Source organism: Petromyzon marinus, chromosome 46, assembly GCF_048934315.1.
Source record: "Petromyzon marinus isolate PM22_M1 ecotype Great Lakes invasive population chromosome 46, UKy_Petmar_22M1.pri1.0, whole genome shotgun sequence".
Taxonomy (NCBI): Eukaryota; Metazoa; Chordata; class Hyperoartia; order Petromyzontiformes; family Petromyzontidae; genus Petromyzon; species Petromyzon marinus.
This window is the reverse complement of record NC_133712.1, coordinates 7,974,498-8,118,676: the sequence shown is the minus strand read 5'-3', so window position 1 is coordinate 8,118,676 and position 144,179 is coordinate 7,974,498. Positions and strand designations below refer to the sequence as shown.

General features: G+C 48.4%; 3 protein-coding genes across 4 annotated transcripts; 2 read left to right on the top strand and 1 right to left on the bottom strand.

The window, feature by feature from the left end:
* Positions 1-73,137: 73,137 nt before the first annotated feature.
* On the bottom strand, positions 73,138-87,956 carry LOC116952387 (uncharacterized). Its single transcript, XM_032971722.2, has 9 exons — positions 86,116-87,956; positions 85,331-85,359; positions 82,496-82,562; positions 81,064-81,143; positions 80,432-80,502; positions 79,223-79,368; positions 78,543-78,644; positions 78,093-78,195; positions 73,138-77,327 (listed from the first exon to the last, which is right to left on the bottom strand). The coding sequence occupies exons 1-9, from the start codon at positions 87,782-87,784 to the stop codon at positions 77,165-77,167; spliced, it is 2,430 nt and encodes an 809-aa protein (XP_032827613.1). The 5' UTR covers positions 87,785-87,956; the 3' UTR covers positions 73,138-77,164.
* A 3,793-nt stretch (positions 87,957-91,749) lies between these two features.
* On the top strand, positions 91,750-118,062 carry LOC116952229 (dynamin-1-like protein). 2 transcript variants are annotated; one of them, XM_032971392.2, is made up of 19 exons: positions 91,751-92,048; positions 93,746-93,896; positions 97,962-97,997; positions 98,277-98,323; positions 98,671-98,742; positions 99,722-99,808; positions 100,390-100,552; positions 100,963-101,083; positions 101,907-102,038; positions 103,572-103,778; positions 106,090-106,210; positions 107,132-107,287; positions 107,668-107,757; positions 108,516-108,617; positions 110,537-110,746; positions 112,520-112,629; positions 114,282-114,325; positions 115,008-115,123; positions 117,649-118,062. In XM_032971392.2, exons 1-19 carry the CDS (start codon positions 91,947-91,949, stop codon positions 117,703-117,705), a joined length of 2,124 nt encoding a protein of 707 aa, XP_032827283.1. In that variant the 5' UTR covers positions 91,751-91,946; the 3' UTR covers positions 117,706-118,062. The 2 variants fall into 2 exon arrangements, with proteins under 2 accessions (XP_032827284.1, XP_032827283.1); XM_032971393.2 differs by lacking the exon at positions 97,962-97,997 and having other exon boundaries at positions 91,750-92,048.
* A 3,018-nt stretch (positions 118,063-121,080) lies between these two features.
* On the top strand, positions 121,081-143,947 carry LOC116952241 (parapinopsin-like). Its single transcript, XM_032971426.2, has 5 exons — positions 121,081-124,288; positions 127,731-128,053; positions 129,109-129,437; positions 133,156-133,398; positions 141,269-143,947. Exons 2-5 carry the CDS (start codon positions 127,735-127,737, stop codon positions 141,407-141,409), a joined length of 1,032 nt encoding a protein of 343 aa, XP_032827317.1. The 5' UTR covers positions 121,081-124,288; positions 127,731-127,734; the 3' UTR covers positions 141,410-143,947.
* Positions 143,948-144,179: the final 232 nt, after the last annotated feature.

The window sequence follows — 144,179 nt, the reverse complement described above, 5'->3', positions numbered from 1 at the left end:
ACTACCAGAGTAACCTGTTACTAACTGCAAGAGTCACCTGTTACTGACTGCCAGAGTAACCTGTTACTGACTACCAGGGTAACATGTTACTGACTACCAGAGTAACCTGTTACTGACTACCAGAGTAACCTGTTACTAACTGCAAGAGTCACCTGTTACTGACTGCCAGAGTAACTTGTTACTGACTGCCAGAGTAACCTGCTACTGATTGCCAGAGTCACATGTTACTGACTGCAAGAGTCACCTGTTACTGACTGCCAGAGTAACCTGTTACTGACTGCCAGAGTAACCTGTTACTGACTGCAAGTCAACTGTTACTAACTGCAAGAGTCACCTGTTACTAACTGCTAGAGTAACATGTTACTGACTGCAAGAGTAACCTGTTACTGACTGCTAGAGTAACCTATTACTGACTGGAAGAGTGACCTGTTACTGACTGCAAGAGTAACCTGTTACTGACTGCCAGTCACCTGTTACTGACTGCTAGACGAATCTGTTACTGACTGCATGGGTCACCTGTTATTGACGGCAATAGTCCCCTGTTACTGACTGACAGAGTAACCTGTTACTAACTGCAAGAGTCACCTGTTACTAACTGCTAGAGTAACATGTTACTGACTGCAAGAGTAACCTGTTACTGACTGCTAGAGTAACCTATTACTGACTGGAAGAGTGACCTGTTACTGACTGCAAGAGTAACCTGTTACTGACTGCCAGTCACCTGTTACTGACTGCTAGACGAATCTGTTACTGACTGCATGGGTCACCTGTTATTGACGGCAATAGTCCCCTGTTACTGACTGACAGAGTAACCTGTTACTAACTGCAAGAGTCACCTGTTACTCACTGCCAGAGGAACCTCTTACTGACTGCCAGTCACCTGTTACTGACTGCCAGAGTAACTTGTTACTGACTGCAAGAGTCACCTGTTACTGACTGCAAGGGTAACCTGTTACTGACTGCCAGAGTAACCTGTTACTGACTGAAAGAGTCACCTGTTACTGACTGCCAGAGTAACCTATTACTGACTGCCAGAGTCACATGTTACTGACTGCAAGTCAACTGTTACTGACTGCAAGAGTAACCTGCTACTGACTGCAAGAGTAACCTGTTACTGACTGCCAGTCACCTGTTACTGACTTCCCGAGTAACCTGTTACTGACTGCTAGAGTCACCTGTTACTGACTGGCAGAGTAACCTGTTACTGACTGCCAGAGTCACCTGTTACTAACTGCTAGAGTAACCTGTTACTGACTGCTAGAGTTATCTGTTACTGACAGCAAGAGTAACATGTTACTGACTGCAAGAGTAACCTGTTACTGACTGTAGAGTAACCTATTACTGACTGGAAGAGTGACCTGTTACTGACTGCAAGAGTAACCTGTTACTGACTGCCAGTCACCTGTTACTGACTGCTAGACGAATCTGTTACTGACTGCATGGGTCACCTGTTATTGACGGCAATAGTCTCCTGTTACTGAATGACAGAGTCACCTGTTACTGACTGCAAGAGTACACCTGTTACTGACTGCAAGAGTGACCTGTTAATGACTGCAAGAGTAACCTGTTACTGACTGCCAGTCACCTGTTACTGACTGCTAGACGAATCTGTTACTGACTGCAAGAGTACACCTGTTACTGACTGCAAGAGTAACCTGTTACTAACGGCAAGAGTCACCTGTTACTGACTGCCAGAGTAAACTGTTACTGATTGCTAGAGTAACCTGTTACTGACTGCTAGAGTAACCTGTTACTCACTGCAAGAGTAACCTGTTACTGACTGCTAGAGTAACCTATTACTGACTGGAAGAGTGACCTGTTACTGACTGCAAGAGTAACCTGTTACTGACTGCCAGTCACCTGTTACTGACTGCTAGACGAATCTGTTACTGACTGCATGGGTCACCTGTTATTGACGTCAATAGTCCCCTGTTACTGACTGACAGAGGAACCTGTTACTAACTGCAAGAGTCACCTGTTACTGACTGCCAGAGGAACCTGTTACTGACTGCATGGGTCACCTGTTACTAACTGCAAGAGTAACCTGTTACTGACTGCCAGAGTAACCTGTTACTAACTGCAAGAGTCACCTGTTACTGACTGCAAGAGTAACCTGTTACTGACTGCAAGAGTAACCTGTTACTGACTGCCAGAGTCACCTGTTACAGACTGCCAGTCACCTGTTAATGACTGTAAGAGTCACCTGTTACTGACTGCCAGAGTTACCTGTTCCTGACTGCAATAGTGACCTGTTACTGACTGCCAGAGTAACCTGTTACTGACTGCCAGAGTAACCTGTTACTGACTGGCAGAGTAACCTGTTACTGACTGCCAGAGTAACCTGTTACTGACTGAAAGAGTCACCTGCTACTGACTGCCAGAGTCACATGTTACTGACTGCAAGTCAACTGTTACTGACTGCAAGAGTAACCTGCTACTGACTGCAAAAGTAACCTGTTACTGACTGCCAGTCACCTGTTATTGACTTCCCGAGTAACCTGTTACTGACTGCTAGAGTCACCTGTTACTGACTGGCAGAGTAACCTGTTACTGACTGCCAGAGTCACCTGTTACTAACTGCTAGAGTAACATGTTACTGACTGCAAGAGTAACCTGTTACTGACTGCTAGAGTAACCTATTACTGACTGGAAGAGTGACCTGTTACTGACTGCAAGAGTAACCTGTTACTGACTGCCAGTCACCTGTTACTGACTGCTAGACGAATCTGTTACTGACTGCATGGGTCACCTGTTATTGACGGCAATATTCCCCTGTTACTGACTGACAGAGTAACCTGTTACTAACTGCAAGAGTAACCTGTTACTCACTGCAAGAGTCACCTGTTACTGACTGCTAGAGTAACCTGTTACTGACTGCAAGAGTGACCTGTTACTGACTGCAAGAGTAACCTGTTACTGACTGCCAGTCACCTGTTACTGACTGCCAGAGTAACCTGTTACTAACTGCAAGAGTGACCTGTTACTGACTGCAACAGTCTCCTGTTACTGACTGCCAGAGTCACCTGTTACTAACTGCTAGAGTAACATGTTACTGACTGCAAGAGTAACCTGTTACTGACTGCTAGAGTAACCTATTACTCACTGGAAGAGTGACCTGTTAATGACTGCAAGAGTAACCTGTTACTGACTGCTAGAGTAACCTGTTAATGCCTGCAAGAGTAACCTGTTACTGACTTCTAGAGTCACCTATTACTGTCAGCAAGAGTCACCTGATAATGACTGCAAGAGTAACCTGTTACTGAATTCTAGAGTAACCTGTTACTGACTGCAAGAGTAACCTGTTACTGACTGCCTGAGTAACCTGTTACTGACTGCAAGAGTAATCTGTTACTGAATTCTAGAGTAACCTGTTACTGACTGCAAGAGTAACCTGTTACTGAATTCTAGAGTAACCTGTTACTGACTGCAAGAGTAACCTGTTACTGAATTCTAGAGTAACCTGTTACTGACTGCAAGAGTAACCTGTTACTGACTGCTAGAGTCACCTGTTACTGACTGCAAGAGTAACCTGTTACTGACTGCTAGAGTCACCTGTTACTGACTGCAAGAGTAACCTGTTACTGACTGCCTGAGTAACCTGTTACTGACTGCTAGAGTCACCTGATACTGACTGCCAGAGTAACCTGTTACTGACTACCAGAGTAACCTGTTACTGACTGCGAGAGTAATCTGTTACTGACTGCAAGAGTAACCTGTTACTGACTGCTAGAGTAACCTGTTACTGACTGCCAGAGTAACCTGTTACTGACTGCCAGAGTCACCTGTTACTGACTGCTAGAGTAACCTGTTACTGACTGCCAGAGTAACCTGTTACTGACTGCCAGAGTAACCTGTTACTGACTGCCAGAGTCACCTGTTACTGACTGCTAGAGTAACCTGTTACTGACTGCCAGAGTAACCTGTTACTGACTGCCAGAGTAACCTGTTACTGACTGCTAGAGTAACCTGTTACTGACTGCTAGAGTAACCTGTTACTGACTGCCAGAGTCACCTGTTACTGACTGCTAGAGTAACCTGTTACTGACTGCCAGAGTAACCTGTTACTGACTGCCAGAGTAACCTGTTACTGACTGTGAGAGTAACCTGTTATTGACTGCCAGAGTAACCTGTTACTGACTGCATGAGTCTCCTGTTACTGACTGCTAAACGAACCTGTTACTGACTGCCAGAGGAACCTGTTACTGACTGCTAGAGTAACCTGTTACTGACTGCCAGAGTAACCTGTTACTGAATTCTAGAGTAACCTGTTACTGAATTCTAGAGTAACCTGTTACTGACTGCAAGAGTAACCTGTTACTGACTGCCTGAGTAACCTGTTACTGAATTCTAGAGTAACCTGTTACTGACTGCAAGAGTAACCTGTTACTGACTGCCTGAGTAACCTGTTACTGACTGCAAGAATCACCTGTTACTGACTGCCTGAGTAACCTGTTACTGACTGCTAGAGTCACCTGTTACTGACTGCAAGAGTAACCTGTTACTGACTGCCTGAGTAACCTGTTACTGAATTCTAGAGTAACCTGTTACTGACTGCAAGAGTAACCTGTTACTGACTGCATGAGTCTCCTGTTACTGACTGCTAAACGAACCTGTTGCTGACTGCCAGAGGAACCTGTTACTGACTGCTAGAGTAACCTGTTACTGACTGCCAGAGTAACCTGTTACTGAATTCTAGAGTAACCTGTTACTGAATTCTAGAGTAACCTGTTACTGACTGCAAGAGTAACCTGTTACTGACTGCCTGAGTAACCTGTTACTGAATTCTAGAGTAACCTGTTACTGACTGCAAGAGTAACCTGTTACTGACTGCCTGAGTAACTTGTTACTGACTGCAAGAATCAACTGTTACTGACTGCCTGAGTAACCTGTTACTGACTGCTAGAGTCACCTGTTACTGACTGCAAGAGTAACCTGTTACTGACTGCCTGAGTAACCTGTTACTGAATTCTAGAGTAACCTGTTACTGAATTCTAGAGTAACCTGTTACTGACTGCCTGAGTAACCTGTTACTGACTGCAAGAATCACCTGTTACTGACTGCCTGAGTAACCTGTTACTGACTGCCAGAGTAACCTGTTACTGACTGCTAGAGTAACCTGTTACTGACTGCCTGAGTAACCTGTTACTGACTGCCAGAGTCACCTGTTACTGATTGCCAGAGTAACCTGTTACTGAATTCTAGAGTAACCTGTTACTGACTGCAAGAGTAACCTGTTACTGACTGCCTGAGTAACCTGTTACTGAATTCTAGAGTAACCTGTTACTGACTGCAAGAGTAACCTGTTACTGACTGCCTGAGTAACCTGTTACTGACTGCAAGAATCACCTGTTACTGACTGCCTGAGTAACCTGTTACTGACTGCTAGAGTCACCTGTTACTGACTGCAAGAGTAACCTGTTACTGACTGCCTGAGTAACCTGTTACTGAATTCTAGAGTAACCTGTTACTGACTACCTGAGTAACCTGTTACTGACTACAAGAGTCACCTGTTACTGACTGCCAGAGTAACCTGTTACTGACTGCTAGAGTCACCTGTTACTGACTGCAAGAGTAACCTGTTACTGACTGCTAGAGTAACCTATTACTGACTGGAAGAGTGACCTGTTACTGACTGTAAGAGTAACCTGTTACTGACTGCCAGTCACCTGTTACTGACTGCTAGACGAATCTGTTACTGACTGCATGGGTCACCTGTTATTGACGGCAATAGTCCCCTGCTACTGACTGACAGAGTCACCTGTTACTGACTGCAAGAATACACCTGTTACTGACTGCAAGAGTGACCTGTTAATGACTGCAAGAGTAATCTGTTACTGACTGCCAGTCACCTGTTACTGACTGCTAGACGAATCTGTTACTGACTGCATGAGTCACATGTTACTGACTGCAAGTCACCTGTTACTGACTGCCAGAGTAACCTGTTACTAACTGCAAGAGTCACCTGTTACTGACTACCAGAGGAACCTGTTACTGACTGCTAGAGTAACCTGTTACTCACTGCAAGAGTAACCTGTTACTGACTGCAAGAGTGACCTGTTACTGACTGCAAGAGTCATTTGTTACTGACTGCAAGAGTAACCTGTTACTGACTGCCAGAGTCACCTATTACTGACTGGAAGAGTGACCTGTTACTGACTGCACGAGTAACCTGTTACTGACTGCCAGTCACCTGTTACTGACTGCTAGACGAATCTGTTACTGACTGCATGGGTCACCTGTTACTGACTGCAAGAGTCCCAGCTACTGACTGCAAGAGTCACCTGTTACTGACTGCAAAAGTAACCTGTTACTGACTGCCAGTCGCCTGTTACTGACTTCGCGAGTAACCTGTTACTGGCTGCACGAGTCACCTGTTACTGACTGCTAGAGTAACCTGTTACTGACTGCTAGAGTCACCTGTTACTGACTGCTAGAGTAACCTGTTACTGACTGCCAGAGTAACCTGTTACTGACTGACAGAGTCACCTGTTACTGACTGCCAGAGGAACATGTTACTGACTGCCAGTCACCTGTTACTGACTGCAATAGTGACCTGTTACTGACCGCAAGATTCAACAGTTACTAACTGCAAGAGTCACCTGTTACTGACTGCCAGAGTCACCTGTTACTGACTGCAAGACTAACCTGTTACTGACTGCAAGAGTCACCTGTTAATGACTGCAATAGTGACCTGTTACTGACTGCCAGGGTAAGTTGTTACTGACTGCAAGAGTAACCTGTTACTGACTGCAAAAGTAACCTGTTACTGAATGCCAGTCACCTGTTCCTGACTTCCCGAGTCAACTGTTACTGACTGCTAGAGTGACCTGTTACTGACTGCTAGAGTCACCTGATAATGACTGTAAAAGTCACCTGTTACTGACTGTTAGAGTAACCTGTTACTGACTGCCAGAATAACCTGTTACTGACTGCCAGGGGAACCTGTTACTGACTGCCAGAGTCACCTGTTACTGACTGCAAGAGTCACCTGTTACTGAATGCTAGACGAACCTGTTGCTCACTGCCAGAATTACCTGTTACTGACTGCCAGAGTAACCTGTTACTGACTGCCAGAATAACCTGTTTCTGACTGCCAGAATAACCTGTTACTGACTGCCAGAGTAACCTGTTACTGACTACCAGAGTAACCTGTTACTGGCTGCTAGAGTAACCTGTTACTGACTGCAAGAGTAACCTGTTACTGACTGCAAGAGTAACCTGTTAATGACTGCCAGAGTAACCTGTTACTGACTGCTAGACGAACCTGTTACTGACTGCCAGAATAACCTGTTACTGACTGAAAGAGTCACCTGTTACTGACTGCCAGAGTCACATGTTACTGACTGCAAGAGTCGCCTGTTACTGACTGCCAGAGTAACCTGTTACTGACTGCCAGAGTAACCTGTTACTGACTGTAAGAGTCACCTGATAATGACTGCTAGAGTAACCTGTTACTGACTGCCAGAGTCACCTGTTACTGACTGCCAGAGTAACCTGTTACTGACTGCATGAGTCACATGTTACTGACTGCATGAGTCACCTGTTACTGACTGCTAGACAAACCTGTTGCTCACTGCCAGAATAACCTGTTACTGACTGCCAGAATAACCTGTTACTGACTGCCAGAGTAACCTGTTAATGACTGCCAAAGTAACCTGTTACTGACTACCAGAGTAACCTGTTACTGACTGCTAGAGTAACCTGTTACTCACTGCAAGAGTAACCTGTTACTGACTGCAAGAGTGACCTGTTACTGACTGCAAGAGTCATTTGTTACTGACTGCAAGAGTAACCTGTTACTGACTGCCAGAGTCACCTATTACTGACTGGAAGAGTGACCTGTTACTGACTGCACGAGTAACCTGTTACTGACTGCCAGTCACCTGTTACTGACTGCTAGACGAATCTGTTACTGACTGCATGGGTCACCTGTTACTGACTGCAAGAGTCCCAGCTACTGACTGCAAGAGTCACCTGTTACTGACTGCAAAAGTAACCTGTTACTGACTGCCAGTCGCCTGTTACTGACTTCGCGAGTAACCTGTTACTGGCTGCACGAGTCACCTGTTACTGACTGCTAGAGTAACCTGTTACTGACTGCTAGAGTCACCTGTTACTGACTGCTAAAGTAACCTGTTACTGACTGCCAGAGTAACCTGTTACTGACTGACAGAGTCACCTGTTACTGACTGCCAGAGGAACATGTTACTGACTGCCAGTCACCTGTTACTGACTGCAATAGTGACCTGTTACTGACCGCAAGATTCAACAGTTACTAACTGCAAGAGTCACCTGTTACTGACTGCCAGAGTCACCTGTTACTGACTGCAAGACTAACCTGTTACTGACTGCAAGAGTCACCTGTTAATGACTGCAATAGTGACCTGTTACTGACTGCCAGGGTAAGTTGTTACTGACTGCAAGAGTAACCTGTTACTGACTGCAAAAGTAACCTGTTACTGAATGCCAGTCACCTGTTCCTGACTTCCCGAGTCAACTGTTACTGACTGCTAGAGTGACCTGTTACTGACTGCTAGAGTCACCTGATAATGACTGTAAAAGTCACCTGTTACTGACTGTTAGAGTAACCTGTTACTGACTGCCAGAATAACCTGTTACTGACTGCCAGGGGAACCTGTTACTGACTGCCAGAGTCACCTGTTACTGACTGCAAGAGTCACCTGTTACTGAATGCTAGACGAACCTGTTGCTCACTGCCAGAATTACCTGTTACTGACTGCCAGAGTAACCTGTTACTGACTGCCAGAATAACCTGTTTCTGACTGCCAGAATAACCTGTTACTGACTGCCAGAGTAACCTGTTACTGACTACCAGAGTAACCTGTTACTGGCTGCTAGAGTAACCTGTTACTGACTGCAAGAGTAACCTGTTACTGACTGCAAGAGTAACCTGTTAATGACTGCCAGAGTAACCTGTTACTGACTGCTAGACGAACCTGTTACTGACTGCCAGAATAACCTGTTACTGACTGAAAGAGTCACCTGTTACTGACTGCCAGAGTCACATGTTACTGACTGCAAGAGTCGCCTGTTACTGACTGCCAGAGTAACCTGTTACTGACTGCCAGAGTAACCTGTTACTGACTGTAAGAGTCACCTGATAATGACTGCTAGAGTAACCTGTTACTGACTGCTAGAGTAACCTGTTACTGACTGTAAGAGTCACCTGATAATGACTGCTAGAGTAACCTGTTACTGACTGCCAGAGTCACCTGTTACTGACTGCCAGAGTAACCTGTTACTGACTGCATGAGTCACATGTTACTGACTGCATGAGTCACCTGTTACTGACTGCTAGACAAACCTGTTGCTCACTGCCAGAATAACCTGTTACTGACTGCCAGAATAACCTGTTACTGACTGCCAGAGTAACCTGTTAATGACTGCCAAAGTAACCTGTTACTGACTACCAGAGTAACCTGTTACTGACTGCTAGAGTAACCTGTTACTGACTGCTAATGTCGCCTGTTACTGACTGCAAGAGTAACCTGTTACTGACTGCCAGCGTCACCTGTTACTAAATTGAAGAGTCACCTGATAATGACTGCAAAAGTCACCTGTTACTGACTGTTGGAGTAAGCTGTTACTGACTGCCAGAGTCACCTGTTACTGACTGAAATTGTAACCTGTTACTGACTTCCAGAGTAACCTGTTACTGACTGCAAGAGTGACCTGTTACTGACTGCATGAGTCACATGTTACTGACTGCCAGAGTAACCTGTTACTGACTGCATGAGTCACATGTTACTGACTGCATGAGTCACCTGTTAATGACTGAAAGAATCACCTGTTACTGACTGCTAGACGAACCTGTTACTGACTGCCAGAATAACCTGTTACTGAGTGCAAGAGTCACCTGTTACTGACTGCTAAAGTAACCTGTTACTGACTGCCAGAGTAACTTGTTACTGCCTGCAAGAGTCACCTGTTACTGACTGCTAGAGTAATTTGTTACTGACTGCATGAGTCACATGTTACTGACTGCATGAGTCACATGTTACTGACTACCAGAGTAACCTGTTACTGACTGCCATAGTCACCTGTTACTGACTGCATGAGTCACCTGTTAATGACTGCTAGAGTAACCTGTTACTGACTGCCAGAGTAACCTCTTACTGACTTCTAGAGTCACCTATTACTGTCAGCAAGAGTCACCTGTTACTGACTGCTAGAGTCACCTGTTACTGACTGCCAGAATAACCTATTACTGACTGCCAGAGTAACCTGTTACTGACTGCCAGAGTAACCTATTACTAACTGCTAGAGTAACCTGTTACTGACTGCAAGAGTAACCTGTTACTGACTGCTAGAGGTCCCCGCAGTGGCAGAACTGACTTAACGTGCCGAACTGATAAACGGAGCGATGCTGTCAAGTTTAATGTATCCCCCTCTAGTACCCGATTAGCTGGCCATGTGGCTCGGCGCTATCAAATGTGAATGTCTTGCGTGACCTCATATTCGCCTTGAGGTTTAAATCTCAGCCCATCTCCCTCACCTGGGTGCGCTAAAATAAGTACCACTATTTTGGGGTGGACCTCAAAAGTGCCTGTCGCAGTCCAGACCGGGTCGATCGATACCGCGCAGAATATTGGAATAAAGTTCAGCACAATAGCGGTCCCGGCTCCCTCGGCAACATGTCAAATCCTGCTCCTTCTGCCAATTCGCGGACCCTCACGGGTCAAAACAGGACAGGTTGGGCGACCCTGGCCGAGTCCGCCAAGGGCGGACAAAAGGAGGGTTGATTGAACCCGATCGCGTGATTGACGATCGCGTGTCTGACGATCGCGTGATTGACGATCGCGTGATTGACGATCGAGTGGTGGCAGTGATTTGGATATCGACGCGTGGCCGCTGGGAATAATCCCCACCCGCCTCTGCGCGTGGACCCGAGGCCATTCTGTCTAAAAAAAAAACCGTGACAATTTGTTTTGTAATTAAATTGTTGTATACATTGTATTTATATACATTGTATATTTATATACATTGTATTTATATACATTGTATATATACATTGTTCATGTTTTTGGTGTGTTTTTCATCTAAGCCCATAGTTTGGATTCCAACCTCACCTGCACACCCTGTTTAATCTCGTTGTGTTTTTATGCGCACTGTTTGTCTTTACCACTTTCTCTTTTTTGTGTGCGAATAATAAAATCAAAGAGAAGGAACAAAGATATCTCACACTGCCGCAAGAGGAGTGGCGTGTTGTCGTTGATGTTGTCGTCGTAATCATCACACAACTCATGTCCCGTGGAAGACGTACAGCTTTCCCATGATGCATGGCGACAAGAGGACAATTCTGGGGGGGGGGGGTGAGAAACGGGACAGGTGGCAACGCTTAGCCGAGTCCTGGCGAGAGCTCGTCAATGGACGTCTCATCTGGCGACACGTCTTCCCCAACACCGCAATTGGAATAATAATAATTGCGAAACGCATTTCTTTTTTGTTGTTGTTAAAAACTAAAAATTCCGGTAAATGAATCTCATGCCGAAGCCTGCATACCTGGTGTGTCCTCTAGCGGTGCAGGAGGCTCTCAATTAGCGTGCCCCCGTGTCGCCAGATGTTTAGCCCCGCTGTCGCGTTACAGCCATCGTGGGACGCCTCTCCCAGCGCGGCTATCAAAGGCGTAATTGCATGTTTAGTCCGGCTGTCTAGACGAGAAAACATGGGACACCGTGGTGCGGCATAATCATTCCTGCTTACCGCTCTCTCATCCCGCCCTCCAGCCCCAACTCCCCTTCCGCTCGCTTTCTCTCTCTCACTCTCTCACCCACCCTACTCACTGCACCACAACCACACCCCACCCCAACCACCTCCCCAGCGCCACCACCAAACCCCGGCCTCGTGGCGAGGCGGGGCAGCGGTGATTTCCACCCCCCCACCACCATCGCGGGAGAGCGCCGCTGCCTCAAGTATTGGTGGAATGCGAGGCGTGTTTGCCGCCGAGGAGAGAATGTCGGAGGAATTGCTGGGATGGGCATGGTGGTGGTGGTGGCGCTGGTGGGCGTGGCGATAGTGATTGTGATGGTGGTGATGATGACGATGGGTGTGGTGGTTGTAGTGGTGGTAGTTGGTGGTGGTGCTGATTGGTGGTGCTGATTGGTGGTGGTGCTGATGATAATGTGGTAACGGTGGTGGTTTGAGTGTGGTTGCGGTGAGTTGTTGCTGGTGGTGAGCGTGGTGGCTGTGGCGATGACAGTGAATATGATGGCGATGGTGGTGGCTGTGGTCAACATCGCGGTGGTGGTGATGGTGCCGATGACAATGTTGTTGCTGGTGGTGTTACTGGAGGGCTTCGTGTAGATGGTGGTGGTGGGATTGGTGTTGATGATGATGATGGCTATAAGTATGGTGCTGGTGCCGGGTCAAGCGATGGAAGTGTTGTTGCACTTGTGGTAGTTGTAGATGTGGTGGTGGTGGTACGCAATAGATGGCGGTGGTGGCATCTACATCTGCAGAACGTGAAGAACCAGTGGCATCTACATCTACAGGAGATTATACAACTTGTAAAGCCGTACAACACGTTTGGGATCCACTGGAGTAAAGTTGGACTTTCGAACAAAACGACTTACGAATAGACCCCTGTAACCGAACTCGTAGATGAGTCCCTGTACGAGGGCAAGTCACCGAGGCTAGCTTGCGCATTTCATTTGACAGGACGTTCACAGTTTAGCACAGTGTAGTTGTGGTGACACGAGTGAAAGGGGCCCTGCCTCTTCCTCAAGAGGTCGCAGTGCCTCGCCGCCAGCAGCTCGGCCTTCTTTCGGGCTTCTACCCCGAAGCCTCTCTTCACGTCCTCGTCCAGTGTCACCAACAGCTTGTCTGCCGCCCGTCACCGAGCTTCACGGTTCGAATCAAGTGGCCGCCCTGGTTGTTGTTATTACTGCGGGTGTATTAACCAAAACAGAAATATATAGGATTGTTTATCCAGGAAAAGCCCTCGCTGAATCTCAAGACTTTTTTCAGGATTGAGGGTCCTGCCAAGTCCCCCCTCCTTCACCTCCTTCCGTTCCTCTCTTAAAGCCTCACATCTTCTACATCGCCCATTCTCCCCCCCCCCTTCCCTGCTACTCTTTCCCGTCCCTCCCCTGTAGCTCTTTCGTGATCCCTAAGTACTCCTCTGTCGCTGTCACTCATTCCTCAATCCTTGCAGTACGCCCCTGCTGACAACATCGTGCCACTCTGCCTTGAGTGAAGGCTCACTATAAATGTAGATTAGCAGCTACGCATGCATCATCGCATTTGAGTGTTTTGCAGGAATTGTTCGCAAATGTGGACCATGACGTCGGCACACAATGGCCTCTCCTTGCCGGTGACGTCAGAATGCATATCTGACGTCCACGACGCGTCGTGTTTGTGTGCAGGGTAATTAATCCCTCAGCGGCAGTATTCATGAAGGCGGCCGACTGATTTGGCCTGTGTCTGACGCTTTTGCTCCAGGTGCTGGGAGCTCGTTCAGGGACCTAACCTTCCCTCGCACGTGGGAGCGAAACGTCGGACATAACACCCAACAGCAGCACGCGGCACGAACCGAAAACGCACATTTCAGAGCTTCCGAAACGGATGATTCGGTGCTATTATGTAAATCCTGGCGCGGTGAATCATGGGAGTTTGTTTTTATCCCTTGCAGTACTTCATCTTGTTCTCGTAAGAATTTTTCAAACGAAACCGCTGAACGGCGGCGATGGCTTTTGAAGCTCGGCCGTCGTTGGAATTCTTTTAAAAAGTGGGGGGGGGGGGGGGGGGGGGGAAATAAATATATAAAAACGCCGGCGAAATAAATTTTGCAAATCATTAGAGAGGGGCTATTCAGTTAATGTGCAGCCATCAGAGTCGCGTGCGATGGCTTTACGGCCCTCGCGCGGTTATCGTACAAGGTATAAGAAGTTACGCCGACCCCTGTGTGCAATGGGCCGACTGGAAGAAGAAAATATAAATATATAGATGTATATTACAACAGTCGACCGGGAATGCTTCGCGGGAAACGTGGCGCAGGGCAATTGAGAGCACGAACAAAAGTAACGCTTCCACTCAAACAATGGCCAAACCGATCCTTGGCAATGTCAGAGCGACAAAAACAAAACTGCTAATGAATGTGTTGTTGCTGCTGCTGCTGTTGTTATTAGTGGTGCCCGGGTGGCACGCCCTCGTTTAATGCGTTTGGGGTTTTCTGCAGGTGCTGTGGTGGCAGAAGGAGGAACGGTGGTGCAGTGGTTAGCACACTGCCCTGTGAACTCGCCGACCCTGCATTTGATTTGATTCCCTAGCCAACTGCTGAGTGTTGCGCGTGCGTGCGTGTGTTGAGTTTGTCGTCCTTCCCCCGCACCTCCGATTAATGATCACAGTTGATTGCGAAAGAAGTTCAACGCCACGTACGTCTGATTTGGTTTTAGGGCGCCCACTTTCACCAACCCACACTGACCCGCGTGGTGAAGTGTGGGCAAACGACCTCTATGACGGCCGTTTTGCCTTCATCCAGCAGTAGATTGACAACGGGTTATAAAATAACTCTGGTGTTCCACCACAGAAAAACAGTCATGGAATTCGCCAAATATACTCTTTGGTTCTTTCGGTAAAGTCACGTGGAAAAATAATAATAATAATAATAGATCACAACGTTTCGATCGCCACACAAGCAATCGTCCTCAGGTGGGAACTGAGGACGATTGCTTGTGTGGCGTTCGAAATGTCGTGATCTATTATTATTATTTTCTACCTACGTGACTTTACCGAAACAACCAAAGAGTATGGATTCCTGCAGTCACGAAAACTTCAAATCAAGATCCCAAATAAAGCAAGGGCCTCTTGAAAAAAAGCGTCTTGAGACTCCTTTGAGGCTTTCCTGGGTAAAAATACAAATAATTAACACACGTATTGTAAGTATTATTATTGTTGTTATTATCATATCTGTATAAGAATTAGCACAGATGTTTTTATTTTATCGAAGATTCCACGTGTGTCCCTGTCCGGTCTGTCACGCGTGATGACATCACCAGTGCCGGAACAACCCAAAATAGTCACGCGCTTTGTTGTGCAGAACGCGAGTAACAAAATAATCACGTGGACGATCATCGCCAGAGGGCCGTGCGACTGATGGGAAGTATAAAAAAATAATAATGAATGTGTGTTGTTGTTTCATGCCGAGGGACAGACGGAGGGATGCTCTCTGATTATTAATATTGTTTCGTCTAAGTATGGCCGCTGTATTATGGCATGACCGCGCGCGCGAAATAAAATCCCGGTTCATAAAATCGGCAAGACCCCGAACACGAAGTCGAACTCTGAAGTTCAACCACGCGTCTGCGGAAGCCTCGAATACAACGGAACGCGGACGACGACAACAACAACAACAAACAAAAACAAACACTGAAGGGAGTCGACAGGTGGGAGGGGGGCTATGGATGAAACATCCGATTATTAAATGTGCGCGACACGGACGCTCACGAGTGCTGAGCCGGCACTCAGAGGCGCTATTCGAGATGCGGCAATGGCTCGGTGCACTCGCGTCTTGCACGTGCACGCGCGCACTCACGCACGCGCGCACGTGCACGTGCGTACTGCACGCTGACCGCGGCGGCGGAGGGCATCGGAGATGATTGTTCAAATATTCCGCGGCCCCTTAGAACGCCCCGGCAAGGCGGCGGTCGCCGCGTTTGCTCTTCCGTTAACGTCGCCGTATTCCAGAGCGAGAGAGTTCAGGACGTTAACTCGCTCTATCACAAACACATGGCGCTTCGCATCTAAGGGACAAAGAGGAGGAGGGGCTGCTGAGCTCACTCATGCAGCAGTCAGGTGGGGGTGGTGGGGACGGTTCGTCTGGATCTCGCTCTCGATAGGATCGAGGCCTGAACGTTTACAACGTTATATGGGGCATCGCGGCATGAACGTTTACAACGTTGTATGGGGCTTCGCGACATGATAGTTTACAACGTTATATGGGGCTTCGTGGCCTGAACGTTTACAACGTTATATGGGGCTTCGCGACATGAACGTTTACAACGTTATATGGGGCTTCGCGACATGAACGTTTACAACGTTATATGGGGCTTCGTGGCCTGAACGTTTACAACGTTATATGGGGCTTCGCGACATGAACGTTTACAACGTTATATGGGGCTTCGTGGCCTGAACGTTTACAACGTTATATGGGGCTCCGTGGCCTGAACGTTTACACACGTTATATGGGGCTTCGCGACATGAACGTTTACAACGTTATATGGGGCTTCGCGACATGAACGTTTACAACGTTATATGGGGCTTCGCGACATGAACGTTTACAACGTTATATGGGGCATCGCGACATGAACGTTTACAACGTTATATGGGGCTTCGCGACATGAACGTTTACAACGTTATATGGGGCATCGCGACATGAACGTTTACAACGTTATATGGGGCTTCGCGACATGAACGTTTACAACGTTATATGGGGCTTCGTGGCCTGAACGTTTACAACGTTATATGGGGCTCCGTGGCCTGAACGTTTACACACGTTATATGGGGCTTCGCGACATGAACGTTTACAACGTTATATGGGGCTTCGCGACATGAACGTTTACAACGTTATATGGGGCTTCGCGACATGAACGTTTACAACGTTGTATGGGGCTTCGCGACATGAACGTTTACAACGTTATATGGGGCTTCGCGACATGAACGTTTACAACGTTGTATGGGGCTTCGCGACATGAACGTTTACAACGTTATATGGGGCTTCGCGACATGAACGTTTACAACGTTATATGGGGCTTCGCGACATGAACGTTTACAACGTTATATGGGGCTTCGTGGCCTGAACGTTTACAACGTTATATGGGGCTTCGCGACATGAACGTTTACAACGTTATATGGGGCTTCGCGACATGAACGTTTACAACGTTGTATGGGGCTTCGCGACATGAACGTTTACAACGTTATATGGGGCTTCGCGACATGAACGTTTACAACGTTGTATGGGGCTTCGCGACATGAACGTTTACAACGTTATATGCGGCTTCGCGACATGAACGTTTACAACGTTATATGGGGCTTCGTGGCCTGAACGTTTACAACGTTATATGGGGCTTCGCGACATGAACGTTTACAACGTTATATGGGGCTTCGCGACATGAACGTTTACAACGTTATATGGGGCTTCGCGACATGAACGTTTACAACGTTATATGGGGCTTCGTGGCCTGAACGTTTACAACGTTATATGGGGCTTCGCGACATGAACGTTTACAACGTTATATGGGGCTTCGCGACATGAACGTTTACAACGTTGTATGGGGCTTCGCGACATGAACGTTTACAACGTTATATGGGGCTTCGCGACATGAACGTTTACAACGTTGTATGGGGCTTCGCGACATGAACGTTTACAACGTTATATGGGGCTTCGCGACATGAACGTTTACAACGTTATATGGGGCTTCGTGGCCTGAACGTTTACAACGTTATATGGGGCTTCGCGACATGAACGTTTACAACGTTATATGGGGCTTCGTGGCCTGAACGTTTACAACGTTATATGGGGCTTCGCGACATGAACGTTTACAACGTTATATGGGGCTTCGCGACATGAACGTTTACAACGTTATATGGGGCTTCGCGACATGAACGTTTACAACGTTATATGGGGCTTCGCGACATGAACGTTTACAACGTTATATGGGGCTTCGCGACATGAACGTTTACAACGTTATATGGGGCTTCGCGACATGAACGTTTACAACGTTATATGGGGCTTCGTGGCCTGAACGTTTACAACGTTATATGGGGCTTCGCGACATGAACGTTTACAACGTTATATGGGGCTTCGTGGCCTGAACGTTTACAACGTTATATGGGGCTTCGCGACATGAACGTTTACAACGTTATATGGGGCTTCGCGACATGAACGTTTACAACGTTATATGGGGCTTCGCGACATGAACGTTTACAACGTTATATGGGGCTTCGCGACATGAACGTTTACAACGTTATATGGGGCTTCGCGACATGAACGTTTACAACGTTATATGGGGCTTCGCGACATGAACGTTTACAACGTTATATGGGGCTTCGCGACATGAACGTTTACAACGTTATATGGGGCTTCGTGGCCTGAACGTTTACAACTTTATATGGGGCTTCTCTCGGGGCTTCAGAACGGCTCGTTTTTTTAATGTGTGGTGAGATTCAGCGCCCATTGCCGTAAGCGAGAAATTCTTGCGGTGCGGTGCTTATTAAGGGGTTTAGAAATGACTCCTTTTGGGTACCGTGCCCTTTTGCGAGTTCCAAAAAAAAATGTTTGCAACTGAATATTTCATTATTTGTCAGAACGTTAAAAACCAAACCTCCGCTTCGCAGCTCGTTCCACCACCCACACCACCCACACCACCCACCACCACCCACACCACCCACCCACCCACACCACCCACCACCACCCACACCACCCACACCACGCACAACATCCAGCACCACCACCCACACCACCCACCACCACCCACACCACCCACCACCACCCACATCCACACCCCTTGCCCCCAACATTCTAACTTTTTTATTCTTTCCTGCTTTGTTTGCTGCGATAAGACAAAGCAAAACGCAAATCCGAGGGAGGGAGGAAGAAATAAAATGTTTGGCGGTGGCAAACCGCACAGAATTCATGAGCGCTGCTCGAACAGTCTTCTCGGAGCAGGTGTAGGTGAGATTGATTAACATCAGGGAAAGAGAGCTGGGTTTTTACAATAAGCCCTCTACGGTTAGGAGACACACGCGATCGCCTGATTACTAATGGGCCCTCTGCGTCTCAGAGAGGAAATTAAACCTCGTGTCGATTTTGCGCGCACCTGTGAGAGATCGGACTCCGGCGTGGCCGTGGCGAGAATGGTGAGAGTGGGCGAGAGCTTGGGGGGAGGCCTTCATCCAGCAGTGGATAAATCGTGGCCGATTATGATTATGTATTGTATGTGGGTGAAATGAAAAAAACCCGTAGCCGCTGTTTGTTGCTTTGCACGCAGCACAAACACAAACAGAATTGGTTATGGAATTAAATTGTCACTGAGAATTATGACAATTCGTCGAGTCACGGAGGAGTTGTGAGATGTCACGCACGCAATGAACGGTACACGGGGTCGTTTTGTTTGGCTGGGTTATGAAGTCCAACTCCAGACAGGGTTGGCTGCCCAGAGGGTTCTGGAGGACCCGGTGGCAGCGTGCCAAATGAGACCCTTTGGACATCTCACACCACGTGGGCTCCCCGACACCTTCAAACTACATCTGACACCGTGACGTCAAAGCGCGGTGCCACCCCCCCCCCCCAAGCGCGGGGCCCGGGGCGGTCGCCCCCGTAATCGCCGCGTACCCGAGGAACGGCTCTGCGTATACCCACTACGTAGAGCGTAAGCAACTTAAGTACACAGTTGATTCTCGCACAGGTATACGATATGAATCGACGCTCCGTCAAACGCCTCTCACGGCTCGGTGTACGTCATCCGTGTACGTCATCCGTGTACGTCATCCGCTCACCACTTCCGCCGTACGAGAGTCACGCTCAAACGGGCACGCAAAAAAATTAAGAATCCATTCTAGATTTAAAGCTTTCGTGACTGCTAGGATCTATACTCTTTGGTTCTATTGGGTAAAGTCACGTAGGTAAAAAAATAAAATAACAAAAATCACGACGTTTCGGCCACAACACAAGCGGCCTTCATCAGGTGAAGGGACGAGACTGTCTGGAGGACAGCGCTGGAGTGAAAAAAGCCACGCTCAGATCACGACCTTTAAGCTGTGTGAGAAGAAACAAAGCGCCTTGACAAAGGAATTAGCATATAATTTAGCATTGAAATGGCTCATTGAAATAGCTAAGTTAAAGTATACACATCCGCAGAGGCACCCCTTGACAAAGGAATTAGCATAGAATTTAGCATTGAAATATCTGAGTGATTAGCTTGTAACTGGTCACAGAAATAGCTATGTTAAAGTCGGAGCATATACATTCACCGAGGCACCTAGTACAAATCAAAGAGGAGAATTTAGCGAAACACAACCACGCTCAGACCGCGGACCTTTAAACTGTGTGCGAGCAAACGAGGTGTCCTGACAAAGAAATTAGCATAAAAAATAGCATTTGATTGGCCGATTTTAGAAAAGAGGTGGTGTACGTGCCGGTGGACTTGCCGTTTGGCGCGGGGGGTGGGGGGGAGTTTACCTATTGATGGTGTGAAAAGGGAATTTATAAGAGCTGCGAAAGTTTGGGGTACCACTACTTAAAAAATATACTGTACCATTGAAATTAGTTTAATGTTTAGTTCGATTTAGAACATCTTTCCAATGTATATTCTTAGTTTTTTCGGTAAAGTCACGTTGAAGAGAAACAACAAAATAACAAAATATATATAAAACAATAAAAAATTCTCACGACGTTTCGACCATAACTCAAACGGTCATCATCAGGTGTGTCGGTTTGCATAAATTTATTTTGAAAACGGCATATTTATTTATTTATTTATATATATAAAAAAATAACGTTTGCGTCACGCGCAACGATTGGCAGTTTGCCCAGGACTAGTCCATCTATTTTTTGAAAAGAGGAGGGGGGAGACGAAATTTGTTTTTATGTATGCTGTCTGAAAGCCACTGTAAGCGTGAACAATCAATCAAGAACTGAAATGATTTATCAAATCTTTCCAATGATTGCTAAGATAGAATCCATCTTCTCGGTTGAAATTGTCTCTGTGCTTGTATATGTGGATAGCCTCATGAACGAATCTCTCATGGAAGCCAGATGGCTTACAAAGAACCTCCGTCTTGGAAAAGTCAATGGCATGTGAGCCTACTGAATTAGAACAATGATCTGCTACGGCCGAGGTGTTGGTTCTACCGTGTTTAAGGTCTGCTTTATGTTCACGAATGCGGTCCGAGATATGGCGTTTGGTTTCTCCAATGTAACTACTACCACAGAGGCAACTTAGTTTGTAGACACCAGGGTATTGTATGTCCGGAATCACATCTTTTACAGACGGAACCAGATCACGGATTTTATGTAATGTGTTGAAACGGACCTGGATCTTGTGTTTATTCAAGATTTTGGAGATCTTTTTTGTGATCCCAGCAATGTAGGGTAAAGTGATGGTTTTGAAAGGCTCCTCAAGAGGGTTCTTCTTCATGGTTTGAGTGATAGCTTTGCGGATTGTATAGTCGGAGTAACCATTAGCCCTAAGAGCTTGGTGTACGTGCTTGAGTTCACTGCTTATGTGTTCCTGGTCGGATATGCATTGGGCTCTATGATACAGAGTCTTGATGAGAGAATTCTTCTGTGATGGATGGTGGTGGGAATCCGGTTTCAGATAAGCATCCGTATGGGTAGCTTTCCTGTAGACAGAGTGGCTCATTGAACCATCAGGTCTCTTTTTAATTAGGACATCCAAAAAAGGTATCTTGCCATCTATTTCGACTTCCATGGTAAATCTGATGGCTGGGTGTATGGAATTGATGTGGTCGAAGAATTGGTCTAGAGCAGGCCGGCCATGTGGCCAGATGACGCCATCCAGACTGCCACTCTGCGCCCAACCTTATGGAAGAGGTACGTGGATGACACTTTTGTCATCTGGCCACATGGCCGGCCTGCTCTAGACCAATTCTTCGACCACATCAATTCCATACACCCAGCCATCAGATTTACCATGGAAGTCGAAATAGATGGCAAGATACCTTTTTTGGATGTCCTAATTAAAAAGAGACCTGATGGTTCAATGAGCCACTCTGTCTACAGGAAAGCTACCCATACGGATGCTTATCTGAAACCGGATTCCCACCACCATCCATCACAGAAGAATTCTCTCATCAAGACTCTGTATCATAGAGCCCAATGCATATCCGACCAGGAACACATAAGCAGTGAACTCAAGCACGTACACCAAGCTCTTAGGGCTAATGGTTACTCCGACTATACAATCCGCAAAGCTATCACTCAAACCATGAAGAAGAACCCTCTTGAGGAGCCTTTCAAAACCATCACTTTACCCTACATTGCTGGGATCACAAAAAAGATCTCCAAAATCTTGAATAAACACAAGATCCAGGTCCGTTTCAACACATTACATAAAATCCGTGATCTGGTTCCGTCTGTAAAAGATGTGATTCCGGACATACAATACCCTGGTGTCTACAAACTAAGTTGCCTCTGTGGTAGTAGTTACATTGGAGAAACCAAACGCCATATCTCGGACCGCATTCGTGAACATAAAGCAGACCTTAAACACGGTAGGACCAACACCTCGGCCGTAGCAGATCATTGTTCTAATTCAGTAGGCTCACATGTCATTGACTTTTCCAAGACGGAGGTTCTTTGTAAGCCATCTGGCTTCCATGAGAGATTCGTTCATGAGGCTATCCACATATACAAGCACAGAGACAATTTCAACCGAGAAGATGGATTCTATCTTAGCAATCATTGGAAAGATTTGATAAATCATTTCAGTTCTTGATTGATTGTTCACGCTTACAGTGGCTTTCAGACAGCATACATAAAAACAAATTTCGTCTCCCCCCTCCTCTTTTCAAAAAATAGATGGACTAGTCCTGGGCAAACTGCCAATCGTTGCGCGTGACGCAAACGTTATTTTATATATATATATATAAATAAATATGCCGTTTTCAAAATAAATTTATGCAAACCGACACACCTGATGATGACCGTTTGAGTTATGGTCGAAACGTCGTGAGAATTTTTTTATTGTTTTATATATATTTTGTTATTTTGTTGTTTCTCTTCAACGTGACTTTACCGAAAAAACTAAGAATATGAATTACTGCAGTCACGAAAGCTTTAAATCAAAATAAAATCTTTCCAATGGTTGCTTAATTTGAAACCATCTTCTCGGCTGAAATTGTGTCTGTGTTTGTAGATCTGAATTGCCTCGTGAACAAATCTCTGATAAAAACCCGTGGGTTTGCAAATAACCTTGGTATTGGAGAAAACTATATCGTGATCACCCACAGCGTTGTAACAGTGATCAGCTACGGCAGAAGGATTCGTTCTGCCGTGTTTCAAATCTGATTTGTGCTCGCGAATTCGGTCAGAGACATGTCGTTTCGTCTCCCCGATATAACAGTCACCACAGGTGCAGATCAATTTGTAAACCCCGGGGTACTGTAAGTCAGGAATGACATCCTTCACGGAAGGGATCAGGTCACGGATTTTGTGTACTGTATTAAACCGGACCAGGATCTTGTGTTTGTTTAGAATTTTGGAGATATTTTTAGTAACGCCTGCTATATATGGTAGTGTGATGGTTTTGACCGGAGTATCAAGTGGTTGTTTCTGTATGGAGGGAGAAACAGCTTGGTGGATGGTACGGTCAGAGTAACCATTCCTTTTGAGGGCCAGGTGTACATGTTTGAATTCACTGGTCAGGTGGTGTTGGTCCGAAATGCAATGAGCCCTATGGTATAAAGTTTTGATGAGATAATTATTTTGGGCTGGGTGGTGGTGGGAATCAGGTTTCAAGTAGGAATCTGTGTGGGTGGGTTTCCTGTAGACAGAATGCCCCAATGAGCCATCAGGTCTCCTCTCAAACAGAACATCTAAGAATGGTAGCTTGCCATCTTTCTCCACTTCCATGGTGAATTTCATGGCGGGATGTCTGGAATTGATGTGGTGTAGGAAAAGGTTCAAAGCTGGGAGGCCATGTGGCCAAATGACGAAAGTGTCATCCACATATCTCTTCCACAGGGAAGGTCTGAGGGTGGAAGTCTGGATGGCGTCTGATTCAAATTTCTCCATGAAAATATTGGCTATCACTGGTGATAAGGGGGATCCCATGGGGGTACCCTCATTTTGTTTGTAGAAGGAGCCATTCCAAGTAAAGTAGGTATTGTTGAGGCAGTGCCTAACCAGTGCAGGTGTGTCGGGGTCTAGTCCATGTTGGACCAATTATTTCAATGGTATCAATGGTATCAGGTACTGGGACCTTGGTGAACAAAGAGACCACATCGAAGCTGACAAGGATATCGTCAGGGGACAGTACAACGTCTTTGACCATAGAGACCAATTGGGCTGAGTTAAGTACTGCTGAGGCGGTCTTGCCAGTGAAAGGCAGCAAGGTATCTGACAGAAAACGGGCTAGTCTATAGGTAGGGGAGTTGATCGTGGATTCGATGGGTCGTAGTGGGGTTCCTTCTTTATGAATCTTGGGAAGACCATAGAATCTAGGGGGTCTTGCAGCAGAAGGTTTTAGGGAGGGACGTTTAGTTGGGTCGATTAGGGAGGTCGAACTTGCGATGATCTTGTTGGTTTTTATCGCTAGGCTATTAGTAGGATCATTTTTTTATTGTTTAATAACTTTCATCGTTGTGCAGATTCTGGATTTTGTTGTTGTATGAATCTTTATCCATAATAACAGTAGCGTTGCCTTTATCGGCTGAGAGGATGACTATATCACTTCTGTTTTTTTAATTCGCGAGTTCTGAGCGTTCATTTTTGCTGATGTTACTAATGGGTTTCTTAGCATTCTTAAGAATAGTGGATATTTCAGCTCTCGCAACGTCTGCTTGGATGTGTCCTACGCCTTTGAGGGCTACATCGACCTGAGAGATGATATCATCTACTGGTTATATGCTAATTCCTTTGTCAAGGCGCTTTGTTTCTTCTCACACAGCTTAAAGGTCGTGATCTGAGCGTGGCTTTTTTCACTCCAGCGCTGTCCTCCAGACAGTCTCGTCCCTTCACCTGATGAAGGCCGCTTGTATTGTGGCCGAAACGTCGTGATTTTTGTTATTTTATTTTTTTACCTACGTGACTTTACCCAATAGAACCAAAGAGAATAGGAATCCACTCGAAACGATTATTAACCACGAAAAATCGGAATGCATAAAACCGCCGCGGGCTCTGGCAATTCACTTTATTGCTTCTGACCCGGGAATATTAGCCGCTATCCTATAAAAAGAGTCACCCGCTGTAGCAGCAGGCAAAAATTTTAATAAGCCGAGCTTTGAGCGTCGTCGGCCGTTACTATAATCCACCTTGGCGTGCTCGCCGAGGCATTTTCTGCTCAAACTAAATCGCTGTTCGCTGATGAAGCAGCGGCAGCAGCAGCAGGGGGATCCGTGGCTTTGCGTGCGGTTTGCGTTCGCCGTGTCGAGGGGATAACGCACGGCCGAGCGAGCGACTCGCCCCGAGTTGAGGGCAGAGTCTGCGTCTTCCGTCAGCCACAGCGCCACCACGCTGTACCTGCGTCTCCCCGGAGGCGCCCAATTATATTCAATACATTCACGGCGTAACATTTTGTTTTGTTCAAGACCCCGTCATTTTTTGCCTATGAATCTGTTTTTTTTCTTCCCCTGTGGGTGGAAGTCGATTAGCAGGTGCGCCACGCCGCAGTGTGATCAGCAACAAATTACCGTATTCTGCGGATTATGAGAGGCAATTTATTTTTTTATGTAAGAACAAAAGTTAAGCGCACGTATTATAATTCGGGTCGGGTGTGTGCGTCTGTCAGGCTTGGCGGTGTAGCGGTTAGCGCGCTGCGCTACGAACCCGGCGAACCCGGTTCGTATTCCTTCTCACGGCCAACACCGGTGACGATTATCTGAACCGGTCCTGGGCGTCCCCTACTTCGACTCAGTCTCAAATGAGTATCTGGTGCGGTGTGTGAGCATCGTCAATGGGGAGACAAAGGCGGTCGGGCGGTGTGTTGCCCACGCACCCCCTCGTGTGCCGTTCCGGCCTTTATAGGCGTTCGCTAACAGCGCTTGCCCCAGCAGTCTGTTTTGTCTTTGTGTAACCACATTCGTGTGACTTCATGAACAGCGGGCACGAGTCTTTGTGTGTGCGTCTGGCCAGCAGAGTGAACGTCGAAGCGAGGGCCTCTTACACAGGCTCGCTGAGCACGTTGCGAAAAGTTGACTTTGGTTTTATTGACAATGGCAACACACACCAACGTCCTCATCATCATCAATGTTATCCATGGCCTAATCCACTGCTGGATGAGGGCTTACCCCAAGCTGCGCCATCCCTCACGATCCCGCGATGCCAATGATCTATGCAGCAGCTGCTCGCGAACCCGCGCGCTCCATCTCCCTTGTGAATGTCCTCACGGACGCTCTCCGTTCCATAGCTGCCATTTCACCTTCAGTCTTTACCCATCGGTCATCCCCATTTCTCGTGACGTGCCCTGCCCAAGGCCACTCGCTTTGCAGGCTATGTCGTTGTCTTTCGCCGGTTCTCTAACTCGTGCCTTACTCCTTCCGCCTCTAAATGTCATCTCCTCTCCAACGATTCTTTGCGCGCTTTTCAGTTCCAGTCCTATGCATTCCGTCAATGACGCTGCCTCTGAAGCAAGTGTCATAGCAGATGAAAACAAACACACCGAGCGTTGATATCGTTACAGTTTGTTTCATACGTTACAACTGGATTTCTAAGTAAGCAAGTTTGAACACTACAAACAACATCGCTAAGGTCCCTGGGTTTGAATCCGGGTTTCAGCCATGCAACTTGACACCTGGTTCTCCATTGTGGCAACATTCGTAGTTTGAATCCTCGCCAGCCTTGTTCTATCCACCGCTGAAGGCCTCCGCAAGCTGCCGTCATCTCTCACGGTCACGCGCACTACGGGAACAAGAACAACATCAACAGCAGCCGCCATACGCTATGCGGTGGCAGAGACATCACCGCCGGCGCGTGCGGCCACACAAGGTGCACTTTGAGGTCGTCACGCGGAGTGTGGAAGGCTCGCTGGCAGCACGAGGTGGATAAACGCATCGAGATGATGCGATCTGCTCCGTCTCCACGGCGGACGTCCTCCCCGAGCGCGTTTCCCCGCCTTTTGGCTGCCGCTAGGTCGTGAGTCTCGACCGCTGGCCATCGTCACCTACCACTTAGGGACGGATCCGTCTGTGACGCCTCGAACTTGCGCGTCTTCTGTCCGCGTGCTCATGTGTCTGTCTCTCGGTGTCATTCCGACTTTGGCAGCCCGTTTTTATTTTATTTAATTTTGCTTCTTGTCATTCAATACCATTTCGTGTGGCTTAATTTGGCCCGGCCCCAGTTTTTGAAGCTTAATATTTATTTGTTCATCACAAGGCTGACGGGATATATATATAACTTTTAATAGCGCATGAAGGAACGCCGTCTTATGATTTGAAGAGGATTATCAAGTGGTTCCAGAAATAGTTTTGTGGCTGAGGTGGTCGGGTCGCTGAGAGGGGTCAGGTAGACTGAGCCGGCACCACCACTGAGATCCCGGGGTATAAATCTGGGGTTCAGCCCCTGATTAATCTCTGGGTCTCTCGAGCGCCGTGGAATTGATGGTCTCAGCCCAGCTGATGGTGGTTGTTACCCGCAATGTGCCCGATCTCGCCAGATCTCAGAAACTCGCTCATAGGCTCGAGTTCTTGTCTGATCTGACAATAGAACAACAACTGAGACGTAATTGGCGAGAGTTAAATACATATCACCGGAACCTTTTTTGCCAGTATGAAAAATAAAAAAATAGTTTTTACCCTTTCTGACAATAAAACGGGAGGTGTTAAAATGCCCAAGCCCCAAATAGAAACCTCTTGCGAGTCATCAAGTGCTGCATTAACCACGCATACTTGTGGGAAAACATGCCAACAGAAATGCTCTGATAATATACGCATTGTGCTTGAAACAGACCGGCCTACACCAGGGACAGACTCATTCCGAGATAAACAAACGTCTCTCTGCAAATGTGCACGGACAGAAATGAGAATTAAACGAAAGGCGCTCTCCCCTTTTGTTTGTTGACGGTTCACTTCTCCTTGCCCCCCCCCCCCCAAGCCTGCCACCAAAAAAGTTAATGAATAAATTCCTCCGGCGATCTTGGGGAGGGGGGTCCTCGTGTCAGAGCCCAACCCCGAGGCCGGACGCTGGCCCGTGCACGCTCGAACACGTAATCTATTTGTACGTGCGAATTAATCGAAGGAAATTTGCCCAAAATTGGCCTCACGTCAGTGGCCGGGCGAAATGCGGACCTGCTGTGAAAATTAAAACTCGCCGCCGTCGGTGGCTTGCGCAAGCGAGGAAGTTGGGACGCACGAAGGCGGGGCCGGGGGGACAAGAATCCCATCACGTGGCTCTGAGGGATAAAGGGGCAGCCCCGCAATTCCTGGCCTACGTCGCTGCCGGTATAAGTTGCCCCCGCTAGAAGGGGAGCTCTATATAGACAGCCCCCTCTGCCGCCCGCAGCCGATAACAGCCTGGCGTGTGCGTGCCGGCTGCCCACCCAATAACTATCCGGGTAAAAATTCTGTTTAGCTTCTGAGCTCTGAAGGGATCGGATGCTGATCACGTAAAGATTGCAGCAAATGCTGCAAATGCTCGATCACGCCATCGCTGGCGGCAGACCCTCCACTGGAGCGAGCGCGATGGAGCCTCGCCCTACGCGGGCGTGTACGTTGGCCTACTCTTCCCCACTGGGTTAACCGTCTTGGACGAGGTGGCAGCACCCAACACGACACACCACCACACACGCCACTCACCGTGGTGTGCCCATTTATACCACCGGGTGGACGGCGTTAAAGGGCGTAGGGGGTAAGGGGAGGTGGCAATGTAAGAAGCTTGCCCCCCTTTTCTTTGGTTCTTTCGGTAAAGTCACGTAGATGGTAAATAAATAAAATAAAAATAATGAAAACAAATTCATCGAAACCAAAAGCTCGCGACGTTTCGATCGCAACACAAGCGGTCGTCATCAGACGGCCGTCATCATGAGTTTTTGGTTCCTTTGGATTTTTTTAATTATTTTGCTTATTTTATTTTCCATCTACGTGACTTCACCGAAAAAAAAAACAAAGAACATGAATTCCTGCAGTCACGAAAGTTTTAAGTCAAAACTTGTCCCCATTGTTTCAGCCGCCGCGCCGGGAGATCGAATTGACGCAGAGGACCCCCGCCGAGACTTGTGTTGCTAGTCCGGCGTGCGCTCCGCACCGCGAATGGGCAGAGCCGTTCAGGAGCGCGTGGCGATCCGATTGAACCGCTCTAGAGCAGCGGTTCTTAACATTTTGCTGCAGCCTTACAACCCCTTTGGTTCTCAGTCGTTACAAAAAAAAATACAAGGTTAATAACTACGTAGGGTTTGATGAAACAAAGTAGTTGCACTCACGTGCCCCTTCGGGAAAAAAAATCTGGCATGTCTCGCACCCCCCGGAAAGGGCATCTCTCACCCCAGGTTAAGAAGACGAACCGCTCCTCTAGAGCTTGAGCTCGCACGAGGGGCAGGAATGTTACAATGAGCGAGATGAAGAGTTACCCCCCCCCCCCCCATCGACATGAAAGCCCGTGGTTTTTTTAGTTTACAAGGCACGCAAATCCATTTCGAAACATCTTAAATAATGAACCGAACCGGCCCGTGTGTTTTTTTTCTCCCCTTCTCTCTCACCAGTAAACGTTTCGTACGCCAAAAAAGAAATACATTGAACCTGACGCAAATAAATCCCGGAGCAGTCGAGGGTAGCGAACGAGGGAGAGAGGGGGGGGGGGCACTCAACACGGGGAAGAGAGAGAGGAGCGCGTGATGGCCGAGGTTGTGAGAGGTGGGAGAGGCGGAAGAGAGAGAGAGCGGACGCGAGACGACACGGAGAGAGAGGAGAGAGAGGGGAAAGTTGCCGCTCCCAAAATGAAATGTATCGAGTTCCACAGAGGCCCGCCCCCCGCCGCTTCATGATGAATGCATTGCGTCCTTTATTTGGCTCCGTTGAGTTGGCGTGCGACTGAGTCTTTAAGTATCCCCGCTATTAAAGCCCCTGCGAGAGCGACGAGACGAGAGAGCTCTCGTGCAAGGGGAGAGACAGGGAGAGAGAGAGAGACACGGGAAGGGACGTCGTCATTTGTGAGCCTTATGACAAATTTTCAATTCTTTCCGCCGCCACTGTTGTCGCTATTGTTTTTTTTTTCATTTTAAACGTTCTCGCGAAATGTTTATTTCATATTATTTGGTTCTTTCGGTAAGTCACGTAGATAGAAAATTAATAATAAAAATAAAGTGAATACAAATAAAATTTATAATAAACAAAAACACTAATGTAGCCTGTAGCAATGGTTATTAAACTGGGTGAGTGTACTGCAGTCTCTAATGTAGACTGTAACCTGGTTAAGAACCAGGCTACAGTCTACATTAGTGTTTTTTCAGTTTTTATTATTTTTAATATTTTTATTCACTTTATTTTTATTATTATTTTTCTATCTACGTGACTTTACCGAAAGAACCCAAGAATATGTTAATTTATTATTTTCCCAAGCGCGCAGGAAAACAATGTGCACACTAACGACGATGTAATGAGCACCGCGCGGCTCCGCGGGAAGGCTCTTGCAGAATGCGGCCTCCCGTCCCGTTCCTTTACCTCCCCCCCCCCTCCCTCCGTCGCCTCTCGCGAACTCCTCCGCTCAAGACAAGGCGCCTGTCAGACAGGTGAAGGTGCAGCAGCCCTGCAATTTCTCTCTCCCGCCACTGCTGGAGGTGCGGGCCTCCGTGGCACGAGCTCTAGGGAGCGCCCCGAGAGCTCGTGGAGGGCGAGTGTCCTCTTGCACCCATGGCCAGACGTCTTGGAAGAGGTGGGAGTACCCACACTTTACCCTACCGCACGTGATACTCGAAATGTGGTGAACCCATACTTCGGGATGGGAGAGGGGGGGGGGGATTTCAAGAAATGTTCTCCTTTGGTTAAACTGCCACGCCGAGAGATCGAATCGATCCGTCAACCTCACGATTGATTGCAAGGCTGGTGTTCTAACCCTTCCACGATGGCAGCACCCCAGATTAATCAACACATATATCCACGTGTAGTGAGTCCAACTGAGTCGCAGACCTTGTCTTGGGAGCAACACTATTTCATCAACTCAACACAACATAACGTAACCTACACTTGGGTGTTGAACGCCCATCTAACCACGCTACGGCAGAACTAGACACGGTCCCGCTATCCCAGTCCGGACCACGAGCTGGGTCCCGGACCGCGTGGCTAGAGGTTTCTTTAACCCGACGTGGATCTTCTTCACCAACAACCCGAAGAACCCCGAGCCCCTCACGGGGCCCCCGTTATATCGGCCTGGGCTGGGGCTGGCTCCGCCCCTCACCCCGCCCACCTTCTAGATCTTTTGAGCTCTTTCCCGAAGGCTCCCAAGAGCTCCTTTATACCACGTGACCGCCCAGCAGCCCCCGTCCACCGGTGGCCCCCCTCCAATATCATCCGGTCACGTGTCGGCAGGTCAACAAGCGTATCATGCCCCAACGTAACCCTGGCTAGCTGACACTCCATCTCGCTCCTCACCGGGAGCCCACACCGCACACTGTACGTGGTGCCTCTGCGCTGACCAGCGCTCACCCAAGCCCCGCTAGGGCTGGTACTACACCCAGTAAGCGGGTTACATAATGCCAACACGTTATCCGCCGTGACTTCGTAAGCCCGGCACCATACAGTGACAATCACAGTCACTGCACACGTATAGAATAAAAAAGACAAACATTCCCCCATATAGCCTTCAACAGAATATTGAGGCAAGTGCTGTTAGCGTGCCCCTATTTAGGCCGGCACGGCTCACGAGAGGCTCGGTGGCGAACACCACACGTGCTATGTCTCCCCAATGCTGATGTTTACACACCACTTGCCTTCGACCTCGGGGAGGCCCAGGACCGGTTCAGATAATCGTCATTGGTGTTGGTGGCCGTGAGAGGGAATCAAACTCGGGTGGCCGTGTTCATAGCGCAGCGCGCTAACCACTGCTCCACCAATCACCTACACTACCCATAAATTATACAGTACCATTGAAATAATTGAAAATTTGGTACAACATGGACTAGACCCCGATACACCTGCGCTGGTTAGGCACTGCCTCACCAATACCTACTTTACTTGGAATGGCACCTTCTACAAACAAAATGAGGGTACCCCCATGGGTTCTCCCTTGTCACCAGTGATAGCCAATGTTTTCATGGAGAAATTTGAATCAAACGCCATCTAGACTTCCACCCTCAGACCTTCCCTGTGGAAGAGATATGTAGACGACACTTTCGTCATTTGGCCACATGGCCTCCCAGCTTTAAACCTTTTCCTACACCACATCAATTCCAGACATCCCGCCATCAAATTCACCATGGAAGTGGAGAAAGATGGCAAGCTGCCATTCTTGGATGTTTTGTTTGAGAGGAGACCTGATGGCTCATTGGGACATTCTGTCTACAGGAAACCCACCCACACAGATTCCTACTTGAAACCTGATTCCCACCACCACCCAACTCAAAATAATTATCTCATCAAAACGTTATACCACAGGGCTCATTGCATTTCGGACCAACACCACCTGACCAGTGAATTAAAACATGTACATCTGGCCCTCAAGAAAAACGGATACTCTGACCGTACCATCCGCCAAGCTGTTTCTCCCTCCATACAGAAACAACTACTTGATACTCCGATCAAAACCATCACACTACCATATATAGCAGGCGTTACTAAAAAGATCTCCAAAATTCTAAACAAACACAAGATCCTGGTCCGGTTCAATACAGTACACAAAATTCGTGATCTGATCCCATCCGTGAAGGATGTCATTCCTGACTTACAGTACCCCGGGGTTTACAAATTGAGCTGCACTTGTGGTGATTGCTATATCGGGGAGACGAAACGACATGTCTCTGACCGAATTCGCGAGCACAAATCAGATTTGAAACACGGCAGAACGAATTCTTCTGCCGTAGCTGACCACTGTTACAACGCTGTTGGTGATCACGATATAGTTTTCTCCGATACCAAGGTCCTTTGTAAACCCACGGGTTTTCATCAGAGATTTATCCACGAGGCAATTCAGATTTACAAACACAGACACAATTTCAACCGAGAAGATGGTTTCAAATTAAGCAACCATTGGAAAGATGTTCTAAATCATACCAAACATTAAACTAATTTTCAATGGTATTTATCCAAATAGTGATATACCAAACTTTCACAGAAGCTTATTTCACTTCACACCTACATTTGTAAACTCCCCCCCCCCCGTGCCGGTCCTCTACGTTCCACTTCACACCCCCTCCCCCCCTCCGTGCCGGTCCTCTTGTGCTTTTCGGTCATTTTATGCTAATTCCTTTGTCAAAGCGTTTTGTTTCCTCCCACACAGCTTAAAAGGACGCGACCTGGGCTGGACTGTCTTCACTCCAACGCTGTCCTCGTGACAGTACGGTCCCCTTCACCTGATGAAGGCCACTTGCGTTGTGGCCGAAACGTCGTGATTTTTGTTGTTTTATTTTTTACCTACGTGACTTTACCGAATAGAACCAAAGAGTATGGATCCTTGCAGTCACGAAAGCTTCAAATCTAGAAAAGTACACAAAGACATACACAAAGACAAACAAAGACAAATTTCCCCCTATAGCCTTAACAGACTGTATGAGCAAGTGCTGTTAGCGAGTAGCATCTATGAAGGCCGGAACGGTACTCGAGGGGGTGGGTGGCCAGCACCACGCCCGACCGCCTTACACACACATACACAAATACACACACAAAGACACACACACATACAAAACAAAAGACAAAAAATCCCCCATATAGCCTTGACATTCTGTTGGAGCAAGTGCTGTTAGCCAGCACCTATGAAGGCTAAAACGGCACACGAGGGGGTGGGTGGCCAGCACCACGCCCAGCCGCATTTGCCTCCCCAGTGGTGATGTTTTTGCACATCGCACCAGGTACTTATTTGAGACTGAGTCGACCTCGGGGAGGCCCAGGACCGGTTCAGATAATCGTCACTGGGTGTTGTCCGTGAGGGGGAATCGAATTCGAGTCGCCTGGTTCAGAGTGCAGCGCGCTAACCATGACACTTTATGTGTATATACATAAACATATACACAAAGACACGCGCACACAAAGACACACACACATACACAAATGCATAAACACAAAGACACACGCATGCACAAAGACACACACGCAACAAACTTAACGATGCTGGCTCAGGGATCACTGCTGCTGCTGCTGGTTAATGGACACTTCTTTCCTGGAATGAAAAGCAACGCGGCTGGCTTTGAGACCCCAGGGAGACAATTTATTAATTTGGCACAGATGGCACGGGGGACCTCTTGAGTTACCCTCACCAAGTGCATTCGCACTTTCATGTTCAGGCCTTCTAGGCATGGGCACTCGCCCCTGATGGTTTTTCGTTTCCCAGGCAATTTTTTCGCAGTTGTTTTGTTCTTTTTTGTTGTTGCTTTTCTTTGTTTTTGCTCGATCTGTGTATTTTTATCATTATTTTTATAATTGTTATTATTATTTTGTCATGACGAGCGCATTCACGAACTTCACGTTGCCCGCACGCTCCCCCCCCCCCCTCCTTCCTGAGAGATGAAGCCACATGCCTTACCGTCAGCCCGCGTCACAATGAGACCCTGCGGATGAACGGGGTGGCGGAGGCGGAGCGACGCATGAATGAAACCGAGCAAAAGTTCAGGGCCCCCAAGTGGATCAGTGAGGTGGGGGGGGGAGAGGGTGATGGTCCGGAGTCATGACAATGAAACCAAACTTAGAGGTGCATCAACATTGACAGGAAGTGATCCTCCTGTGTCCTCCAACGAGGCGCCTGAGACCTTCGGGTCACTATCTTCTCAGGACTCCAAGGTCCTCACAGACTCTTGCCTAGTGGAGCTCCCAAGCTTTGGAACAACGCTCTTTGCCTTTGCTAATAAGACAACGGGAGTGGCTGGCTCGATATAAGTCCGTCTTGAAAACTCACCTCTCGAAATTGGCCTCTTACCCCCGCCTAGTTGTGGCCGTTTACCCAGCGGGTTCTGGTACTTTCCTGGCTTTCCATACACGGGGCACATTGGGATCTACGGATGAAATTCACCGCTTTGCAAATGTACATAATTCCGATTACATATCAGGCAAACCGTACATGTAGTAGTTGTTCGTGTCTTATTTAATAATCGTAGAGCGCCTTCACTTAAAAATATAATTATTCAAATGCCAAGGGCGTGGTACAGGCGTTTGAGGAATGGATGGCAGCGATAGAGGGGTAACTTAGGGATCACGAAAGGGGAGTGGAGGGGCGAGGGGAGGGAAGAGGAAGAGAATGGGCGATAGAGCAGAGGTGAGTTAATTTACATAAATAAGTTAATGTGATTTCTCTCTCTTCCTTATCTTGCCTGTATCTCTGTAGTGGAGTATGAAGGTGTGTTGTGAAAACTGCGCGATTGCATGATCACACGGTCAGTGTGGGGTTATTTGGGGTCGGCCTATGGAGAAGGCGTAAACAGTGTGGGTCGTCTTAGGACAGCCAGGTGCAAAGGCTGAAATGATGAGGTAACGGTTGGGCCAATTAAGCCAGAAGATCAGCAACGGCGGTGATTGGTTGGTACTGTTGCTGGGACTGGAGAGGCGTCGAGAAGTCTGGCGACAAACAGGTGCGATGGTCACGCCGAGCGTCGGTTGAGACGTGGGTTAATTAATTGGGGGTGTAATGAGAGCGGGTATAAGAGCGGGAGTCGGAGTCAACTGGGGAGGTTGTTGAGAGGTGGTTGAATGGTGAAGAGCTTGGAGGTGGGTTGAAGTTGAAGACGCTGTGTGCGGAGGAGCTGAGGAGAATAGCTAGCAGTGGAGAGAGCAAAGCGGAGCAGAGAAGAGACAGCAGAGTTAACAGAGTTATAGTGAACGAGATAGCTAGCAGTGGAGTGAGCGTAGTGATAGCGGAGCTAAAGTCGCTGTGTGCGAAGTCGCTGTGTGAAGACGCTGTGTGTAAAGTCGCTGTGTGTAAAGACGCTGTGTGCGAAGTTGCTGAGACGGAGAGAGACAAAGGTGGTGAGCGAGCCGTGGTGACCAGGATACTGTGGAGTGTGGAGGACATGTTGAATGATGTAAATAAAGCGGTGTTTGAAGAAAGACAGAAGTTGTCCGCGTAAAGTCAAACACTACATCTCTATCATCAAACTCCATCGCTGTCTCTGGCATCTACCTCTCGGTTCAGCCCATCTCCGTCTCATCTGTATCTCTCCCTTCGTCTCACTCCACCACGAGCATGTCCTTACATACCTCTCTCATCTCCCTCCAGCTATATCTCTTGCCAATCTTTTCTGTCATATCACAAGCGGTTCGGGCTGTGAGGCGGCCAAAAGATGTCAGTAAAGCGATGGTTTATTGAATCTATCTGTGTGGAGCTTTCCGTGTCATTGCCCCGTAAGGGGGCGGGTTCTCTCCGGGTCAAACGGTGTCGTCCCAAACGAGGCCAAACAAACTCTAATCAACGAGATCGGGCACGCATACTAACGGCAAGACCCTCCTGACACTGGGTCTTGAGTCTCAGTGAGCGAGGCGTCCCTGATTAAAGCGTCCCCCTGCTCTGACAACCAACGGGGCAGTGCTCATCTCTGTCGGGTGAAGGGGGGAGTGCTGCGGGTGGCTACCCCCACCGCTCTTCCTTCCGATATTAGAGAAGCCACCGGGTGCTATTTAATTATACATCTCGACCGAAAACTAATTTCTTTAGAACCGCTGCTTGTGCTTTAGGTCGCCTTCCTTCCCCCCCCCACCCCCGCACCTCCGATTAGCGCGGTTGGCTACGCACGGTGTGATACAATTGGTGGAACTTCCACATTGCTACGGCAGCTTCTCGACGGAACGGTCACGGTCGACTTCCCACAAAAGTGGTTACTGGGCACCGACGAGGCCGTGGAAGACGGCGGGCCGGGTCGCAACCTCGGGAAGAGGGCGGGCCGGGTCGCAACCTCGCGATTGCGAGTCAAGTAGCCTGGCCACAGCGCCGCGCCCGCCGCACGCGGCCTCTGGCTGAACGCACCGAAAAGACAGCAAACCAGGGAGGCCGGGGCACCGTGGTGGGTGGGGAGGAAGGGAGGGGAGTTGAAGGCGCGGGTGAGGATGGGGAGGGGAGATGAAGGCGCGGGTGAGGATGGGGAGGGGAGTTGAAGGTGCGGGTGAGGATGGGGAGGGGAGATGAAGGCGCGGGTGAGGATGGGGAGGGGAGTTGAAGGTGCGGGTGAGGATGGGGAGGGGAGATGAAGGCGCGGGTGAGGATGGGGAGGGGAGTTGGAGGCGCGGGTGAGGATGGGTAGGGGAGTTGAAGGCACGGGTGAGGATGGGGAGGGGAGTTGGAGGCGCGGGTGAGGATGGGGAGGGGAGATGAAGGCGCGGGTGAGGATGGGGAGGGGAGTTGAAGGTGCGGGTGAGGATGGGGAGGGGAGATGAAGGCGCGGGTGAGGATGGGGAGGGGAGTTGGAGGCGCGGGTGAGGATGGGGAGGGGAGTTGAAGGCGCGGGTGAGGATGGGGAGGGGAGTTGGAGGCGCGGGTGAGGATGGGGAGGGGAGTTGGAGGCGCGGGTGAGGATGGGGAGGGGAGTTGGAGGCGCGGGTGAGGATGGGGAGGGGAGTTGAAGGCGCGGGTGAGGATGGGGAGGGGAGTTGGAGGCGCGGGTGAGGATGGGGAGGGGAGATGAAGGCGCGGGTGCAGAAGGACGCCAGGCTCCGGGTTATTGAGGAAGTCTGTGGGAATGAGTAGGGGGGTGGGGTGTATAACGAGGATGGGAATGAAGCACTCTGGCGGTGGGGGCTCGCGGTACGACACCAGAGACTTTAACGGCATCCAGATTGTCATTCCCACGACCGCGCAGAACGCGGGGCCCTCTCGCCCCGTGTGAATCGGCAGCTCCGAGGCCCCCCTCCTTGGCCACGCAGGTGGCAGCGCCAATTTGTGGGGGGAAGGAAACCTCCCCGCCGACCCACGACGGTGCTTCCTCGCGCCCTCGTGTAACGGTTTACACGAGGGCGCGATGTCCCATATCTGACCGCCGCATGCCCAATCAACCGCCAACGCCCACAGTGCCGTGTTGGCGCACGGCGGTGTTAACGGGTCCTTCACTTGTCCCGGCTGAAGCTCGGTTCGCCAGCGAGTGGGATATCTCGACGTTGTATTGCGGGGCGTTAGCGCCAGAGCAGTGATTCTTCTTCTTAACCTGGTGGTGCATCGCGTGCCCACTGGGGGGTGCGAGACATTGACAAGAGTTTTTTTTTGTTTAGAAGGTAAATCATCGAAAAGACAAATTAAGCATGGGCAAGTAAGTTCAACTTACTTCGTTTCATCAAACCCTCTGTATTATTAACATTACACATGTTTCTTAACGATTGGGAAGGAAAGGCTGCAGTGAAGGTTAAGAACCGTTGCGTTAGAGGATGCAGAGCGAGAGTTGGTCACGGAGCTGCGAGCATCGCTGTGCTCGCTTCACGACTGACCAGTTCAAGATTGTTTTTACACTGAACCAGGTTCCGTTAATTTCTGACCGTATTCACTTGTTAACGAGCCGCGGACTCGTCGCCATCTGCCCCATCCGTACGGGAATCGAGCGTTGCCCCCTCGTCTTTTTTTTCAGAGTGTTCTTTCCGTAAGCGCTCATCAGATGGATAAAAAGTAATCTTAAAAAAATGTTTTAGCAGCATGATCCTCCTGATAACGGGTTGGTGTGGCTTCCTGGGTAAATAAGCTATTATTGTTCCTAGTCCATTGGCCTCGCATGGCAGCACCCTGAGTCTGGTGCCTCGACATGCGGCTGCACGGGAGGCGCCGTAAAAATAATGAATGACGACGATCGTGATGGTGATCATAATGGCGAATGCTCCATCGATTCTCGAAAGCTTAGGGCCATGGGTTTGAGCCGCCTGGTTCGTGCTTGGATTTGGTGACTGCCTGATAAATGTCACAGGTGTTATAGGTTTGGGCTGCAAGGTAGGGAGGAGTGGGGGGCAGGTGGGGGGAGCGCCCCCAAGTAACTTCTGCTTAGGGCCCCTCCCCATATGCAAGCACCACTTACAACGCGTTTCACGCAAAGGAAATTTCGCTTCCGAAGCAAAAAAAACCCGGTGGTTGCTCCCATTCTCAAAGGCAGCAGCCGTCCCCTTCATACAAATTGGATGTGACTAAGAGAGGCTGCTGGCAATTCGCAATTAAAATGTGTGCACATCCACAAATATGCAGACGGGAGGGAGAAAAAAACACACACACACAAAATTGGTGCAGCTTCCAACCGCAAGCTGTCATTAATTCAGTTCCGATGAAGTCACAAAAATAGCAAGCGTGTTCCCCTCCCTCCGTGAATAGCTACCACACGGGCTCCAGCAGGCTGGCACACGTGTGCGCGCGTACACAAAGACAAAGATCCCCCGTATAGACATAACAGACTGTTGGGGCAAGTGTTGCTAGCGAGCACCTATGAAGGCCGGCACGGCACACGAGGGGGTGGGTGGCCAGCACCACGCCCGACCTCCTTTGTCTCCCCAGTGGCGATGTTTACACACAGCATCAAGAAACTCACCTGAAGGCAGAGTCGACCTGGAGGATGCCCAGGACCGGTTCAGATAATCGTCGCTGGTGTTGGTGGCCGTGAGCGGGAATCGAACTCGGGTCAGCTACGCACGTGCACAGCAATATCCAGCAGAGCCACAGCGAGGCGTGCAGCTCTTTGTCGGAAGGGTTGCTACATTGAGTTTTTATTTGTGAGACGTTTACATGTAAATTTATGACGAGCCGTGTTTATTATTCGCGTGGGGAGGAAACCGGAGCACCCGAAAACTAATCTCAACTGGTTTATTTTTATTTTATTTTACCAGCTAAGGCCCCACTGAGCTATGTAACTCTTTCTCAGACGCAACATGGCCATCACGAATTATAGCTCAACCAAGTCTCTTATCTGTGTGGAAATGTACAGCAGCAAACAAATATTCTAAACGCGTGGTGATGTCGATTCGCAACGTGGAGGGGGCAAACCCCGGAGGACCTGGAGAAAAATCCACGCGACCACGGGGAGAGAGAGAGAGAGAGCCACGCAAACTCCACAGAGACAGCAGGCATCAGGGGTCGGGATCGAACCCACAATGCACGGCGGGGGCAGCTCCATATATCCCCGTACGGATGTAAACCAGACGGCGATGAGTCGACCTGCTGCACCGCCCTCTCCTGGTGAGCCAGGGGTACGGCACCTCCAAGATGACCACGGGCGTTTCACAACATTCGTGCAGTGATCCACCAACCCCAGCCCCGCCCGCTCCACACAGTGCCGGGTGAACACCTCGTCACGTCCTGACGGTGATAAAGTGCGACGAGGTGTAATGACGGCCACACTCGTCAACAACTCCCCCCCACCCACCCCCCCCCCCCCCCCTGTTCTTCACTGCTCAGGCGACCCGATGAAAAATGTTACAATGTAAGTAATTAAATAATTATGCTACTCTATCAATTATTCATTTTTAATGGGAGGCGCGGGGGTTGGTCACAATGTGGATAAAGAGTACGATGTGCAGTCGGTGGAGAGGAAACAAAAAATCATCATCGACTTATCTCACAGGCGTCACGTGGTGTGCATCTCGTGACCCTTCATTTACCAACGCTCAGACGATCCACTGCTGGATGAAGGCTTCCACATGCCGTGTTCTCGTAATAGACGCGGGGGGTGAAGATTTGAAGGTGCAGTCGATCATCGGTTATCTGTAATACACACTACGGGGTGTACATTTAAAGGTCCAGTCGATCATCGATCATATCCAGCGGCTTGGGGGGGGGGGGGGGGGGGGAGCGGGGTAGGATTTTCAAAAAAGATGGATAGTAATCACTACATCATCATTATTTAAAATCGCTTATTTTTACACATTCTTGCGTTACATTATGTATTTGGGTGCTGCGTATATGCTTGTTCAGTGTTGTAAATGTGTTTACGATACGAAACTATCACACACAAACATAAAAAAATTAACAAAAATAAATATCCTACTGTCAAAATAAAGTTACCGTATTTCCTCTACCATACTTGCCACTCCAATGTCGAGGGCTCTGCATGGGGTGGTGATTGGGAGTTGTCATATTTGGAGTCTAAATTTTGGAGGTGGTTATTATTCAGTCTGACTCCAACTCCAGCAGCTGTGATGGAGGTTCGCCGGATCGGCCCGCGACCGCCGGATAATGTTGGAAGCCGGATTTTCCATGATCTCCTGCAATGATCTAGATATTTACTGTTGTTGTTGTTCAAAAGTTGGCATTGCAGGCAGTACATCAAGCAGATCGCTGTACCTGCCGCTCAATGCGAAAGCTTCCTGCGAACTTTCTCCATTCCGCTCCGCGTTGCCTCTCATGATTCGGAACAAGCGGTCTCTTTTTTTCTTGTCGTCTTTTTTTGGGCGGGGGGGGGGGCTTCTTTCAGAAATGTGGCCACAAAGCTCCCCCCCCCTCAGCCGGGCTCCTTTTGAAACGAGCAATGAAACTTAACAAGGATTTCTTGAATAAAGAGCATTGTTACATGCCTTTACAGGGAGAGAGATTTACACACGGAGGCGCACGTGCTCACGCACGCACTTACATGCAATACAAAGACAAAGGTCCCACGCATAGCCTGACCAGACTGTTGGGGCAAGTGCTGTTAGCGAGCAGTACCTCTGAAGGCCGGCACGGTGGCACACGAGGGGGTGGGTGGCCAACACCACGCCCAGCCGCCTTTGTCTCCCCAGTGGCGATGTTTACACAACGCACCATGTACTGATTTGAGGCTAAGTCGACCTAGGACCGGTTCAAATAATCGTCACCGGTGTTGGCCGCTAGCGGGAATCGAACTCGGGTCGCCGGATTCGTAGCGCAGCGCGCTAACCGCTGCACCACCGCTCCCCACACGTACGTACACACGCGCGCGCACACGCCCGAGCACTCTATACGCTTTCATCAATGTAACTGTGAGGCAATTAAATTCCCACAGAAATTAAAAGCACTCAGCTTAATTAAAATTCGCCGTAAATTGTTTCCATGCTTGTTATGGGAGATATTCTGAAAATCTGCCCCTTGAAGGTATGCATAATACAAGGAAAAAACCCGTGAAAAATAAATACATATACGATCTGGAAAACAATAAGCAATTCATATTCTTGGTTCTTTCGGTAAAGTCACGTAGATGAAAATACAAATAAAATAAAAATAAAATATATTTTTTTAAAACATTTCAATTATTTTTAAATTCAAATTATTCTTGTTTTACTTAAAAATGCATTTTATTTTTATTTTCTACCTACGTGTCTTTACCGAAAGAACCAAGAATATGAATTCCTGCAGTCACGAAAGTTTTAAGACAATAGCAATTGTTTTTAATATATATATGTTTTTATTAACAAAGCACAACATGTTACAGCGTAATTATATTCATTCGAACTTGCGGGCCGCCACAGCAGCGTCCGTTCACTCTCCGAGAGAGCGGAGAGAGGCGCGCTCAGAGGCGCGAGGTGGAGGAAGAGCACGGGATTTGATGGCAGAACGGGAAGCAGTGCCGGATGAAGCGAGTGCGGGGCTTGCAGCGTGTGATGTTGTGAAGGGGCCCTGAATTAAAAACAAGAAAACACGTAAATATTAAAACACAAATATTTAACTTGCACAGTAAAGTAATTGTATTTTTTCATTTGCTATACAGTCAGACAATGCGGCAAATCGCTAACCTTAAACACCCAGTCGTTCATGAAAGTTGGAGGCGGTATAGTACTATAGTAATAGAGCAAGTGCAGAATCACTGAACCGCGGGGCCCTTCAAAGTGCGGGGCCCGTAGCTACTACATATGTACTACATATGTAGCTATTACATATGTAGCTACTGCATATGTAGCTACTCCATATGTAGTAGCTATTACATATGTAGCTACTGCATATGTAGCTACTGCATATGTAGCTTATACATATGTAGCAAGTTGCCATACAAGTTGCCATACCTAGTCGAAGCATGGACGCAACACTAATTGTGTCACATTTCGGCATTCTGGCCTCTTAAAGACTCGATCGCAATCGTTCAGACGACTTAGACGAGCGCCACTAAGTGTAAAGCCAACGGTTGCCTTTCTCGTGGACGCCCTTGTCCCTGCCGTAGGAATGTGGATGTTGCACCACTGGAGATGAGCACGGCGTGTGGTGCTTGCGGTGGTGGTTAAACCGCGACGTCTCCCAGTCTCGTCGGGATGGAGGAGGCCGCGTGGCTCGGAGGTCAAAGGCCTGGGTTCGACTCCAGGCAGTGGACAGTGACTAAACGGGGTTCTCCAGTGGTAGTGAGACGATGGTCCCAGCACGGTCACTAATGACTTGGAGAAGGAGAAGAAAGAAAAACCCAAACCCCGTAACATTAACTTCAGTTCCGCACTTAATGCGCCTAAATTCCAGCAGTGACAATTAAATGTCTGTTTGCCTGCCAAGTGAACATTGCTCTCATGTGCAGAGCACGTGGGGGGAGGTTTCACCTTCTTGTTCTTCTTCCGCATGCACGGAGCAGGAGAGCACAAGTGTTTGTTTATGTTGTGAGCCATCCCACGGCATCCAGGGTAGCTGAGTGGACTAGTCCGCTCGCTCCACCAGGGTACACGTGTTGTATTGGGGGTAGCTGAGTGGAGTAGTCCGCTTGCTCCACCAGCGTACACGTCGTTGTATTGGGGTAGCTGAGTGGAGTAGTCCGCTCGCTCCACCAGAGTACGCGTGGTTGTGTTGGGGTAGCTGAGTGGAGTAGTCCGCTTGTTCCACCAGAGTACGCGTGGTTGTGTTGGGGTAGCTGAGTGGAGTAGTCCGCTTGTTCCACCAGAGTACGCGTGGTTGTATTGGGGTGGCTGAGTGGAGTAGTCCGCTCGCTCCACCAGAGTACACGTGGATGTATTGGGGTAGCTGAGTGGACTAGTCCGCTCGCTCCACCAGAGTACACGTGGATGTATTGGGGTAGCTGAGTGGAGTAGTCCACTCCCTCCACCAGAGTACACGTGGTTGTATTGGGGTAGCTGAGTGGAGTAGTCCACTCGCTCCACCAGAGTGCACGTGTTGTATTGGGGTAGCTGAGTGGACTAGTCCGCTTGCTCCACCAGAGTACGCGTGGATGTATTGGGGTAGCTGAGTGGAGTAGTCCACTCGCTCCACCAGAGTACGTGTGGTTGTATTGTGGTAGCTGAGTGGAGTAGTCCGCTCGCTCCACCAGAGTACACGTGGTTGTATTGGGGTAGCTGAGTGGAGTAGTCCACTCCCTCCACCAGAGTACACGTGGATGTATTGGGGTAGCTGAGTGCAGTAGTCCACTCGCTCCACCAGAGTACGTGTGGTTGTATTGGGGTAGCTGAGTGGAGTAGTCCGCTCGCTCCACCAGAGTACACGTGGATGTATTGGGGTAGCTGAGTGGAGTAGTCCACTCGCTCCACCAGAGTACACGTGGTTGTATTGGGGTAGCTGAGTGCAGTAGTCCACTCGCTCCACCAAAGTACGTGTGGTTGTATTGTGGTAGCTGAGTGGAGTAGTCCGCTCGCTCCACCAGAGTACGTGTGGTTGTATTGGGGTAGCTGAGTGGAGTAGTCCGCTTGCTCCACCAGAGTACACGTCGTTGTATTGGGCAGTCATCAGCGACGGTTTGTACCTCGCCGCATTTGCAGTTTGGTGGAGTCCCTGATCTTCGATTTATGGAGTAAGTATCCCCACCTTCTTCTACCCTGTGTTGTGTTGTGTTGCTGTTGTTGTTGTTGTTTGGAACGCGGTTGAGAGGCGTCCACTGTCGTCGGGGCAGCAGAGGGAAGCCAGGGCCGTCTCTTCGTGGGATCTTCAAGGGGGAAGTGCCGCCCCCGACCGTGTGGACCAGAGGTCACTTGCAAGAACATCAGAGGCAGCTCTACGGCATCCGCTTCCGTGGACCCTTCTCAGCACCACCGCCCTAAGCGAGAGATCCGAACGGCCGCTTCGATTCGCGACGCGACGCCGATAGCGCAATCGGGTTGGGGGTGGTGGTGGTGGTGGTGGGGTGCAGGAGGGAGGAAATTACCGCGCAAAAATAAAATCAACCTCTAAAACACCTCCAGGATAATACGATGGCACGAACGCTTACGATGCATCAGCCTTACATCCCCCCCCCACCCCTGTTCTTTTTTCTCTTTCCCTGGCCACGTGTGCGCGCAGTCAATTACTGTCAACGCCACTGAGTGTCCGGCGCTTCAGTAACAGAATCCCTTCGGCTTAGCTGAGGTCTCCGAGTCTAAAGACCCTCTTAATGACGATAATTACTGTATCGCTTTAAAAGGACGCTGCTGTGGCTTCACGGAAATCCCTTGGAAACCCTTTAACCTGTCGATCCTTCAGATGCCGGGTGTTGAACCTATGCTCAAAGAGTTTGCCTGTGATCTTCTGTTGCTGTTGCTGCTGCTGCTGCTGTTGTTGTTGCCTGACGATCATTGGTGCTTTGACAATAAATGGTGCGGTGTAGATGGGCTGATGGCGGGTATATTGTCTTTTAGAGCACTCCTTGAATGTATTTCTACAATGGTAATCAAAACAATATATATATCCCACAGCCCTCTTTTACCAAACCCGCTGCCAGAAATCCGAGGCTTTCTCTCACCCCTGTGTCAGCGATGGCTGTCGTTTGACCATACTTCACTATACGCTGGCCAGCGCAGGCTTGGGAATGCGGAGGCTTCCAGGACCGCTTCAGATCTTTACTCGTCACTGATGTTTGCCGTTGATTGGTTGGGTTCGTGGTGTGGTCTGTGAACCACTGCTCCGTAAAATCCTTGTTTTCCTTTTACGAATTGCTGAACATGTTTTACCAGGAAACATAAAAAATACAACCTCAATTGGGATGAGCGATCTCATTCCTCAACCGGTGCTCTCAAGGGCAGTAACACGTGTCAAGTGCAGCCCTGCAATTGCCTGCTCGAGCCCCCGCTAGGGGGAGGGTGTATTGGCCTACTCCTCCACTCTTGGTAGACATCTAAGAAGAGACGGGAGTCCCCCACACTTGACCAACACCGCACCGCAAGCAACCTGCCCGGTCCACTCGTTCTGGTGGTGCCCGTTCATGCTGCTGAGAGGCGCGACCATTTAACAAACTTGCAGCGTCTGCTTCGACCGGAACGACGACCACGTGAACTGCAAACCCGTGTGGTGTGCCGACCGTTAAGTGACATGGAGTGATATATTCTAGATGACGACCGTCGTAATGTGCCCGAGTATTGTTGCGTTGCGTGCACGAAATAAATCGTTGGGGTTTAAAAAATAAATAAAAAATATTCACGTCTAAAAACATGGGCCGAAAACACAGCTTACTATCATCATATCATAGTCGTCATCGTTAATACAACTCACGATGCTTTATAACCAACAACAACAGCAACAAAAACATCCACAATGTTTGAGGCAATTTTTTCTCTTCTTCTAGGCCAGCGGTGGGAGTTTGAATTATTATTTGACGGGTCCGACGCAACATTTCCCAACGCGTTCAACTCTCTCTCTCTCTTTGTAAACTTCAACACATTCGTCGCTGCAAGGGGACGTTCGTCATCGGACTTAACGGCGAGGAGAGCTGGAGGCCGTCACTTTACACCGTCATCAAACCGTTTCATTTGTCTGTGAAATGTTTGCTCTGCGGTGACCTGCTCTCCGAAAGCGTTATTTTTTAAACACGCGTGAACTTGTGGTGATTGTAATGAGTTGTGTGTTCGGGCATCGTTTCCCACACTCCAGTCCTTGCAGACTGGAGGGGGAATGACTTAACAGCGTTTGAAAGAATGTGAACGTGTCCTGCCCTTACAGCTGCTGCTACCGTTGTGAGCTTCTGTTCCGATAATTAAAAACTTCCGAGGACGTAATCATGTTTAACACAATAATGTTGAACACAATCATTTTGAACACATTCATGTTTAACCCAATAATGTTTAGCACAATAATGTTGAACACAATCATGTTTAACACAATAATGTTGAACACAATCATGTTGAACACATTCATGTTTGACACAATAATGTTTAACACAATCATGTTGAACATATTCATGTTTAACACAATAATGTTTAACACAATCATGTTGAACACATGTATGTTTAACACAATCATGTTTAACACAATCTTGTTTAACACAATCATGCTGAACACATTCATGTTTAACACAATCATGTTTAACACAATCATGTTGAACACATTCATGTTTAACACAATAATATTGGACACAATCATGTTGAACACATTCATGTTTAGCACAATAATGTTTAACACAATCATGTTTAACACAATCATGTTGAACACAATGATGTTTAACACAATCATGTTGAACACATTAATGTTGAACACAATCATGTTGAACACATTCATGTTTAACACAATCATGTTTAACACAATCATGCTGAACACATTCATGTTTAACACAATCATGTTTAACACAATCATGTTGAACACAATCATGTTGAACACATTAATGTTGAACACAATCATGCTGAACACATTCATGTTTAACACAATCATGTTTAACACAATCATGTTGAACACATTCATGTTTAACACAATAATATTGGACACAATCATGTTGAACACATTCATGTTTAACACAATAATGTTTAACACAATCATGTTTAACACAATCATGTTGAACACAATCATGTTTAACACAATCATGTTGAACACATTAATGTTGAACACAATCATGTTGAACACATTCATGTTTAACACAATCATGTTTAACACAATCATGCTGAACACATTCATGTTTAACACAATCATGTTTAACACAATCATGTTGAACACAATCATGTTGAACACATTAATGTTGAACACAATCATGCTGAACACATTCATGTTTAACACAATCATGTTTAACACAATCATGTTTAACACAATCATGTTGAACACATTCATTTTTAACACAATCATGTATCATGTTTAACAAGATCATGTTGTACACATTCATGTTTAACACAATAATGTTTAACACAATCATGTTTAACACGTAGTAATAAGCTTTCGCGAACAATATTATCCAAAATAGAGGTGTTTGGGTGAGAGCACAGCCGACTAGTACGTGACAACTTACTAATGTACTAATTGGCTGTGTCGGGTGGCGGCGGGTTGAACGACACATTTATATTGACGCGCTCTAACCCAAGAACCTCTATTATGGACAATCATGTTGATAAGCGTGACAGCATCTACGAGGGGCTACAACTTAACGTTGCGGTGATTTGTTTCCATCGTTGTGCCTCGTGAAGAAACTCCTCAATCAGTGAATACTTCATAATCATTCGACGCGAATAATTACGTTGAGTTGTGCATTGCTTTTTTGTTGTAATTTTAAGTCAATCTAGGACTCCCACGTGGCATTAAAAGAGAAATGCTCCTCTCCTCGTTGCGATCTGTCAGGTCGGAAGTTCGCCGGCATTGATTCCAGCGAGCCTGACTCTGCTGATGAGACACTGGGTGTTGAAACCAGTCTAGAGTGTTGCTTGGTCGAGAAACAATGCAGCTGCAATTATGAAACTCCCAGAACGTGGCCGTGTAGCTGTGGGTTGTGCTACGAGCATTGTGTTTTGCGTGAAGACACAGTTTTGTGAATAACTATGTATGTATGTTGAACTTCTTTCGCACCGTACGCATTCAAACCGTGCTGATCGGAGGTGTGGGGCGAAGGACAACAAACTAAAACACACAAAAAGCAGTACGGGTAGCTTAGGCGGTGTCTTCCTATTTATTATTAATGAAGAATATGGAACAAGAGCTGTAAAGTGCGCCAAGAAGCGCACGGGAAGGGCACGCCTGGGATGACTGCGGCATCGCGAGACAGAAAACGGAGCAGCACACGGATCAGAGGACGTACGCCAAGTTTGGAGACATCGAATCGAGTTCTCAGAAAAGTGCGCTTGGCAGCATAGGTCTCGAGAGGGGCTGTGGTGGGTTGATAACAATCGCGCAATTAGTGGTTAGCACACTGAACTATGAACCCCGGACACCTGAGTTAGGGTTCTAGGCACAGCTAACACCAACGTTGAGTGTTACCCGACCGGTCATTGGCACTCCCCCCACACCCTCCCTTCCCACCCCCGACCTGCGACTTGACCAACGTGGTGAAGTATGGTCGAGCAACTCTTTCAGTGGCCGACCTGAGCCCGCAACGAGGGAGGCTCTCATCCAGCAGCGGATTGACAACGGGGTGCTGCGAATTATGAACTTAGTTTAAAAAAAAATCTGCATCTGATTATCTTATACACGATACATACAAAAAATATATATGTGCGTGGAAAAAGAGGGCGGTGGAGGGGGGGGGGGTGAAGAAGAAACATCACAAAGACTTCTCCGGTTTCAAACCCGCGTCCCCCGCGCGCTGTGGGAGCGGCTGTGCGCGTGTTGGGGGGGCGGCTGTGTGCGTGTTGGGATAGCGGCTGTGTGCGTGTTGGGATAGCGGCTGTGTGCGTGTTGGGATAGCGGCTGTGTGCGTGTTGGGATAGCGGCTGTGTGCGTGTTGGGGGGGCGGCTGTGTGCGTGTTGGGATAGCGGCTGTGTGCGTGTTGGGGGGGCGGCTGTGCGCGTGTTGGGATAGCGGCTGTGTGTGTGTTGGGGGAGCGGCTGTGTGCGTGTTGGGATAGCGGCTGTGTGCGTGTTGGGGGGGCGGCTGTGTGCGTGTTGGGGGAGCGGCTGTGCGCGTGTTGGGATAGCGGCTGTGTGTGTGTTGGGGGAGCGGCTGTGTGTGCGTGTTGGGGAGCGGCTGTGTGTGTGTTGGGGGGGCGGCTGTGTGCGTGTTGGGGGAGCGGCTGTGTGCGTGTTGGGATAGCGGCTGTGTGCGTGTTGGGATAGCGGCTGTGTGCGTGTTGGGATAGCGGCTGTGTGCGTGTTGGGGGGGCGGCTGTGTGTGCGTGTTGGGGGAGGGGGTGTTGAGACAATGGCGCATTGCGCCCAAATGTTGCGTTTTGCAAAGTGGAATTTTCCTGTGCGCGAAGCGGCGGCGTTCAGAATCTGGGATCTTGTCCACTTCTGAACCACGGACAATAACGGTGTGGGGGGGGGGGGGTGGTGAGGAGTAACTCATCCAAGCGGTGCCCCCAGGCTCAGGACTCTTAGAGGGCATCTCTCACAAAAGGCACGGTGACGAACATTTCTCATCCCGACGGCCGATTAACAATGGGCAATTTCTGGGGAAAGGGATAATACTACGTCCAAACAGTAACCGATGTTATTGTTTTTAACGCGATTTTTCCAGAACTCGGTGTTCTTCAGGGACGCAACTATCCCCGCGTACGAAGCGAACACAGACTCTGGACTGCACACATTGGCAGAACCTCGGACGGCTAGCACGGCCCCGGATGGGGGCCACTCATTCTCCACTGCTGCCTCCACAGTTCTGGAACCTCCTTCTCCACAGCCGTTCGTGCTGTCGACTCCCTGCCCATGTTTCAAGTCCAGGGTCAAGGCCTTTGCTCTTCTCTTCTGCCTGTGACTGTGACTGCCCCCCCACCCACCCACCCTCTCTCTCCCTCCACATAACAACACACCACCACTGCTTCTCTACAGCGTCTAGAGGTGCGGGCACATTTAGTCGCTACGTTAATCGACATTGCAGTGCAAATTGTCTATCTTGCTGGCATTGAGCCAATGCAAAAAAACATTCCACGTTCCTCTGACAGGATCCCGTCTATCCGTATGATGACCACGGGGCTTCATATCCCACACAATCAGTTTCTGTACTTATTTTTACAACCCTCAAGCGATATAGGCGATTTAACCTCTGTCCGAGATGTGAACCCACAAGCGTCCGATTGTAAGCCGAGTGTAGACCAACTGAGCCTCGTGACCAGACTACCTGTGCACCCAAGAAGCGCTGCGTGTGTGCGTGCGTGTCACAGGCCATGAAAACAGTTGCATCAAATGTGAAACTGTCTCCCTGCTCTCATGAGCAGTGGGGGCATCGGTTACTGAGATGCGAGGTGCCGATGAGATGTAAGTATACCAATGGATACTTGAATCCGTCTGTGCAGTGTTCGCTTTGTGTGTCGTTCCCTCATATAGGTGGTGGCTCGGCTGCCTATGAGGTACTCCAATTTCTTCCCACACGAAGCCACGTGGACTTATAATAATGGTAATTGAACACGTGGTAGGCTTTCGCGACCAATATTATTCATAATCAAGGTTTTTAGGTGAGGTCGCGTTATTTATAAATGTGTCGTAACCCTCCACCACCCGACACGGCCAAACAGTAAAAAAGTGTCACGTTTACAAAAGACAAATAGTTCACTACTTTAGCCCACCGGTGTGTTGAAGAGTGAATCAACAGCATTTACTCAAAATTGCCAATGTTGTGGATTCACTCTTCAACACACCAGTGGGCTAAAATAGTGAACTATTTGTCTTTTGTAAACGTGACACTTTGTTTTACTGTTTGGCCGTGTCGGGTGGTGGAGCGTTACGACACATTTATAAACAACGCGATCTAAACCAAAAACCCTGATTATGAATAATGATAATATTGGTCGATGTAACGGTGGCGCAGTGGTGGGCGCACTGTGCTCTGAAGTCGGTGGCCCAAGTGTAATTTCCCTGCCAGGGCCCACATCGGTGGCGAGTGCTTTCTGAACCTTCACCAGCCCGCACTGACCAACACGGTGACGTTTGTAGAAGCAAGCCCTCTGACCGACACGCCATGGGTAGGCCTTCACCTAGCAGTGGATTAAGAAAGGGTTGTAAATATACTTTTCCCTATTTTATTATTACGACCCCCCCCCCCCCCCCACCCATAAATATACAGGGAGTATGAAAATACTGAAATGCAGTCTCTAAGTGTATATTTGAGCCAATTGGGTCCAGATGATTAGATGAAATGCTAACTCAATTGTATTTTTTCTTCCTCGGGGTAATTTTAATTCCCTTATTCTTGGGATTACACACACGCGTGTAAGCGAACACACGCACGCGCACACAGCGTAAATACAATAAAGCATAGCCTGGAATGTAAATTCATTATTACTCATTACCGCAGACTCACCTGAGCCAAAAAGCATCTATCTTTATCCGGGCGCTGGGCACTCCACATTCCGTCTACATTTCCAGAAGACTCTCGAGTGAACGGAACGAGTTCGGACGACGTTGGCTACGTTCACCGCTTGGAACGCGTCCATCAGGGCCAGCCGCAGCGCTAGGATTTCTCGCGTGGAGAGCAGGACGATCTGTTGGCAGCGACTTTGAAACTTGCGATACATTTTGGATGTCCCGCATACCTCTGCAATTTGATTACACGCGACGCTTCAGGAAATGGTCTGGACGGGGAGTTGTCTCGCCTATGGGATGAGGGCGTGGAACCTATCCGACCAGCGGGCCAGAAACGGCCAGCGACTCCACTTCACACAGCCCGTAACTTCACTACACATGCCACGTGACTTGACTTCACACGGCCCGTAACTTCACTTCACACAACCCGTGACTTCACTACACATGCCACGTGGCTCCACTTCATACTACCCGTGACTTCACTTCACACGCCACGTGACTTCACTTCACACGCCACGTGACTTCACTTCACACAGCACGTGACTTCACTTCACATTCCACGTGGCTCCACTTCACACAGCCCGTAACTTCACTTCACACGCCACGTGACTTCACTACACATGCCACGTGACTTCACTTCACACAGCCCGTAACTTCACTTCACACGCCACGTGACTTCACTTCACACGCCACGTGACTTCACTTCACACGCACGTGACTTCACTTCACACGCCACGTGACTTCACTTCACATGGCACGTGACTTCACTTCACACGCCACGTGACTTCACTTCACACGCCACGTGACTTCACTTCACACGCCACGTGACTTCACTTCACACGCCACGTGACTTCACTTCACACGACCCGTGACTTCACTTCACACGCCACGTGACTTCACTTCACACGCCACGTGACTTCACTTCACACGACCCGTGACTTCACTTCACACGCCACGTGACTTCACTTCACTCGCCACGTGACTTCACTTCACACGCCACGTGACTTCACTTCACACGCCACGTGACTTCACTTCACACGCCACGTGACTTCACTTCACATGTCCCGAGACATCATTTGATACGACCCATGACCACATGAGGCCTACCACTTCAAAAAGGGCCTGCACACAAAAATTTACATCACTGCAAGGATCTTGCCCGCAGTAATCGGGTCATCATCATTATTATCATCATCAGCCCTTGTCAATCCACTGCTGGATGAAAATCAGGAGACAAGATGGAGCAATGAAATCGGTTCATGTACAGGAGTGAGACAAAATCCCGGCATTCTGGGCTGGATCAGCTTCACGACAATTATCGTTTTCTTCTCCAAACAGCCGGACAGATCTAATGCATTGGTTGACAAATATTTACAAATCTACAAAAGGAATGACTGCCAAACATCACGATGCAGGACCCTCTTGCGAAATGGCTCTTGAGACTCAGTAAATCTCTGCCGGGTAAACAAATCATTTGCCATTTTAGAAGTTCCGAGAAAGAGTTAACGGATAAAAAAAGAGAAATATTTGAACCGAGGCAGCACACAACGTGGCATTACTTTGCGGTGGGAGCCGCAAGTTGACAATTCGAGTGGAAGTAGGCAGGGGATTTTATGAGAGCTCTGGGAGGATTGTGGGGGGCTCTGTCGGGCACATCGCAGGAATTTTTCAACCGAAGGGCACACGCGGAATCATCAACGCACGCACGCACGGAGACGTTTGTGCCAGAAAATCTAGCCTCGGTCCGAAGCCTCGTTTGTGCCTACGCTGACTGGAAACCCAAAGTTTCCACACTTAAACATTTCAAAAGGTGGGGGGGGGGGGTGCAACATTAAGCGTAAACAAAGTTAGGGCAATTACTGGGCACGGACGATCCATATGCAGCGCATTACCCTAACGTGTGTGTACACTTTGGTGTAACGGCTTCAGGTTCTGCCGGCGAGCGTTACTTATTTATTTATTTGCTCGCGAGCAACGAACGCGCGCGAGCCGCGAGCTCCGAGTGAGGACCCAGAGCAGGTAACGTGGCGCACGCGCGCCACCAGCAGTCGTGGTGCCTTGGAAAAAAAACCACGTTGATATTTTGTTGCGTGAACATTACATGCTGCTGGACAACCACCAACCCCCCACCCCCTCTTTTCTTCCCCTCTCTCTCTCTCAAAGTTTAAGCTTTCGCAAATTGCTCGACTTATTTATTTTGGCGATAATTCATTGCTCTTGTATTCGGTTGTTGAGTCGCATATTACAATTGCCCATTTAAATGTTTGTCGTTGTTGTTGCCGCTGCTTTGAAGCTGCGTTTTGGGGGGCCCACCCCGCCCCCCCCCCCATTTTTTGGACGTTTTGTCATCTGGTAATATTTTTGTGTTTAAAGACAATTCCCACCGCAATATGTCAGGGCCTATTTCCACTTGTTTAGCCCTCGGGGGCTGCAGGATGGTGTGGTTGCCCGAGCCATGCCACATCACCTGAAGAAACGTGCGTCAGTGGTAATTGTCCTAAAATCAAAACAAAAGAACAAAAAATCCAACCCATCGCGCGACATCACATGGAAGGAACACGATCATAATAATAATAATATTTAAAACAAAACAAAAATGATAATGGCTTCCATAGACGTTGACATTGGCCAAAAAGAAAACGCAGGGTCCTGCTTCCGTGGACCGCCCTGTAAACACGCTTCAAGAGAAGCGCAGCAGCAGCAGCACCGCCACCCGCGTCCTTTCCACAGCGGCGGGGCCTCCGTGCGCGCGGAGCCCGCCCAGCCCAGCGCCTCGCGAGCGGCCGGGCGGGGAATCTCGCACCGGGGCTGCGTTGCGTGGGGACCGCGAAGTTCCATCCCCGCCGCGCAGGGCTTGGGGAGGGGGTCCATCCATTCAGCGGTGGATTGGTCCTGGCTGAGAATGACGAGGCAAGCTGAGCCACATGTGCATTTGCGGATGTTTGGCCTTTTCCTTGTATTGAGTATATTTTCCATGGCCAGGAATCAAACTTGGTTGTTGAGGTTTATCGTGCCGTGTACTAACAACCACTGCTGCGCTACTGCCATACCCAATATGACACGCAGAAAGAACCAAGAATAAGTCTGCATTATAGACTGCCAGTACACTCACCCAGTTTAATAACTAGGCTACAGTCTACATTATAGACTGTCAGTACGCTCACTCAGGTTAAGAACCAGGCTACAATCTACATTATAGACTGTCAGTACACTCACCCAGTTTAATAACCAGACTACATTTTGATTTAAAGCTTTCGTGACTGCAGTAATTCATATTCTTAGTTTTTTCGGTAAAGTCACGTTGAAGAGAAACAACAAAATAATAAAATATATATAAAACAATAAAAAATTCTCACGACGTTTCGACCATAACTCAAACGTCACCTGAAGATGACCGTTTGAGTTATGGTCGAAACGTCGTGAGAATTTTATTGTTTTATATATTTTATTATTATGTTGTTTCTCTTCAACGTGACTTTACCGAAAAAACTAAGAATATGAACCAGACTACAGATTGTAGACTACAGTCTACATTGTAGACTACAGTCTACAATCTACATTGTAGCAGTCTACAATCTACATTGTAGACTGCCAGTACACTCAACAAACTTAAAAAGCAGGCTACAGTCTACATTATAGACTGCCAGTACACTCACTCAGGTTAAGAACCAGGCTACAGTCTACATTATAGGCTGTCAGTACACTCACTCAGCTTAATAACCAGGCTACAGTCTACATTATAGACTGCCAGTACACTCACTCAGGTTAAGAACCAGGCTACAGTCTACATTATAGACTGTCAGTACACTCACCCAGTTTAATAACCAGGCTACAGTCTACAATCTACATTACAGACTGGCAGTACACTCACCGAGGTTAAGAACCAGGCTACAGTCTACATTATAGACTGCCAGTACACTCACCGAGGTTAAGAACCAGGCTACAGTCTACATTATAGGCTGCCAGTACACTCACTCCGATTACGAACCAGGCTACAGTCTACATTCGTGTTTTTTAAAATATATTTTTATTTTAATAAACTTTTTTAAATATATTATTTTCTATCCACATGACTTTTACCGAAAGAACCCATTATTACGAGCACATACGCCCAGACACCCAAATCACAATACGAGACGTAAACACAGACCCACTCGCCAAGCGAGGTGCAATTTGAGGTCACGTGAAGTGTTGAAGGCTGGCATGAGGGTCTTTATGAGTTGACTGACTTAGATGACTGACAGATGCCCACCTGTGCTCCCCACTGTGACAACGTGCTGCGCTTTAGTCGCCCGGCGCTCCGCTCATCATTGCGAGCGTCGCTCCTCCGCCCTCCGTTGTTGTTGGAGGGCGACTGCCTCCAACTGCCCAGTAGTAGCGTCCTTCACGAGCCTCCTCCACAGAGGCCGATCTTGACACCTCGGCCATCGGTAACTCCAATCAGCTCCAAATCCGCCGGTAGCACATCAGCTCACCACTTATAGCCCCCCTCTATCCGGCCAAACAAAAAGCTGTTTGGGCCAGCGGTGACTGGGCATGCGAGCTACGTAACCCAGCCGACGTTGTAGCATCGACCGTGTTTCAGATCTTTCAGAGATCAATGAGATCCTCACACAATCCAGCCGGGTTAACCTCAGGATGAATCATAGGCAGGCCAGCCTGGATGTTTCAAGCTGGCTGTATGAGCAATGGGGCAGCTGTGGAGAGAGTGCTGGAGCTCCTGTACCTGGCTTGACAGCGGAGGCCTTACCACGACTCACTTGACCACCGTTCTCGTTTCATTTCCAGGGTAACGCCGCGTCGACGCTGCCTGGCCGATCGCTTCAAACGAAGCTCCGAAGAGTATTGGCAACAATCATGCCTAATCATCTCTCTGACACACACACACACAAGGACAAAGCTCCCCCGTACAGGCCTAACCTACTTTTGGGGCAAGTGCTTTTCAGAAAGCACCTATGAAGGCCAGTACGGGACACGAAGGTGTCTCCCGAAGTGGCGATATTTGAAAAATCGCACCAGGTACTAATTTGAGGCTGAGTCGACCCAGGGGACGCCTAGGATCCGTTCAGACAATCATCACCGGTGATGGCCATGAGTTGGAATCGACCTCAGGTCACTAGGTACATAACCACTGCGCCACCACTCCCCACATACAAAGACAAAGATCCCCCCTATCGCCTGAACAGATTGTGCTGTTAGCGAGCACCTACAAAGGCCGGCACGGCACGGGGGGGCCAGCACCACGCCCGATCGCTTGTCTCCCCAGTGGCGATGTTTACGCACGGCACCCGGTACTTATTTGAGGCTGAGTCGACCTAGGAGACGCCCAGGACCGGTTCAGATAATCGTCACTGGTGTTGACCGTGAGCGGGAATTGAACTCGGTGGGGGGTGGGCAGGGTTGGTAACGCAGCGCGCTAACCGCTCCACTTCTCCTTTCCGCATTCAAAGACAATTACACACCTGACCGGGGATCGAACTTGAGTCACCGGGTTCACAAGTGCAGCGTGCTAACCACTAAGTCAGGGCGTTACTCCACATGAGACACACACGCACCACAATATGCCACACAAACATGCACACGCAGTTCACACACACACACACACCGCGAATATGACAAAAACAACACCCGCCATTCGCCACTTAGTGGCGGTGGCGTCATTACCACGGATCCCGTGCCAGGCCAGGTGCACTTTGAGGCCACGTGAAGGCTTGCCGACAGGTCACGGGACAGACCCAGGTGCCATGAGTTAACTAACTGAGTTGACTGGCAGATGCACCACCTGTGTTCCCACATACAAAAACAAAGCTCCCCGTATAACCTGAGTAGACTGTTGGGGCGAGTGCTGTTAGCGAGCACTTGTGAAGGCCGGTTCGGTACACGAGGGGGTGGGGGGCCAGCACCACGCCCGACCGCCTTTGTCTCCATAGTGGCGATGTTTACACACCAGGTACTCATTTGAGGCTGAGTCGACTTAAGGGAGGCCCAGGACCGCTTCAGATAATCCTCACTGGTGTTGGCCGTGAGCGGGAATTGAACTCGGGTCGCCGGGTTCGTAGCGCAGGGCGCTAATAACTATACTACCGCTGCCCATCTGTACAGGACACACAATGCGGTGACACACACACACTGTGGTGACACACTGTGGTGACACACACACACTGCGGTGACACACTGTGGTGACACACACACACTGTGGTGACACACACACACTGTGGTGACACACACACACTGTGGTGACACACACACACACACTGTGGTGACACACACACACTGCGGTGACACACTGTGGTGACACACACACTGTGGTGACACACACACACTGTGGTGACACACACACACTGTGGTGACACACACGCACTGCGGTGACACACACACACACACACTGTGGTGACACACACACACACACACTGCGGTGACACGCACACACTGTGGTGACACACACACTGCGGTGACACACACACACTGTGGTGACACACACACACTGTGGTGACACACACACACACACACTGCGGTGACACACACACACTGTGGTGACACACACACAATGCAGTATAACACACACACACTGTGGTGACACACACACTGCGGTGACACACACACTGTGGTGACACACACTGTGGTGACACACACACTGCGGTGACACACACACACTGTGGTGACACACACACACTGCGGTGACACACACACTGTGGTGACACACACACACACACACTGTGGTGACACACACACTGTGGTGACACACACACACTGCGGTGACACACACACTGTGGTGACACACACACACTGTGGTGACACACACACACTGCGGTGACACACACACACTGTGGTGACACACACACACTGCGGTGACACACACACACTGTGGTGACACACACACACTGCGGTGACACACACACACACACACTGTGGTGACACACACACTGTGGTGACACACACACACACTGTGGTGACACACACACACTGCGGTGACACACACACACACACACTGTGGTGACACACACACACACTGTGGTGACACACACACACTGTGGTGACACACACACACTGTGGTGACACACACACACACTGTGGTGACACACACACTGCGGTGACACACACACACTGTGGTGACACACACACACTGTGGTGACACACACACACTGTGGTGACACACACTGTGGTGACACACACACTGCGGTGACACACACACTGCGGTGACACACACACACTGTGGTGACACACACACACACTGTGGTGACACACACTGTGGTGACACACACACTGCGGTGACACACACACACTGTGGTGACACACACACACTGTGGTGACACACACACACACTGTGGTGACACACACACTGCGGTGACACACACACACACTGTGGTGACACACACACACTGTGGTGACACACACACTGCGGTGACACACACACACTGTGGTGACACACACACACTGCGGTGACACACACACACTGTGGTGACACACACACACACACACTGTGGTGACACACACACACACTGTGGTGACACACACAATGCAGTAACACACACACACAGTGGTGATACACACACACACCTGAATGGAACCGTCTTCCTCCCCCGGAGGGGGAGGGGAATGTTCCCCAAGAGACCTTGAAACACCTTTTCTCCCTTAAAAATTTAAGTTATTACAAGGCACCATAAAAAGCGCGCACAATTAATGTAATTGCCAATGTAAAAAAGGGCACACGCGCACACACGCGCACACACGCACGCACAACACAACAACACCTAACAGGGACAACGTGTGAGCCGCGTATGTACCACGACGACGATGATGGCTTGCTCAGTAGTCGCAGTTTGCTCCATGCGAAATCGCCCAAGCGGGGTAACGCGCCTTGTGTTTTTGATTTCGGGTATCGGGAGTTTGCCTTCGTTTGGTTCTTTGAGCCCCCGGGGCCTTTCCATGAAATGCTCATGGATCCCACGCAACACCGTCTAGCCGCTGGATTGCTTCCGCTGTTTAACAGTGTCCATTTTTTTTTTAAACCCCACTTAATGATGACAAACTGTTGAATAACCTCAACAAGCTATAGCCAAGGCGGGGGGTTGGAATCATTCTTACGATTTGCTCAAACCCAAAGTGATTTTTTTTTGGGGGGGAAGGGGGGAACATTTGCATCTGAGTTTATGCGAGTTATTTATATATTATGCATACTCCATGTATCGTGCTCCAATAATGGCCTTGTCAAGTGCATTTTGTGTAAAAAAATAAAAGTCAGCAGATGGCTTCGGGTCATAACGTCCCTTTGTGAAATTATAAACGTGCGCTGGTGAGGTTGGATATTCAGTGTCTTTTTTTCCCCTCCTTCTTCTCCTCCTCCTCCTCCTCCTCTAAAAGTGGATAATTCCCCCCCCCCACTCCCCCCTGAATATTTTGCCTGGGAAGTCAAAACGCATTTAGTGGCTCAGCTCGGCCGATTGTGATAGACAAAAATCCGCGTGCGGTGCGCACCGCGTGTTGGGCCGCGACTCGCCCTCTCCGCACGCTCTCCACTCTTAACATCGCGTCGCGCGCACAAGCAACTTTCACAACACGCAGCGGCCCGTGTGGTCTCGTGCCCGCGCAGCATTTCATCTCGGTATACATCGCATACCGTACATGTTAGCGGAGCGCGGTGGCTCGCGAGCACTGCGTCATCACCGGGAATATTGTGGCACCAGCATGGGGCAGAAGTAGTCGCACTCGAGACTTGTTGACGTCCAGCTGAACACTGCAATGCGGTGAATAACTGGAACCCTCAAGTCGACCCCAACAGCCTGGGGCTCCCCGTGCTGTCACAAATCTCTCCCCCCCACCCATCCGCCGCAACGCTGCAACCCTCTGGGAAGTCCCTGCGAATCGATGAAAACAGTCGCCCCTTCCCATTCATCAGGACCTCAATAACACCCTCGTCGTCGCTTGAAGTCACGCTGCAAGCCCTTGTGTGGACCGATGCGCTTCACCTTAAACAATGCTAATTCAACCCCGATGAAGCTTGCAGCGCTGAATGGAGCTCAAAAGAACTCACAAACAAACACCTTACGAAAGACCCAACGCAGAAGGTCCCGAGGATTGACGTTCCACGAAACTCACGGTCCACCCTGAACCGCATCCGCTGCGCAAACCATCTCAGTAGATGCGGATAGCTGATGCACACATGGAACATTTAAAACTCACTCCAGTAGTGTGCGACTGTGGTCATCCAGAACAGACCGTACAACGCATAACGACGCAATGGCCGATCCACAAAAAACGAAGGAGACATCACGGCGATGCCACTCGGTTGATCGTGACGCGGTAATCTTGACTTGACCACCTGCATGTCAAATCGTAGCCGTTGCTCTGCATCTACGTCAGCAGCCGTACGGAAGGAGAACAGCGTCACAAAGTCGGCGGCCCGAGTTTAAAGTCCCAGCCCACGGCTAACATCAGTGGCGAGTGATGATACCTGAAGCGGTTCTAGGTCGACCTCATCTTCACCGACCCGCACTGACTGACCAGCGTGGTGAAGTATGGTCAAACAATGAACCTGATTGGTCATGCTTTGGGGAGGCCATCCAGCATTGGATTAACAAATGGCTGTAAATTATTTAATTTACTCTCTATACCAGTTCATTCATCTGAAATGGGTTCAACATTTCAACTAATAATGAGAGAAGCATTGCATTATTTATTACAAACAACCCCAATGAATCCATACATATACTCAGCTCGGACAATTTCTGTTAGCAAGCATCTATTTATGCCGGAATGGCACACAAATGGATGGTTTGGCACGTCAGTACCAGGCGTTCTCAAATACCTTCATCTCCGTAACGCTACTATTCACCACCACTCATTGCATTAGATCTGCATTTTCGGCCGAGTCAACCTACGGGAGGTACATGCAAATTCATATACCAATTGAAACCAGTGACACACGTGGTCAGGACTCGAACCGGGGTCACTGAGAGAGTGAGCGCAGACACGCAAAACATCACCACGGTAGCTAGGAGATGTTAACTTCCTAGCCTGGTTTGCAGGAGGTCGTGGGTTCGATGCTGACGCCTGCTGTATATTTGGAGTTTGTGTGTCTCTCTCCACGTGGTCGCGTGGATTTTTCTCCGGGTCCTCCTGTCTTTCACTCCACATTTAGAATCAACAACACGCGCTTAGAGTATTTCGCTACAATACATTTGCACACTAAAAGCCGCTTCGTGGAGCTATTATTTGTGGTCAGGTCGATTCTAAAAAGGAGCAATATAGCTTAGTGGGTAAAATATATATTTTTAGTAGTTTAGTTAGCACTCCCCACTACCAAACCCATAAAATATATACCGTACACAAATTATCGCGGGATTGTTGAGCACACAACAACAGCTGCCATTCGCCACTAAGTGGGGTTGATGTCACCACAGCGATTGTACCAAGTTACGTGCATTTTGAGGCCACGTGAAGTGTCGAATGCACGCTGCTGGCAGGAGGTCACGGGACAGACCCAGGTGCCATGGGTTGACTACCTGAGATGACTGGCAGATGCACCACCTGTGCTACCTACTGTGACAATTCGCTTAATTTTATCCGCTTGGAGCTCCGCTCGTTGTTGTGAGCGTCGCTCCTCTGCCCTCCGTTGTTTCTGGAGGGCGACTGCCTCCAACTGCCCAGAAGCGGCGTCCTTCACGAGCCTCCCCCACAGAGGCCGATCTTAACACCGCAGGGCTAAACACACCCATCAAATCTGCACAATGACGAGAAAAAAAATCCGTCATCACAGAATAACGGCGCGGGGCTGGCAAGCCGTGAGTGTCCGAGTGGACGTGGGGTCTCCACATTTACTGTGCACGGTTTCCAGAGGCGGACTTATTGCCGACGAATCCCAATTGCGATGACGCCGGTCCACTGTTGTCGATAATTACCGCATCACTGCTGCTGTCGACCGGTCGGTTGGTCGGATCCGCTCACGTTGACGTTGACGGTGGTGAGCAACGACGAGAAAATGAGCACGATTCACTTTTTAATTCCCGAACCTGCTGCGGATGCTTCTTTGCAAATTCGGCTGTGTGCCAAATGCGGTGTGTTGTGAACGGCGGAGGCCACGTGGAGGCTTTAAAGTAAAAATGTTGTACAGTATTTCTCTGTACTCGACTGTAACTTCTTCTTATTACGTTTTCGTGGAGGGGGGGGGGGGGTGAATCTATCATCTGATCACCCAGGATCGTGTGACCATTGTGTGCAAGGACACTCTACAAGTATTTTTCGATTTAAAGCTTTCGTGACTGCAGGGATTCATCTTCTGGGTTCTTTCGGTAAAGTCACGGTTCGTAGCGCAGTGCATTTTACAAAAATTGTGTTTCCTCACTCTTAGCCAATGAACGATGTGCGGTGTTCCAATGCGATTAACGCGCACGTGTAAGAACACGTGTAAGAACACGTGCGCGTGGATGTTAGAACTTGCGCGTGTGTGTGTGCGTACGTGCCTGGGAGCGGTAGTGTAGCGGTTAGTGCACTGCCCTACGAACCGGGCGACTCGATATCAATTCCCGCACACGGCCAACGCCAGTGACGATTATCTGAACCGATCCAGGGCCTCCCCTGGGTCGACTCAGCCTCAAATGAGTACCTGATGCGGTGTGTAATAACATCGCCACTGGGGAGACAAAGGCGGCCGGGCGTAGTGCTGGCCACCCACCCCCTCGTGTGCCGTTTCGGTCTTCATAGTTGCTCGCTAAGAGCACTTGCCCCAGCAGTATGTTAAGTCTATACGGGGGATCTTTGTCTTTTGTACGTGCGTTTGTGTGTTGTCCTGGGCGTGTCTCTGTGCATCGTCAAATCCCCTTAATGGAAGCAGGTTCTCTAAATGGGCTGGCTTGCCAGCTTGTATTTATTATAATACACCTTTTAGTAAGCGTCAATTATTATATGTAATTTAGATATATTAAACAAAAATGCAAAGATAAATAGCAAATTAAAAGCAATACTTTTTTAAGACGGAAAATAAAAAGATAAATTATTTACAGCCATTTGCCAATCAACTTCTGGCAGAGGTTGCCACCTCCGAGGTACAAGAAAACCGGGACACATCACGAGAATATTATTTCACAATCTCCAAAGAGAGGGGAACTACATTTATATGAGTGCTGTGAATTATCTATTATTATTATTAATTACGCAACTGACAAACACCGGGACAATGAATCGATCGGGAAGCCGTACAAGATGTATCAGGGCAATTGTCTCAACAAGTTGACAATCCTTGGATAGTCAGGACAGGTGACAACCGTAACTGGCTGGATGAAGGCTTGTCCAAGCTGCGTGTCAGCTCGAGGAGATTAACTGCGTTAAAACAAATCACAATTATAATCGGGGATTAAACGTTCAAACATGCGATTCAAAAACACAGCTGCTGAATGCACCACACCAAATCTGCGAGGTAAGATTATGTCAACGAGGGCTAAGACAGAGCCAAATGTGAAACATTTGGGGTTTACAACCGTCACGTGCTCAGAGAAGCCACTGGATGGTCCTGCATCGTTCTCAGCTATCCCGGAGCTGCTGTGCTGTAGTGGAGGTCAGCGCCCTGGACTTGCGACCCAGAGGTCACCCGGTTCGATTCCATCTTCCGGCGTGGCAGTTCAAACAATGAGGCGAGATTCTCAAAGCCCCCACCACCACCACCACCCCTCTCCCCTCCTCCAGCCCCAACGCATCTGACTTCAACACCTTTCGTCGATGAGCGGCAGGTCGTGTGTGGTGGGATAAAGTGTGCGTACACGCATCTCTTCCAACACCTCTGGTCAACAAGGTTTATTTCGTGCAACGCGGTGCGAGCAGGATGAGCGTCATTGGCAAGCGAGGCTGCGGTGATTCGTTCCGAGTCGAGGAATTCTCAGGTGAAATTTGGCGAATCTGGATGCCGACCCAATATGCGCACAGTGGCCCGACTCTTGCGAATGACTCCAGCTAGGGGGGGGCCTCTAACGTCCCCACCGTGAAGGAGACGGCGCGTAGCTTCCTCATGGTCGTAGCACACGGCAGCAATAATTGATTATAATCACCTGATTATAATCAGCGAGGCCACTGGATGCGAACCGTGAAACCGCTGCGACGAGCGGCGAATGCGCCACTTGGTAGACCACGCCCACCGTCCAAATCGAGTAGGCAGCGTGTGGAAGAGTAGGCAAAATACAGTCACGGGTTCGGCCGTAGTGGCGATTGCAGGGCTGCGCCCTTACCCCTTTTTCTTCTGTGACCCTATAGCCGTGGAATCAGAGGCAGAGCAAGGAGCAGGGCCGGATGAAGGTCATTGCAGGCCCTAGGCATTTCTGTTTGGTGGGCCTTCAGTGATCACTTTCGACACTTGGCGTCTGCTGCTGCTGCCCCGTGTTACGACTACCGCCACTGTCACTCGCTAAAGCTGATAGAAAGACAGCTGTCTTACGATCAACCACAGGACAACGACGCCGCCTTGTCCTTCCCTTGCACGACTCTCTGTTGAGATTGTGCGAAAAACACCATTTGAAGGAACTATTTGCTCCTTTCGCAATTAAAATGTTTCGAACAGTTAATCTCCGGTGTTAATTTCTCTCGTCTTATGAAAAAAAACATTGACACGACTCTGCCTCTTAGAATATACCCTGTGCCTATCCTTGCTTTCTAAAGATATTTATTAATATATCTTGGTTAAAAATGTTTTTATACATGCATATGTAGTGACTAACTCGGAGACGATAAGACTTGCAGGCACGAATTTTATTTAACGAGCACTATCGGATAATACACAATGCCACGTGGGTACACACTGTCACTGTTGCTAGCCTATACACACTCTACGTGGGTACACAATATCACTGTTGCTAGCCTATACACAACACCACGTGGGTACACACTATCACTGTTGCTAGCCTATACACAACCCTACGTGGGTACACACTATTACTGTTGCTAGCCTATACACAACACGTGGGTACACACTATAACTGTTGCCAGCCTATACACAACACCACGTGGGTACACACTATTACTGTTGCTAGCCTATACACAACACCACGTGGGTACACACTATAACTGCTGCTAGCCTATACACAACACGTGGGTACACACTATTACTGTTGCTAGCCTATACACAACACTACGTGGGTACACACTATTACTGTTGCCAGCCTATACACAACACCACGTGGGTACACACTATCACTGTTGCTAGCCTATACACAACCCTACGTGGGTACACACTATTACTGTTGCTAGCCTATACACAACACCACGTGGGTACACACTATTACTGTTGCTAGCCTATACACAACCCTACGTGGGTACACACTGTAACTGTTGCTAGCCTATACACAACACTACGTGGGTACACACTATTACTGTTGCTAGCCTATACACAACACATGGGTACACAATATCACTGTTGCTAGCCTATACACAACCCTACGTGGGTACACACTGTCACTGTTGCTAGCCTATACACAAAACTACGTGGGTACACACTATCACTGTTGCTAGCCTATACACAACACCACGTGGGTACACACTATCACTGTTGCTAGCCTATACACAACCCTACGTGGGTACACACTGTCACTGTTGCTAGCCTATACACAACACTACGTGGGTACACACTATCACTGTTGCTAGCCTATACACAACACCACGTGGGTACACACTATCACTGTTGCTAGCCTATACACAACACTACGTGGGTACACACTATCACTGTTGCTAGCCTATACACAACACCACGTGGGTACACACTATCACTGTTGCTAGCCTATACACAACACCACGTGGGTACACACTATTACTGTTGCTAGCCTATACACAACACTACGTGGGTACACACTATTACTGTTGCTAGCCTATACACAACACCACGCGGGTACACACTATTACTGTTGCTAGCCTATACACACCCTACGTGGGTACACACTATTACTGTTGCTAGCCTATACACAACACTACGTGGGTACACACTATTACTGTTGCTAGCCTATACACAACACCACGCGGGTACACACTATTACTGTTGCTAGCCTATACACAACACTACGTGGGTACACACTATTACTGTTGCTAGCCTATACACAACACCACGCGGGTACACACTATTACTGTCGCTAGCCTATACACAACACGTGGGTACACACTATTACTGTTGCTAGCCTATACACAACACTACGTGGGTACACACTATCACTGTTGCTAGCCTATACACAACACCACGTGGGTACACACTATCACTGTTGCTAGCCTATACACACCCTACGTGGGTACACACTATCACTGTTGCTAGCCTATACACAACACTACGTGGGTACACACTATTACTGTTGCTAGCCTATACACAACACTACGTGGGTACACACTATTACTGTTGCTAGCCTATACACAACTCTAACCGTCTAACACTGACAGCGCTGAACCGAGACAGCCAACAACAACTATCTAGCAGCGCAATATCGAGTGAAGATGACAGTGACGATGGCAACGGTCTCGAACAGCACGACGAGGATCCCACTCTAACAACAGCCACGAGGTCCCTCACAGTGGCCCCTCTTTTACTCTCAGCATGGCCTCGCTCCGCCCCGGCCACGCCCCCTCTCTGGAACCTACTAGCGGGTTCCCGAGGCTTCCCGATGGGCCCCCCTCTGTGACCTTGCCCCTAGATGTCCCCCTTTGGTGTCTATCATGGCCTGCTGACTTCAATACTGCCGTATAACGCAGTTCCCCTTTTTCGCCAGCAGCCAGCACTATGCCACTACACATACAAAAAACTAAAGAAACATCATATTTTATTTTCGTCGACCCTTTAGTTTCCGTAGGCCCTAAGCACAGTGCCTACAGTGGGCCATTGGATTATACAGCTCTGGCAAGGGCCTCTCGCCACTAGCGTCTGGCCAGGCGGACGCTGCGATGGAACCCTGTGTGGGAGGGTGGCATCTCTGGTTTAATTGCAGTTGTCACGTCTGGACGATGACAGTGGAGAGAAAATGAAAGGGCCATAATAATAAATGCACTTAAGTCTGCGGGTGCGGGTCTGTTCACACGTTTACGAGGCAGCTCTTCAGGACATGGCTACTCCCTGCTACACCTACCCCACCCCACCCCTTAAATCCTGAGCCGTAAGGGGAGGAGCTGAAAGGTCAACTCAGGCCGACGACCCTTCCAGTTCAATAGCACCAGAACCACTTCGCAGGAAGTCAGCAGAGGTCATGCAATGAAAGATTCTACCGGTCCCTGTCATGGGAACGTGGAGTTTCCGCCACGTAGATCAGGGCATTGAATAGGGGGTGGGTGCCAACTACCACTACACTCCATTGAGCTAGAGACCTTACAGGATATTATCGATTATCCGCCGGATAATCACTAATCATCATTATTCAAAATAGTTTATTTTTGCACATTCTTGTATAACATGTTTTTAGAGGTGTTGTGCATATGTGTTTTATTTTTTAAAATTAGTTTACTATGTGCAATTGGCATGAATAAACATACAAATAGACAAAAATAAATATCCTACTGCAAAAAGTATCTAATTACTGTAGGGTAATTACCACTCCAATCTGGAAGATTCCGCATCGGGTGATGTACGTAGCACTGCGATCTTGTTTCAACAACAACTTGAAGGTCCCATAGTGTAGCTGCTCACCCCGAGCTATAAATACCCCGATAGTGGCATTGTCTTTGTGCCGTTTGCCTTTTGGCGTTCTCTGGTCTCACACTTTGAGACGAGGCTCAAAAGAAAGCTGTCTCTGGTGTGGACCGATCAGTTTCAAAGACAATGCCATCCGTATATTATCGGAGCATGTTTTGTTTGGACGTTCACCACAAGTACGTGTGGTTAATGCAGGCAGGATACCTTGAAAGGGATTCTGTTTGGTGTTTTAACATCTTAGCACCTGTTTTATTGCCAGAAAGGGTAAAACCGAATGTTATAACTGGATTGTGTTTGACGATCGCTGGACTGATGCAACCTTTAGACCGGTGCGTCGAGTTAGACGCACACATTTTGCCGGATCGCACCGTGTATTTTTTCTGTTTTTATCACTATAGTTATTCATCACAATTTGTTTTACATACGTGCAGTATTTTCGTTGTTACGTTGCATGCACGTAGTGTGTAGTGTACCGTATGCAATATTTGACGCCGAAATCAAGCGGAGCAGCTTACTTTGTATCGTCAGTCTGCACGCTGCCTTTAGCCGGACTGGTTATACAGCCTTTGGGGCGGTTTTGTCGGATCGGCCCGGGACCACCGGATCACGTTCGAGGCAGCAGCCGGATAAATTACCTAATCGATGATCGATTGTGCATTGGCTGTGCTTTTGCTGAGACGCTGTGGAGTGTTGAGGAGCTTCCCAGCATCACACATTGTGGAGGCCACCCGCGGCGCGCTCCGTGCAGGGGACAACATCTTCATCTGCCGATGGGAAACTGACACACATTTAAAATAGTAACGGAAATGTACGATTACACTGTGTAACAAAAAAATTGTCCCTGGGTAGTAAGTGTTACTTCGTAATTGTTTATGCATAAAAAGTACAGACAATGGCTATTATTCCCCACAAACTTTGCTTTTGTGACCAGGACAGTGATATTTTGAAGTGTATCTATTTTTAATGAAAAAACGGGCAAATTTGTGTCATTCCTTCACGTAAAGTCCTGGTCACAAAAGCAAAGTTTGTGGGGAATAATATCCATTTTCTATACTTTGTAGGCATAAGCAATAAAAAAAAACACTTACTACCCAGGGACAAGAATCCTGTTACATCATGTTATCTCGTCAGAACTGCTTTTTGTGTTTAGTTTGTTGTCTTTACCCACCGCGACATCACACGGGCGGCTACGTACGGCGCGAAAGAAGTTCAACATACATGCGTACGATTACCGTAGATATCGACGTTTAATGTTTTATCCAGAGGAACCCTGGTGGGATCGGCAGCGGCCATACATTTCAGAGTTAACGACAACAGGCACATACGTAAAAAAAATCGCACGTTATTAAAATCGTACATAAAGTCAGTCATACATAATCTCAATCATACGTGAATTCAATCGTACACAAACTCGATCGTACATTTTTCTGCCACCAAGTGAATCGTGCATTATCTCAATGATACACAAATTAAACCATGCATTTATGCAATCATGCATTAAACCAGTCATACATAAACTCAATCATGCACAAACTCAATCAAACAATCTCTAACATACATAATCGCTATAATGAAAAAACTCAATAATACTTCAACGCTAACATACATAATCTCCATTATACATAAACTCGAACAAAACAATAGAATAATAATCTAGAATTGAAGCTTTCGTGACTGCAGAAATTACTAAACTCATTGGTTCTTTCGGTAAAGTCACGTATGTAGAAATAAAATAAAATGTTAATAAATCACAAATAAAATAATGTATTTAAACTTTCTTTTATTTGTGATTTATTTAAATTTTATTTTATATCTACATACGTGACTACACCGAAACAACCAATGACTATAGTAATATAATAATATCGAAACAATATAACACCAATAGTAAAAAAAAAATCTATACAATATTATACATTTCCGGATCGTGTCTAAAATGTGTGTATGCCCAGTAAACATGCAACGTTGTCCCAACGTTGGCTCAACGTTGGGACAACGTTGCATGTTTCGTGGCTGTGCATATTTCAGATACTGCCAAGTAACAAAATCACCACCACAGTGCTCCTTGCTTTCACAAAGAAAAAGATCCCCCCTACAGCCTTAATAAACTATCGGGGCAAGTGCTGTTAGCGAGCAGTGCCTATGAAGGACGAGACGGCACACGACGGGGTGGGTGGCCAGCACCACTCCCGACCGCCTTTGTCTCCCGAGTGGCAACGTTTTTTACACATCGCACCAGGTACTCATTTGAGGCTGAGTCGACCTAGGAGAGGCCCAGGAACCGGTTCAGATAATCGTTACCGGTATTGGCCGTGAGTCGATGTCATTTGAAGCGAGAGGCCGCTGCAGAGCCTCGTGGGAACGGTGGGACAACAGCACTCTCTAGCGTCTCGGGCGTCACGCTACACGCGCATCACATTCAGAGTCCAGGTTGACTCCAGTGCAGAGGTAGACAAGACCCAAAGGCTTGATTTCGGCTGGTCAAATCTTACTGGGCTAAAGCAGCTCTTTTACGAGGACGACTCAAACCCCACGACCGTCGACGGTGCCGACAGTTAAGCAGGACATTGCAGGAGAAGGATGTGTGCAGAATGCAGCAGACGTCTCTTTCACAGAGCCAACTCGGGGAGGCATGGAACGTTTCACCGATTCGGGTATTCAAACCAATAATCGTGCCCACAACATTGATTTATTCTGCCACCTATTACGAGAACCAGACGGGTTCATTTCGTCCACACGGCGTTGATCCACCACACTCAACACACTCACCAAACCACCACACTGGCGGTCACAACACACTCACCAAAACACCACACTGGCGGTCACAACACACTCACCAAACCACACTGCAGGTCACAACACACTCACCAAACCACACTGCAGGTCACAACACACTCACCAAACCACCACTCCGGCAGTCACAACACACTCACCAAACCACCACACTGGCAGTCATAACACACTCACCAAACCACCACACTGGCAGTCACAACACACTCACCAAACCACCACACTGGCAGTCACAACACACTCACCAAACCACCACACGAGCGATCACAACACACTCACCAAACCACCACACTGGCAGTCACAACACACTCACCAAACCACCACACTGGCGGTCACAACACACTCACCAAACCACACTGCAGGTCACAACACACTCACCAAACCACACTGGCGTCACAACACACTCACCAAACCACCACACTGGCAGTCACAACACACTCACCAAACCACCACACGAGCGGTCACAACACACTCACCAAACCACACTGGCGGTCACAACACACTCACCAAACCACCACACTGGCGGTCACAACACACTCACCAAACCACCAAACTGGCGGTCACAACACACTCACCAAACCACCACCCTGGCGGTCAAAACACACTCACCAAACCACCAAACTGGCGGTCACAACACACTCACCAAACCACCACACTGGCGGTCACAACACACTCACCAAACCACCACACTGGCAGTCACAACACACTCACCAAACTACCACACGAGCGGTCACAACACACTCACCAAACCACACTGCAGGTCACAACACACTCACCAAACCACCACCCTGGCGGTCACAACACACTCACCAAACCACCACTCTGGCGGTCACAACACACTCACCAAACCACCACACTGGCAGTCACAACACACTCACCAAACCACCAAACTGGCGGTCACAACACACTCACCAAACCACCACACTGGCGGTCACAACACACTCACCAAACCACCACACTGGCAGTCACAACACTCACCAAACCACCACACTGGCGGACACAACACTCACCAAACCACCACACTGCAGGTCACAACACACTCACCAAACTGGCGGTCACAACACACTCACCAAACCACCAAACTGGCAGTCACAACACACTCACCAAACCACCACACTGGCGGTCACAACACACTCACCAAACCACCACACTGCGGTCACAACACACTCACCAAACCACCACACTGGCGGTCACAACACTCACCAAACCACCAAACTGGCAGTCACAACACACTCACCAAACCACCACACTGGCGGTCACAACACACTCACCAAACTGACAATCACAACACACTCACCAAACCACCACACTGGCAGTCACAACACTCACCAAAACACCACACTGGCAGTCACAACACACTCACCAAACCACACTGCAGGTCACAACACACTCACCAAACCACACTGCAGGTCACAACACACCAAACCACCACACTGGCGGTCACAACACACTCACCAAACTACCACACTGGCAGTCACAACACACTCACCAAACCACACTGCAGGTCACAACACACTCACCAAACCACCACACTGGCAGTCACAACACACTCACCAAAACACCACACTGGCAGTCACAACACACTCACCAAAACACCACACTGGCAGTCACAACACACTAACCAAGCCACACTGCAGGTCACAACACACTCACCAAACCACACTGCAGGTCACAACCATTCTATTTTTGCTTCTTCCCTCACTGCTCCACTTGAGAATTCCCTCCTCCCATCGTCTCTTTTCCCAAGTTATTATCGTAACCTTGCTAAATTCAAGATACGCATTAACTCGTATGTATCACACCTTACTAATTGTTGCGATGAAAACAAGATGTCCTGAACCACACTTGTTACGCATACATTATTTACACTTTATGCAAAAGACATGCAAATGTTGACATTCAGACAAACAGTACCAATAACAAGATCACCAAGGAGACAATGAAAAACAATTGAGATTTTATTGAGGCGTGATCTTTATTTGTAGCAAATTGTTAGATGGAGTAAATGGTTACATTCCTATTACCTACAAGACTGCACCCAAACATGAAGCCGACAAATTTAGCACATAATTTACAAGTTATTTAACTGTGCACACACCTTATACACCACTTACCTATTAAGAAACACGCATATTTCTATTGCTATTTTTTTTTTCAAAATAGGCGATGATAAAATGTAATTATATTCAAATAAACACAAATGTTAGTTTTTTGCTGCATTCATTACAAGCAATGGGTCAACTTTTATCCATACCGTACAGTCCCATGCGGCCCTTCCACGCCATGGCAGACTTGTCCAATGTTTTCCAGCAGTTTTACAGAATTGATGTTCCGTAATTACAGGGACTCCTCTACTTACGGACGAGTTAGGATACAGAGGTCTGTTTGTAAGTCGATTTGTTCTTGAGTACCCCTGTCGATTCCAAACATGTCGTTACGGGACATGTACACTAAACACGGGGAAAGGCTTTAAAAGTTGTATGATCTCCTGTAGATGCCACCACCGGTTGAACTTACGACTCTCGATCCGAACAGGCAACCGGACACATGGGCAGCTTTGTTCGCATCTCTGAAATTTCGTAAGTCGAATGTTCGTAAGTAGAGGAGTCCCTGTATTGCTGTTCGTGTCTATAGACCCCATTACAGAAGGAACGCTGTTTAATGAAACAGGGGTCAAGAAACCGTCAACATTTTCCGTACCCTATTCAAAATATTTAATCATACCACATTTCAAAATCATAAGATAAGCAAAACACGTGTGTATATATAGTCGTATTACAAAATGGTAATAATGACATGCATCTAAATTCGCAGGATAAAAACACACATGCAAGCACCCGTTTAGAGACTCGCATGGTTATAGCGCTGAAGCCCTAAAAAAAAATTCAAGTTATTGCTTTAGTTTGGTGTATTGTTTACCAATGCTTTTAACAAAATGTCTATTTTCAGTACAAGCATTTTTTTATGAAGTGCTAACAATTTTCCATTTTTCCACATCTCCCTAACCAGATGTTGAAATTATTTTTTTTACCAAAAAAACTATTACGACCCCTTGACCCTTACAAAATTGTGCTCATTTATACGAATTCCGCCACTCGCTATAAATCTTACAAGCGGACCGACTACCCGCGGTTGCTTCAACTGTTTAATGCAGTGTTTGTTGTTGTTGTTGAAAAGTCTTTCATACAGATATCGCTTAACTTGACTGCATAACTGCTGAAGCATTTCATTGATGCAGGCGTATTAGCCACAGGCGTCAGTAGCAGGCAGAGTGAAATGTCGAGCTGAGAATTCAAGGCGACACTTTTTCACACACGTGTGGAAACCGGGGTTTGTGGGGTCACCCAGAGTTACCGATGCAGTGTTTAATATCCAAGTCAGTATCTAAGGCAATATCTAAGGCGCCACACCTGCTGTAGTGGCATGGGATACTGCATTAGCTATGCTGCGTTTCCAAAGCCCTGGCCAGTATCAAATTGCCCGCAATGTCAAAATGCACATGCGCAGCCGCGGGGGACTTCAGGGCGCTGTGTCCGTGTCCTCAGCAGACCTGCCCAACAAACGCCTGGCCGCCCAAGTGCAGAAAACAGCCAAGCTGCCCAGCAGTCGTCGCCTTAAGCAATTTTCCTGGGGAACACGAGCATTTCCCAAGAGTTCGCCTACAAAAGCTGCACACATTTTTTATTCTGGTTGTTTTTTTCTTCAAGTAATACATTCCTGAATTACAAGTCACAAGTATTATTGTTTGAATCGATTACTCAGTGCGGCAGAAGGGTAACTGCAGAGTGAATTACTCCAACATGAGTTGGGTATAATTTAGGATGCCTTGCCTTGCACATGTGGACCAGCATGTTACCGTATTATTAACTTGCCTGCACACTGCGGTGGGATCACTTGTTTGCCTGAATTTTCCTGGTGCCTCCGAACATTTTTCATCAGCCTGGAAACAATGAACACCCTTTGGTGCAGTTACACAGAATTGTGTTCAGAGCTCCAAATGTTTGGGGAAAATTCCAACACGAATTGTACACCGTTCCGTTCTTTCATTTAGCGAAATGTATTAAGATAACATAGAGCCTCAAATTATGAAGCTCATATGGGTTATCAGCCTGACGCTTGTTTCAGAGAGCATGTGTTTTCAGGTAAAAGTGTAAAATAGATGGCTAACAACACGCAATAAAACTCGTAATATCACAATGGCAGAGGTCCGGTTTAACAAACTCATATAAGTGCCATCCTAAGGCACTGTGCACCCCACACGCCCTGCACAAGTACACTTGCAGAGCTCACCATGCTACAATGGTTTGCGTGGAAATGTTTCACGACACTAATGGCTTAAGGACTGCAAAGACATTTCTTTCTTACAATACCATTGAAAATACCTCCAAAAATGTAAGCTTATCCCAATATTTCTCTAGTCGCCAAGTCATGTTCTAGAGTAGGTAGTGTTAAATTCTTCACAGGGTCCCATTCCCATCTTGACAAAACAACACTTTGAAAAAAACCGATAAGTACAAAAATAAAGAACTACTTTAACTATTAATTTACAAAATTAAAAGTATTCTCCAAGTATAAAAGCCAGATAACTTACATCATTTGGTTAAACAGCAGGTCTCACGAGAGTGAGATGAGCCAGTTTAAATCTCAGCTCGAACATCATCAGCAATTAGCCCAATGGGAAAAAACCAGCACCTCCCTAAAGAGGCTGCACCAACATGGTAGAAAAAAATCACAACCCCTTCTATGCAGAAACACTAATTTGTAATTTCCACAAGCGACGAGGAACTACCGTTATAGTTGACCAGTGATTGAGGAGTGGGAGATACTTTATCTAAAAAAATAAAGATTGCAGAGATCGCCGTGCCATCTGCTTTTAAAGCTGGGTTCCACTCACCCGTGATTGAACTGGATTATCAGGCTTAGTGTTTCAATTGGTTGTCTCAGTTGGGTTACCAATCACTGCACCAACAACAAAAACATCAAATTACGTTTTCCAATTTAGAAAAATAAAATTCCAGCTCATTAAAAAAAATACATTTGTGTTTGACTGTCAAGGGACTAAGCCACGTTAAGGGATCTCAGAAGTTGTTCTGTGATATCACCTTCCACAGGCAATTCTCTAACAATGGGTTAAGCAGTGCTTTAAGGTGCATCAAGCCTAATCTCATGACAAGACACCAATGGAAAAAAAAACGACAAATGAAAGAAAGCAAAGGAGGTTCCTTTGACAAGATGGGGAATGCGGGCACGGAGTTTTTACATCTCTCAACTAAACTATGAACTAAACGATTATTAGTTTACCAGGTAAGGCCCACTCAGCTATGCAGCTCATTTACAGATGCAATCTGGCTACAAATGATAGCTCAACGAAGAGGCTTATCACATGTACATTTATAGCAGTAGCCAAATACTCTAAATGTATTTATGTAAAATGTGGAGGGGAAGACCGGATGACAAGGAGAAAAATCCACGCGACCATGAGGCGAACATGCAAACTCCAAATATAGAGCAGGTGTATACAAGGCGAGGTAGTTAACATCTCGCCACCGCCGTTTGCAAGGCGGCCGGGTCACGCCACTCCGGGCCGGGTCGCATAACTCCGGGCCGGGTCACGCCGCTCCGGGCCGGGTCGCGCGACTCCGGGCCGGGTCGCGTGACTCCGGGCCGAGTCGCGTGACTCCGGGCCGGGTCGCGTGACTCCGGGCCGGGTCACGTGACTCCGGGCCGGGTCACGTGACTCCGGGCCGGGTCACGCCGCTCCGGGCCGGGTCGCATAACTCCGGGCCGGGTCACGCGGCTCCGGGCCGGGTCATGCCACTCCAGGCCGGGTCATGCCACTCCGGGCCGGGTCACGCGGCTCCGGGCCGGGTCGCATAACTCTGGGCCGGGTCACATGACTCCGGGTCGGGTCACGCCATTCACGGCCGGGTCGCGTGACTCCAGGCCGGGTCACGCGGCTCCGGGCCGGGTCACGGGGACGCGGCGGGCGACGATCCTGGGCTCGTGGGCAATGATGTCCATCGCCAGACCTCGCAGTCCTGCCCATGCAGCAGCTGGTTCTCGGTGCGGATGCGTGACTCGCCGGCGTCGATGAACTGCACCGCCTGCTCCCACACAGGTCGCATGCGGTCCCTGCAAGGGGGCAGCAATGTCCGTGGAGTCAGCATTGTTGTGGTTTTTTTTTATTGTAGCCATAGCGTTAGTCTAGCCGACGACAACTGAGGAATTTTAGTCAAGTCTGAGCCTATGGATTTCACTTAGTCATTCTCTTAAGTCTAGTTATTAAAAGTTGGTGTGAGGGGCATGCCAATTCTCCCACCACCCCCCAATATCTCCACAATGCCCCAAATATAAATGTGAAGGGGGTGGTGGGGGTGCATGCATCTGCAATTCACAAACTCTGAAAGCAATTGGACAATCATTTCCCTTAGTACTGAACCTCTTAACAATTGCTCTTCATTGGCCTATACGAAAGGGTGGATGAAAGCTTTCCCAGGCCATTTCCGTCGTCAGTGGGGAGTTTGACGATACTGAAGCCTGCTCGTCAGTGTGGGTCAGAGAAGGGGGACGCGCCCAAGGAACAGTTGAGACATCACTTCGCACCGAGACAATGTTGCACATACACCAAAGAAGTATAAACCACGTGTCGTGCATCACAGTATCGACGCACAGCGCAGTGTCAATAACATATGGCACACGCACGGCAAGCTGCCTATGATGATATTACATGGAAAGCACCTGATCTTGCTCAGACGTTGGAAGCTAAGCAGGGTTTGAGCGACATCCCTCCGAAGATTACCCAAGATGAGGGCGCCAAAAATAGAGCGTGCGTGCGACACGGCAGGTCTACTGCACCTGCCGTTCAAGCACTAGGCACCACTCGACTTGGCGACTCACCGGTCTTGGGGCTTGATGAGGCTGTCTCGCACATGTGGGATGGGGAGGAAGGGCTCCACCCTCCAGTTGGTCTGGCTGTCGAGCATCTGCTGCTGAACCATCTCTGCGACCGGAGCGGACACTCGTGTGAGCACTTACATAACATCCATCATTACAATTACTCGGTCAAAAGGGGGCAAAACAACATACGAGAGATCAGATAAGTGCATGTTGGCAATTGTACCTGAACGCTGATAGAACACGTGGGTACAGAAGACCAGGAAAAGTTACGAAAACCTAATCATTACTTAATTTTACTTTCGTTGGTGACAGATCCTTGGCTTGCTTGTCACGCATAACCCCAAAAGTCCATCGACACGGCAAATCATACATCGTGATGGAACAATGCAAACGCTTAAATGAGGCGCGTGTTTCTCGAACGCAACAAAGCATGGGGAGAGCAAGCAATACCCGAGATCTTTTCCACAAGCTCGAACACCTGCGTCTTCCTTTCCCGCTTTTGCTTCAGCCACAACTTTGCGTAGAGGTAGAGCCCCCAGAGGACGGCGATCACTGAAATAGCACAAATGGAAGATGAGAAATACATGTACTTTAAACGTTACGGACCTTGGTTGTAAATGCACGCTCCGCGTCGACAGAATTTACTGCACGCTAATCAAGAAACTAAAAAGGCCAAAATTGGTTTGTCATGTGTTCCAATTAAGCCGGCGTGAGCCACCTAAATGGAACATCCTCTATCAGTCCAATGCTAGATGGGGATGACTCCACACACTGTGTGGGTTATGCTGCATATCAGATCATATTTCACTATGCTGGTCAGTCCTGGTTGGCAGGACTGACCAACAAGAATAGATTTTGCTGCACTCCACCACCGGTGAACGCCATGTAGCCCCGCAGCAGTCTATAACCCCTGGCATTGCCACTCTACCAGGCTCGATCCTGCTCACTGTCCGAGATGTGACGAAATCAGACACATTCTGGTTGTTCTGGCTAAAGGCTCACCTATATATACATGCGCGCGAGTTACCAGGATTTTTTTCCCAGAACACTACTTTTTCAGGTGAACACCATCACGCGTCGTGCATCATCAAAACTTCACCGCGCCCCCCTCGCGACGCCCAGCAGCTTACCCAAGAAGATGAGCAGCAGACGGACGATGGTCTGCACGACGGCGTTGCGCAGGCGGCACACAAAGGAGCGCTGAAGATGAATGGACTCGAGGAACTTGACATCAGAGGCGTTCGCCACCTTCAGGTTCGCATCGAGCCCGCGCACTCTGGCATCCGTAAAACGGGACGCACCGCACGCGACAGGATTGAAAACGTGGACGTGTTAATTGACGCGTTCATCACCGACGTGTTGGGCAGACGGCGACACGGTGTTTCGACACGTAAAACACGCTCGCACGAATCCACCCCTGTTCAGGATTCCCTAAACCCGTTGCCCTCAAAGCTGGCGACGGATGTCAGGTCAAGACAGACGTCCATTGCCAGCCCAGTTTGAGCCTGACGCTGCCACTCACCTACCCTGCACGGCGAAAGCTCAGCGCTGGTTTGGCTCGGATGTGCCGGTGGACAAAGGGGAGATGAGACTTGAGGCAAGCTCGTAAACAGTGGTCACTACAGACCAACGGGAGGGCAGCTGTCCAAGAAAACCGATGGATGAACGTGTGATACGGTAACAGCCACGCTGGCAGATACAGCATAAGCATAGACTCGTACAATACTACGTCTGTTAAAATTCTAACGTATATAGGAACATATAGGCCAATTGCATGTCGTCATACACGAGTAATGAAAGGAAACCATTGAGCAGCGAGATAACCACGGTACTACCAATATTGTCCATACATATGTGCAAGGGAAACATTACATTGGGTGAATATACTGTCTGGCCTTATAACAGGTTTTTTTTGGGCAGACCACAAAATATGTAAACCAGGAATTCATATCGCACTCCCCAAACTCAAAAACGTCGACTTGGTGTTATAGCTGCACCTTTACACCTAAAAAAGTTCCACGACAGACAATCTCAGTTTAGTACTGTACCGTGCAGCACCTACTACAGCATACGATTGAGAGTTCCAGAATTGGTTTGATGACCGAACGTGGTTTCGCTGTTTTGTTTACATTTTTTCTATCAATAAAATATAAAAAAAGCAATCCACATAAAACTGACAAACTCCATAGGAGATACATTCGCTGTTTGCGGTTTTTTGTTTGAAAACAGATTTAAAAGGGACCACGAATAAACCCAGCATTGAAGACACTGTATACACACATACCATCCTGCACAGTCATTATAAAGACATCACAGTTAAATGTTTGCCTTCATCTTACTTTATTCCAAAGCGAGCTTCATTCTTCACGATTGCTTCCAGTGCTTTCTGAAACACCGTTTCATCGTAGCTCTGAAAACAAAAAAGCATTGGTGAATACGTGAATCCATAATCGTAATGCACCAAAAAACCCGATGTGGTGAGCCTGTGCAGGTTAAATATGGCCGTGGATATTTTCACTATCGGTCCGGGCATGTTGCTTCACTTGGAAATGTACAACTCTTTTGGATAACTCCACTGTCCATGTCATACTTTGGCCGCTCACGTGACCGGCACGGAGAATAATTAGTCGTCTTCCCTGGCACCAAATTGTACATGCCTTTGTGTTAACTCCCGACCATACTTCATACTCGTCAGAGGCTAGCGAAGATGGACAGAATATATGTTTGGAGCGTAATACAATGCATTGCTTTTGATGCACTGCCCTCTGCTGACAACTTAGCTTTGCAGCAGCCAACAAGACTAATTTTATCAATGGTTGTCACCCATACGAGCATTGACCAGACTCAATTCCGCTTAGCTTCGAGACCTGGCATCAGGTGCATTCCCAGTCAATTGGTCATAGTTTCCGTAGTCACCTGGAAACCACAATGCCTCATTGACAAATATATGTCATGTTGACTGCTTGTTCACCTTCATGTCTGGGTCCTCCTTCACCTTTTCAACAGGCAATTCAGCTTTCTGACCCTTCAAATACCCACAATCACATTCACCTGTGCGAGAAAAAACACAAGACAGTTTAATGTGAAAGTGACAATAACAACCAACACTGTTCTCCTTTTGGCGTTTTCTGCTCTGCTCTGACGAGACTAGGCTGTCTCTGGTGTCGGCCAGTTTCAAAGACAATGCATAAATTATAATACACGAGCATGCCATGTTTGTTTGCATGCTCACCACAAGTTAGTGTGTTTAATGCAGTACTTGATTAACACCTGTTTTATTGCCAGAAAGGGTAAAACCTATTCTTATTTTTCAAACACCTGGGAACTGGCAATGTTATCACCCACTTTTTACTGGGATTTCAAAACGATGTTAAATACGAATTTTGAATGCGTGTGTAATTAAATACTTTTTATTTTGCAAAAGCTCTGCTAAATCATCAGTATTATATTAAGCATTTTATTTTACCCAGTTTCCTTTGAATAAAAGAGACTTTGGTCTTAAAGCAATTATGCTGTACTTCCCAGTGTGAGAAATAAGTCTATAATAAATGGGACACATTCGATTATTGCATTTAAAATGTTTTCCACCAAATTAATTCACACCAGGTTTTGATACGGGCTGCATTTAAATCAATAACAACGTGAACAATTATAGGTTCCTAGCGTCAGTGTAGAAATGGCACATATGAACCCGAAGATGGAGCCTTGAAATACTCTACACCAATGGTTCCCAACTTGTAGGCCGCATTCAAGCAGTGGTCTGCAGGCCGTGCAAGGTGGTACGCGGAACTGCTGCAGACATTTCTCACAAAACGCAAAAAAAATAGTGTTGGCAGTGATCCAGAAACAATTGTGAACCACTGTTCTACACCTTTACCCGTGACTGGGTCTGGAGGAATCTTCGTACCCGAACTTACGTACAGGTTTTGCTCGTTTTATGCGGAAGTAAACGCGTTAAAAAACAAACGGAGCACAAAGCAAACTACACGCAACAGCTGCCTGCCGAGTAGCGCATAGGGTCCACAGACAATGTTGTCCCACATCTGACTACATAGCCACATGCAGGGTGAATTAAAACCACATAGCGCTAATTTTGGGGAGAAATAGGTTAGCCACGTAAATATAAAAAAAAATCGCACAAACCGAACCCACATAAAGTGAAGGGAAACTGCATTTGCTTATAAGACATTAATTATTGATGTCGTTATGTAACAATACGTTAACTGTCCTGTATCAGGTCATATAATAAACTGTAGCATGTACACCAAAGACGACATGCCGAGGCCTCCGACTGGGCTGCATTTTTTTGGGTTAAGAATCCCAGACGGACAGCCAAGATCAAGATGAGATCGTAAAGTGTGGCATGACCGCACCGCAGGGCACAACGTGAGCGAGCTACTTGCCTGCACGAATGGCGAGCAAAGAATGCATCTTTCCGCAGATCTCATCGACACCTCGCTTTTCACATTCCTTCAAACACAGCAGACAGTGCACACACGCAAGTTAAAACCCACATTTGTCAATACTGCCTTAAAATCATATATTAGGCAATGGATCCTTCTACACAGCACATAGTGATTGGAGTGTATAATAGTTTAAAACTGCAATACAGGGACTCCTCTACTTACGAACGAGTTAGGTTCCAGAGGTCTATTCATAAGTCGATTAATTCATAAGTTCAACTTTACTCCCGTTGATTCCAAACATGTTGTACGGTATATTCTTGGTTCTTTCGGTAAAGTCACGTAGAAGGGAAACAATAAAATAATAAAAAATATAAAACAATAAAATTCTCACGACGTTTCGACTGCAACACAAGCAATCATCAACAGGTGTGAAAACCACAGCAAGAAAATTTGAAAAAGTGGCGGTTGTGTTGCAGTCGAAACGTCATGAGAATTTTTTTATATTTTTATTATTTTATTGTTTCCCTTCTACGTGACTTTACCGAAATAAGGAAGAATATGAATCCCTGCAGTCACGAAAGCTTTAAATCAAAATGTTGTATGCTGTGTACACTAAACACGGGGAATGGCTTTACAAGTTGTATAATCTCCTGCAGATGTAGATGCCACTGGTCCTTTATGTTCTGCAGCTGTAGATGCCACCACCACCATCTTTTGCACGGCGGTTGAACTTTACAACTCTTGGTCCAAACAGCTGCAACTGGACATATGGACAGGTTGGTTTGTACCTCTGAAAGTGCGTAAGTAGAAGAGTCTCTGTATACATTATAGGGCCAGAAGAATTACAATTTAAGGCTTCCAAATTAACAGTTATAAATTGGCATACAAAGATACCCATCATTATATATTGAATAGACAAACCCTTAAAAAATTGTAATATGTACACGCATAAACTAATTTGTATTAAAAGTAGAAGCATCAAATGATGCTGGCACACTGCATGTGGTATTTTATTTATAAAATATAGCTACATTTTTTAAATAATTATATGGTTTGGCATATACACCACCACCCAAGCATGGATGAAAAAAAGTCAGTACAGTCCGTTTTGCAACAACGCTTCTTTTCAAATCGCGAACTGGATATAAACGCAATTGAGTGAACGGAACTGCGTCACGCGAGTAGGAATAAGCGATTGTGCGGCTGCCTCGGCGTAGCATCACACAGGGCGGGATGCTGCTGGATGCTTCTACATGCTACCCACACGCCTCAGTCTTTGTTCAGCCTGCTTACGCATCTCACGCGTTATTGTGAACTGTGCTTTACCAAATATAATGTCTCATTTTGCATACAACTTTGTTGATTTTAATTACATACAAACTAAAACACAGTAATTATAAAAGAACACGTAAACACAATAATATAACAAATTGTCATCAAAGATTCTAGATTTGAAGCTTTCGTGACTGCAAGGATTCACTCTGTTTTTTTTCGGTAAAGTCACGTAGGTAAAATAAAATAAAACTAAATTGAATCACGACGTTTCAGAGGCAACACAAGCTTCCGTCTTCAGGTGGAACAGTCACAGCAGAATATCTGTATCAAAGATGTCAGCCATGTTGATGTTTTCTAAACCTACTACCCCCTAAACCTTAAATTGCATTATTATAACGCGATTTTTCCATAACACGGTGTTCTTCAGGAATGCAACGACCCCATTATAGGAGAATAGACTACTTCTGATGCTAGCGTGTTTTATCTGCAAGGCGGTGGTAGCTACACACGCCTGTAACCCAGCACTGTGGTGGCAAGGGTTGGTGGATCGTACCAATCTTGCAAAACCACCTTCCCTGGCTTGCCAGAATGCGGTACAGCAAAGTGTGGACTAATCTCCATCAGCTCCATCTACATGGGAAGTGTTTGACCCCTGGCACGTGTAGGTTTTCTCCGAATGCTCCAAATTTACTCATTAATTGGCTAAAAACATGTTAATATCTATGTACCTCCATGTGTTGCAGATTATACAGCAGTGTAAGAAGCCGTTTTGGAATGTATGTCCCAAACCATGGAACTACCCCACAGGTTATTTGTTTTAATTAACATCCCCTTTATAATTTTAGTGAGATTACAAATACTGCAACTGCCTTCATTTGCCCAACAAGGCCTCATGAAAAATATCAAGACCCATTTTTTCAGGGGATACTGTATTTTGGATGTTTGGCCAATTGCATGAGATATCATCGGATGCACTCAAAGTAAACTGGATTACCGACTAGGTATAAGACTCTCGAAGCGTCACACTGATGGGACTCGAGAATAATCCATTGATGCGATGCATCATCCTTGCGACATGGAGCCCAATTCTGCAACACCTGGCTGTCTTCCCAGGCAGTATCCCACTCAAGCATAAACCAGGCTTAATACTGCTTAGCTTTCTAAACGTGAAGTAACATGTATCTATTCCTGGTACAGTAATTTGAGCTTAGGTGGAAATCACCGCAGGAATGACACACCCGCCATGAGCATTAAGGACACGCTGCCAGAAGGCAAAAAATGTATCTTCGCACAACTCAACTTATGGATTATTTGTGTTGGCAGCAACAACGAAACCGACAACTCACATTCGTCCAAAAAACACTGCCATAAAAAAAGGAGAAATGTCCCGGTGACGCTTTGGGCGCATGTGCGTGAAGTAGGGTCGATTCCCAACGTGACGCCCGATATACACTGGGTGCTTTCCCTTTCAGGGAGAGCGTCACGGACGAATGCTTTGACTTTTTCAACTTATGGGCAAGTCGCATATTTGAGCAAACGAAAAGAGAGCCTGCTTACCGTCGTTTCGCAGGGGGCCTTAAACTCGTCTGTAAAAGGAGACATTTCACAAGACGTCAGTCAATCCATTGCACGTATGAATAATGCTGCAAGCTTTGAGAGTAATTCATTTGTTTGTAAATAGACAATATAGCACAGGAGGGCTCTTGTGGACTTAATTCAACATTAGTCACAAACGCATTGCGAATTAAAACTTCCATGTGCATAAAGTACTGTACAGGGTTATACATTCACATAAAACCCACGGATTTATACTTTTTTCTCAAGAGATTATTAGATTTGGTCAAAGTAATGCTTCTATGTACCAGTGCTAAAAATATTCAGCAGTGCACGCATTGATATTGGAGGGAGATACGTAGAGGCTTAAAAAAATAATTATTTCATCCGTAACTTTTCCTATTACCTTGGTGTGATATTTATAAATGCTTCACCTTTCATATACACAATGCCAAAGTAATTTCCAGCTCAATGGGGCATTTAGGTGGTGCTATTCTCCGGTCTACTTTCATGAGCCAGCAGTAGAAATTACACATTCCTATGGCGGGGTTAAGAGTCTATGTCCATTGGACAACCACCGTTGACTACTTCCTTACATCGTCGCCCTCACTTTATCGTCCCCGGAAGGATGATGGGCCGAGTCAACCACCTAACCAGGACTGAAACTCGACATTCACAACCTTCAGAATTTCAAATTGGCTCACTCCACCGGCATGAGCCAACACAACACAATTCCGACCAATAGCTCGACAGACAAGACATCTGTATGCAGAAGCATTCGTCATCACCGCTGTTCTCTCCGCACGTCAGCAGGTAGATGATGGCCATCCACACCAGCAGCATGCCCAGGCCGATGCGCAGCAGGTTGGACTTGTATCGGACGTAGAACGAGTCGGCCGCCACCGTCGGCGCCCTCTTGGCCGTCATTCCGCCTCCGCGTTTTCTCAACGCGGCCGACGAGACGAGGGGCTCGCGCTTGGCTTCCACTCTCCCTTCTCCTCCTCCTCCTCCACCACCACCACGGGGGTACGAGTCGAAGTTGCCCAACTCCGCTCTGCCCCGTCCAAATTTGGAGGAGGAGGCCTCGCTGCCGAGGCCGCTGTCGCCATCCGGCTCGTTGTGGGAGGCGAAATTCTTCCTCGAGTAGAGCTGCGAGGAGTACGAGGAGGCAAATGGGACGTCCCTCGACCCACTACCAGCTCCACTACCAGCTCCACTACCCACTGCTCCGCCTCCTCCTCGCGATGAAAACCAGCTGGAGGTCGACGGGAGGTAGCCGGACGAAGTGGGCGCATCAATGCCGGTCGCGTCCGAGCGGCCCGAGGAGAGTCCCGCGAAGCGGCTGCGCCTGGGTCTGTCGAGTTCTTGAGGTGCGGCTGAGTGCTGCTCACCGCCCCCACCAATGCCACCGCGAGCAACATCGTCGTGTCCGCCAAGACCGTCTCGCAGTCTCAAGCCGGACGAGGACGACGACAAGCTGGTTGCGATCGGGTTGCTTCGGAGGGCGCCCGAGTCGCCGCTCGAGTATCTGCTGCCGATCCTGCTGCTGCTGCTGGTGGTGGTGAACCCCGCGAGAAGATCCCGAGTTGGAGCGGAGACGGGAGCGGCTCCGACTGTTGTGGACGAGTAGGGTTTTGAGGAAGAGTAGTAGGACGACGAAGGGTAACCTATGTCCAGGCCGCTGCGCCTGCCGTTGCCGTACGGGGACGATGAAGAGAAAGATGCGGTCGGCTTCGTGGGCATTGGACGGCCGCCTCCCGCCTCCAAATGCCGGGCGAATTCCGACTGGAACAATCCCAGGCCCGACACAGGCGCGGTTCGAGAGTAGAAATCATCACGCGTGTCCATCTCCTCTTCCTCCTCCTCTTCCTCTTCTGCTCCATCAACATTCTCACCGCCACGGGCGGAGACAACACCATCATCGTCCGAGTAGACCACCTCCTCCTTCCTGAAGGCCGCTCTCTTGCGCGGGTCCGTGCCCACTTCTCGAGTCGCGGTCCTCACGGCCCGATCTTGGGGTCGCGGCCGGCCGGCCACAAACCCGACCCCCAGCGAGGTTCTCTTTGGGGCAGGCAGTCGTCCTTCTCCGCCGAGTCTTCTGCCGACTAGTCCTATCCCTCCTCGATCATCACCGCCGCCACCACCGCCGTCGTCGTCGTCACTGTCGGAGCTGAACATAGAGGCGTCAACTCGCCGATTGCCCGCGTCGCCGCCCCGTGTCCTGATCACCTTGCTGCTGCTGCTGGTGGTGCTGGTGGTGGTCGTGGTGCTGCTGGGCTTGGCCTTGGCGGATCCTGCTTCGAGCGCCGCCAATTTCCTGAGCATCACGCCGCGCGTCGTGGCCGTGACGGGCCCCACCGCCTGGCCCAGCTCCAGGAGGCGCGCCCGGAGATCGGCGTCCGACAGCTCGGCCCTCGTTGACGCGACGCTGCGCCGTCCACCCGATCTGGTGCTCATCGTCGTTGGTGGTGCTGTTGTTGTTGTATGCTGGAGATCGTAGTCGCGATTCGTCTGCTTGGGAGACCGCACTTCAGTAACAAAATGAGCGCGGTAAAGGCGTGGTTGTTCCTCTTCCTCTTCTGAAAGATAGCGGGGGTGGAGGTGAGCCACTGAAACGTCTCTTCTTCTTCTGGAAGCAAGTTGAGGAGGCGGAGGAGGGGTTGCGAACGTCTCTTATTCTTCTGGAAGATAGTGGGGAGGTCTTGGGCAGGTGGTGACCACATGAACGTCCTTTCTTCCTCTTCTGGAAGCAAGTTGAGGAGGCGGAGGAGGGGTTGTGAACGTCTCTTAATCTTCTGGAAGATAGTGGGGAGGTCTTGGGCAGGTGGTGACCACATGAACGTCCCTTCTTCCCCTTCTGGAAGCAAGTTGGTGCGCTTCTGGAAGACGACCTCGAGTTGATTTGATTGGGTGCGGAGTTTGAATTCCATTCGCTTTGACTTCTGAAAAAAACGCCGCTTTTTTCAAAATTTTCATGTTGTGGTTTTCACACCTGACGATTCAGTTCAGTTTATTTATTAGGTCTAGCCCTGTGAGCCATTCGGATCTTGAATCGGGTGCAGCCACAACAATCACAAAATCACGAGCAAGAAAACATCTTAAAGTGACTATGTGACTGTGCAAACAGAAAATCCATGAAAAAAAAACAGCAAAATATTCCTGAAAAAGCACCGTACACCAACGCTGTGCAAAAATCCCAGTGGGATGCAAGTCAAACAACAACAAGAAAACTTAGATTAAGGCCATCAGTCTAACTCCGTACTACAACAAAACAAACATGTCCAAACCAAAAAACTTTTCGAAATCACCAAAAAATAAAGCCATAATTGCAATGTAACAGTGATCATAGGGACTGTGGCCTATTTTTTACATTAAACTACATAAATAACATGTACCACCAAATCAGAGCCATAGCTGGCTGCATGAGTTACTCCACAACAACAGAAGCATCAGTCAGAGTATCACATTTTTCAATGCACCTTTAAGATCAGCACGCTAAATCAAAATACAGAATACTTTGCAGCGTCATCCGGAGCAAAATATTTTATTTTATTTTACGCCAATGAATAGCAGTGGCAGCTAGGGGTGTACAACTCCTCTAGAGCAGTTTTGAGAGAAGATCTCACAGGTAGCGATTCAAGTTGCAGTTTATTGGCAATAGCATTCCAGACCCTGGGGGCATCAATAGCAAAGGCCCTTCCTCCAGTTTTTGTACGGCATTAGGGAATGTGAAGCTGGTAAATGAGCGAAGACCTGAGGTCAAATTTGCTCTTTGAAACAGAGAGGAGATCCAGCAGGTAGTCTGCGGATTTTTTTGTAAGTACATCGTGAATAAATAAGATCTGGTGCACAAGCCGTCGAACATTAAGATATGTTAAGTTTGACCCAATGTAGAGATCACAGTGGTGAGTCCTATATGGGATGATTGCTTGTGTTGCAATCGAAACGTCGTGAGAATTTTATTATTTTATTTTTTATTATTTCCCTTCTACGTGCCTTTACCGAAAAAACCAAAGAGTAATTCCTGCAGTCACGAAAGCGTCAAATCAAGTTTGAACCAACTCTACGGGGAGGTATCAAGTTTGTGTCTTTGTGTTGTTTCTGCTTGTGTGTCTGCCTTTGTGTCTCCGTGTATGTGTCTTGTCTCTCTCTCTCAAATGTCACACTTAAGTTTGTGTATTTGTGTTGTCTCTGCTTGTGTCTGCCTTTGTGTCTCCGTGTATGTCTTGTCTCTCTCTCTCAAATGTCACACTTAAGTTTGTGTCTTTGTGTTGTCTCTGCTTGTGTGTCTGCCTTTGTGTCACCGTGTATGTGTCTTGTCTCTCTCAAATGTCACACTTAAGTTTGTGTCTTTGTGTTGTCTCTGCTTGTGTGTCTGCCTTTGTGTCTCCGTGTATGTGTCGTGTCTCTCTCTCAAATGTCACACCTAAGTTTGTGTCTTTGTGTTGTCTCTGCTTGTGTGTCTGCCTTTGTGTCTCCGTGTATGTGTCTTGTCTCTCTCCGCAGTCCATGTGTACATGATAATTTGTACCCCTCCCCACGCTACCCCGCGGTCCCTTTCTCTGCAGTACCTGTGTATGTGTACCTTCCCCCTCGCTACTCCGAGTCAGTCCCTTTGTACATGCTAATTTGTATCCCTTTATCTCTCAGTCCCCGCCCCCCCCCTCTCCCTCTAAGGCTTCAGCACAGAGACACTGTTTCACTGTGTCCCATATGTGTGTCTCTGTGTCTCTGTGCTAACTCTCTCGGCTTAGATGTCTATATGTGTCTGCGATCTGTATTCTATCACTCTCTTAAATTTAGCAATTCCAAGAGGAATGTAATCAGCCAGGTAGAGTGTTGACTATTCTAGATTTAAAGCTTTCGTGACTGCTAGGATCCATACTCTTTGGTTCTATTGGGTAAAGTCACGTAGGTGAAAATAAAATAACAAAAAATCACGACGTTTCGGCCACAACACAAGCGGCCTTCATCAGGTGAAGGGACGAGACTGTCTGGAGCACAGCGCTGGAGTGAGAAAAGCCACGCTTAGATCACGACCTTTAAGCTGTGAGAAGAAAACAAAGCGCCTCGACAAAGGAATTAGCATAGAATTTAGCATTGAAATGGCTCATTGAAATAGCTAAGTTAAAGTATACACATCTGCAGAGGCACCCCTTGACAAAGGAATTAGCATAGAATTTAGCATTGAAATAGCTGAGTGATTAGCTTGTAACTGGTTACAGAAATGGCTATGTTAAAGTCAGAGCATATACATTCACCGTGTTTGATTGCACACAGTTTAAAGGTCCGCGGTCTGAGCGTGGTTGTGTTTCGCTAAATTCTCCCGTCTGATTTGTACTAGGTGCCTCAGTGAATGTATATGCTCTGACTTTAACATAGCTATTTCTGTGACCAGTTACAAGCTAATCACTCAGCTATTTCAATGCTAAATTCTATGCTAATTCCTTTGTCAAGGGGTGCCTCTGCGGATGTGTATACGTTAACTTAGCTATTTCAATGAGCCATTTCAATGCTAAATTCTATGCTAATTCCTTTGTCGAGGCGCTTTGTTTTCTTCTCACACAGCTTAAAGGTCGTGATCTAAGCGTGGCTTTTCTCACTCCAGTGCTGTCCTCCAGACAGTCTCGTCCCTTCACCTGATGAAGGCCGCTTGTGTTGTGGTCGAAACGTCGTGATTTTTTGTTATTTTATTTTCACCTACGTGACTTTACCCAATAGAACCAAAGAGTATAGAGTGTTGACTGTTGTTGGCCGGCTATCTACGCTGTATTGTATTATATTCCTCTCTGTGTCTCTGCTTCTTCTCTCTCTACTTGTATGTCTGTCTTTGTGTCTCCGTATGTCTTATCGCTATCTCAAATTTCACACTTAACTTATTATTTAGCAATCTTTGAAATAACGTAATCAACCAGACCATGCGTTAATTGTGTTTTAACCGACCCTCTGTGTTGCATTGTATTGTTTCCAAATGTTACTAAATCTTGTTCGATTTAGTGTGCTTCTCCATCTCTCTTTGTCTCCCCTACATGCTAAGGCCTCGGCACAGAGACCCTGTCTCTCAGTGTCCCATACGTGTGTCTCTCTTTGTGTCTCTGTGTTAACTCCCTATACTTAGGTGTCTGTATATACGTCTGCGGTTCTGTGTTTCCTCTCTCTCTCTCTTAAATTTAGCTCTTCTGTGCCTGATGATGATTGCTTGCGTTGCAATCGAAACGTCGTGTGCTATTATGTAATTTTATTATTTCTTATTTCTACGTGACTTTACCGAAAAAACCAAAGAGTAATCAAGAATATATTCTGTAGAGTTCCGTTTTAGGGTTCGTATTATTGGCGGTTGACGCCCCTTCGGGGCTACGGGTCGCCGCTTGCCCCGAGTCCCGCTGACCCCTCCCCTCCGTTCGCGTTTGTAAAACGTTGAGATCCTCCCTCGCGCACTGTACAGTACAGTACCCGACGCTCGTGCCCTCCCAGCGACTGCTGCGTGTGGGATGGAATTGCAGTGCATGCGGCGGCGCTGTTGATTTGTGTACCGGGGTTGTTTTATCATTTGCCCCCCACCCACCACCCTTTTAAATTAGAAGCTAATAAAATTTAAAAAAAGATTTAAAGCAACAAAATGCAAGCGCTGATACCGGTGATTAATAAACTACAGGATGTGTTCAACGCTGTTGGAGCCGAGACGATTCAATTGCCGCAGATTGTGGTCATAGGAACGCAGGTAATGACCGGCGATGTGAGGAATATTTACAGTGTGGCCTTAATTTATCTGAAGTGCAATGGTTTAACCACTCCTGCATACAATCATTGTGCGACTGCGGAGAAGGCAATGACCGTGGGCATTGGAGCAAGCGGTCTGTTGTTGTGCTGGATATCTATGCTGCCCCGCCGTGCCAGCGCGCCAACCCGCATTGACCAGCGGGGTGAAGTATGGTCAAATAGCCTTCACGTCCCGCATTGCTTTGAGTCAGCCCTCATCCCGCGGTCGCTTTGCATGCTGCTAACATCGATACACGGCCACAGCTAACATCGATACACGGCCACAGCTAACATTATACACGGCCACAGCTAACATCGATACACGACCACAGCTAACATGATACACGGCCACAGCTAACATGATACACGGCCACAGCTAACATGATACACGGCCACAGCTAACATGATACACGGCCACAGCTAACATGATACACGGCTAACATGATACACGACCACAGCTAACATGGTACACAGCTAACATGATACACGACCACAGCTAACATGATACACGGCCACAGCTAACATTATACACGGCCACAGCTAACATCGATACACGGCTAACATGATACACGGCTAACATGATACACGGCCACAGCTAACATGATACACGGCCACAGCTAACATCGATACACGGCCACAGCTAACATGATACACGGCTAACATGATACACGACCACAGCTAACATGATACACGGCCACAGCTAACATGATACACGGCCACAGCTAACATCGATACACGACCACAGCTAACATGGTACACGGCCACAGCTAACATGATACACGGCCACAGCTAACATGATACACGGCCACAGCTAACATCGATACACGGCCACAGCTAACATGATACACGGCTAACATACACGGCCACAGCTAACATGATACACGGCCACAGCTAACATGATACACGGCCACAGCTAACATGATACACGGCCACAGCTAACATCGATCCACGGCTAACAGTCGGTGACGGCGAGTGTTAAAACTGGTCCTGGAACTTCCCCTTTTATCAACTCACACTGGTGAGAGGGTGGTAAAGCAATCCCTACGACCGACACGGCATCCAGCAGTGGATAGACTCAATTTTAATATGTTACGTTATGTTCAGGCTTAAACCGGCTGAAGGGGCATTTATATTTGAGGCTACCTAACAAGGGAGACCTCGAGATGAAAGCATTGAATGGGCTGTAATGTGTATAACTTGTGTTTAACGCAATGCAAGTATTTTCTCTTAATAAGAGTGTCAAGAGTTGCGTCGTCTGGTGGTGGGTTTGTTTAAACTAAGAGCGTATTTTTTTATATTCTTTAATACGTGGTTGATCAGTCCTATAATTTTACTTTGATCAGATCTGATGATGAGTCATGAATGATGGCTTTCATGATCATTGATCATATAATGGAGCCTCAAAATCACTCATCACGAGTGATGGTCATGCATTATCGGTCATAAATAATGACTCATGGCACAGTATTGATCACGAGTCCCATAATTATAGTCATCTTACTATTTATCACTAAAGATGTGGTCTTTAACCATGGGCCTTGTGAGAGAGTGTCACCGATTATTGACAATGAATGCCACAATTGATAATTCGTCCTGAGGTCATTGATCACTCGTGCTCTGAGCAGTCAGTGGCTGCGTGGGGGATCTTTGTGGGTACAGAGCAGCGGCAAGAGCTCGGTGCTGGAGGGCCTGGTGGGGCGCGGGTTCCTCCCGCGTGGCACGGGCATTGTGACGCGCCGCCCGCTCGTCCTGCAGCTCACGCACGTCTCGCCCGAGGAACGACGTGCCGCAGACTTGTCTAATGGCGACGGTATAGCCCTCCCTCCACAATCTCCTCCGAATCTCCACAATCTCACCCAAATCTCCACAGTCTCACCCGAATCTCCACAATCTCACCCGAATCACTACAATCTCACCCGAATCTCCATAATCTCACCAGAATCTCCGCAGTCTCACCCGAATCTCCACAGTCTCACCCGAATATCCATAATCTCACCCAAATCTCCACAATCTCACCCGAATCTCCACAATCTCACCAGAATCTCCACAATCTCACCCGAATTTCCATAATCTCACCCGAATCTCCACAATCTCACCCAAATCTCCACAGTCTCACGTGAATCTCCACAATCCCACCCGAATCTCCACAATCTCACCCGAATCTCCACAATCTCACCCGAATCTCTACAGTCTCACCCGAATCTCCACAATCTCACCTGAATCTCCACAGTCTCACCAGAATCCACACAATCTCACCCGAATCTCCACAATCTCACCAGAATCTCCACAAATTCGCCCGAATCTCCATAGTCTCACCCGAATCTCCACAGTCTCACCCGAATCTCCATAATCTCACCCGAATCTCCACAATCTCACCCGAATCTTCACAATCTCACCTGAATCTCTACAGTCTCACCCGAATCTCCACAATCTCACCCGAATCTCCACAATCTCACCCGAATCTCCACAGTCTCACCTGAATCTCCACAGTCTTACCAGAATCTCCACAATCTCACCCGAATCTCCACAGTCTCACCCGAATCTCCACAATCTCACCCGAATCTCCACAATCTCACCTGGATCTCCACAATCTCACCCGAATCTCCACAGTCTCACCCGAATCTCCACAATCTCACCCGAATCTCCACAATCTCACCTGAATCTCCACAGTCTCACCCGAATCTCCACAATCTCACCCGAATCTCCACAATCTCACCTGAATCTCCACAGTCTCACCAGAATCTCCACAATCTCACCCGAATCTCCACAATCTCACCCGAATCGCCACAATCTCACCCGAATCTCCACAATCTCACCCGAATCTCCACAGTCTCATCCGAATCTCCACAGTCTCACCCGAATCTCCACAATCTCACCTGAATCTCCACAATCTCACCAGAATCTCCACAATCTCACCCGAATCTCCACAGTCTCACCCGAATCTCCACAGTCTCACCCGAATCTCCACAATCTCACCTGAATCTCCACAATCTCACCCGAATCCCACAATCTCACCCGAATCTCCACAGTCTCACCCGAATCTCGACAATCTCACCCGAATCTCCAAAATCTCACCTGAATCTCCACAGTCTCACCCGAATCTCCACAATCTCACCCGAATCTCCACAATCGCATCTGAATCTCTACAGTCTCACCCGAATCTCCACAATCTCACCCGAATCTCCACATTCTCACCCGAATCTCCACAATCTCACCCGAATCTCCACAATCTCACCTGAATCTCCACAGTCTCACCCGAATCTCCACAATCTCACGCGAATCTCCATAATCTCACCTGAATCTCAACAATCTCACCAGAATCTCCAGAATCTCACCCGAATCTCCACCATCTCACCTGAATCTCCACAATCTCACCAGAATCTCTACAATCTCACCTGAATCTCCACATTCCTACCCGAATCTCCACAATCTCACCCGAACCTCCACAATCTCACCTGAATCTCCACAATCTCACTCAAATCTCCACAATCTCACCCGAATCTCCACAGTCTCACCCGAATCTCCACAATCTCACCCGAATTTGCACAATCTCACTTGAATCTCCAGTCTCACCCGAATCTCCACAATCTCACCCGAATCTCCACATTCACCCGAATCTCCATAATCTCACCCGAATCTCTACAGTCTCACCTGAATCTCCACAATCTCACCCGAATCTCCATAATCTCACCCGAATCTCTACAGTCTTACCCGAATCTCCACAATCTCACCCGAATCTCCACAATCTCACCCGAATCTCCACAATCTCACCCAAATCTCCACAGTCTCACCTGAATCTCCACAATCTCACCCGAATCTCCACAATCTCACCCAAATCTCCACAGTCTCACCCAAATCTCCACAATCTCACCTGAATCTCCACAGTCTCACCAGAATCTCCACAATCTCACCCGAATCTTCACAATCTCACCTGAATCTCCACAATCTCACCAGAATCTCCACAGTCTCACCCGAATCTTTATAATCTCACCCGAATCTTCATAATCTCACCCAAATCTCCACAATCTCACCCGAATCTCCACAATCTCACCAGAATCTCCACAATCTCACCCGAATCTCCACAGTCTCACCCGAATCTCCACAGTCTCACCCGAATCTCCACAATCTCACCTGAATCTCCACAATCTCACCCGAATCTCCACAGTCTCACCCGAATCTCCACAATCTCACCCGAATCTCCAAAATCTCACCTGAATCTCCACAGTCTCACCCGAATCTCCACAATCTCACCCGAATCGCCACAATCTCACCCGAATGTCCACAATCTCACCCGAATCTCCACAATCTCACCTGAATCTCCACAGTCTCACCCGAATCTCCACAGTCTTAGCAGAATCTCCACAATCTCACCCGAATCTCCACAATCTCACCCGAATCTCCACAATCTCACCCGAATCTCCACAATCTCACCCGAATCTCCACAGTCTCACTCGAATCTCCACAATCTCACCCGAATCTCCACAATCTCACCCGAATCTCCACAGTCTCACCCGAATCTCCACAATCTCACCCGAATCTCCACAATCTCACCTGAATCTCCACAGTCTCACCCGAATCTCCACAATCTCACCCAAATCTCCACAATCTCACCCGAATCTCCACAATCTCACCCAAATCTCCGCAATCTCACCCGAATCTCCACAATCTCACCCGAATCTCCACAATCTCACCCGAATCTCCACAATCGCCAGAGTCTCCACAACCTCACCTCACTTCCTGACAGCCAAGTCTCTAGGGCACTGCAATCTGAAATTGTCCCTGCAATCTGCAGTCGGCCCTGCTTCTTATTTTACAATGTCATTGAAATTTGCTTACATCAAGTGAGAAATCTACTTTCATTCGTTTTTCTGTTTTCCCCCCAAATGTCATATGAGTTGTGCAATCCATATAGTGTCATGAGCTGAAGTTTACATTCCGATCTCTTGTACAGCAGCGCTGGCCTTTGTATTCGAGAATGGTCCACGGAAGTGGATATCGCAGAGCTACCTCTGAGATCCATTCAAATTACCTCGGCGCCTTACATTAGGGGGCAGCACTTTCCAACCGACCCTGCCACCTAGAAGTAACGAGTAAAACAAATCGGCTTAAAGATTTGTAACTACTTTAAACAACGTATTTGCTTAGTTTGTAAGTTAAACCCCGATGAAGCTTGGAGAGCTGAATGGAGTTTAAAAGAACTAAAAAACATACACCTTGTGAAAGAGCTAACACAGAAGATCCCTGGTTTTGATCTTCCACGAAGCTCTTTGTCCACCCTAAACCACATCCACACAAACCATGGCAGATGCGGATACCTGATGCACAAATTGAAAATTAAAAACTGTCCCATGTGCGGCTTTGGTCATCCGTCCTAAACAGACCGAACAACGTATAATGACGCAATGCCCGATCCACAAATATGAAGAAGAGATTACACTCCACTGCTCCTGACGCAGTTATCTGGCTTGACCACCTGAATGTGAAATTGTACTTGTTACTCTGCATCGACATCAGCAGCCATACGGAATAGAAACTAACTTTCCAAACAAATCTTAGTCTATGTTTTATTCGGTAGTGTTTATACCCCTTATATTTTTTGCATCATCAAGGTTTCAGTATTCAAATGGTCTGACTTTGTTCTTGGTGGAGCAATTTATTTTATCCTGAAGCTGTAAAACGTGTTATTGTCTTCACTGTACACACTTTATAGTACTGTATATGTTAAAATGCAATGTTGTGGTTGAGTAAGCTTTGAAAAACCTGATGGCTTGTAAGCTTAATAAAGTTTGTGATGTTATCTTTTGATTCTGTGCTGATAGTTTGGTCATAATTCTGTCTCTTTCTCTCCCTCTCTGTAAATTATTAATGCCGACAGACGTTCATTTCCGAAAGAACGCCCACCTCTATAAAGGTCTCTTTCCTTTCTTTCACTGTATTATATTCTTAAAGTTATTACTTTCTCAAGCAGAGTGTTTCCTAACGAATCTGGTGCTATGGCAAGTGTACATCACATGTATGAATGCAACCTAATAATTACCGCTTCGTATTGTGCACACATTTGTACAACTGTACTTGAGCACATGATTACTCGCAACTTGTATATTGCAGTTCTAAATGTAACTGCAAGTTACTGGAGGGTAAGCTGCTGTGCATATTGTTTAAAGGTTGCTTTGCATTTTCTTCCCATTAGGGATCGACGCAGAAGAATGGGGGAAATTTCTGCATACCAAAAACATGGTAACTTCCCCACCCATCTACCCTCCCATCTACCTTCCTACCGAATTACCTACCTACCAACCAATGTTTCTACTTTCCCATCCACCTAACTACCTATCCACTTATCTACCTATCCCATCTACCACTTATCTAACTCCCCACTTACCTACACCTTCAGTTAGCACGGTTGGTTACATACGGTGGGAAAGGAATTCAACATATATACATACATTACCTGGTTAACCATCGACCTACCTGCCTACCCATTTACCTGCTTTCTCTGCTCACCCACTTACATATCTGATTGTCTGCTAAATTTACTGTACAGTAAATATTTTGTTGAACAAAAATATCTTTCCCTCGATCAGATATTCACAGACTTTGATGAGATCCGCAGGGAGATCGAAAATGAGACCGAGCGTGTGACGGGTTCGAACAAGGCAAGTGGATCTATCTGCATTCATTAAAAGTATTCATTTATCAAAGTCTATTACCTCACTCTCTTTTCAGGCACATCGGAGATGGTTAACGTTTATGCGTGGAAGGAACCTAGCTGGAGAGACATACACTAATTATATTCAAATACATGAGTTTATTGAAAAATAAGAATAGATTTTACCCTATCTGGCAATAAAACCAGTGTTAAGATGTTGAAACACCAAATAGATACCTATTGCAAGGAATCAAGTCGGCATTAACCACAGTGCTTGTGGTGAACATGCAAACAAACATGCTTGAATAACATATGCATTCTTTGAAACTGATTGACCTACACCAGAGGCAGCCTTCACCACAAGTACTGTGTGTAGTTAATGAGGACTCGATTCCTTGCAAAAGGTATCTATTTGGTATTTGAACATCTTAACACCTGTTTTATTGCCAGAAAGGGTAAAACCTATTCTTATTTTTTATACTGCCAAAAAGGTCCCGTGATATATGAGTTTATTGTTAGACTTTGTACGATTGCACATGGTACAGGTGCAGCCCTTTGTTGATTAACTGCTGGATGAAGGTGTCCCAGTGCCGTACGTGTGGTGGGGCTTATTTCACCTCATCACGCATGTTGATGGTGACGGGGATCACAGAAATGCAATACAACTGGATTTTGTGGCACTGCCCTCTGCTACCCACCCAGTGCGTCCCCCGACAGCCTGTAACACCAGTCGTACACGGCGATTGCCGATCCACGCACTGTCCACGCTCAACACGCATTAGCTTCCCACGCCCTTGTAATGGCTTGCTGTGTCACGGCTTGATAGCAGTTGCTATTTCTTGTTTTAATCATCTAATGAGATCTGCCATATTCAAGGTGATATGGTTATCCCGCACATCATAATTACAGTAAATAGCCATGGATATACGTAACATGCTCCAAATAACAATACCTTTCCGTGTAAAATCTTTCATTTTGAAATGAAGGGAATTTGTTCAGATGCTATCCACCTCAAGATCTTCTCTCCACACGTCCTGAGTCTCACGCTGGTGGACTTGCCAGGAATCACGAAGGTGGGCGTTTGATCACAATGCTGCTACAAGAGGTCCTCGGCAATCACCGCACAGTTCTTGTTTGTTCAGCCATTCATTCATTCATGTGTCTCTTGGGTTCTAAGAGCTTGGAACTGTCGGACATATTGTGCACATCCATTGGCCGGTGTGATTGGTGGCTACCTGTAAATCCAGTACGCGTGTGACGACGCATTGGTTACACGGTGCAATGCAATGTGGATGTGTGTTGCGTCTAAATGTGACTGCATCTCAAGATGCCATGCGGACACGGCGGGCGTGCTTATTTTATAGAGAGAAAAAGAGCGACAAGTCGGTCGTAAGGCGGAGGTGAAGAGAGAAGGCTTGAGCCTTGACTTAAATAGTTGCAGAGTGGCCGGGAGTATGGACAGCTGGGTGGTAGAGATTTCAAGACTATGGGAGGGGGGACAGCGGACGAGAATGAGTGACCTGGGAGGGTGCATGGGGGCGATTGCCCCTCCACCGCCCCCACGTGGCCCCCCCCAGGCCGTGCGTCTTCACCACGCTCCCCACGGGGGTCGGCGCCTCACCTGACGTCCACTTGACCCCCCCCCCCCCCGCAGGTTCCAGTGGGCGACCAGCCGCCGGACATTGAGTTGCAGGTGCGAGAGATGGTGCTCAGCTACATCTCCAACCCAAACTGCATCATCCTGGCGGTCACGCCCGCCAACACGGACATGGCTACGTCGGAGGCCCTCAAGATGGCTCGTGAGGTGGACCCTGACGGTACGTGCCTGGAATGGGAGCGTTCTGGCCATGTCAGCGGTGTATCAGTGTTTGGATTCGTGATCATCATCACCATCATCGTCAGCCATCATCCATTGCTGGATGAATGCTGCCCGAGTCCGCCATCGCTTGTAGTCCCACAATTCCACAGTCCTTCTACGCACGAGCTGAGGAAGCGATGAAAGGAACTCATGCGCAGGTGCCAGATGAATTGTTGCATCGCGAGTGAAGATCTTCATCCAACAGTGGACAGGTCACAGCTGCTGATGATAAAGGCATTGTCATCCATATTAAACATTCATACCAAACGATTTCAGTCTAAAGTGTCTAGACCTAATCATTGTGATTGAATTCGCTACCAAACCTTCTCGGGTATGCGTGCGTGCGTGCGTGCCGACCTGCGGACGCAGGGCGCCGTACACTGGCTGTCGTCAGCAAGCTGGACCTCATGGATGCCGGCACGGACGCCACGGACGTGCTGCTGGGGCGCGTCGTGCCCGTCAAGCTCGGGATCGTCGGGGTCGTCAACCGGTGAGGCTCCCTCCCCCCACCCTCTCGCTGCGGATACGATGCTGCCACGGGATACGATGCTGCCACGGGATACGATGCTGCCACGGGGGGACTTATACCCCCTTTATCCATGTTGGCGGATCCTAATTTCCGCTACCTGGGTCGCGAATAATAACTGCAGACGACCGCACCGTTGCCTGCGGATGAATGCGTGTAACGAGGATGAGTTTGCTGGAATTTTGGGTGACCCCTATTACAAGTGAAGCAATGTGGATAAATGGATGAATTGAGTGCTTCTGGGATATCACCTCCAGGTTACTCCTTAATGTGCAGCTCTTTTTCAAACCACCGCTGCCAGGTTGACCGTACTTCACGCTGGTCAGTGCGAGTTGGTGAAGGAGGTGCTCGGGATCGGTTCAGATGTTGGCCGTGCCGGGGATTCAAACTCGGGTTGCTGTGTTCATAGCACAGTATGCTAACCGCTGTCCCACCACTCCACTCGCTATCCGGCCACTTGCGCGGCTCAAGCCTGTTTCGCTTCCAAGATCTGACGAGATCGGTCGCATTCCGGGTGAGCTGGTCATAGGGCAGCACTATTCAGCAGCATAAGTAACAGCAGTAGCAGCGAAGGCAATGTAACTTTAGCGATGCAGACAAATGATGCGACCAAGACTTAGATCTTCACTTGAGGATACGAATTCCTCTGTACAAAGTCACTTCGTGAGATAAGTTTAATGGGGAAAGCCAATGCGAATAAAGTGTGTGATTCTTTTTTGTCGTTGCGCTGATGAATATATTTTGAATCGGCCGGGTTTGCCTGCGTCTCTCGCGCTCTTTCACACAGGAGCCAACTCGACATTAACAAGAACAAGAGCGTGTCGGACTCGTTGAGAGACGAAGATGTGTTCCTGCAGCGGAAGTATCCGGCTCTAGCCAACCGCAGCGGAACCAAGAACCTCGCCAAGACTCTCAACAGGTAACAGTCGCACCCGGTGCCACACCACTCACACTTAGTACTGCAGCAGAGACCACTCAGTGCCGCACCACTCACACTTAGTACTGCAGCAGACTCCACTCAGTGCCGCACCACTCACACTTAGTACTGCAGCAGACTCCACTCAGTACTGCACCACTCACACTTAGTACTGCAGCAGACTCCACTCAGTACTGCACCACTCACACTTAGTACTGCAGCAGACTCCACTCAGTGCCACACCACTCACACTTAGTACTACAGCAGACTCCACTCAGTGCCACACCACTCACACTTAGTACTACAGCAGACTCCACTCAGTGCTTCACCACTCACTCTTAGTACTGCAGCAGACTCCACTCAGTGCCGCACCACTCACACTTAGTACTGCAGCAGACTCTACTCAGTGCCACACCACTCACTCTTAGTACTGCAGTGGACACCACTCAGTACTGCACCATTCACACTTAGTACTACAGCAGACGCCACTCAGTGCCACACCACTCACACTTAGTACTACAGCAGACTCTACTCAGTGCCACACCACTCACACTTAGTACTACAGCAGACTCCACTCAGTACTGCACCACTCACTCTTAGTACTGCAGCAGACTCCACTCAGTACTGCACCACTCACACTTAGTACTGCAGCAGACTCTACTCAGTGCCACACCACTTACACTTAGTACTGCAGTGGACACCACTCAGTACTGCACCACTCACACTTAGTTCTACAGCAGACTCTACTCAGTGCCACACCACTCACTCTTAGTACTACAGCAGAGACCACTCAGTGCCACACCACTCACACTTAGTACTGCAGCAGACTCCACTCAGTACTGCACCACTCACACTTAGTACTGCAGCAGACTCTACTCAGTGCCACACCACTCACTCTTAGTACTGCAGCAGACTCCACTCAGTACTGCACCACTCACACTTAGTACTGCAGCAGACTCCACTCAGCACTGCACCACTCACACTTAGTACTACAGCAGACACCACTCAGTACTGCACCACTCACACTTAGTACTACAGCAGACTCCACTCAGTGCCACACCACTCACACTTAGTACTGCAGCAGACTCCACTCAGTGCCACACCACTCACACTTAGTACTGCAGTGGACACCACTCATTACTGCACCACTCACACTTAGTTCTTGCCCTACAAACCTGGCAACCAAAGTTTAATTCCCACTCGCATGCCAATGTCGGTAATGAATATCTGAACCGGACCTGGGCCTGCCCCTGGTTTTAATGTTTGTGACGACATACTGCACCACTGCACTTCTTTATTCAGCCTCCAATGAGTACCCGATGCAGTGTCTAAACAAACCACTGGGGAAACAAAGGCAGCCGGGCATTCTGCTGACCACCCACCCATTTGGTGTGTGGTGTCAACCCAAGAGGTGCCGCTCGCTCAGAGCGCTTGCCCCAACAGTCTGTTAAAGGCTCGAATACGGTGGATCTTTGCATTTGTCCTTTGTGCACATGACGTCACGGTCCGGACCCTGCACGTGCACGGCTGACTAAGGCTGCTCATGCACCACATCCGCGACTGCCTGCCCGAGCTGAAGGCGCGCGTGAACATGCTAGTGGCGCAGTACCAGTCGCTGCTGAGCGGCTACGGCGAGATGGTGGACGACCCCAGCGCCACGCTGCTCAGCATCGTCACCAAGTTCGCCAGCGAGTACTGCCATACCATCGAGGGCACGTCCAAGCACATCGAGACCTCCGAGCTGTGAGTCGCCCAGCTTGGCCACAGACGCGGCCGTCCATAGCAGTGGTCGTTTAGTCGGCAGTTTGTTCATCAATTTCATGAGCTGTGTCCGAACATCTGTCTGTCCGTCCGTCTGTAACATGGGTCCGTGATAACTCTTCGTGAAGACCATCCAGTATAAACCAAAGTGTCGTCTAAAGTGTTGTTTAAGGCCTTACCACATAGAAAGCTGGCCATAATTTGCAAACCGTTTCCCAACACTTGGAGACACAAACCAAAGCAAAAAGGACTATCTGCAAATACGAAAAGTTTTTTTCCCTAACCGCTGTCTGTCTGCTCCCATTCCACTGATTGTATAATCCCGCACCTCCGATTAGCACGGTTGGCTACGTACAGTGCAAAATAAGTTCAACATACGTACATAATGAATTGCTCCCAAGTACAAACACGTGTTGGCCAGCATTACAAAACCCGTGCTTATCCGTGATACCTCAAACTTGTTAACTTACTCTGAGTCTAGTCAGAGGCACGGGGGCTGCCGGGGCCCGATTGAGTGGTAGCGCACCCTTGGCCGTGAGCGGCCAAGCGTTGCTCAAGAGGTTTGTTTGACCATGTGTGGATTGGTGCAGACGGAGTCCCATCCGCCGGATTTACATACCACGCGTCACTGATGTTAGCCGTGGCAGGGGAATGGAACTCGGATCACCAGGTCGATAGTGCAGAGCACCAACCACTGCACCACCGCTTCTCCCCAGAGTTTGGTAAATGTTACGTTCAATTGTGTCATAAGTTAAATTTTGATTTAAAGCTTTCGTGACTGCAATAATTCATATTCTTAGTTCTTTCGGTAAAGTCACGTTGAAGGGAAACAACAAAATAATAAAATATATATAAAACAATAAAAATTCTCACGACGTTTCGACCGTTTGTGTTTTATATATATTTTGTTATTTTGTTGTTTCTCTTCAACATGACTTTACCGAAAAAACTAAGAATATGAATTACTGCAGTCACGAAAGCTTTAAATCAAAATTTGTTTATATTTGTTTTATTACTGTCAAATTTTACATAGAACTGCTGGATTTTTTCCATTCAGCTTGTATCTCATAGGATACGATGAGACATGAATATTAAGGATTTCTCCTGTTGACATAAAGATTAAACACATACTTAATGCTAGGGTGCAGCAAACACTGCGCTCACGTTCGCAACTGTGAGCATGAGCCTGAGCAGAAACAGTTCAGGAGGAAGAAATAGCGCAGAATAGAAGAAATTTAGGCAATTCATTTCAGGTGATGCTGAGTTGGCAGTTAGAATTAATACAACAAAAACTCAACACATTCATCAATAACACTGTGTGGCCTTATCAGAAAAAATAAATAATAGGTGATGTTTCTGGAAATGAATCTTTTATCATAGCTCATAAATATAAAGGCCAGAGAGATGGAGTTAATAAGGGTTGTACACTGCACTTAACTCAATTGGGCCTGATGACAATTGAATACAAAAATCTATTTTCTGATAACCAATTCTTAAATTGCCATGGTGATATGTTACCTAATAGTGGCTATTGAGTAACAAACACACCCTTCAATAATCAAAGTGTTCCTACTAAATAAAGTCATGTATATAATAAAGGAATATCATACATATATTGTGACGCAGATTGGAGACAGTGATACTTGGAGGCACTTTATTTACCAAGCACCATCGGGATAGATACACACCCTACGTGGGTGCACACTATTATAATTGAGACCGTCTGTTGTCGGCGGCACTACTTAGAACAGTTGGTAGGCTGACGAACAGCACCCCGGGATGGTGAAGACGGAGACGACGACGAGTAGATGGCGACGACAATGGTCTCGAACAGCCACGACGGAGACTCCACTTACAGCAACAGCCCCGAGCCTCCGCTCAGGGCCCCCTCTTATGCTCTCAGCATGGCCTTGCTTCGCCCCGACCACGCCCCCCTACTGGAACCTTCTAGCGGGTTCCCGGGACTTCCCGACGGGCCCCTTCTGTGACCTTTCCCCGAGATGTCCCCCTCGTATATACTGGGGCCTGCTGACACGACTACTGCCGTACACCGCAGTTACTCTTTTCCGCCAGCAGTAAGCGCTATACACCTACACATATTTGGCTGGCACATTGCATTGTGGGAAGAAGGCACAATCCACAATTCAGGGCGTCCCTGGGCTCCGCGACGTGATTGGTTTGAGGCGGCATTGACTCGCAGGGTGAGCGCCAGGAGTTACTGAACGATGATCGTGAGCCCAGGTTTGGCGACGCTCGACGCCGCCCGCCGTCTGCGTCTCGTGCTGACCTGCAGGTGCGGAGGGGCCAGGATTTGCTACATTTTCCATGAAACGTTCGGACGAACGCTAGAGTCTCTCCACCCTCTGGGTGGCCTCACCACCATGGACGTCCTCACGGCCATCCGCAACGCCACGGTACGTCGCTCGCTGTCGACGAAACCGAATCCGAATGTCGTGCGGATTCCTGACACAGAGGTGGGGGGGGGAGGGATCCCCCTATAGCCTTAACACTGTTGGGGAAAGTGCTTGTTAGCGTGCACCTATGGCCGGCATGGTACACAAGCACCACGTCTGACTGCCTTTGTCTCTCCAGTGGCGATGTTTACCAACCGCACCAGGTATTAATTTGAGGCTTAGACGACCTCAGGAAGGCCGAAAACCAGTTCAGATAATCGTCACTGGTGTTTGCCATGAGCAGGAATCAAAAGTCAGGTCGTCGGGTTCATAGCGCGGCACGCTAACCGCTACGCTATCGCTCCCTACATTAATACACGCACAACTTGCCATTTATCAATTTTATGGTAAAAAATAGATTTTATCATATAAATTGCATGAATTAAAAGTAATCCTTTCTTACACATGATTTTACGCAATAATTTAGAGTATTAAGGCTCAATTTTAATTGAGTATTTTACTTGCCAAAGAAAAAGTGTGCACCAACCCGCGCTCGGCAGTGTGGTGAAGGTGAAGAGCAAAGACGTCAAGTAGGCCACACAGGCCTCAAAGCGTGGGAAGGCCCTCATCCAGCAGTGGGTTAACAAAAGGCCTGTCCATTTACGTGTGCTGATAACTGGTCGTGGGTATTCCTGTTTTCTCTCAGCTGTGCTAAGACACCTCGCTGGAGATTAATAATTTAGTTCACTGATTACAACAATTGTATACGCACGTGTTCGAGACGAGATCTAAAGTGACGTGGAGCTGTAGGCCGACCTTACCCTGTGAGTGGAGCCAATCGCCAGTCCTCGCCTGCGTAGCGCTGGACTACGGTCGTGCGCCACCACGGCGCCGGTGCTCACTCTGTGTCCCGTGCACTCTGACCCCGCTCACGCTGCTCAGGGGCCCCGGCCGGCGCTGTTCGTGCCGGAGGTGTCGTTCGAGCTGCTCGTGAAGCGGCAGATTAAGCGGCTGGAGGAGCCGGGGCTGCGCTGCGTGGAGCTGGTGCACGAGGAGATGCAGAGGATCGTGCAGCACTGCAGCAACTACAGCACGCAGGTGCGCGGGCAGGCACGGCGACTCGCTCGTCACGAGACCAAGACCAAGGTCCTCCGTGTAGCCTTAATGGAATTTTGGGGCAAGAGCTGTTTATTTACACAGGAAAGTATCATTGAATCTCAAAACTTTTTAGGCAGGAGTGGCCCTATGTTGGGGTGTTTAACTGATTAACCTTATTGAATGTTTGACTTAATGTGGGAGGAAACCAGAGAAAACCATTGCAAAAGAAGATGTCACGCCCAAAGGTTCATATGTATGAGTTCACAGCCCAATTGCTTTCCTGCCAATCTTATAATCATTCCCCTTTTTTGCACGCCATGATTCCACAAGGGCTTTGTGACATCCAAGTCCCATCTTCGCTGTGAGTGCTGTGTTCACAGGAGCTGTTGCGGTTTCCCAAGCTGCATGATGCCATCGTGGAGGTGGTGACCTCCCTGCTGAGAAAGCGGCTGCCCTTCACAAACGAGATGGTGGGTCCCTCTCCCTGGGTATCAACTACCACGGCGCTAATACAACTTTTTCCACTGGCACATTTTAGCCATGCCGGCCTAGGGCCCTCAAGGTTCAGGTGGGTTTCCATTTGCCACGCTGAGCCAGAACCAAACCTTGAAACTGCGGCCTCAGAAGGCAACTGCATCTGGCTCGGGAAGATGGAGCCGATGAAATCAGTTCGCCTGCAGGTGCTTGATGGATCCATTACACGCACGACCATGATGACGACGATTTGGGGAGGCCTTCATCCACCAGTAGATAGATCATGGCTGCTGATGATTATGTAATATGAGTACTGCACTGTATTATATTTTATTGATCCTGTGTCTTTTGTTTAATTTCTAAAGTGTTTTTTATTTGACCGAGTGGACCCGGACCTGATTATAAGGATGGTGACACGGTCTATCTGTAGCGTGTTCACCGCTCATAGTCAGTGCACGGTTCGAATCTAGCGGCCGCCCTGATTAACACTCTGGGTGTACAGTGTAGAGAATTACAGTACGTGCCGTCTGCTTAACGGCGGATGTTCATGATCCCGTGATGATATTCGCAAGAGTAGGCCGTCGTGTGCCGGCATCACGGTTTTACCTCCGATTAGCAATGCACGGTGTGAAAGAAGTTCAACATACAAACATAAATGACCCCTATTTGAGGAGTGAAGTGTCAAGAGCATTGGTGACACTTTCCTGGGCGAACACAATGAGTGAATGTTTCTCGGTTAACACATCTGCCGCAGGTCCACAACCTGGTTGCCATTGAGCTGGCGTACATCAACACCAAGCACCCGGACTTTGTTGATGCGTCTCTCATCTCGGCGATGATTGACAGGAGTCTGGAGGTCAGTTTGTGCTGTTCATGTAACAAAAAATGTGAATGCTTTCCATACTAGAGTTTACACATGTTTGCATTATCTCTGCCCCTCTGTCTAAATATTTAACAGGAAGTCACAATAACTCCTCGTTAAGATGATTTGATAAGAATTAAATGTTTTTGTTTAAGGTTGTTCTCGCTGCGAAGCATTGCTCGTGATTATTTTGTGCTGTGGGATGTTTATGTCTGACTGGGACCCATACTTTATCTGCCAGTTCTTTTGCATTGATTTAAGAGATCCTGTCTGTGCTGGTGAGGTGCTGTGTGTCTAAACTGGTACAGAGTTTGCTTGTACTGAATCAATGCTGCTTAAGTTATGCACTACTCGAAGGCTGTGGGGCTGATGGGCTATGTAAAGCATAGTTTGTTGTTTTGTGTGAAGAAATAACATGTAGTTTGGTTATCTAGGAACTTATTCTGCAAAAAAACTGGCGAAATTGATCAAAGAATTGCCCCAAACTTGGAGACACAAACCAGTGCATAAAGCACTATTTGTAAATGTCACGTAGAAAACGTGTACACCGTGCCCACACACACACATGCGCACAAAGATCTCAAACTTAATTCGAATCAAACTAGATTTGAAGCTTTCGTGACTGCAGGAATTACTCTTTGGTTCTTTCGGTAAAGTCACGTAGAAAGAAATTAAATAATAATAGAATACGACGTTTCGATTGCAACACAAGCAACCATCATCAGGTACAAATGAATGAGAAAACATAGTAAACTTGGAAATATAATGCAATACAACACAGAGAGTCGGCCAACAAAACAGTCAACACTCCACCTGGTTGATTACGTTCTTCCAAAGATTGCTACATTTGAGAGAGAGACAAATTTACATTTTTTGCAATCTTTGGAAGAACGTAATCAACCAGGTGGGGTGTTGACTGTTTTTTTGGCCGACTCTCTGTGTTGTATTGCATTATATTTCTAAGTTTACTATGTTTATTTTCTCATTCATTTGTACCTGATGATGGTTGCTTGTGTTGCAATCGAAACGTCGTATTCTATTACAATTTAATTTGAATCGCCTATTTTCACGCAGACAGCGTTAATTGCTCAGTGCATCACGTGGGACGTGTTTAACAATCGCTGGGCACGTGTGCAGCATGTGGAACGGGTTAATTTGTATTTGAATGGGAGGAGTAATTTGGTGAACGTGGAAAGTCGTAGCGTGGTGGTAAGGGGTCACGAGGACTGGAGTTTGGGAAACCCTGCGGTAATGATTTCTAATGATAACATCACACGACCTTTTTTGCCAGTAGCAAAGTATGAAAAATAAGAATAGGTCTCACCCTCTCTGGCAATAAAGCAGGTGTTAAGATTTTGATTTAAAGCTTTCGTGACTGCGGGGATTCATATTCTTGGTTCTTTCGGTAAAGTCACGTAGAAGGGAAACAATAAAATAATAAAATTATTGTTTTATATGTTTATTATTTTATTGTTTCCCTTCTGCCTGACTTTACCGAAAGAACCAAGAATAGGTGTTAAGATGTTCAAACACCAAATAAAACCTTTTTCAAGGAATTACGTCACTGCATTAACCACCCACGGTACTTGTGGTGAACATGCAAACAAACATGCTCTAATAATATCAGAGCATTGTCAAACCGATTGGCCTACACCAGAGATAGCCTTCTTTATGGCCTCGTCTCAGCAGTGTTGGACCTTTTTGTATCATGCCACCCATAAAGGTCCCATGATATAGCTGCTCAACCCGAGCTATAATTGCTCTGATACATACAATGTTTTTGCACCATTCGCTTATTGGCGTTTTCATACAATGATAGCATTGTTGGATTACGAGAATGACTGCGAGGACAACTGATGACTATGGCAAAGTCAGCGTCACCAGGTCTCTTTGAACGAATCGTGCGAGCGCAGGGGAGCCGAAGTCTAGATTTTCCGACGGAGCCTGGCTGGCGTGGTTCACCACGGTGGGGTTGCCACCAGACCAACGCCGCCGCCGCCACCACCGCCGTCACCACAACCTCCGCGAACGCCGTCTCTGCCACGGACAGTCGGCCCAAAGTGCAGGACGCTGCGCCTGCGGGCCACGGCAATCGAGGAGCCGCCATTAACCTGCTGGACGTGGTGAGGCGCCCGCGTTTTAGTTGGGTTTGGAGAAAGTTTTATTTTTTTATTGTATTAGCGTTTGTTGTCTTTCCCTTCCTGTCCCAATTGCACTCGCGACGTCACCTTTATGAGGCGAAGAATCCATCCGGGGATCCTGCGGAGCAGCAGTGCATGCAACCCTTCGTGTTAGAGAACAGCCCACAAAAGCAGACACCGCGGAACTTCTTCTGAGATCTCTAATCCACACCAGTAGTAGGGAAGAAGCACTCACCCACCCACCCTGCCACAGAAAGCAATGTTTGTCGCATGACAGTCAACTCGATATTTTACATTATCAGGGCTGGAATTTAGACAAATTAGGTATAGGCCCATATTTAACGTGGTGGGTTTTGAAAAAAAATTGGTTTTACCCTTTCTGGCAAGAAAACAGGTGTTAACATGTTCAAACACCTTTTGCAAGTCTGAATTACCCACACGTACTTGAATTAAAATGCAAAAAAACACGCTCTGATAATATTTGGGCATTGTCTTTGAAACTGATTGGCCTACACCAAAGACAGCAGCCTTCTTTATGGCCTAGTCTCACCACCAGTGTCAGACCAGAGAAGAACGCCACGAGGCGACCAGTACAAGGATAATGCCACTGTCAGAGCATTTATAGCTCGGGGTGAGCAGCTACAAAATGGGAACTTTTTGCCAGTATCAAAGTATGAAAAAATTAACACATTCCTGCGGAGGGAGCTGGTAGGAACGTTGGGTTGCTCGGTCAATGGCCAGGGTCAACGGTGGCACCACGTGGTGTATTCCGCAAATATGCCCGACTGTGAGAGCGGGCACAAGCCGGCATGAGTAGGTTAAACATTGAGTTTTATAAGGGCACCACGGGGTGACCAGCCCCTCCTCACCCAGCCCCACCCAGCCCCTCCCCACCCTACCCACCCAGCCCCTCCCCACCCTCCCCTACCCACCCAGCCCCACCCTCCCCACCCAGCCCCTCCCTACCCTCCACTCCCCACCCAGCCCCTCCCCACCCTCCCCACCCTCCCCTCTCTACCCATCCCCACCCCTCCCATTTTTGGATGCACGACGGACGGATGGACACAATAAGCCCCTGTGGGCTGGTGGTGTAACCAGGAGGTTCCTACCAGTAAAATAGGTTTTACCATTTCTGGCAATAAAACAGTTTACTGGGCTGAGACCGTCAATGTGAAAACTCATGCCATGCCGTGTTTACAATGCAGATATCAGTTGATACCCTGGACACCCTTGCATACTCGACGTGATATGAAAAGAAAACTCGCTACACTTGAGAATCTTGTTTTTTAATGCTTGTATATTGAACTTGTTTTGCACCATATGTAACCATCCGTGCTTATCGGAGGTGCGGGGGAAGGTCAACAAACTAAACACAATCACAAGCACTTGAAGCCCATATTCGGTGCTCCTGCTGCAGAGAGAAATGTTCATCACATGGCAGATAGTTTACATTCTGGGAGCTAGAATGTAATCTAATTAAGTGCGGTTATTGGTGACCCAGCAGAGCTCATCACCTCACTAGACTTGAGGACGCGATTGAATCACGTGCAGCTGGAATCTGGCTTCGAGGATCTCAGCAGTGCCAGCTCAACATCTCTCACCTCGTCACCCGGCCACCTCGCCCCCCCCCCCCCCCCGTCGTGTCGTTCACCAAGCCGCTCCCTTAATCTCCTCCTCCGCTTCTCGCGGCCGCGACGTTCCCGCCACGTTGCCGCCGCATTTCTGCTCTGGGCGCTGTGCTCCGTGTGCGCGCAGCCCGTGCCCTCCTCGCGGAAGCTGACGTCGCACGAGCAGCGCGACTGCGAGGTCATCGAGCACCTCATCAAGTCCTACTTCCTCATCGTGCGCAAGAACATCCAGGACAGGTGAGGACGCGCTCGGCTGGCCCGGGCCGGACGGTCGGTCGCACGAGAGCCCTCTTAGGGAGCACCCCGTAGGTCGTTCAGGCTTTGCTGCCACTGCGGCCTAACGGTCCGTGGCGGCGCACTGGATTTGCAGAGGTCGCCCCTTCAATTCCATCTCCCGCTGCGGCGGTCCAAACGACGCGTTTCTCAAATTCCCCCCACGCCACGCCCCCGTCCCCGCCCCGCCGCCTCCAGCCACACAGCAGTATGATTGGCAGGACGCGTGTGGTGGGGGAAAGTGTGGGTACTCCTCCCACCTTTGTCAAGACGTTTGGCCAGCGTGGAAGAGTAGGCCAAGTGCCCTCCACTAGAGCGGATCTCTTCAGCGGCTCAATTGAGCTTCCCTTTGCCCAGCGGTGGTTTGAGTGATGCCATTCATATGGCAGAGATGAGTCTGTGCAGGGGACAACCACTATTGCCTTCCGGACAAATTGCTACTCATTTGATCAACTCCTGGAGAGATTAAGGGCTGGGTCGAGGCCAGGCTGGAGTTGCGAGCCCGATACCTCTTAACCGTTTGTAGAATTGTGCAATATACGACGACGGTACGCGATACCGGGAATCTTCAGAGCACCACACATGTGTACGAGCACTCTCCAGAACAGCTGCTGTTCCTTATACCGTGATGTTTCTGCATGGGAAATGCCAGTGAACGTGGTTCTACAGAAAGAATAAGTTTCATAGCGAGAGCTTTGTACATGTTAGTTCTTCACCGCTGGTTCTAACTGAGCTTCCACTCAGCTGGGCGATTCAGGTCTTTTGGAATATCACTGTAAATGCGGACAATTTTACATTGAGAAAGGTTGAAAGTCGTAACCTTCTATGCCACTACCTCTATCACTACCCCCAACCCCTACCCCAACCCCTAACCCAACCCCTATCACTACCACTATCCCTATCATTACCCCTATCCCAACCCATACCCCAACCCGTATCACTAGCCCTATCACTACCTCTTTCACTACCCCAACCCCTAACCCAACCACTATCACTACCCCAACCCCTATCATTACCCCTATTCCCAACCCCTACCTAAACCCATACCCCAACCCCTATCACTACCCCAACCCCTCCTTAACCACTCCTGCCTGTTCTCCTGCCACCACAACTATACACCAATACTTTTAATAACCCCACTCTTTATTATCTGAACCACCATCATCTTATGTACACTTGTATAATTGTTATAAAGTGCCTTGGAATAAGGTATTATATATAAAATTATAGCACGATGTTTTGTGTAGTTTTGCCAAACTCTTCAAACAGATCTCGATCCACTTCATCACCCATTCACTCACTTCCTAAGTACTTATTTTATTCATAATAAAGGTTTTTGGGTTAGATCGCGTTTATTTATAAATGTGTCGTAACCCTCCACCACCCGACACGGCCAATCAGCAAAAAAAGTGTCACGTTGACACTTTTTCGCGTTATTTATAAACGCGATCTAACCCAAAAACCTTTATTATGAATAATATTGGTCGCGAAAGCCTACGTGTTATACTTATTTTATACTTATTTTATACCGTACATAGCCAACCTTGCTTCCAAGTGACCTTTTGATGATGTAGATGTGGAGAATTGATTGATTTGAATTCTTCTTGTGTTCCTAGCGTTCCGAAAGCTGTCATGAATTTCCTGGTGAATTTTGTCAAAGGTAAACATTTACATTCAAATGATGACTGAATTTTAATGCCTTTCGCATGCAAAGTTACATTTTAGCATTTGCAAAAAAGAAATTAAGACAACCCCAAAATGTAAACTGCTCTTTTGTTGTAGCTGTCCAACACATATTAGTTTGCACAAGAGGTGTGCGTACGTACGTGTTAGGTGCTCACGTGGGGAGTGGTGGTGTAATGGTTAGTGCGCTGCACTACGCACTTAGCGACCCGAGTTTGATTCCGGCTCATGGCCAACACCAGTGATGAGTATCTGAACCGGTCTTTAGCCTCCCCTAGGTCGACTCAGCCTCAAATGAGTACCTGATGTGGTGTGTAAACATCGCAACTTGGGAGTCAAAGGCGCCCGGGTGTGGTGCTGGCCACCCACCCCCTCGTGTGCCGTGCCGGCATTAAGAGGTGTTCGCTAATAGCACTTGCTCCAATAGTCTGTTAAGGCTATCGGGGGGGACCTTTGTCTTTGCTGCTCACGAACAACACTTGTTCTTAAAGTTTACCATGCTGAAGAGGGACTTTAGTCTTGCGTGTCTGTGTGTGTGGGGACCTCAGTAGGTGCTCGCTCACAGTACTCACCCCAGCGGTCCATGCCAGGCTAGGTAGAGAGACCCCCATTTGGTTTGTGTCTCCGTGTGTCTCCATTTGCCTCCGTGCACCCCACAGATCATCTGCAGAGTGAGCTGGTAGGGCAGCTCTACACACCGCATATCCTCTGCGACCTTCTGGTGGAGTCTGAGGACATCGCCCAGCGCCGTAACGAGGCCCTCTGCATGCTGCAGGTGACGTTTCGGGCAGCCGCCCAACCTGTGCCATCCATCGTCGCTCTCAATTCCACTCCTGAAAGCTTCCATTGTCAGCCTTTATTTTTGTAGATGTACCAATTTTTTTTTCCAGATTTATTTCAACTGTGCCGTTGACATCGCACCATGAGACGTTTCTATTCGGAACTCCGGAGGAATAGTGTTTTAACCGTGTTAAAAAATGGTCCATAGAAGCAGATTTCACAGAACTACTATATATTCGATTGGGAATGCATGTAACAATCATCTTCCCCTACTGGCGGACCAATGCCCATTTGCTGGCCAGGTTCTGAGTCACCTTCTGCCACACGGGGACAGCTGCCACTAGAGATGTCCTTTCAGATGTGTTGAGATGAGATGTCAGATGTAAGCCGCTTATCGCGTGTAAAGCGCTCCAAGATGCCCCGACATGAATGTTACCCTTCTCAAAAACGTGTCATTATCACTTCTGTATCACTTCAAGTGACCTCTTATCCGTGTTAGGAAACCTGAACTCTGCCACCTTCCTGATACAGATTTGAATAATCATCATCAGCCACGATCAGTCCACTTCAGCATGAAGGACTCTCCAAGAATCCGCCCCCACCTTTCTCGCTGCACTTTCACAACATGCTCCGCACAGAGAAACGTTTGCCGCAGTCAAACTGATATTTTTTTTCTTTCGATTTTCATGGCTGGAATTTTTGCCAAATTCATTGAAAAGCCACATTCAACGCAATCGTTTATTTAGTAAAGCCTTAACGTCGGCTCGCACGCGCACTGGCTCGCTCTACTTGAGTACCCAGCTTGACGATGGCGCGGCCGGGACCGCGATTGGAAGCGAGGATGTTGACGGTGATGGCTCAGTGCCACTGACCCACCCCCCTAGTCACCAAGACACCTCACCAGCACTCGGACAACTCACCAGCAACCCGGCTGCCTCTCCCCGCGAATGCCTCTCAATACCCTTCCTGGGAGCGTTCCTCCACGGGAGTTCTCGCGTGTAGATTGTGCTGACTTGTGAGACTCACAAACCCGCCGCTCTGCGAGGTAGACGGGGATGGTAGTACAGCAAGTGGGTTCATGAGCCCAACCTTGCGGACTTTTGAGTGCAATCTCCTCATTTTGTCACCTTATCTTCTTGTACATTAATTTTCATGTGTGCCCAAACTTTTCATGTGTGCCCAATCTTGTAGCATCTCGAAGCTCAGCAAGTTTAAGCCTCGTTAGTACTTGAAAGGGAGACTGCTTTGGAATGACCAGGTGTTGTCGGCTTGACCTGTAAGGTGGCCGACAGATGGCAGCACAGCAATGGGTTTGTTATCTGTGCGGAGCTCCGACTGCCACCCCGTCGTATTTAAGGGTTGGTGGATCACGCAGATTTATGAAACTCCCAAACCTGCCAGGTTGCGAGGTGGCCTGAAGATGGCCGTATAGGAAATGGGTTGTGAAACTTTATATTCGGAGCATTCCGTGTTATCTCCTTGTATGTGTAGTGGTCGGTGTGTGTGTAGCACACAGTCGGAGACGAGGTAGTTGCAGGAGGCACCTTCTCTTTTATTCCGTTACACCATTTCGACCGTTCACACTCACAGGATCACGTCCTCTCTCGACCACGTTGCCGTACAGCCCGGCCTAGACACGACCCAGACACGACCCTGACCGCGTTGCACCGACGGCGTCGACCGAGACAGCCAACAACTGTCCGGCCGCGCAATTATCAGACGAAGGCGGCAGCGACGACGAGACGAGTCCACTGCCAGAACCGGCAGCCCGGAGCTCTCGCTTCCCGCTGCTTTTATTCTACTCGGCGCGGCCTGGCTCCGCCCTGCCCACGCCTCCCTTCTCGAACCCGCTAGCGGGTTCCAGGGGCTTCCCGGTGAGGTCTTCCGTGACCCTTACCCCAGTTCCTCCGCCCTGCCGACACACACAGTCGTGTACATGCTGGACGGCGTGAGCGCTAACTGTCCACCGCAGTTGCCGCTGCGAGACAGCAGTCGGTGCTGTGTCACTATACATGTATGAGCCACTCTGGTTTCCTTCCCACATGAAGTCAAAATCTTATGCATGATAATGGGCCGAACATCCCAATGTAACAGGGACCCTCCTGAACAAAGACTTACTTTTATTGCTAAGTATGTCACGTTATTAATTAATCTATGTTTCATTTAACCCTTTATTTATTACCATTCAAGGGCCCATTGAGAGCAAAAGTTAATATTTTAAAATCCACTTCGAAACAATGAACAGTTTTGTTAGATTATGGTTTACTTAATGCAAACACGATGCCATGTTATTATTTAACGTGAAACGAACGTCACAACAGAGAGAGCGAGCGCTCAATTCAGTTCCTGAAGAAGCCCCCCAGCAAGTAGAGTGAAGCGTCGGACATCGCACTGAACAGCACATGGTACAGCCCAAAAACATCGGAGAGCCACGCAGCAGCACAACCGCGAAAACCTACGCAGTAGATTTTATTGTCGTATCTGACTACACTATTTATCTCTTTTGTTTTCTTTTAACAGGCATTGCAGCGAGCAAACCAGGTCATCTCTGAAGTCCGGGAGACCCACATGTGGTAAAAAAAAAACAGGGAGATACGGACGTTAAAGTGTGAAACCTGATGACGCACGCAAACACACACACACACATGGTCACACACACATGGTCACCCTCACACACAGAGCTTTGCCCATCGTACTCCCAAATATGGCAATACTTGTATAGAATTAAATGAACACTTCTTAACCATAGAATGATACAGCACTTACTCGGGTTGTAAGGATTCATCAATTCTTATTGACTCGCACGTCACACGCATCGAACCCTGCAAAGTAAATCTTGACGTAAAGATTTCGTGACTGCAGGAATTCATGTTCTTGGCTCTTTTGGTAAAGTCACGTAGATAGGTTCAAAGAAAATAACAAAACTATGACGTTTCGATCATAACTAGTGGTGCCTGTCTGGCACAAATCTTGCACCCAGAGCACATCAAATCGTAAAAATATACAATTATATGCAGTTAAAGAATAATAATAATTAGAAGCAAGTTGTGGCTGTGAGTTGTAATTATTACTGGCAAAGACTAATTAGAGAATCCATTGAAATTGAGAGAAACAGAAATACCTTTAATCGTTCTGATAGCTATAGGCTTAGTGCGGCTTGGAAGCGTATTATTAAATAATACATATTACAGTTCCTTATAGGGGAAACATTAATTAACGGATTACTAATGTAGCATATAATCACAATAACACACATTGCAACTAATTACTAATCTACAACGCATTACTAATCATAACCATTGACTGATTACCAATCGATTATATAATTACAATACCCCCCCTCCGCCTCAAATCACTGCACCTGAAATGAGTTAAATGATGACGTCACCCTGCTGCTCTATTTAAGACCGGGAGCAAGCGAGGGCTTTACCATTCTGGCGAATTGCCCGATGATGCTGGATGTAATTACCAGCAAAACGTCGTACTCAAACTGTAAATATTGTGGATTCACTCTTCAACACACCGGTGGGCTAAAGTAGTGAACTAATTGTCTTTTGTCAACGTGACACTTTTTTGCTGATTGGCCGTGTCGGGTGGTGGAGGGTTACGACACATAAATAACACGATCTAACCCAACAACACCTTTATTATGAATAGGAATGATCGCTCTACAAAGTAAACCATGCCCCCCACCAAATCACCCGGCATGCTCCCTACCTCATCCGATCACGCAAAGCTAAGCGGGCGTGAGCCCGTATGGTGCCTGGATGGGTGATTACAGTGCGCAAACAGGTTGTCATTGGGGCAGCGGGGGGTTACGTGATGGGCGGGGGGGGGGGGTTACGTGATGGGCGGGGGGGGGGGTTACGTGATGGGCGGGGGGGGGGTTACGTGATGGGTAGTGGGGGGGGTTACGTGATGGGTAGTGGGGGGGGTTACGTGATGGGTAGTGGGGGGGGGTTACGTGATGGGCGGGGGGGGGTTACATGATGGGTAGTGGGGGGGGTTACGTGATGGGCGGGGGGGGGTTACGTGATGGGTAGTGGGGGGGGGTTACGTGATGGGCGGGGGGGGGGTTACGTGATGGGTAGTGGGGGGGGTTACGTGATGGGTAGTGGGGGGGGTTACGTGATGGGTAGTGGGGGGGGGTTACGTGATGGGCGGGGGGGGGTTACATGATGGGTAGTGGGGGGGGTTACGTGATGGGCGGGGGGGGGTTACGTGATGGGTAGTGGGGGGGGTTACGTGATGGGTAGTGGGGGGGGGTTACGTGATGGGTAGTGGGGGGGGTTACGTGATGGGTAGTGGGGGGGGGTTACGTGATGGGTAGTGGGGGGGTTACGTGATGGGTAGTGGGGGGGGTTAGGTGATGGGTAGTGGGGGGGGGGGGTTACGTGATGGGTAGTGGGGGGGTTACGTGATGGGTAGTGGGGGGGGTTACGTGATGTGTAGTGGGGGGGTTACGTGATGGGCGGGGGGGGGGGGTTACGTGATGGGTAGTGGGGGGGGGTTACGTGATGGGCGGGGGGGGGTTACATGATGGGTAGTGGGGGGGGTTACGTGATGGGCGGGGGGGGGTTACGTGATGGGTAGTGGGGGGGGTTACGTGATGGGTAGTGGGGGGGGTTACGTGATGGGTAGTGGGGGGGGGTTACGTGATGGGTAGTGGGGGGGGTTACGTGATGGGTAGTGGGGGGTTACGTGATGGGTAGTGGGGGGGGTTACGTGATGGGTAGTGGGGGGGTTACGTGATGGGTAGTGGGGGGGGTTAGGTGATGGGTAGTGGGGGGGGGGTTACGTGATGGGTAGTGGGGGGGGTTACGTGATGTGTAGTGGGGGGGTTACGTGATGGGCGGGGGGGGGGGGGGTTACGTGATGGGTAGTGGGGGGGGTTACGTGATGGGTAGTGGGGGGTTACGTGATGGGTAGTGGGGTTACGTGATGGGTAGTGGGGGGGGGTTACGTGATGGGTAGTGGGGGGGGGGTTACGTGATGGGTAGTGGGGGGGTTACGTGATGGGTAGTGGGGGGGGGTTACGTGATGGGCGGGGGGGGGGTTACATGATGGGTAGTGGGGGGGGTTACGTGATGGGCGGGGGGGGGTTACGTGATGGGTAGTGGGGGGGGTTACGTGATGGGTAGTGGGGGGGGGTTACGTGATGGGTAGTGGGGGGGTTACGTGATGGGTAGTGGGGGGGGTTAGGTGATGGGTAGTGGGGGGGGGGTTACGTGATGGGTAGTGGGGGGGTTAGGTGATGGGTAGTGGGGGGGGGGTTACGTGATGGGTAGTGGGGGGGTTACGTGATGTGTAGTGGGGGGGTTACGTGATGGGCGGGGGGGGGGGGTTACGTGATGGGTAGTGGGGGGGGGTTACGTGATGGGTAGTGGGGGGGGGTTACGTGATGGGCGGGGGGGGGTTACATGATGGGTAGTGGGGGGGGTTACGTGATGGGCGGGGGGGGGTTACGTGATGGGTAGTGGGGGGGGTTACGTGATGGGTAGTGGGGGGGGTTACGTGATGGGCAAGGGGGGGGTTACGTGATGGGCGGGGGGGGGTTACGTGATGGGTAGTGGGGGGGGTTACGTGATGGGCAGGCGGGGGGTTACGTGATGGGTAGTGGGGGGGGTTACGTGATGGGCAAGGGGGGGGTTACGTGATGGGTAGTGGGGGGTTACATGATAGGGGGGTTACGTGATGGGTAGTGGGGGGGGTTACGTGATGGGTAGTGGGGGGTTACGTGATGGGCAGTGGGGGGGGTTACGTGATGGGCAAGGGGGGGGTTACGTGATGGGTAGTGGGGGGTTACATGATAGGGGGGTTACGTGATGGGTAGTGGGGGGGGTTACGTGATGGGCAGTGGGGGGGGTTACGTGATGGGCAGGGGGGGGGGTTACGTGATGGGCAAGGGGGGGGTTACGTGATGGGTAGTGGGGGGTTACATGATAGGGGGGGTTACGTGATGGGTAGTGGGGGGGGTTACGTGATGGGCAGCAGAGAACAGTGCGACAACATCCACCGTTGTACTGTCTTATATTTCCACATCTCTTATCCCCGCCTTTACAAGCCATCACTGACCAGCTTGGGGAAGTATGGTCGATTAACCCCCCCCTCCATGACCCGCACGCCGTGGGTAGCCCCTCATCCAGCAGTGGATTGACAGACGGCCTCTTCATGTACATGTGAGTCACGTGTGAATTATGTCTTACGTATGTTGAACTTCTTTTGCACCGTATGAGGCCAACCATGCTAATCGAAGGTGTCATCACTACCTTTGAGATAATGGAACGAACGAGACAGACTAAACGAGACAAAGCAAAGAGAATCAGTGAATCAATTTGTGACCCAGAATCGTGACAATTCATAGAATCGCCGGACACAGACATCCCCATGTCATTACACTGAACTCCCTTCGCAATCACGCTTGTGTTAGTTGAGCTCTACTGTATGTTTATGGCTGAATAAGCCAGTGTTTTTCAATCACACTATCTTCGCATGATGAATAAGCAGACAATGTCTCCCTCCACATCAAATGTAAAGTTATTCCGACATTACCAATTTGCCCCATTGACTTATGGGGGTGCACGTCAGCACTAACATAATGCACGGAAAGCATCGGCTTCATCACCTATTGCTGCGTTTTCACAACCGCTCGGAACAGACCGGAGCTGTTGCTGGGCTCTTCCAGAAGTGGCCCCAGAACAGCAACGGAGAGATCCGTGGCAACGCAGCACAAAATCACGAACGATAGCAAGCGGCAGGCAATAATGAATACGTTTCTTGAAATTGAGCGAGTTTATAGGAAGTTGCAAGCAGAGGTAGTTTGTAATGCTAACAACGCAGCTCAGCTCGTTTCTTGTCAGAGCCACGCAGTTCCGGGGGCTTCTCTCTTACGCTTCATCCCCTCCCACAGCCGGAGAGAAGCAATGTTATTTATGTATTAATATTTATCACGTGCTTGGGTTACATTATGCTACCCGAAGTGAACTTTATCGATATATAGTTGTAGCAAATCATGCTGTTTTAAAGAGAAAAATACATGGCCCTGAAATTGACCTAGGTGAGAGTCACGATTACAGCCCGTGACCTCGCATCTCTTGCGTTGACCCCGTGTTAGTTTGCCGCACAGCCCGGTTGATGCTGGCGTGGCCCGATTGGGCCACCGTGGGAATCTGGGCCAGGTCCACTTGCTTGCTTCACAAACCGGGCCAGCCAGATCTTGAGTGGTTGTCGGGACGGAGCACAAGACTCCAGGCAACACCTTGCTGATGAGACTTGGAAAAGTGGAAAGCGGTTCAGGGTTTCCATTCAACACAATTGCTCTTGGGTTAACATTGTTTTAGAAGGCCTATTGGTCGATGAAACTTCTATTTTAATAGGTAGTTTGTTTGGAAATAAGACCAACCCTTCCTGTTAATTATTGTAAATCTGGAATAATTGGCACGGCTCGTTCGACTCGTCAAAGTGGACTCGGAGATCACGCTCAGCCTTTTTACAAGTGATGCCTTTTTTTATTACCTCTCGCAACTTTTCTGTTCATCATCGCATTGGCTTCAGTACGTGGAAGGAGTCTGTTTGGCCCAATATCACCACTGTCCAATGGGAGAGCAGTAACGTAGAGCGTGCCACTTGATTACTGGTTGAGTGGCTCAAGTTTGAGCGGTTGAATATCATCGCCACTCATCTGTATCCCCGCTCGCTGGCTCATTAATTCCCCGGTGGAAGGCATAGATTAAGATCTGAAGCATTATTAATTCTGGATAATGAAGGCGTCGCGATTAAAAAAAAATTGCAGCAATGCAGAATATGGAGCGTGCAAATCGGTTTGCTCGTCCCGGATTATTCCGCGTTGCGTAGGAGATGCGAAATTAATCTGAATACTCCATGACCTGAGCGTCGGCATTAAAATGGCCGCAGGGGCACAGCGAAGGAATTGATGGTCCTTGTTTATTTACTGACTTGCGAGATTCTAAACGATACGGGTTCTCTTTATTTTCGTATCCTTTACAATAGAATGTTATGAACAAAGCAAAAAAAATGCATGAAGAAATCTGTACAGATCAAACACTGCAGTACATACATTGACGTGAATAATTCAATGTATACAGTATTGGTATATATATTGAAGCGTGATTTTCAATGTACGTAGTAAAACTGTACGTTTATGTGTATGTAATCTATTTTTTGCCATGCACTGCCATGTTATCGTTTTATATTTTTGCCAAGCCATTGTTTTTAAATGATACGCATATAATATTTGCACTCCCTGCGTTCATTGCAACAATTCATTATCGCGTGTGCATCGAACCGTATTCTCTCCCGAGAGTTTGTTTTTGTACATCTCGTCAACTCACGGCAAGCACAGTGCCTCGCTTTGTGGTGTGTTTATTGTTTTTCTTAACGCGACGACGATGTCGACGACAATGTCGCCTTCGTCAGTGGAGTGCTTCGAATGGTCACGGCCACCGAACCGCGCTTTCGCTGAAGTTGGCGCCATCGTAAAAGCAGGGGGGGGGTGGGGCACGCACGGGCATCATCAGCGAGCCGCGTGCAACCCGGCTGAGTTGTTAATTAAGCAACGGAATATCCATACTCTTTGCTTCTTTCGGTAAAGTCACGTAGGTTTAGAGCGATGCACCTACAGGGTTACGGAGCTGCAGCTCGGGAGTCAGGAGGGCGGACGTAAGTCAAGATCATCTGGATTAATTCTCCCGTGCCAAATAAGATTGGGGTTTATCAGCAAATGCCTTGCGTCTCTTCCCCCCTCCCCTCCTTTATTTTGCACAGTGCCACCAATTCCCATCTATAAAATGCCACGCGTCTCGTCCCGCCTATCGCATTGGTGGGAGGGAGTCCCCCCAGCGAAAAGTGGGACTGTGCGCGGGATCTTGAAAATTAATATCAGTATACTGTGACAGACCGTATTGCGTTGCGTTTGCAATATAAGCATCGGTATTGTGTTGTGACTTGTTCAGTTTACGTGGTGCAACGGTTGGAAGTTATTCTTGCTTTGTGGTTTTTATCGCTGTTGTGTTTTTTTTGGTCACTAAAATAAAACGTGAAACCAACTCTGCACATCGCTCGATCCAACCGCAGTCGAGTGAGTGTATTTTTGTTTTATAACTCGGTGCTTGATTCGAAGATCGTCTGTTCGTCAAGCAAGGTAAGCCAACGTTCATCGTTTACCTACCTTTTAGCTCTTTGGAATCGGCGCAGATATGAAACTACGTTATGTACGCATGTATGTTGAACTTCTTTCGTGCCATACGTAGCCAACCATGCTAATACGCCCCTTCAGCAGAAGATTTCAACCAGTGGAATTCCGTTCTTTGGTGGTATTTTGTGTGATGTAAAATAACAGGTTTTACAATAGATTGAAATTCTCCCACTTTTTCTGCAATGCCAATTTGAATCTCGTATGTCAATGTGTGAAGATGACTCGTACAATGCCAGGCAGTCTAGTAAGTCATTCTTATGACACCTTAACTTATTTGTGTGCATTTTGGATTTCAGATTGTAAATTGCTGAATTTTTTTAAAGTGAATTTTTCCAATTCTCGGATGTTATTTTATATTTATGGAGCGCCTATAGCTCAAGGCCGAGCAATGAGTGACCGTAACCGAGGGCACATCTGGTCACGAAAGGGCTACAGGGGAAGGACGGAGGGGAGGGGCAATGGAGAAGAGGGGGGAGGCTTTACGAGTGGAATGAAAGGAGGGCGACTGCTCAATTTGCAGGGGACATTGATTCCAGCGGAGGGGAGGGGGGAATGTAAGGAGGGAGAAAGATCAAAACGAAATTAGGCACAGTGAGGAGAAAGTAAAGATTGTTAACGAAGTGCACGATGGAGGACGTCAAAAGATAAGAGAAGCCACGACTGCTGCCTTGTGTATTACGATCGTGCGTGTTAACACGAGAAGGCCTCAATAATGAGGCCCAAGACTCACTTTCTCAGGAGGGCCCTGCCATCTGGAATCCTAATTCAGTCATTTGGCAGGTGATTTTCAGCATTGGGTCATAAGAATAGATGTTAAAACACCAAACTGAAACCTTTCGCAAGGAATCATGTCTGCATTAACCAAAATACTTGTGGTGAAAATACAAACAAAAAACATGCTCTGACAGTATATGCATTTTTATTCTTAGTTTTTTCGGTAAAGTCACGTTGAAGGGAAACAACAAAATAATAAAATATATATAAAACAATAAAAAAATTCTCACGACGTTTCGACCATAACTCAAACGGTCGTCTTCAGGTGTGTTGGTTTGCATAAATTTATTTTTAAACGGCGCATTTATTTATTTATAAAAAAAACGTTAGCGCCACACGCAACGATTTGGCAGTTTATTTAGGACTAGTCCATCTATATTCTGAAAAGAGGAGGGGGGAGACGAAATTTTATAATGTATGCTGTCTGAAAGCCACTGTAAGCGTGAACAATCAATTAAGACCTGAAATGGTTTATCAAATCTTTCCAATGATTGCTAAGATAGAATCCATCTTCTCGGTTGAAATTTTCTCTGTGCTTGTATATGTGGATAGCCTCATGAACGAATCTCTCATGGAAGCCAGATGGCTTACAAAGAACCTCTGTCTTGGAAAAGTCAATGGCATGTGAGCCTACTGAATTAGAACAATGATCTGCCACGGCCGAGGTGTTATATGCATTGTATATGCATTGTCTTTGAAACTGATTGGTCCACACCAGAGACAGCTTTCTTTAGAGCCTAATCTCAAACAGTGTTGGACCAGAGGACGCCAAAAGGCGAACAGCACAAAGACAATGCCACTATCAGGACAATGAGAGCTCATGGGACCCCCTTTGCCAGTGTCAAAATATAAGAAGAGGTTTTCTCTTTTTTTCTGGCAACAAAACAGGTGTTAAGATGTTAAAACACCAAACTGAAACCTTTTGCAAGGTATCATGTCTGCATTAACCACAGATACTTCTGCTGAAAATACAAACAAAATGCTCTGACAATATATAAATTTTGATTTAAAGCTTTCGTGACTGCAGGGATTCATATTCTTGGTTCTTTCGGCAAAGTCACGTAGAAGGGAAACAATAAAATAATAAAAGCATATGCATTATTTGTATCTGTGGTTAATGCAGACATGGTTCCTTGCTAAAGGTTTCAGTTTGGCGTTTCAACATCTTAACACCTGTTTTGTTGCCAGAAAAAAAGGGGAAAACCTATTCTTATATTTTGACACTGGCAAAGGGGGTCCATGAAGCATTGGGTTACTTGGCCAAAGCCAGTTCTATTTTGTGTGTGTGTGTGTTGGTTGTTGCTATGAGAGGCAACCCATGCAAAACGGGGCGAAAACACGCTCCGCTAAAACACTCGAGCCGGGAATCAAACCCAGAACCATCTTGCTGCGAAGCACCGGTGCTATCGCTGCACAACCACCCTGCCGCCCATACATTGGTGACTCATGTTGAAACAAATAGAATGCCCTGTAGCAGAAATTGGTCAGAACACAAAACTTGGACCAGTCGACAAAGCACCGCAGACTCTGCCGTGCTATCTGCTACGGGCACAGGCGCGTACCATGCAGGTGGGTGTCTCATACAGACTCCCACCAACCCTGACCGGCATGTAACTTGCCTCTGCTCGCCAAAGCACCCCAACTTTGTGCTATTCCTCACTTTCCTTTGTTGCGGCTGTCCAGTGGTGGCCTCCAAACAAGGCCTGGCTCCAACTCCTCTCATGGTGGGGGGGGGGGATAGGAGGCAGTCAGACTCTTGAGTGGGGGGCCACCGAGCAGTGATTCACCACTCAGAAGGGTGAACTTGGGTGGGGGCCCAAGGGCAACACGTGGTGGGGCAGGGCCCACGCCAGCACCCGCCTAGCGCCGGCCCTCCTCCGAACTCGGCGATGCCGTCTATCCCGCTGTCTTCTTTCTGCTTCTCTCGGTCTTCGCTTCGGAGTTGATCTCCACTCTCATCTCTCGTTAGCTGTTCTCACGACGTGTACAATGCCCCATTGCCACTTGATTTCTGTTGCGCCCCTACCTGTAGGGTGTAACAAAGCTGGAGATGCGGTTGTAACTCATCGTTTGTAACAATATTTTGTGCCATGATTAAGATTTTTTTTTCTCGCGTTCTCCATTGCTAATGATGCTGTAATGATAATGGAGATCCTGATTGGAGACACTGATTATGATCGTGGGTGATGATAATGTTATACTGTGATTCCGATGTTGTTGACAATGGCGAACAAGATAATGATGATGATGGTCATTGCTCACTCTCTCGTGCGGATATCAGTTGAGTAGCGACGAGCGACTCCACGGAGAGCGCTCGCAGCGGACGCGAGTCCCCGGCGCTGCGCGACTTTCGTCATTGACGGGTGCCGCCGTCGTCGCGATTTTGACGCGAGTGACGAGCAGGCGAACTCAAGCGGTGCTGCTGATGACTGTGACAACTCTGACGGCCACGATCGCGATGGCCTCGCTGACACGCACGACGGACCATCAGGGCTTAGTGACAGCAGGAAGCTGCCTGGGGGCACGGCACCAGAAAATATTTCCCCAGCCTTGCTGACGGTGGGGGTCGATGATGACACACTCTCTCCCCGTGACGACGGCGACCTTCTCCCAGAGCCATGGAGAACCTGACCTCGCTCGACCTCCTGCCGAACGGCGAGGTCCCGCTGATGCCCCGCTACGGCTTCACCATCCTCGCCGTGATCATGGCCGTGTTCACCCTCGCCTCGCTCGTGCTCAACAGCACCGTCATCATCGTCACCCTGCGCCACCGCCAGCTGCGCCACCCGCTCAACTTCTCGCTCGTGAACCTCGCCGTGGCGGACCTGGGCGTCACGGTGTTCGGCGCCAGCCTCGTCGTGGAGACCAACGCCGTCGGGTACTTCAACCTCGGCCGCGTCGGCTGCGTCATCGAAGGATTCGCCGTCGCTTTCTTCGGTGAGATTTTACATTTCCCCCGGCACCCAACCACCCCGCAATTGTAGCAGTAGCCATCGTCGTTGCTCCATTGGGTGATCCCAGACAAGAGGATGTCGCATAGCAGCTCAGAAACTGCTGATGGTCTTTTTATTTCTCTGCCACGTGTCGTGACGAGTACTGCAAGATCCGACCATGTCCGTCCAAGTGCTCGCTGAGCTGCGTTGGCTTCCGGCTGCCGAACGAATACATTATCAGGTTGCACTCATTGCACACAAAGTGGTTGCCACAAATGAACCACTGCCTTGCTGATCTCGTCAAGGAACATAAATCATCACGCAAACTCCGGTCATCCTAGCAGCGGCTGTTGGATAGCCATCGAATAAAGACGGTCACCGCATTGCGCTTCTGCGGCCGTCTGGAACGCTCTTCCTTCTGATATTAGGAAGCCACTGGAGCTATGCAAATCTTGATTTAAAGCTTTCGTGACTGCAGGAATTCATACTCTTTGGGTCTTTCGGTCAAGTCACGTAAATAGAAAATAGGTCACGACGTTTCGATCGCAACACAATCGCAACACAAGAAATCGTCTTCAGAAATAGCAGTTGAGGATGGTGAGGATGGTGAAGGATGCTTGTGTTGCGATCGAAACGTCGTGATCAATTATTTATATTTACGTGACTTGACCGAAAGACCCAAAGAGTATGGAGCTATGCACTTTACAATCTAGATTTAAAACGAATTTCTTTGGAACTTATTTTTGTGTGTAGTTTGCTGTCCTGTCCCCCCGCATATCCGATTATCATGGTTGGCTACGTACGGTCCAAAAGAAGTGCAACGTACATACATACACAATGCACAGTGACCGTGCACTTTGTATACACTTCCCTGCGTGTCATTTGAAATTTGCGGTTTTCTGGCCTGTGCTCTGATGGGATTTTGCTCGTCACTCCACGAATTTTAAATTGACACCCGTGCGCCCCGATTTTTTTTTTTTTACCGTGGCCGCCAACTCGCCCCCTTTCCGCTACACCTCCCCATCTTCACCTCCTCCCCTCCGCCACCTCGGTCCGCAGGCATCGCCGCCCTGTGCACGATCGCCGTGATCGCCGTCGACCGCTTCGTGGTGGTGTGCAAGCCCCTGGGCACGCTGATGTTCACGCGGCGCCACGCGCTGCTGGGCATCACGTGGGCCTGGCTCTGGTCGTTCGTGTGGAACACGCCGCCGCTCTTCGGCTGGGGCAGCTACGAGCTGGAGGGCGTGCGGACGTCGTGCGCGCCCGACTGGTACAGCCGCGACCCCGCCAACGTATCGTACATCGTGAGCTTCTTCTCCTTCTGCTTCGCCATCCCCTTCCTCGTCATCGTGGTTGCGTACGGCCGCCTCCTGTGGACCCTCCACCAGGTGAGGGTCACTCGTGAGGTTGCACGAACCGTGTTAGATACAACACACAAGGGTTGTCCAGAGAGCAATGCCCCACTTTTTTTTTGTTATTGGCCAAAATGTCTTTAAGATAAGTGAAACCTTCTCGTACACGCGCATTACTACTCTTCCACATAATCCCTCTTCCACCCCAATGGCTCTTATGCCATTGAGAAACGAGAGCGTGTGTGTGTTCCATGCTAGTGGAGCATTACTTTCTGGGCGACACTTGTATATGTGTTTTCCTTTTAGGGCAGTGTTATTGGCAAATGCCTGTTGAGTTTATCAGGGCTCATTCTCACTCTTGGAGAAGGGATACATTATCATGAACACGATTTATAACGCGCGCATGTTTAGACCCTACCCACTCCTGATTCCGACTCGAATTACATTTCGGTACTTTACAATTTCAATTCTTCACCGGAGGCCGCTCGCCAATCCTCTTGTCTGTCCCTCATTTCTTCCCTTTCCGTGCACCCTGCTCTGCTATTTTCTACCTGAAACACTCTGCCACATCCTTCACCATCCTCAACTGCTATTTCTTCTTCTGCCCCCTCCCCATTAGTCTTCTCCAAATATTTGTTGGAGATCTCTCAAATTCGTTCTACCATCCCCACTGCCTCCCTTCCTGCCAGCAGCACACCTACCTGCCCCTCTCCTCCCTCCTCCAATTCTTCACCTACTTTAAATAACTTTTCCCCTGTGTCACTCCTGGAGCTGTCAAACTTCATCTCCAAAATTCACCCGACATTCTCCTCCCTTGATCCCCTACCACCCTCCTTGCTCCCATCTGTCATTCCCACTATCCGCCGGCTCCTCCCTAGTTCTCTTCAACTCTTCTCTCTCATCTGGCATCTTCTATAACTCCTTCAAAACCGCCATCATTCTACCCATTCTCAAAAAACCTTCACTAGCTCCTTCCATCCCTGCACACTATTGCCCTATTTCCTTGCTTTGCCACTTCTCCAAACTTCTCGAACGCCTAGTTCACACTCGACTCAATCCCTACATCTCTTCTCACTCTCCCTACCCCCTCCACCAGTCCGGTTTCTGTCCACTCCATTCCACCGAAACCGCTCTCCTCCACGTACACAACCACTTAGTTAACTCACGTCACTCGGGCCTCTAATCTGTCTTAATTCCGCTTGACCTGTCCTGCGGCTTTCGACACCCTTGATAACTCCATCCTCTTACCCACTCAGTCTAACCTCGGTATCTCTGGCACGTAACTTCATTGGCTCCGCTCTTACCTCACTTTTCGTTCATCCACCGTCTCTTTTAACCGTGATTCTTCCTCCCCTATCACGGTTGGCATTCCCCAGGGTTCTGTACCTGGTCCTCACCTATTCTCCCTCTACACGTCCCCCCCCCCCCTCCCCGAGCCTCCATCTCGCTCCCTCCAACCTCGTCACTACCCAATCCCCTTCCCTTATCTTGACATTTCGTACCGTAGTCAGTAAGCATTGTCAAGCACCTTGTTGGAAGGCACTTTATAAATCCAAAATAGAATAGAAACTGACTCATTTACCTATTGAGAACTCGGAGACCCTTAAGCAAGAGCTCAAAGTCGCTTGTACGCCAAGGTGAACAGGCAACAGCCTGGGCAGCTGAGATCCTAAACAGGTGAGAGTCTGGACAGGTGAGAGCCTGAACAGGTGAGCTTGAACATGTGAGAGATGGAAGAGGTGAGGGATTGAAGAGGTGAGAGGTTGGATAGGTGAGAGCCTGAACAGGTGAAGGCCTGAACAGATGAGAACCTTGAGCTGCTGCTGGAATGTGGATGATGGTGCCTGGATGATGCTGCTGCTGCTGCTGAGTGTGCAGCAGTGGGAGATGGAGAGTTCGACATGGCTATTGCTGCTTCTGCCGCCGATGCAACTATGGAAAATTCCGCTCAGTCAGCACGGTCCTGCTTCTATGTGCATTGAGCAGATTAATTATCGGACGCGGGGTGGGTTGCTTTGAAGCCGTTGTAGTTTGTCTGACCTTTGAGTGAGGGTGACATCAGCAATCGATGCCAACAATATAACCAAGTCAGGGATGATTATCGGCTTAAGGCACGACTATTACGAGTACAAGGCACGCCTATCCATAATAATACACTCCGATAACACGATGAATACAGAATATAAATATAACGTGGATAAAATAAGGCGAGATGGACATGGCCTGTCTAAATAATATCCAGAGCAGCGTTCCGGACTGATTCAGTTGCAATAATAGGGTTTTTCCCCTTTTTTCTGGCAACAAAACTGAAACCTTTTACAAGGATTCATGTCTGCATTAACCACAATACCTGCAGTCAATATGCAAACAAAAAACATACCATGATAATGTATGCATTGTCCTTGAAACTGATTGGTCCACACCAAGGGATGGCTTTCTTTTGTGCCTCGACCCAATTGGTGCTCGACCAGATGACGCCAGAAGACCAATCAGTTTCAAGGACAATGCATATATTATCATAGTATGTTTTTTGTTTGCATTTTGACTGCAGGTATTGTGGTTAATGCAGACATGAATCCTTGTAAAAGGTTTCAGTTTTGTTGCCAGAAAAAAGGGGAAAAACCCTATTATTACATTTTGGTACTGGCAAAGGAGGTCTAATGATGATTCAGTTGCAATTAATCAGAGTGGTTTTCTGCACAAAGTCGAATTGTTGCGGTGCTAATATCCAGTGTACAGCACCTGATCCAGTGGCGCGGTAATTCCACATTCGTATGGTGGAGACAAGTCTACCCAAAGAACAACACGATATTGATTTATCCCACCAAATAGTAACTCAATATATAAATCCTGGAGGATTGATGGAACGGAGTCAACCCTCAACCAGGATGTGAACTCGTGATCTCCCCCTTGCGAGCTGCTCGCCCTTCTGTTGAGCCACCTGGCCGGAATGAATGAGTTCAATTCCATAATAGAGGGGTTTTTTTGGTGAGATCGCGCAAATATAATTGTGTCGTTAAATCCGCCACCACCTGACAGACAGCCAATTAAGTTGTGGGCATGTAAACAAAACAAGCCAATTAGTTACTAGTACAGCACAACAGTGTGTTGTAGAGGAAACCGACAACTAGTAACTAATTGGCATGTTTTGTTTACGTGACAAACCTTACGAATTGGCTGTGTCGGGCGGTGGCGGGTATTACGACACATTTATATTTATGCGATCTAGCCCAAAAAAAAACTGTTATGGATAATATTGGTCGCGAAAGTCCACTATTACTACTACTATGTGTTAAACTGACTTCAATTTCGTGATGCGGCAACAGCCAGGGCCGAATTAACCTGCGGGCTAATAAGGCCTTAGGCCCTCGTATTGTAGGCCCCCCTTTAGGCCCTGAATTCAATGTTTAGGTAACAGCTGAGCGACGGTAGCACACGGTCATGAGAAATAGTTTTGTTTACTAATTAAAATTACATTATTCTTAACTTTGCCACACGGCTAAAGCTGAGGGGGGGGGGGGGGGTTAAACCATGTTAGATCGAAGAAAGGAGTAATAGCAAGCGATTTACGCTCCGTGAAATTACCTTGAGTCGAATAAGTTTGTTAAATTTTACACGATGTGCTTAAAATAGTTCGCAATATGTAACAGTGCGTACTTAGGCCCTTCCTTCCTATTAGCCTGAGGCCCTCTCGTACACCCAACTGTGGCCCTGCCTGGTGGCGACTGCGACTCCTCTGCTGCTGCTTTGTAAGGTGGCCAAGCTGGGGATGGGCGAGAGCGGCAGCACCGCCAAGGCGGAGGCGCAGGTGTCGCGCATGGTGGTGGTCATGGTGGTGGCCTTCCTCGTCTGCTGGCTGCCCTACGCGCTCTTCGCCATGATCGTGGTGGCCAAGCCCGGCGTGTACATCGACCCCGTCATCGCCACGCTGCCCATGTACCTGACCAAGACCAGCACGGTCTACAACCCCATCATCTACATCTTCATGAACCGCCAGGTACGGGTCGCGCCGGCAATGGTGGTGCCTGTGGCAGCTGTAAATCATTGTTGTTGTTGTTGTTTTTACAGGAGGGTCCTGCCATGTGTTCACAGTCAGGGGCGATGTTGTTGCTGCTGCTGTGTGTGTATGATCCGGCAAAACAACCCCCTACCTCCTCACGGTGCCAGACGGGAAACTCTGTCGTGGACAGTGCTGTGGGGGGAGGGCCAATTCCGATTGGCCCCTCCTCTCATGGCGTCTGTGACCACTACAGTGGCTAAATGGGGGCTCTGGATGGGTGCGAGGGGCTGGTAACCCCTCCACCTTCAACATTTTTACCACGAAACCACGAATAAAAAATTTAACTAATAAGCTTGTGCCGGAGGCCCCGGGGGGACAGGCGTCTATGACGTCTCCTGGCCAAACCCCAATTGGCGGAGCCAGGAGATTGCATCTCTACCCTCGGGGCTCCTCCAGAAACAACGAAAAGCCACTTCGTGTGGCCGCGTGGAATGTTCGAACGCTCACTGCGAAGGAGAGGCTGCCACTCCTCTGTCGGGAGATGGACCGGTACCGCCTGGATCTCTGTGGCATTCAGGAGGTCGGGTGGACCGGTTCTGGCTCCTGCCACCATGAGGGGTGGACAGTCCTCTACTCGGAGTAGCAGACTGCCAAACAACAGGGTGTGGCTCTTCTTTTGAACAAAAGAATGAAGCGGGCGTGGGAGCGTGGCAGTGAGGTGTGGGAAGCTGTAAACCCCAGGCTACTTTGGGCTCGCATTCCCATCAACCGGAGGCGAGGAGTGGTGGTCGTGGTTACATATGCCCCCACCGAAGACGAACATCCGTGGAGGGATGTAGGCAAAGCCGATGAGTCAGATGCCTTCTATGACCTCCTTTTACAGGTGCTGGCTAAAGTGGCCCCTCAGGATAGAGTCATCTTATTGGGTGACTTCAATGCCCGAGTTGGTCATGATGCTGGCACCTGGTCTGGAGTGATTGGAGGGCACGGGCCAGATCAAATCAATAACAACAGTAGGAGGCTGCTAGATTTTTGTGCAGCCCATGGGCTTGTAATTACCAACACGCTGTTCCGGCATTGGCGCATCCACACAACATCATGGATGCATGCCGGGTCCAAGCAAGAACATCTGCTGGACTACATAGTGACGGACCAGTGGATGCGAGCCCATGTCCTTGACACCAGGACCTACCGTGGAGCTGATCTGCCGTCTGACCATCGACTAGTCATCTGTAAGATGCGCCTGCCATTCTTCCACTCCGTCGGTGGGTATACACCCAGGACCCCATTCCATCCTAAAGTGGCCTGGTCTCAGTTTTCTGATGAAAGTTGCAAGTGAGAATTTCATCATCGCTTGCGGCTGGGGTTGGTGTCGTCCCCCACTCTTCCTGATGTCGAGGGTAAATGGGCGAGGTTTAGGACTGTGACTCATGCAACTGCAATGGCTACTTTGGGTACGCGGTCCAGACCTCCCCAGAGATCCTGGCAGACAGAGGAGGTGTTCAGGATAGTTGAGAAAAAGCGACAGGCCCACTGTCATCAGCTACAGAATCCCACGTCAGAGAATGAGGAGGCTTACCGCAGCCTTCGCTCGGAGGTTCGGAGAGTGGTGAGGCACTGCAAGGATGGGTGGTGGTCGCAGGTTGCTAAGGAGATGGAGTCTGCCTCAGTGGCCCGTAATCACAAATCTCTATTTAACTCCATCAAAAAAGTAACCTGCAGCGCCACACCTATTACCATCATTAGGGGAAAACGGTGATCGAATCTCCGACCCCAGGAACAGGTTTGCAGATTTGTTGAGCATTTCTGTGAGGTCCTGGGGGAGGGGAAATCCCTCAGCCAGGAAAACATCGTGGCACAAAGTGGGGATGACCATGCTGAGGCTGCGGTGCCTCAAATATTGGAGGAAGTCACCCCCTGTGAGTGGCTGGCTGAGGTGCCATCTGTTGAGGAAGTACTGAAGGCGATCCGGAGTCTGAGACTAGGAAAGGCACCGGGCAGAGATGATCTCCCAAGTGAAATGCTGAGGGAGGGTGGCGTTTGTGCACAGACTGCCCTATATGACATCATAACAACAGTCTGAACCACTGGACGTGTACCGCAGGATTGGAAGGATGCCCTCGTGGTCCCCCTCTTTAAGAAGGGGGACCGCACTGTAACAACTACAGGGGCATCTCACTCCTCAGTGTGCCGGGAAAGGTCCTGGCAAGGATTATTCAACATCGCCTTGCTCGGCACGCTGAGGAGAGGCTTGCGGAACCCCAATGCGGTTTCAGGAAAGGGCGGTCCTGCACAGATGCCATATTTTCTGTCCGTCTGCTAACGCAAAGGTGTAGGGAATTCCAGCAAGACCTACATCTCTGCTTTATTGACCTGGTCAAGGCCTATGATACCATCAGTAGGCCTGGGCTCTGGGTTGTTCATCGTGCTTTTGGAGTCCCTGACCCTCTGCTCACGATCATTAAGGACCTTCATGATGGTGAACGGGCCTGGGTAAAACTACGTGGCTGGGAGTCAGAGCCATTCCCTGTACACCTTGGGGTGCGACAGGGATGTCATCTGGCTCCCACATTATTTAACGTCTATTTTGACCACTTATTTCGTGAAGCTATCAATAGCTGTACCGGGTGAATCTCCATTTGATACAGATATAATGGGAGGCTGATCGATGCCCGGGTGCGGTCAAGGGATGGCTCCCTATTGCTCAACCACGTTATGTATGCCGATGATTTGGTAATAGCTGCTCATTCAGAGGAGGAGTTGGAGACGCTGCTGCTGAGACTGGAGCGTGCCACTAAGAGATGGGGCCTTACCATCAGCCCCACCAAAACTAAGCACCTGCCTGGTTATTTTGTACCATCGGACACTCCACCCCCACAACTCCCAATCGGTGATGGGGCAGTTGTGGAGAGAGTGGACAGTTTCCCATACCTGGGCAGTGTGCTTATGACCGGCTCAGTTTAAAGCAGAGGTCTCACTCCGAATCAGTCGAGCGGCAATATATTTTCATCGGTTGCGTAACGCTGTGTGGAAGCTACCTGGTCTGTCGCTTCGTACTAAGCTTCAGGTCTTCTCGGCCACGGTCATTCCCTCCCTTCTCTATGCTTGCGAAACGTGGAGCCCCCTAATGGAACATCTTCGCCGGTTAGAAACATTTAGGCTAGCCTGCCTACAATCCATCGTGGGTTTAACCAGGCTGGATTGTGTGAGGAGCTCACAAATCCTTGAAAGATCTGGGCAAGGTCCCATCGGTGAGCTCCTCCGGCAGGCAAGGCTGCGTTGGCTGGGTCATGTAGCCTGCATGCCCAGCCACCGCATGCCGAAACAGCTTTTGTTCGGCCGGTGTCAAGATCGGCCACTGTGGAGGAGGCTCGTGAAGGATGCTACTGGGCAGTTGGAGGCAGTCGCCCTCCAACAACAACGGAGGGCGGAGGCGCAACGCTCACAACAACGAGCGGAGCGCCGGGTGGCTAAAGCACAGCAGGTTGGCACAGTAGGGGGCACAGGTGGTGCATCAGCCAGTCATCTTAGTCAGTCGACCCGTGGCACTTGGGTCTGCCCCGTGACCTCCTGCCAGCGGGCGTTCGACACTTCACGTGGCCTCAAGGTGCACATGGTCTGGCACAAGCGTCATGGTGACGTCACCGCCACTTAGTGGCGAATGGCGGTTGTTGTTGTTGTGTGTGATCCCAATTCAGTAATTTGGCGGTAAAGTTTCAGCATTGAGATGTTGTTTGGCCAACAGCAGTTACATTCTGTGGTTTTTTTCTAGCTATGGGAAAAAATCCGAGAATCCCCAGAGGAAACTAATGCAGAACAGGGGGAGAACATACAAACTTCACACTGAAAGGATGCTCGAGTCAGGAATCTAACCCAGGACCTCCTTGCTGTGAGGTACGATTGTTACCACTGCGCCACCCTCTAAGGACAATAGGTGCAGGAGTAGGTCTTGGTGAACGTGTTTAGGATAATTAAATAAATATACAATGCGGCCAGCCCATCATACACCCAGGGTGGAATCCTGTTAACGCTATACAAATGGCGACGGCTTGGGGAGAGGCACTCATCCAGCAGTGGCGAGATCATGGTTGATGATGACAAAGTGCCAAGACCGATTCAGTGACAAAGGGACGTTTCTAAATGCATCGATGAATTGCGTGGAGAAGAGGGTGGCATTGGAGTGAAGAAGGCAAGAAGAGATTGGCTGCCCGGTGATGTTGAGTGCACTCCTTAATCCCCAGCACTCCCTCATCCCCAGCACTGAGGTCACGTAACACTGGTTAAAGTTGTGAAGTGGTAGCCCTTAAGCTGCTTAGCTGGACAGCACACTCGTAATGGCATTGCTTAAACCTGTGCCTCAGCCGATCTCAAATTAATATAAATACAGTCTCTCTATTATCTGTACAGGTCTATATTCTCATTATTGATGGCAGACCAGAGGCAGATGTTGGAGCTTCCCAAGTCGGGGATGGGGTGGGCAGTCTCAAAATTCTAAGCTTTTAAAATTAGGCCATTTATAAACATATTTTTTAATGCAATTTATTTTCTTTGTTGAATACATCAATACATCCTCAATGGTTGCGATCGCCCCCATGCACCCCCCTTCCCCTGCGCGTCCCCATGGATCTGCTACTAATAGTATCCATGTAATTTATTGATTAATTAAAACCATTTACTGCACTTATAATCCACGCATTGAATTGTGGTGCATGGTGCAGAGCTGGGGGTCAATTGTAATTAATTATAATTTCAGCAACGTTGTTAGCTGGAATACTAATTACATTGTAAAGCATTAAAATGACAACGCTGACTGTATGTCGGCATTGTGCTATCTGATTCGTTACGATGTATGTAAATCATATGTTTAACGATGCATTTAGCTCTATGGAGCCGCCAAATCTGTCCAGATGAGACGGGGAAACTAAGAAACGAGACAATTGAGGTGGTTATGCGACAATTCAAACAAAGTGATTCTTACATCCAGGTTACAAAGCTGAAATGTAGTCATGTATTTTTTGTTCAGTCGTTGCTGACTGGGCTGAGACTGCTACGCTCGAGAACCTGGTTCGCCCACAGTGAACCCTGCAACCTGTGGGTAAACCCGTATTCACAGCCAGGCTCTGAGCCAGAGGTGACCGCTCAATGTCTCTGAGTCACCCAGTCTCTTCTCTAGAAACCTAAATTCACAGCAGGTTCTGAGCCAGAGGTGACTGCTCAATGTCTCTGAGTCACCCAGTCTCCTCTCTAGAAACCTAAATTCACAGCTAGGCTCTGAGCCAGAGGTGACCGCTCAATGTCTCTGAGTCACCCAGTCTCCTCTCTAGAAACCTAAATTCACAGTCAGGTTCTGAGCCAGAGGTGACCGCTCAATGTCTCTGAGTCACCCAGTCTCCTTACTAGAAATCTAAATTCACAGCAGGTTCTGAGCCAGAGGTGACCGCTCAATGTTTCTGAATCACCCAGTCTCCTTACTAGAAACCTAAATTCACAGCAGGTTCTGAGCCAGAGGTGACCGCTCAATGTCTCTGAGTCACCCAGTCTCCTTACTAGAAACCTAAATTCACAGTCAGGTTCTGAGCCAGAGGTGACCGCTCAATGTCTCTGAGTCGCCCAGTCTCCTTTCTAGAAACCTAAATTCACAGCCAGGTTCTGAGCCAGAGGTGACCGCTCAATGTCTCTGAGTCACCCAGTCTCCTCTCTAGAAACCTAAATTCACAGCCAGGTTCTGAGCCAGAGGTGACCGCTCAATGTCTCTGAGTTGCCCAGTCTCCTCTCTAGAAACCTAAATTCACAGCAGGTTCTGAGCCAGAGGTGATCGCTCAATGTCTCTGAGTCGCCCAGTCTCCTTTCTAGAAACCTAAATTCACAGCCAGGTTCTGAGCCAGAGGTGACCGCTCAATGTCTCTGAGTCACCCAGTCTCCTCTCTAGAAACCTAAATTCACAGCCAGGTTCTGAGCCAGAGGTGACCGCTCAATGTCTCTGAGTCACCCAGTCTCCTCTCTAGAAACCTAAATTCACAGCCAGGTTCTGAGCCAGAGGTGACCGCTCAATGTCTCTGAGTTGCCCAGTCTCCTCTCTAGAAACCTAAATTCACAGCAGGTTCTGAGCCAGAGGTGATCGCTCAATGTCTCTGAGTCGCCCAGTCTCCTTTCTAGAAACCTAAATTCACAGCCAGGTTCTGAGCCAGAGGTGACCGCTCAATGTCTCTGAGTCACCCAGTCTCCTCTCTAGAAACCTAAATTCACAGCCAGGTTCTGAGCCAGAGGTGACCGCTCAATGTCTCTGAGTCACCCAGTCTCCTCTCTAGAAACCTAAATTCACAGCCAGGTTCTGAGCCAGAGGTGACCGCTCAATGTCTCTGAGTTGCCCAGTCTCCTCTCTAGAAACCTAAATTCACAGCAGGTTCTGAGCCAGAGGTGATCGCTCAATGTCTCTGAGTCACCCAGTCTCCTTACTAGAAACCTAAATTCACAGTCAGGTTCTGAGCCAGAGGTGACCGCTCAATGTCTCTGAGTCACCCAGTCTCCTCTCTAGAAACCTAAATTCACAGCCAGGTTCTGAGTCAGAGGTGACCGCTCAATGTCTCTGAGTCACCCAGTCTCCTCTCTAGAAACCTAAATTCACATCAGGTTCTGAGCCAGAGGTGATCGCTCAATGTCTCTGAGTCACCCAGCCTCCTCTTTAGATTCACGTCTTGACAAAATGGCCGGCACATTGCCTTGGTTCTCTGCCCCGTTGTTGTTGTTGTTTCTGCTGCTTCATTTTCATGAAATGTACACACGTATAGTACAACGAATTATTCACCCCACTGCTGTATGAGGGCCTCTCCGCACTGTGCTGGTCACGCGAGGTTATTTAACCATACAAGCCAGTGCTGGTTGTTGAAGGCAGTAAGCATACATTTTGGAGCACATTACGGCACAAAGGTGAATGTTTGCTGCACTGCCCTCCACTGCATGATGGTCGCTCAACCAAGAACAATCCAGCCTCGGCCCTTGATGAGCTAACGACATATGACGTGGTTTGGCGCATTCCCTGTGATTGGGCCATGGGGGCTTGACAAAGAGGCAAAGGCTCAGCCCTGCAATCGCTCGCTCATGCCACTGCTGGCAGAAGGGCCTCCACTGGAGGGAGCTCTAGAGAGTACTTGGCCTACTCTTCCACACTGGCCTGACGTCTTGGAAGAGGTGAGAGTACCCACGCTTTCCCCCACCATGCCTGCGGTGTACCCATCGACGCTGCTGGGTTGACAGAGGTGGAAGAGATTAATAAACGTGCACAATTTTTACAATTCTCCATTGATTCACGGGGGGGGGGGGGGGGGAGGAGATCGAACCATTAACCAGAGTGTCAATCATTACACTTACCGCACAACCGCGAGGCGGCATTCCTTTTCATCATACAGGGATTCCACTTACGAACATTCGACTTACAAAATTTCAGAGATACAAACAAACCTGTCCGTATGTCAGTTGCCTGTTCAGACCGAGAGTCATAAGTTTAACCGCCGTGCAATAGATGGCGGTGGTGACATCTACATCTGCAGAACGTGAAGAACCAGTGGCACCTACATCTGCAGGAGATTACACAACTTTTAAAGCCATTTCCCGTGTCGAGTGTACATGCTGTACAACGTGTTTGGAATCGACAGGGAGTAAAGTTTCACGAACAAATCAACATTGGAACAGACCTCTGAAACCTAACTCGTTCGTAAGTAGAGATGTCTCGTATATCGTCAAAAGATGAATGGTCGTCAACAGGTGACTCTGAGGGCCCTCTGACTCTGCTGAGCGACGGACAGATGCTCAGCGCGGTGAAAGTGGTGCGTGCGTGCGTGCGGTGCCTGGCGCTCGTGTGCGCGAGCAGTTCCGGGACTGCGCCGTGCCCTTCCTTCTCTGCGGACGCAACCCCTGGGCAGAGCCTTCCTCGGAGTCAGCGACCACGGCCTCCACGTCGGCCACCAGCGTTACCCTGGCGTCCGTGCCGGGGCAGGTCTCCCCGAGCTAGAGGCATCGCCACACGCGCCACCACCATCATCACCGCTACCATCGCTTCAGTCAGCATCAGCACCGTCATCACTGCAGTCACCACCATCATCAGCACCATCATCAGCAGCACCACCACCATCAACGCCACTACCACTACTACCGCTTCAGTCGCCAACGACATCTCTATTACTGCCACCACCACCATCAACATCATCACCATCAACACTGCTCCTAATGCTGCTGTGACCACTATCAGCACGACTGTCACTATCATCACTGTCATACTGTCATCACGACTACTTTCTACTGCAGTGCTCAGCACCAACGCCACGGTCACCAATCGCTCCCTTATTTTTACTCAGACGGCAGAGTCCATCGGGTCTGTTTGTCGCTGATTGTACAGCTCTACATAGGAGCGCGTCTGTCGCACCACAGTGCCCTTTCTGCCTGTCTGTCTGGCCACACGTAATGCCTGCAATAGTTAGTAGAGTGTCCACTCTATTTACATTTTAGCAGTGAGGCAATTTTAATGCGCTGTCATCGTTATTCCCGTTTCCCACAATTGTATCCCAATTGGGCTGTCCGTGTCACATTACGTCGTGAAATTACGTTAAAGTTGATTTTCTTTGTTAACGCGCATTGTCCCGTTTAACCAGTTTCCCAGCTATTTTACAAGGCACATCCACGAGAGATGGGCAGTTGTGCAACCTTGCGTGCTAGAGAAGGGCCCATGGAAGTGGATATCGCAGAGCTACCCCTGAGATCCCTGCCAGTGACTTGTACACAGTGGGAGGCAGCACTTCTCCACCCGCTCTACCAATGAGAGTTACATACTGTACCTATCAACCCATACGGTTTACCTGTATTCTTGTACAGGGAAATTGAATTTTCAGGTCCATATGACGTACAGCCGTTTCAATAGGGCAAAACAATATATTTTTAACGTCTTTGTTTGTGTTTCTCCCTTGTGATGGGAATTTGTAGGATGAACTTTGAGATTTATAAGGGCACGAGGTGACCAATAAGGTCTGAATTGGTTTGTAATAAGGTAGGGGGCATTGATAAGGGGTTGCCAGGTATGGAGTAATGTTTAACTCATGACAGCCTGGAGTTCAGCCAAATTAAGGGCAACAGATTTTGGAATTGTTTAAATATGTGAAGGTGTGTGCGTTTGTGAGTTTTGTTATTTTTAAAGTGATGACTGTTGCTCATTTTCTACAGAGGGAGAGCTGGTTAAATCTAATCCTTCCTAAATTGGATTTTGGAAAGGTTGCATGATCAGCTCATTGATAATTGACCGCTAGCAACCAATACCAATGTTAGTCTTGGACCAAAAGCAAGAAAAATACCTTTTTGCTGATTTTAATTTTGTTCAATTAATTTTGGACATCGGTAACATCAGCAGTTACTAAAATTCTGAACAATCAATATTCCATTGTTAGCTTGCTGGAAAAAATAATCTACTTTGCTCAGATCAAAGAGCTTTCCAACTGTAATTATACTTCCGTAATTAGCACGCAGATTAAAAGTTAATCAATTGAGGAGTGTCCTTGGATATGAGTAAGCTTCAAATGGCCGTGTCACAGCTCAGAGCGTGCATTGCTGAGATTCTGGGTATGAATCTGAGCTTTGTCCGTCTGTGATTAAACCAAATTCCTGAGTGTAGAGGTGGCCAGGTGGCTTATAGATGAGAGGTCAGAGCACTGAACTGACACCGTTGAGATTCAGGAGAAGGCGGTACAGCAATGTGCAGAATAATATCTGCTCCTTCTGCACGGGGATAGAGTGTTGCCCCCTCGCATGCGTGGGTTTTCTCCAGGTGCTCAGGTTTCCTCCCACATGTATGAACGCTCATTAATTGGATGAAACAGCAGAGCTTGTGCAATTGTTGGCACCGGCTCACCACCTGGCTGGCTTGCAGCTTGTCTGTGGTTCCTCAGGGAATGTAAGATGCAATGTGCATGAAAGACGCTATATAAACCACATTTTCAAGTGTAACGGGTTGCTGGCCTCATCCCGGTCACCAATAAATGCACCGAAAAAACGATCGCATCTTTCCAGGTTTGCTCTAGCTCTGAGAATTCAAACTGTCATTTGACGAAGGATGCTCTCCCTGGCAGGGAAAAGTGCTACTCATGGCTGTGTGGACCAGACGTAGAAGGGATCTCAGATGTAGTTCTGCGAAATCCACTTCCGTAGGTCGTTCTCCGACACAACGGGCTGCACTGCTGTGAGAATTCCAAACGAATTCTTCATCTGTTCTCGTGGCATGATGCCGATAGCAAAATCGGAGCAAAATTGGGGGGACATCCCACGAAGTAAAAAGAGTTTTTTGGGTGTAGAGAGTGGATGGTCACAGCCCAATCACAAACAAAGTTATATAATAGTGTTTTTTTGTTTGTGAGACCAAGCCCTGCTTGTAAGGGCTGAAATTTATACGTGATGACTGACATTTGTCAATGAGCAATGTCATGATTATTCATCCTTTCCGTAGCGATTCTTTGAACTGTCCCGAAATGTAGGACGTGATTCAATTAAAAATTCCATAAGCTTCTTCCTCATGTTTTACCGTCTGGTTCTCTTTGCTCAGGTAGCCTAATAAACACACAAATGATCGCAAATCGTAAACCGATTCTTGCACGCAGAATTCGATGCACGTGTCACAAGCACGGGATTCCGCTTAAATCTACGAGTTGAACACACATCATTAACTTTGGCCCGCTAACGGATATTTGCAAATCTGATTTACCGTCGCACAGTCTCACCACTAAGTGGCTCACTGGCCACAC

Bases quoted from the DNA above. Each gene is read 5' to 3' on its own strand.
- LOC116952387 (XM_032971722.2), bottom strand. From the start codon at position 87,784: ATGAGCACCAGATCGGGTGGACGGCGCAGCGTCGCGTCAACGAGGGCC. The intron at 85,360-86,115 runs GTGATGACGAAT...CTCCTTTTACAG, and splicing joins GACGTGCGGAGAGAACAGCG to ACGAGTTTAAGGCCCCCTGC. The intron at 77,328-78,092 runs GTGAGTCGCCAA...GCCCCCTTGCAG, and splicing joins CTCATCAAGCCCCAAGACCG to GGACCGCATGCGACCTGTGT.
- LOC116952229 (XM_032971392.2), top strand. From the start codon at position 91,947: ATGCAAGCGCTGATACCGGTGATTAATAAACTACAGGATGTGTTCAAC. The intron at 98,324-98,670 runs GTAACTTCCCCA...TCCCTCGATCAG, and splicing joins TTCTGCATACCAAAAACATG to ATATTCACAGACTTTGATGA. The intron at 115,124-117,648 runs GTGACGTTTCGG...TTCTTTTAACAG, and splicing joins AGGCCCTCTGCATGCTGCAG to GCATTGCAGCGAGCAAACCA.
- LOC116952241 (XM_032971426.2), top strand. From the start codon at position 127,735: ATGGAGAACCTGACCTCGCTCGACCTCCTGCCGAACGGCGAGGTCCCG. The intron at 128,054-129,108 runs GTGAGATTTTAC...CTCGGTCCGCAG, and splicing joins ATTCGCCGTCGCTTTCTTCG to GCATCGCCGCCCTGTGCACG. The intron at 129,438-133,155 runs GTGAGGGTCACT...CTGCTTTGTAAG, and splicing joins TCCTGTGGACCCTCCACCAG to GTGGCCAAGCTGGGGATGGG.